The sequence below is a fragment of the Amaranthus tricolor genome, chromosome 17, assembly GCF_026212465.1.
Source record: "Amaranthus tricolor cultivar Red isolate AtriRed21 chromosome 17, ASM2621246v1, whole genome shotgun sequence".
Classification (NCBI taxonomy): Eukaryota; Viridiplantae; Streptophyta; class Magnoliopsida; order Caryophyllales; family Amaranthaceae; genus Amaranthus; species Amaranthus tricolor.
In genome coordinates, this window is record NC_080063.1 from 14,018,350 (window position 1) to 14,162,528 (window position 144,179).

The following is a 144,179-nucleotide window of genomic DNA, read 5'->3' on the forward strand; positions in this document are numbered from 1 at the left end:
TGGTATAGCTAGTAAGCATGTGAGACTATATTACTTACTTTAAGGTTCAAACTCATTTGAATAACATTCAGCAAAGCGAAAGAAACAACTTTCACATAACGATCACTTTAAGTTCAGTACTATTATAATTTTTTTTTTTTAAAAAAAAAAATTTTTTTTTAAAGTCGCTGTTAGTAACAGCGATTTTGGGCTTTAAAATTTTTTTTTAAGTCGCTGTTACTAACAGCGACTTTGGGCTTTTAATTTTTTTTTCACTTTCGCTGTTAATAACTGCGACTCTTCCCGAGGCTAGACTTGGATGTACGGACGCTTATTTTGGGAAATAAGTTTTCACGGAGCTTATTTTTGGAATTAAGTTGTTAAATAATCTTATTTTTTTCAATAACTCAAAATTTGTAGCATTAGAAATCAGAACAACCATGTAACTGTTGCACCGCATATGGTGGAAGAGCTTTTGGTAAATAACGGTTATATGTAAGGTTAATAAATCACCCTTATATGGTAAGATATGATAGGGTGAGTGTTTTGTTATTTTAGTTTATCTTTTTAAATTTTGTTTATTTTAATATTATTTTTTTTTGTGGTGATCTACAAATCATGGTTATTAATTATGAATTTTTGCATATGGTGAGAGTTGCATCACCTAAACTGAATTAATTTCACTTATTGGGTACACAACTATTCGGGATATAAATAGAGGTGTACAAACAGGTGTTCAAATCGATTTTGGAGTAGGTGAAAATCAAATCGAGTGAAATTCGATTCAGTTTCAAATCAGTTAATATTCTTAGTATTCAGTTCACTTTTAGTCATTCGAGTCGGTTTAGATAATATTAAGTTATATAAATCAAGTCTAGTTGATATCGATCTTCGGTCATAAACGAGAACGTTGAAGATTTGGGCGGGTCGTTGATGTTGGGTTCAATCAGATGTATGACGGGTTAGGTGTGGTTCGCGTCAGTTGATATTTGACAACAAATGAATTTAAATTCAACAAAATTCAATTACAGGTTAACTTCGATTTAATAAATTATCTGAATTTAAATTACATGTTAACTTCGATTTGATAATTTTATTTTAAATTTATCAAATAATTTTAAATTATTTTGGCACATATAGATCAAATGTAATATTTAGTAAAATTTAAACATTTAAACATCTAATCACTTTAAGAAACAACCGTAAAAATAGTGAATGTAAATTAAAAAACTACCCTAAAAATAAAAAGGTTAATAAAAAATTTTAAAAAGTAAAAATAAGACTCAACTAACTTAATCTAAACGTTTTGCATTATGTAACATCTATCATGTGTTAACAAACCAAGTCAACTAAAAGTTCAAGCTAATGGTTGAGGGCTTATAATATGTTATGTACCCTAACACGCCCTATTACATGAAAGTCTTTTGGACTAGAATTATGGATGTGACGCAAGTCTTAATTTTATACTAAGTGTCAATGAACCAACTCACATAATATGTTATATACTCTAACATGCCCTTCACTTGAAAGCCTTTTTATTTGGTGCTAGAAGTGTGGATGCGACATATGCCTTAATTTTACTAAGTGTCAATAATTCAACTCAACCAAAAGTTTAAGCTAATTGTTGAGGCTCTAAAATATTTTATACTCCCTTCGTTCCCTACTGAAGTTCTCATGGAAATTAAGAAAAATACAATTTTTTTAGATAGTGGATACATTATTTTATTGAATAATAAATTTGATGGACAAAAAGTGGGGACCATAAATAAAAAAATATTGAAATAAAATTAATGAAAAAAATATAGAGACCACAACTAATAAAAAAATATTTTTATAAAGTTAGTGGAAAATATGAGGAACAACAAGAAATATAAAAACACAAATTCATTATGAAACGGTCTCACCATGAGCCATATCTCATATTTGGATTAAATATCCCATTAACAGAAACTTTTAGCTTATAGGCTTCTTGTTTTGAGGTCGTATCACCGTGAGACGGTATAATAAAAAACGAGCTGATATAAAAATGTTAAAATGAATTAAGTGGAAGATGTTGGGGACCATAAAAATTATTAAAATATTTAAATGAGTAATGACAAGGTTATTTTTGTCCAAAATTTGTGATATAAATAAAAAATTTAACAACAAATAAAAAAGTCCATAATTGACTTTTGGTTTTTGGCTTATTGATTCTTTGTCTTACCAGATTACTTACTTTCGGAATAAAATCGATTACATTTATTCCCAAATTGTAATTCTTTTCCTCATAATATTCATGCACAATCTGTGCCGCCGCCCTTATTTTGTAAGAATTATTTTTGTCAATACTAATTGTATAAAATATTGGTTTATCAATCTTGAGTTTGGTTTTGACTACTATCGGTCGACAAATAACTGATATGTCAACACATTTTGACCTAGTTTTGTTTGCATTTTGTTGATTTTTTATTTTTCAGAATATAAATAGCTTATACTCCCTAATTTCCTTAAATGAAATTTTCATAAAGAATTGTAAGGAGAGTCAACAAAAATTAAATCTTTTAGATAGTTGAGAAATTATTTTACACACATTATTGTGATAGACGGTCTTTTCAAGAGACGCATTAGATATATCGGATATATAGCCCAATTAAAATAAATTAATGAGAAAATAAGAGTATGAGCTTTTTGTTTTGAGGTCATTTTTTTGAGAGACGATCTCTCACAAGAATAGCTGATTATTTTATTGAATATTAAATTTCATGAAGAAGAAGTAAAGACCAATATTAAAAAAAAATATTAAAAGAAAGTTAGTGGAAAAATATAGGGACTAACTAATAAAAAAATATTTTTATAAAGTTAGTGGGAAACATGCGGGGACCATAAGAAATATAAAAATATTAAAAATATAGTTAGTGGAAGATATGTAGGGACCATAAGCATTATTAAAATATTAAAATAAAGATGAGTAAGGTTATTTTCGTCCAAAATTTGTAATCTAAATAGAAAAATTTCTTATGGTAACAACAAATAAAACATCCCAAAATAAAAAGTGAGAATTTCTTTAAACAACGGAGAAAGTATATTTATAATGTCATCATCAAGTATTAAGATATTGGCTTTACACGTAAAACAATGCAACTATAAATTTCACTTACATACGCTATGCCAGGGTAAGTAGATGTATCATGCATGTATATATAAACAATATATAATACTCATGGTCATGGTGAAGGTCATTAACTCAGCGTCCCGCAAAAAATTAAAATTAGGGAGAAGAAGGACATATTGTAGTTGTACCCTCTCGAGGGAGAGGATAGGAGAAATGCACACAATCAGGTTGAACGTTTGGATAGCTAGTGAGAGTCTTGCAACATGACATAAATATTGCCAATAACGTAAGAGAAGTTGCCTACTAAACATGTAACAAACTGAACTAGAAGAGGATCGTTAGGAGAAATGAAAAAAACTAAAATAAGCAAAACTATATAGGTAAAATTGACCTTAAAAGCTAATTTTCATAATAAAAGTCAAAATCATGCAAAGTTGAAACATTTAAAATTAAAGCAAAAGCAGAACCATAAAAAGCAGTAGAGAGAATGTCGTACATGTATTAGAATTAAGAAAATGACCTGATTTCTTTCATCATCTGTCGTTATTATATGTTCATCATTTTCTTCATATTCTTTGCCAACTTATGGAATACTTCCTTTATTATAATAGATTTGAAATAAAGAGAAATTGTAGAATTTTTAAGAAATTCTTAATAAATAAATATAATGTAAAAGGGTAAAAAAGAATAACAAAAATAGAAATGAGACATTTTCAGTGAATTGGCTCAATAAGAAAATGTCCCATTCTCTATGAATAGGAAGGAATATTTGATTAGTATCGTTAGTTCGTTACATAGGGAATAGTATTTATTACTAGATAGATTCCCGTGTAAAATACGGATGTAATAATTATTTACTCATATATATGAACGTATTAATATTAATTTATAAAATTAATTCGATTACAACATAAACTTAATCATTAAATCTTTGAATTTGTTAAAATAATATAATTGACAAAGCAAAGAAATAATATATTATACAATTATATTAAAACATATATGTGAAAAATAGACAAAAAATACCATCAATCAATAAAATTTTATCAAATTGATTATCGTTAAGCTATATTATATTGATGAAATCACCCTACTAAGTCAAGAAATGTTCGTCAATAATTTTTATTAAATTTTAATTATTATAATTTTAACATGGAATAGAATACTTTATTTATTACAAAAAAACTGTTCTTTTTTATATGATCCATCATTGAAAGTTAAGTATTTTTTAATGAGTTAAGTATTTCCTTAAATATGAAGTCAATTGTCAAAAGTTCCCATATCAATAATAGAAAAAAGGCGGGAAAAATTTCACCATTGTTTTTAAAATAGTTAAAGTAGAGAATTTGAGAAAGACTACCCAAACCTTGTCATTCTCACAATTTTCATTTATGATATCATAATTGAAATCCATTATTTGAAATGAATTTTTTTTTCAAAACAATGCGTAAGGGAACAAATATAATTTGTTCATATCTTTCAGAAAATAAATCCCACTCGAAACCTGCCTAGTACAAGATACTGAGAGGCTCCTCAAATTTGTTTTTTCTACTTCTAATTCCGACTTTATATTATCATATGAATTCCCCCACAATATATAATAAGTATTCATAATTCCCGTTCATCATCTTGATCTTGATCATCTTCTTTAATACCCCAACAATGGCTAATAATAATTTCTACCAGCAAGAACAAAATAGGCCGGCTTGCGCCGCATGTGAATACCGACGACGGAAATGTAATCCCGATTGCTTATTAGCCCCTTACTTCCCACAACACAATCTCCAACAATTCATTAATGCTCATAGATTGTTTAAAGTTTCATACATGATCAAGACTCTTAAATCATTGTCTCCTGATGATCATCATAAGGCCATGCATGACATTATCTTCATTGCTAACGCACGTGCCAATGATCCTGTCGGTGGTTGTAAGCGTATTATTGATTCTTTGTCTTACCAAATTGCTTACTTTCGGAATGAATTCCATCATATTAATGCCCAAATTCATGCTATTCGTAATTCTTTTCCTCGTAATATTCATCTACAATATGTGCCGCCGCCCTCCTTCATCGAGCACCCTGGGAGTTTTAATCACTATTACAGGTTTTTCTTTAATTTAATTCCTCTGTATATGTTTTATTTTTGGTTCTTTACATAAAAAAGATTCATAATAATATACAAAAATTAATTATTTGGGTACGTTGCAGCGACCAAATTTCTTCAAACAAAGACGTTTAATAACTGATTCAAATCAAGACGTTTAACTTTGATGGATAGACAATAAATCATCGAATCGGTCTAAATAAAGTACATACATATGTATTACCCTATGGATTTAGTTACCTTGTACTTTTTTTAAAAATTTTTGTTGAGAGTTAATTGACGTGTCAACACATTTCTAACAAGTTAGTTTAATTTACATTTAATAATTTTTTATTAATCAAAATATAAATAGCTTATATTTTCATAATGTCATAATAAATACTTAAGATATTGAGGGCGTTTGACAAATAGCTGATAGCTATTAGTAAATAGATAATTACGGTGTCTGATTTGACCAGCAAATAGTTAAAATATTGAGGTGTTTGACAAATAGGTCTAATGCGAAAATTCAACTTACCCATCTACTAAAACAGAAAAATAAAAATACCCATAAACTAAAAATTACATATAAAAATACCCATCAGCCAAAATTTGCAAACAAACATACCCATCATCTAATAGATTAAATTAAAAAAAAACTGTTTACCTAAGAATTCCTGCAAAAACGCCACGAACATTTCCAATTTGACCTCTGAAACTAAGCAACACAAGATGCATATCTATGTTTGAAGGATACAGTTGGGACCATGAGTTTATTCAGGAGAAATGGGAAAAAGGAAGCAAGGGAAATATGGGAAGTGCGAAATAGGAAGTGAGAAAAGACAGAACCCTCAATTGTTCATTAAGGAGGGAGTATTTTGTATTGCGTGACATTTAGAATAAAATGAATAATATTAGTCTAAGTTTCCTCAAAGAGTTGTTGTCTAGTTGATTAATCAATATAACTCGTCTTGTATGAGATCGTTTTACCATAAAAGGGACCCACATAATTAATCCAATTTTATAATTAATACGAATCTAACAACATCACACATAAATATATTTTGTCTTCAATAGATACTTCAAAAATTAAATTTAAATTTCTCTCTCCTAACGTGGAAAAAACTTAAAATGGACAAATAAAAAGAAACAGAGAATACATACTATTACTAATACTAATTCTAATACTGTCGTCTGTTTGTATATTAAATATGAGCCCACATTATATATGGGCAATATAATTAATAACAATACGAATTCTAATACTCATCCTAATATTCAGCTCTAATAAATAACAATTATAATAACAGTACTATTACACGATTTTACTTTAATGAAATCTTATAGACCACATTTTAATTAAATATTGATGTAAGAACTTTAACTAATTTATATATATATTTATAACTAGTGTACGTACGTCCCCTTTGGTAGATGATAATAAACGGTATTAATGAGAATGAAAAACTAGTATAATTTTGAATGAAAAATATCTTAGCTACCTTGATGGTCATACTTGTCCAACTTCAATCATCTCATTTTCTTCATAAAATTCATTCCAATGCATTACTATTGGGAGAGATGGTATTAAGTAGTAATGAATTTTGTAAACAAAAAAAACTTTTTTGTGATCAAAGGTTCATTATCATGGGAATGATATAGAACTTTTGGTGAAATTTTACATTATTAATCATTTTCATTACCGCTATTTAATACCACTAACCACAAGTGTGTGCGTTCGCTTCAAATCTTTACACAAGTGTTGAATATCAAAACCTTACTTCTAGATCGCCAATATCATACCCTAATGGCCTAATATTAACCTATACCCGAGTCAGATGAGCAATAACTATCATTTTAGAAACACAAATTCAAAAAAAGAATTGCAGTTTCATTGTTACACGAAGACGGATTAATTGCTGGAAGCCTGGAAAGCTAACAATTCAGCAGCTATGATATGAAAATCGCTAACGATATCAAACTCACACAACACTGACCTGCAGTTCTCGGGCATTAAACAGCATGTTGCTCGAACATTTGTTGAAAGGCGATCCATTAAGCTCTCCTTAGTTACACGGTACTGAAATTTCCCTGCAAGAAGACACCACTGAGTTGAATACTGAATTACCAATAAAAGACCAACAACTACAATTTACAATGAACTCCAAAAAGAGCAAACAAACAATTCTATGAACATCGTGGTGTTTAGCAGCATACAGCAGCACTACATTCCCTCCTGCACGAACCTTTTCAATACCCGAGTTATTTCGCTAGTAAGCTGCCAAATGCAGTTAAACAAAAAGGCATAACATTGGCCACTCGAAAACTAAAGTAAAACGCACAAAGCTTGTCAGAAGCAGATTCTTAGGTTGCCAATGCTATTTTTATTATGGAGTGGTTAATTCCTAGAGTTTTTTGAACTCGAGTATGTATGAATTATTCTTTCCATGATTTAATTCAATAGGATTTAATCAATTCAGAATTATTCTATTAAAAAAATATTTAAATTCATAACTTCTATAGTCGCCACTGGGAAGACAAGACTGTTGATTTGTTATTGGGCTGCCAAATGAAAGTCGAGACTCAGTAAAAACAGTTTTGATAAAAGTCGCTAAATACAAAATTATATAAGGAAAAGTTCCTGCCGGTTTTTACTCAATTGTTATGATTTCAATATTGACTACTACGTACTAATATTACTCCTAATCACTTTTAGATTAAAAGTTAAATACAAAATAAGAGTAAAATGTAAATAGTATCCAAAAAGCAAATGGTATGTACACTAATTCTGAATTAGAGGGAGAAAAAACATACTTCATATTAATGAATATTAGCGTATGGTAGTGATTAGTTTTTACGATATGTAACAACTAAATAAAATAGGAGTAGAAAATATTAAAATACACAAAGATTAAAGAAAAATAAATAAATTTTAAACAATTAAAAAATTAAACAAATTAATTAGGTAAAAATAAAAGTAGAATTTTATTGATAGCTACTACAATTGCATAACCTTTTGATACATCTAATCTACAAAAAATTGAGAAAATATCCTAAACTAGAGGTAAAATCATGCATCAAACAAACCCAAAAATGAAACCATCATAGATTGATTACATTCAACGACCTCATAAACCCTAAATTAATCATATTTAATTTTAAAACCCTAAATTAATCATATCACCGGCCATTAAGCGGCGTCTTTGAAGGAGGAGCTATGGGGCCCGCAGTGGTTCGAAAATCCCGAACAACGACATCGTTTGTACAGAAATGAAACGTCATCGTTTGTACAGAAATGAAACGTCATCGTTTCTGCTCCATTGATAGCATTGTTGAAGCAAATATCACATCGCCGTCTTCCATTATTATTGCCCGAAGCAGAAGAAAAAGCATGAATATTATCATGACTAAGCTTTAAACCTTTAATTCAATTTTATATATAATTGACTAAATCTTTAATTTTTTCAACAAAACAAACTATAAATGTAGACTTGAGTAAGTAGTACTTAATAACTTTGATAATATATAAATATCAAAGTTTCTAAAAAGACATGGTTACATATATTAAAAATTCATTTTGGATTATTTATTTAATTTTGAGTTTAATACTTATAATGTATCTTCGAGATATATTAATGTTATTTTTTTGACTATATATGCTTGATAGCGCTTCATCTAATTAGGTAAATATTAAGTATAGGGTCTTCATTATCATCATCCTACCTAGTGTATCTCTCTCGTAGAAAAACTATAGACAGGGTTTGGGGAAGGTTGGATGACGGCAATTCTTATTGGTTGATTGATTATAGATGGTGTATATACTTTAAAAGTCATTAAAACCCTTACTCCCATAACAATATAATTTTGAGATGATATCCCATTGAATGATGAAATATATGCACCTCGTATTTCATTAAAATTACAAAAGAAATACATTCATATAAGCACTCACTAACTTTAAGAGATCATTTTATTATAGTTTTTCATGGCCTAACAATTTTAGATAGCATTATTGCATATGCAAATATTGGAAAAAGTAGTGTGCGAACATAATTTCATTTTTATATGGATAAATTTGTGTTTAATATTATATTAATATTAATAAAGTTTTTTTTTATTGTTGTTACTTTGACTTAGCTAATAGTATGAAATAATGTATGTGTTTATAAAAGTTACTTTTAAAAACATATTTATTGAAATTGGTAAATGATATATCGGCATCTAGCTGTTTATAATGTGTTGAAATTAAGACGTTGCCAGTATAAAATATATTTAAAGGAACAATTAACTGCCACTTGACATTCTTTAGTTCTTTTGTTCTTTTGATCAAAATAAACTTTTCAAATTCACTTTACTTTTTTTAAATTTGAAACTTCAACGACTATAATTTATCAGAATTTTGATTAGCATACGAACAACTACAACATTAATAGCCTAAAAACATTGGGTTTAATAAATTAAAATTATAATTTTTAACCTAAAGATTTTAAACTTTATTAAAATTTATTTGAGATCTTTTTTTCCTAATTATATCTGAGATTCAAACTCTCACTATATGTATAAGAATTCAAAATAAATTTGACTAGTTCAAAATTTACAAATTCAAATATAATTTTAAAAATAAAATTCGAACTATAAATTTTTAGCTAAATTTATGTGATATACACTATAATTAAGGATGATCAGGTTATAAACCAGTGTATGTAAAACTTGAACAAATTAATTTGAACTTATTCATAAGAATTTTGACTTTGATAATCCAACAACTAAAACTTGAGTAGTACGCAAACAAAGAGGATTAGAGAAAAACGAGGACAACTAACAGTATACCAATTCACTTCCATAATATTATTTAGAATTTTAAATAAAATTCGTACTATAAGAAAAAGGAAAACAAATGAAAAAGGACAATAACAGCTAACTTAATTAAATAAAATCTCAGAAGCGAAGCTAATAATTAACGAAAGAAAGTAAGAGAAAAGAAAAACCTTAATTATTGAGTATTCCCAAGTTGAGGTTGGGGAAACGATGAGGGCATTGATTTTTGATTTTGAAATTCTTGATCAATGCGTCCAAATAAATCAGTTTTAGTGACGTAATTGTAAGAAGGAAGAGGGTCATTATCAATGGCACTACAACAACAAAAAAAAAACCCTAAGTAATTCAATAAAATCTCAAAAGCTAAGCTAAGCTAATAACTAAGGAAATAAAAAGAAAGAAAAAACCAGTATTGGTTATTCCCATGATGGGGTTGGTGGAATGATGGCATATATTGTTGATTCTCAAAGTGTAGATTTTGAAATTGTTGGTCAGGGCATTCAATGAAAACAGCTTCATCAACAACGTAATCATCGACAGAAAGTGGGACAACGTCGTTACTGGCTCTGCAACAAAAATGACCCGCATTAATTAAATAAAATCACAAAAGCTAAGCTAAGCCAATAATTATTAAGGAACAAATAGAAAGAAAAACCTGTGATGAGTATTCCCATGTAGAAGTTGGGGAAACGATGAGGGTATAGATTGTATATTTTGAAATTCTTGATTAGTGCATCTATATAAATCAGTTTCAGAGACGTAATCATAAGAGGAATAGGGTCATTGTCAATGACACTGCAGCAACAGAAAAACCCTAAGTAATTTAATAAAATCTCAAAAGCTAAGCTAAGCCAATAACTAAGGAAACAAAAAGAAAGAAAAACCTGTATTGGTTTTTCCCATGATGTAGTTGGTGGAATGATGGCATATATTGTTGATTCTCAGAGTGTTGGCTTTGAAATTATTGGTCAGGGCATTCAACGAAAACAGCTTCATCAACAACGTAATCATCGACAGAAAGTGGAACATCTTCGTTACTAGCTCTGCAACAAAAATGACCCGCATTAATTAAATAAAATTACAAAAGCTAAGCTAAGCCAATAATTATTAAGGAACACATAGAGAGAAAAACATGTATTGAGTATTCACTGGTTGTAGTTGGAGGTATGAGGGAATAGATTGTGGATGCTCAAAGTATTGATTATCAAAGCGTTGATTTTGATCGTTTTGATTAGCAAATTGTTGAATCAGAGAACGTAAACAGTGTAGCTCTGTCCAAGCGAGCGTAGTTTTCGAATACATAGTTGAATTTCACCTAAACACCCACGGACTGGATCTATGAAGCGAGCATTAGCGCTATAGATAATGGATGTCATAAGATCATCACGCAAATCAGGAGGCGTTGATCTAAGAGCGTTAATCATATATGTAACGCCAAAAAATTTATTTACATTTTTGAACAATTGGGGATTGTCTATTGGGAAGTAAGGGGCTAATGGACAGTCCTTGTTACGTTTCGTCCTTCGATGTTTACATACGACACAACTCTTTACTTTCTTTTGTGAATTATCCTTTCCGTATTCTTCCATTTTATTCTTCTTCGATCTCGTACTCCTTGAAAGTAAGTCAGGAGAGATTTTCGAAAATTTTTAACCTAGTATAATATAGTGAAACACTTCAAATGTACGTTCAAATTAAGGAATTAAACATTCAACATCACGTATTATATAGTCATATAATTTGATTGGATAATATAAACCTTAATTCGGGGGGATTTGACGATTGTTGTCTTGCACAATTTGAACGTTCTCGTTTGAAAAAATTTGGGCACTACAACACAAACAATTTGTGTGCATAAACAAGATAGATTTGGTAAGACAAAGAATGAATAATAAGCTGAGATCAATTAGACTTCTTTAATCATTATTACAGGTTTTTCATTAATTAGAAGTCTAATCCCTTCGAATTAAGGTATATATTATCCTATCAAATTATGTGACTATATAATACATGATGTTGAATGTCTAGTTCCTTAATTTGAACGTACATTTGATGTGTTTCACTATATTATACTAGGTTAAAAATTTCCGAAAATCTCTCCTGACTTACTTTCAAGGAGTACGAGATCAAAGAAGAATAAAATGGAAGAATACGGAAAGGATAATTCACAAAAGAAAGTAAAGAGTTGTGCCGTATGCAAACATCGAAGGACGAAATGTAACAAGGACTGTCCATTAGCCCCTTACTTCCCAGCAGACAATCCCTAATTGTTCAAAAACCTAAATAAATATTTTGGTGTTACATATATGATTAACGATCTTAGATCAACGCCTCCTAATTTGCGTGATGATCTTATGACATCCATTATCTATAGCGCTAATGCTCGCGTCATGGATTCCGTCCGTGGGTGTTTAGGTGAAATTCAAACATTGTATTCGAAAATTGCGCTCGCTTGGACAGAGCTACATTGTTTGCGTTCTCTGATTCAACAATTTGCTAATCAAAAAGATCAAAATCAACGCTTTGATAATCAACACTTTGAGCATCCACAATCTATTCCCTCGTACCACCAACCACAACCAGTGAATACTCAACACAGGTTTTTCTTTCTATTTGTTTCTTAATAATTATTTGCTTAGCTTAGCTTTTGTGATTTTATTTAATTAATGCGGGTCATTTTTGTTGCAGAGCCAGTAACGACGATATTCCACTTTCTGTCGATGATTACGTTGTTTATGAAGCTGTTTTCGTTGAATGCCCTGACCAACAATTTCAAAATAAACACTTTGAGAATCAACAATATATGCCATTATTCCACCAACCATATCATGGGAATAACCAATACAGGTTTTTCTTTCTTTTTGTTTCCTTAGTTATTGGATAAGCTTAGCTTTTGAGATTTTATTAAATTACTTAGGGTTTTTTTGTTGCTGCAGTGCCATTGACAATGACACTCTTCCTTCTTATGATTACGTCAGTGAAACTGATTTATTTGGACGCACTAATCAAGAATTTAAAAATATACAATCTATGCCTTTATCGTTTCCCCAACTTAACCATGGGAATACTCAACACAGGTTTTTCTTTCTATTTGTTCCTTAATAATTATTGGCGTAGCTTAGCTTTTGTGATTTTATTTAATTAATGCGGGTCATTTTTGTTGCAGAGCCAGTAATGACGATGTTCCACTTTCTGTCGATGATTACGTTGTTGATGAAGCAGTTTTCGTTGAATGCCCTGACCAACAATTTCAAAATCTACACTTTGAGAATCAACAATATATGCCATCATTCCACCAATCCCATCAAGGGAATAACCAATACAGGGTTATTTTTATTGCAGTGGTGGCGCGATGACCAACTTTCTTCTTAATTACGATTACGTTGTCGAGTATCAAAGTTATTAATATAATAATTTAATTTTATTGTTGATTGATTGTATTACAAATTAATTAAATAAAGTTAGCTGTTATTGTCCTTTTTCATTTGTTTTCCTTGTTCTTATAGTACGAATTTCTTTCAAAATTCTAAATAATATTATGGAAGTGAATTGAATAAAATGTTAACTTATGATTAAGTTCAAATTAATTTGTTCAAGTTTTACATACACTGGTTTATAACCTGATCATCCTTAATTATAGTGTATATCACATAAATTTAGCTAAAAATTTGTAGTTCAAATTTTAGTTTTAAAATTATATTTCAATTTGTAAATTTTGAACAAGTCAAATTTATTTTGAATTCTTATACTTAAGGTGAGAGTTTGAATCTTAGATATAATTAGGAAGAAAAAAATCTCAAATAAGTTTTAATAAAGTTTAAAATCTTTAGGTTAAAAATTATATTTTTAATTTATTAAACCCAATCTTTTTAGGCTATTAATGTTGTAGTTGTTCGTATGCTAATCAAAAGTCTGATAAATTATAGTCGTTGAAGTTTTAAATTTAAAAAAGCCAAGTGAATTGGAAAAGTTTATTTTGATCAAAAGAACAAAAGAACCAAAGAATGTCATGTGACAGTTGATTGTTCCTTTAAATATATTTTATGCTGGCAACGTCTTAGTCTCAACACATTACGAACAACTAGATGCCAATGTATTATTTACCAATTTCAATAAATATGTTTTTATAAGTAACTTTTATAAACACATACATTATTTCATACTATTAGCTAAAGTCAAAGTAACAACAATAAAAAAATTAAACTTTATTAATATTAATATAATATTAAACACAATCTTATCCATATAAAAATGAAATTATGTTCGCACACTAGTTTTTACAACATTTGCATATGCAATAATGCTATCTTAAATTGTTAGGCCATGAAAAACTATAACAAAGTGATCTCTTAAAATTAGTGAGTCCTTATATGAATGTATTTCTTTTGTAATTTTAATGAAATACGAGGTGCATATACTTCATCATTCAACGAGATATCATTCCAAAATTATATTGTTATGGGAGTAAGGATTTTAATGACGTTTAAAGTGTATATATTATCTATAATCGATCAACCAATAAGATTGCAGATTAACACAAAAAATCTTGCTCTCTTTTCTCTCCATTTTTTTGTCTCAAAAAACTCAAGCCTCCATTGTTAATTTGGGGCTACTATCAACCTTATAGTTATGTTTCTTTTTATTTCCCTTTTAGTATTGGCAAATCCTCACGTTATAATTCTCATACATACGACCTTCTCTAAAACAACTTGTAGAAATGACAATCAGTCAATCACACGTAAAACACATTTATGTTATAACAATGATCTCTCTTATCGTAAAACCTAAACTGAATTAATTTCACTTATTGGGTACACAACGATTAGGGATATAAATAGAGGTGTCCAAACACGTGTTCATATCGATTTTGGAGTAGGTGAAAATCAGTTCGAGTGAAATTTGATTCAGTTTCAAATCAGTTAATATTCTTAGTATTCAGTTCACTTTCAGTCATTGGAGTCGATTTAGATAATATTAAGTTATATAAATCAAGTCTGGTTGATATCGATCTTCGGTCATAAACGAGAACGTTGAAGATTTGGGCGGGTCGTTGATGTTGGGTTCAATCAGATGTATGACGGGTTAGGTGTGGTTCGCGTCAGTTGATATTTGACTACAAATGAATTTAAATTCAACAAAATTCAATTACAGGTTAACTTCGATTTAATAAATTATCTGAATTTAAATTACATGTTAACTTCGATTTGATAATTTTATTTTAAATTTATCAAATAATTTTAAATTATTTTGGCACATATAGATCAAATGTAATATTTAGTAAAATTTAAACATTTAAACATCTAATCACTTTCAGAAACAACCCTAAAAATAGTGAATGTATATTAAAAAAACTACCCTAAAAGTAAAAAGGTTAATAAAAAATTTTAAAAAGTAAAAATAAGACTCAACTAACTTAATCTAAACGTTTTGCATTATATAACATCTATTATGTGTTAACGAACCAAGTCAACTAAAAGTTCAAGCTAATGGTTGAGGCCTCATAATATGTCATATACCCTAACAAGCCCTATTACATGAAAGTCTTTTGGGGTAGAAATGTGGATGTGAGGAGAGTCTTAATTTTATACTAAGTGTCAATGAACCAACTCACATAATATGTTATATATTCTAACATGCCCTTCACCTAAAAGCCTTTTTATTTGGTGCTAGAAGTGAGGATGCGACACATGCCTTAATTTTACTAAGTGTCAATAATTCAACTCAACCAAAAGTTTAAGCTAATTGTTGAGGCTCTAGAATATTTTATACTCCCTTCGTTTCCTACTGAAGTTCTCATAAGAAATGTTCACGGAAATTAAGAAAAATACAATTTTTTTAGATAGTGGATGCATTATTTTAGTGAATAATAAATTTGATGGACAAAAAGTGGGGGACCATAAACATTAAAAAATATTGAAATAAAATTAATGAAAAAAATATAGAGACTACAACTAATCAAAAATATTCATGCATAATCTGTGCTTCCCAAATACAGGTAGTGTAACAAAAGGAGCATGCTCATCGATCATTGTATAATAATAACGGCGGTATAAATGGTTTTAATTTCCTTAAATGAAATTTTCATAAAGAATTTTAAGGAGAGTTAAGAAAAATTGAATCTTTTATATAGTGGAGAAATTATTTTACACAAATTGTTGTGAGAGACGGTCTTTTTAAGAGACGCATTAGATATATCGGATATATAGCCCAATTAAAATAAATTAAAGAGAAAATAAGAATATGACCCTTTTTTTTTGAGGTCGTCTTTTTGAGAGACGATTTCTCACAAGAGTAGCCGATTATTTTATTGAATAATAAATTTCATGAAGGAGAAGCAAAGACCATAATTATTAAAAAAATATTAAAAGAAATTTAGTGGAAAAATAAAGAGACCATAACTAATAAAAAAATATTTTTATAAAGTTAGTGGGCCAAAAATATAAAAATATATAATAAATGGAACATAATAATCTTAACAATTATCAGTGGTGAATTCATAAAAGAAATCAAGTGATTATGTGATGTCAAATATTTTAAATTAATACATCCACAAAAATTCAAACACCTAGAAAATTACCAAATACATTATCAAGCTAATTAAACAAATGATAATAAATCCACCTTTTACTAAGACTCAATTCAAAAAAATTTCAAAAAAATCAATTGTTCTAATTGCTATATTCATCACAATTTTTAGGCATTACTAAAGTTCGTCACCCTTTTCATTTTATTACCACCCCTCCTAATGAAATTACAAATTTGCCTTTGGACTTTAAAATATTACGAATTTGCCATTGGACTTTAAAACATTTTTTTTATTGATTTTATTTATATTATTATTGCTATTATTATTATTATTATTATTATTATTATTATTATTATTATTGTTATTATTATTATTATTAATAATGTAGTATGTATTACTTTGATGCAGTGATGGCGACGTAGTACTAATACAAAAGTAGCATGCTGTTTTTGGTGACTTCATCGTCATACGGCGAGTATATAAGATAATTAACTTGTTAATTAGGATGAGAATTTTAGTCACCTTGTACTTTTTTTTAAAATTTCTGTTGAGAATTAATTGACGTGTCAACACATTTTTAGTTTAATTTTCATTCTAATGATTTTTTATTAATCAAAATATAAATAGCTTATATTTTCATAATGTTATAATAAATAGTTAAGATATTGAGGTTGTTTGACAAATAGCTGATAGCTATTAGCAAAGAGATAATTACGGTGTCTGATTTGACCAACAAATAGTTAAAATATTGAGGGTATTTGACAAATAGCTCTAATGCGAAAATTCAACTTACCCATCTACTAAAAAAGATAAATAAAAATACCCATAAACTAAAAATTACATATAAAAATACCCATCCACCAAAATTTGCAAACAAACATACCCATCAACTAATAGATTAAATTAAAGAAAAACTGTTTACCTAAGAATTCCTGCAAAAACGCCACGAACATTTCCAATTTGACCTCTGAAACTAAGCAACACAAGATGCATATCTATGTTTGAAGGATACAGTTGGGACCATGAGTTTATTCAGGAGAAATGGGAAAAAGGAAGCAAGGGAAATATGGGAAGTGCGAAATAGGAAGTGAGAAAAGACAGAACCCTCAATTGTTCATTAAGGAGGGAGTATTTTGTATTGCGTGACATTTAGAATAAAATGAATCATATTAGTCTAAGTTTCCTCAAAGAGTTGTTGTCTAGTTGATTAATCAATATAACTCGTCTTGTATGACATCGTTTTATTATAAAATGGGCCCACATAATTAATACAATTTTATAATTAATGACTTTAAATTATAAGTGATCACTTTAACAAAATAAATTTTTATAGACCAACCCAATTAAAAATGTATTACCATGAAACAGTTTCATTTAAGAATATGTGAAATAAGTAAATTTTAAACTAACGGCATCCTTTATAAATAAACACAAAAAAATTTTTCAATAGTCCTAAAAACAATTTTCAATAGTCCTAAAAACAATTTTCAATAAGTTCATGCAATAATGAATATATTCTAAAAAAACATCAAATTATTAAAATAAATTTCCTACGATCCATGTATTTATTTGATGGGAAACCTCGTACCTTTTAAAAAGTGATTGCGTAAATAATTTATCGCACAGTTGTAAATTTATTGTGGTACAAATATATTATTTGATGGTGAAAACATCAAATGTAATATGTTTAATAAAATTTGAACATTTATACATATAATGATTCTTGTATTTTTGAAAAATACCCTAAAAATAGAAAGGTTAATAATAAATTAAATAAAAATAAAAGTGAGACTCGACTAACTTAATCTAACCGTTTCACATTTATAAAAGAAAAAGTCCTAAATTCTTCTGACTAATTAAATTAAATCTTCGCATATGACATATAAATAAATTTCTAAAAAAATAATGTTAGAAGAGAGAAATAATTGGATCGTAAAACTCAAACTAATTAACGGACTCCTATTACATAGGCTAGAAAAGAGAAATCATTGGATAGTAAAACTAAACAAATTAACGGCAAAGTGTTATTAAAAGTGACTAACTACAATTGTTAACTTACACTCCAATTGGATAATAATAAATAAATTTAATTTAAATTTAGCTAATTGAACTTAAACTTACTTTTATACTATTTAAACTTTTTATATTTCAAAAACAACAACCTAAAAATAGGAAGGATAATAATAAATAAAAAAAATTAAACTAAGACTCAACTAATTAACGACTAGTTTTTTAAATTGAAAATTACATCTAAACTATATCACATTGTTATATAACAAAAAGTAAGACTCAATTCATTGACGTTATGCATCTAGCTTAGCTTAACTTATTTGTATTTAACTTACCTTGTATTTGTTTTTATTGTTGTCATTGTTCAGTTTAATTATAAGACAACAAAAATTAGATAATGAAAACTAAGAATATTAAACCGTTAGTGATTAAAAATAATAGTTGAAAAATCATTCACACTAATTGCCGTTAAAATAATAGTATAAAACATGAAGTATTAATTTTTATAATTAATTTAAGATAAATTTGTTCAAGTTTTAGACTAGTTTAAAATTACCTTATCGTTCCTATAGTGTATTACCCATAAATTTTACCCAAAAAATAATAGGATTTTCAATTATTTATTTTTTAAAATTTAAAGTTCAAATTTAATTTACCAAATTAGAATTGTCAAATGCACGCATACAAATTATAGACGTTGTATGCTACTCCTAATTAATTAGAAGTCTAATTAATCTATGCTTATTATTCATTCTTTGTCTTACCAAATCTATCTTGTTTATGCACACAAATTGTTTGTGTTGTAGTGCCCAGGATTTTTCAAACGACAACGTTCAAATTGTGCAAGACAACAATCGTCCATTAGCCCGTTACTTTCAAGGAGTACGAGATCGAAGAAGAATAAAATGAAAGAATACGGAAAGGATAATTCACAAAAGAAAGTAAAGGGTTGTGCAGTATGCAAACATCGAAGGACGAAATGTAACAAGGACTGTCCATTAGTCCCTTACTTCCCAGCAGACAATCCCCAATTGTTCAAAAACGTAAATAAATATTTTGGTGTTACATATATGATTAACGCTCTTAGATCAACGCCTCCTAATTTGCGTGATGATCTTATGACATCCATTATCTATAGCGCTAATGCTCGCGTCATGGATCCCGTACGTGGGTGTTTAGGTGAAATTCAAACATTGTATTCGAAAATTGCGCTCGCTTGGACAGAGCTACATTGTTTGCGTTCTCTGATTCAACAATTTGCTAATCAAAAAGATCAAAATCAACGCTTTGATAATCAACACTTTGAGCATCCACAATCTCTTCCCTCGTACCACCAACCACAACCAGTGAATACTCAGCACAGGTTTTTCTTTCTATTTATTCCTTAATAATTATTTGCTTAGCTTAGCTTTTGTGATTTTATTTAATTAATGCGGGTCATTTTTGTTGCAGAGCCAGTAATGACGATGTTCCACTTTCTGTCGATGATTACGTTGTTGATGAAGCTGTTTTCGTTGAATGCCCTGACCAACAATTTCAAAATCAACACTTTGAGAATCAACAATATATGCCATCATTCCACCAACCATATCATGGGAATAACCAATACAGGTTTTTCTTTCTTTTTGTTTTCTTAGTTATTGGCTAAGCTTAGCTTTTGAGATTTTATTAAATTACTTAGATGTTTTTTGTTGCTGCAGTGCCATTGACAATGACCCTCCTCCTTCTTATGATTACGTCAGTGAAACTGATTTATTTGGACGCACTAATCAAGAATTTCAAAATATACAATCTATGCCCTCATCGTTTCCCCAACTTCAACATGGGAATACTCAACACAGGTTTTTCTTTCTATTTGTTCCTTAATAATTATTGGCTTAGTTTAGCTTTTGTGATTTTATTTAATTAATGCGGGTCATTTTTGTTGCAGAGCCAGTAACGATGATGTTCCACTTTCTGTCGATGATTACGTTGTTGATGAAGTTGTTTTCGTTGATTGCCCTGACCAACAATTTCAAAATCTAAACTTTGAGAATCAACAATATATGCCATCATTCCACCAACCCCATCATGGGAATAACCAATACAGGTTTTTATTTCTTTTTGTTTCCTTAGTTATTAGCTTAGCTTAGCTTTTTATATTTTATTTAATTACTTAAGGTTTTTTTGTGTTGTTGTAGTGCCATTGACAATGACCCTCTTTCTTCTTACCATTACGTCACTGAAACTGATTTATTTGAACGCATTGATCAAGAATTTCAAAAATCAATGCCCTCATCGTTTCCCCAACCTCAACCTGGGAATACTCAATAATTAAGGTTCTTCTTTTCTCTTAGTTTCTTTCCTCAATTATTAGCTTCGCTTCTGAGACTTTATATTTAATTAAATAGGGTTATTTTTGTTGCAGTGCTGGCGCGATGATCAACTTTCTTCTTAATTACGATTACGTTGTCGAGTATCAAAGTTATTAATGTAATAATTTAATTTTATTATTGATTGATTATATTACAAATTAATAAAATTAAGTTAGCTTTATTTTCCTTTTTCATTTGAATTCCTTTTTCTTATAGTACGAATTTCTTTTAAAATTCTAAATAATATTATGGAAGTGAATAGGTATATATACTATTAATTGTCCTCGTTTTTCTCTAATCCTCTTTGTTTGCTTACTACTCAAATTATGATTAAGTAACTTATGATTAAGTTCAAATTAATTTGTTTAAGTTTTACATACACTGGTTTATAACCTGATAATCCTTAATTATAGTGTATATCACATAAATTTAGCTAAAAATTTATAGTTGAAATTTGAATTTTAAAATTATATTTCAATAAGTAAATTTTGAACAAGTCAAATTTATTTTGAATTCTTATACTTAAGGTGAGAGTTTGAATCTCAGATATAATTAGGAAGAAAAAAATCTTAAATAAGTTTTAATAAAGTTTAAAATCTTTAGGTTAAAAATTATATTTTTAATTTATTAAACCCAATGTTTTTAGGCTATTAATATTGTAGTTGTTCGTATGCTAATCAAAAGCCTGATAAATTATAGTTGTTGAAGTTTTAAATTTTAAAAAAAACCAAAGTGAATTGGAAAAGTTTATTTTGATCAAAAGAACAAAAGAACTAAGGAATGTCAAGTGGCAGTTGATTGTTCCTTTAAATATATTTTATACTGGCAGCGTCTTAATTTCAACACATTATGAACAGCTAGATGCGGATGTATCATTTACCAATTTCAATAAATATGTTTTTAAAAGTAACTTTTATAAACACATACATTATTTCATACTATTAGCTAAGTCAAAGTAACAACAATAAAAAAAACTTTATTAATATTAATATAATATTAAACACAAACTTATCCATATAAAAATGAAATTATGTTCGCACACTACTTTTTCTAATATTTGCATATGCAATAATGCTATCTAAAATTGTTAGGCCATGAAAAACTTTAATAAAATGATCTCTTAAAGTTAGTGAGTGCTTATATGAATGTATTTCTTTTGTAATTTTAATGAAATACGAGGTGCATATACTTCATCATTCAATGGGATATCATCCCAAAATTATATTGTTATGAGAGTAAGGGTTTTAATGACTTTTAAAGTGTATACACCATCTATAATCAATCAGCCAATAAGAGTTGCGGCCATCCTTCCTTCCCCAAATCCCGTCTATAGTTTTTCTACGAGAGAGATACACTAGGTAGGATGATGATAATGAAGACCCTATACTTAATATTTACCTAATTAGATGAAGCGCTATAGTCAAAAAATAACATTAATATATCTCGAAGATACATTATAAGTATTAAACTCAAAATTAAATAAATAATCCAAAATGAATTTTTAATATATGTAACCATGTCTTTTTGGAAACTTTGATATTTATATATTATCAAAGTTATTAAGTACTACTTACTCAAGTCTACATTTATAGTTTGTTTTGTTGAAAAAATTAAAGATTTAGTCAATTATATATAAAATTGAATTAAAGTTTTAAGGCTTAGTCATGATAATATTCATGCTTCGTCTTCTGCTTCGGGCAATAATAAAGGAAGACGGCGATGTGATATTTGCTTTAACAATGCTATCAATGGAGCAGAAACGATGTCGTTTCATTTCTGTACAAACGATGTCGTTTCATTTCTGTACAAACGATGTCGCTGTTCGGGATTTTCGAACCACTGCGGCCCCATTGCTCCTCCTTCAAAGACGCCGCTTAATGGCCGGTGATATGATTAATTTAGGGTTTTAAAATTAAATATGATTAATTTAGGGTTTATGAGGTCGTTGAATGTAATCAATCTATGATGGTTTCATTTTTGGGTTTGTTTGATGGATGATTTTATCTCTAGTTTAGGATATTTTCTCAATTTTTTGTAGATTAGATATATCAAAAGGTTATGCAATTGTACTAGCTATCAATAAAATTCTACTTTTATTTTTACCTAATTAATTTGTTTAATTTTTTAATTGTTTAATTTTTATTTGTGTCTCTTTAATCTTTGTGTTTTTTAATATTTTCTACTCCTATTTTATTTAGTTGTTACATATCGTAAAAACTATTATTCACTACCATACACTAATATTCATTAATATGAAGTATGTTTTTTCTCCCTCTAATTCAGAATTAATGTACGTACCATTCGCTTTTTGGATACTATTTACATTTTACTCTTATTTTGTATTTAACTTTTAATCTAAAAGTGATTAGGAGTAATATTAGTACGTAGTAGTCAATATTGAAATCATAACAATTGAGTAAAAACCGGCAGGAACTTTTCCTTATATAATTTTGTATTTAGCGACTTTTATCAAAACTGTTTTTACTGAGTCTCGACTTTCACGTGGCAGCCCAATAACAAATCAAACAGTCTTGTCTTCCCAGTGACGACTATAGAAGTTATGAATTTAAATATTTTTTAATAGAATAATTCTGAATTGATTAAATCCTCTTGAATTAAATCATGGAAAGAAAAAGGAATTAGTTATCCATTCATACATACTCGAGTTCAAAAAACTCTAGGAATTAACCACTCCAAAATAAAAATAGCATTGGCAACCTAAGAATCTGCTTCTGACAAGCTTTGTGCGTTTTACTTCAGTTTTCGGGTGGCCAGTGGTATGCCTTTTTGTTTAACTGCATTAGGCAGCTTACTAGTGAAATAACTCGGATATTGAAAAGGTTCGTGCAGGAGGGAATGTAGTGGTGCTGTATGCTGCTAAACACCACGGTGTTCATAGAATTGTTTATTTGCTCTTTTTGGAATTCATTGTAAATTGTAGAAGTTGGTCTTTTATTGGTAATGCACTTTTTGGAGGGAAATTTCAGTACCGTGTAACTAAGGAGAGCTTAATGGATCGCCTTTCAACAAATGTTCGAGCAACATGCTGTTTAATGCCCGAGAACTGCAGGTCAGTGTTGTGTGAGTTTGATATCGTTAGCGATTTTCATATCATAGCTGCTGAATTGTTAGCTTTCCAGGCTTCCAGCAATTAATCCGTCTTCGTGTAACAATGAAACTGCAATTCTTTTTTTGAATTTGTGTTTCTAAAATGATAGTTATTGCTCATCTGACTCGGGTATAGGTTAATATTAGGCAATTAGGGTATGATATTTTCGGTTTGGAAGTAAGGTTTTGATATTCAACACTTGTGTAAAGATTTGAAAGCGAACACACCCCCTTGTGGGTTAGTGGTATTAAATAGTGGTAATGGAAATGATTTATAGTGTAAAATTTAATCAAAAGTTCTATATCATTCCCATGGTAATGAACCTTTGATCAAAAAAAAATTTTTTTGTTTACAAATTTCATTACCACCTAATACCACTCTCCCAATAGTAATGCATTGGAATGAATTTTATGAAGAAAATGAGATGATTGAAGTTGGACAAGTATGACCATCAAGATAGCTAAGATATTTTTCATTCAAAATTATACTAGCTTTCATTTCCATTAATACCGTTTATTATCACCTATCAAAAGGGCCGTACATACACTAGTTATAAATATATATATAAATTAGTTAAAGTTCTTACATCAATATTTAATTAAAAATGTGGTCTACAAGATTTCATTAAAGTAAAATCAAGTAATAGTAATGTTATTATAATTGTTATTTGTTGGAGCTGAATATTAGGATGAGTATTAGAAATTGTATTGTTATTATATTGCCCGTATATAATGTGGGCTCATATTTTATATACAAACAGACAACAGTATTAGTATTAGTATTAGTATTGGGAATAGTATGTACTTCCTCTGTTTCTTTTTATTTGTCCATTTTAAGTTTTTTTCATGTTAGTAAAGAGAAATTTAAATTTAATTTTTGAAGTATCTATTGAAGACAAAATATATTCGTGTGTGATGTTGTTAGATTCGTATTGATAGAAAGAATTTTAGTATATATAATGTTTACTATTTTTTATGATACGTACTTAGGGACAATGAGGCTCAAAATTTACTTTCAAAAGTGTGCAAAAAGTAAAGTAGACAAACAAAAAGAAATTAAGGGAGTATCAATAGTGCTAACATTAGTATTAGTATATTAATAATATTAGTAGTATTAGTATTTTTTTAACTGTAATTATAAGCTAGTAGTTAGTATAGTATTATCATGAAATCATTCTAATTAGTAATAGTATTAGTATTATTGTATTCATGTTGGTAATACTATTAGTATATATAGTCCCTCCTATTCATAGAAAATGAGACATTTGGTTTTTACACTAAAACCAAGGAGGGGTGGGGGACCACTTAAAAGTGGGTGGAAAACACTCTTTTTCCATAAAGGGTATTGATATTTATGTGTTATTGTGTTGTTGTAATAAGGGTAATAGGGTAAAAAAGAATGACAAAAATAGAAATGAGACATTTTCAGCGAATTGGCTCAATAAGGAAATGTCTCATTCTCTATGAATAGGAAAGAATATTTGATTAGTATCGTTAGTTCGTTACATAGGAAATAGTATTTATTACTAGATAGATTCCCGTGTAAAATACGGATGTAATAATTATTTACTCATATATATGAATGTATTAATATTAATTTATAAAATTAATTCGTTTACAACATAAACTTAATCATTAAATCTTAGAATTTGTGAAAATAATATAATTGACAAAGCAAAGAAATAATATATTATACCATCAATCAATAAAATTTTATCAAATTGATTATCGTTAAGCTATATTATATTGATGAAATCAACCTACTAAGTCAAGAAATGTTCGTCAATAATTTTTATTAAATGTTAGTTATATAATTTTAACATGAAATACAATACTTTATTTATTACACAAAAACTATTCTTTTGTATATGATCCATCATTGAAATATTTTAGATTTTCCATAAATATCTCATATTTTAATCTAATATTTAGATTTTTATCATGTATGATCATAAAATATTTTTAAGAGAATAATAAAATATATAAACTGAATATAAATTATATAAAATTTGAGCTTAAAACTTAAGATTGTTTATATGAAAATAGAAAATTAATTTTTTTTTTGTCTGTTTATGGTTTGATCACTTATTAATGAAGCAAACTTTAATTTTATTCAAGATTTGGGATAAAAGAACATATAAGTTTATATAAGGAAATATATTTATAGTCAATTAAAAAATATTATATTTTTTAATGAGTTAAGTATTTGCTTAAATATGAAGTCACTTATCAAAAGTTCCCATGTTAACAATAGAAAAAAGGCAGGAAAAATATCATCATTGTTTTTAAAGTAGTTAAAGTTGAGAATTTAAGATTGACTTCCCAAACCTTATCATTCTCAAATTTTGCATTTATGATTTCATAATTGAAATCCATAAGTTGAAATGAAATTTTTTTTTCCAAACACTACATAAGGGAACAGATTTAATTTTTTTCGTATCTTTCAGAAAAAAAATCCCACCTGCCAAGTACAAGATACTGGGAGGCTCCTCAAATTTGTTTTTTCTACTTCTAATTCCGACTTTATATTATCATATGAATTCCCCCACAATATATAATAAGTATTCATAATTCCCGTTCATCATCTTGATCTTGATCATCTTCTTTAATACCCCAACAATGGCTAATAATAATTTCTACCAGCAAGAACAAAATAGGCCGGCTTGCGCCGCATGTGAATACCGACGACGGAAATGTAATCCCGATTGCTTATTAGCCCCTTACTTCCCACAACACAATCTCCAACAATTCATTAATGCTCATAGATTGTTTAAAGTTTCATACATGATCAAGACTCTTAAATCATTGTCTCCTGATGATCATCATAAGGCCATGCATGACATTATCTTCATTGCTAACGCACGTGCCAATGATCCTGTCGGTGGTTGTAAGCGTATTATTGATTCTTTGTCTTACCAAATTGCTTACTTTCGGAATGAATTCCATCATATTAATGCCCAAATTCATGCTATTCGTAATTCTTTTCCTCGTAATATTCATCTACAATATGTGCCGCCGCCGTCATTCATCGAGCACCCTGAGAATTTTAATCATTATTACAGGTTTTTCTTTAATTTAATTCCTCCGTATATGTTTTATTTTTGGTCCTTTACATAAAAAAGATTCATAATAATATACAAAATTAATTTTTTGGGTATGTGCAGTGACCAAATTTCTTTAAGCGAAGACGTTTAAATAACTGATTCAAATCAGAACGTCTTAAATCATCGGATCGGTCTGAATAAAGGTACATACAGCTATATAATTGGTGATGTTAAATAATGTTATTTTGTAACAAATATTTTTATCAAGTAGTTATTAATGTAGTATGTATTATTTTGATGCAGTGATGGCGAAGTAGTACTAATACAAAAGTAGCATGCTGTTTTTGGTGACTTTATCGTCTTACGGCGAGTATATAAGATAGTTAACTTGTTAATTAGGATGCGAATTTTAGTTACCTTGTACTTTTTTTAAAAATTTCTGTTGAGAATTAATTGACGTGTCAAAACATTTTTAGTTTAATTTTCATTTTAATGATTTTTTATTAATCAAAATATAAAAAGCTTATATTTTCATAATGTCATAATAAATATTTAAGATATTGAGGTTGTTTGACAAATAGCTGATAGCTATTAGCAAATAGATAATTACGGTGTCTGATTTGACCAACAAATAGTTAAAATATTGAGGGTATTTGACAAATAGCTCTAATGCGAAAATTCAACTTACCCATCTACTAAAAAAGATAAATAAAAATACCCATAAACTAAAAATTACATATAAAAATACCCATCCACCAAAATTTGCAAACAAACATACCCATCAACTAATAGATTAAATTAAAGAAAAACTGTTTACCTAAGAATTCCTGCAAAAACGCCACGAACATTTCCAATTTGACCTCTGAAACTAAGCAACACAAGATGCATATCTATGTTTGAAGGATACAGTTGGGACCATGAGTTTATTCAGGAGAAATGGGAAAAAGGAAGCAAGGGAAATATGGGAAGTGCGAAATAGGAAGTGAGAAAAGACAGAACCCTCAATTGTTCATTAAGGAGGGAGTATTTTGTATTGCGTGACATTTAGAATAAAATGAATCATATTAGTCTAAGTTTCCTCAAAGAGTTGTTGTCTAGTTGATTAATCAATATTCAATATAACTCGTCTTGTACGAGATAGTCTTACTATAAAACGGACCCACATAATTAATACAATTTTATAATTAATGACTTTAAATTATAAGTGATCACTTTAACAAAATAAATGTTTATAGACCAACCCAATTAAAATTGTATTACCATAAAACAGTCTCATTTAAGAATATGTGAAATATGTAAATTTTAAACTAACGGCATCCTTTATAAATAAACTTAAAAAAAATTTTCAATAGTCCTAAAAACAATTTTCAATAAGTTCATGCAATAATGAATATATTTAAAAAAAAACATCAAATTATTAAAATAAATTTCCTACGATCTATGTATTTATTTGATGGGAAACCTCGTACCTTTTAAAAAGTGATTGCGTAAATAATTTATCGCACAGTTGTAAATTTATTGTGGTACAAATATATTATTTGATGGTGAAAACATCAAATGTAATATGTTTAATAAAATTTGAATATTTATACATATAATGATTCTTGTATTTTTGAAAAATACCCTAAAAATAAAAAGGTTAATAATAAATTAAATAAAAATAAAAGTGAGACTCAACTAACTTAATCTAAACGTTTCACATTTATAAAAGAAAAAGTCCTAAATTCTGCTGACTAATTAAATTAAATCTTCGCATATGACATATAAATAAATTTCTAAAAAAATAATGTTAGAAGAGAGAAATAATTGGATCGTAAAACTCAAACTAATTAACGGACTCCTATTACATAGGCTAGAAGAGAGAAATCATTGGATAGTAAAACTAAACAAATTAACGGCAAAGTGTTATTAAAAGTGACTAACTACAATTGTTAACTTACACTCCAATTGGATAATAATAAATAAATTTAATTTAAATTTAGCTAATTGAACTTAAACTTACTTTTATACTATTTAAACTTTTTATATTTCAAAAACAACAACCTAAAAATAGGAAGGATAATAATAAATAAAGAAAATTAAAGTAAGACTCAACTAATTAACGACTAGTTTTTTAAATTTAAAATTACATTTAAACTATATCACATTGTTATATAACAAAAAGTAAGACTCAATTCATTGACGTTATGCATCTAGCTTAGCTTAACTTACATTTAAAGTGTATGCCTAATTTGTTGCTATTCGTAATTCTTTTCCTCAGATTGATCAATAATTTGTGCCGCCTCATTCCAACAGCTTGGGAATTATAATCTTCACAGGTTTTTCTTTAATTTCCTTTTTTTGGTTTGCTTCTTGCTTGATTTAATTAGGTCAAGTTGTATTAATGTGTGAGATCATTTTAAGCATTTGGATCTATATTAATCTATTATGATATTGTTGATCACTTTATCCAAAGTAAACAAACAAATCATAATCCGCATTCATCATCATGATCTTGATTTTCTTCCCCGCGATGGAAGATAACTCAAAAAAACATAAGCCTTGTGCCGCACGTAAATAGAAAACGTTAAAATGGTGCTTTAATATATTTGTATTTAACATTTTGATTATTTATTGAAGTGTAATACTGACCTTGTATTTGTTCAGGTTAATTATAAGACAACAAAAGTTATTACATATAAAATCCTTAAAAAATTAGATAATGAAAACTAACAATATTAAACCGTTAGTGATTAAAAATAATAGTTGAAAAATCATTCACACTAATATTAATGATCAATACAATGCACCAGATCTATATTCAGTTTAACGACCAAGTTTTAATTGTTGGAAGATCAAAGTCTAATTGCCGTTAGATGAGATAAAATAATAGTATAAAACATTAAGTATTAATTTTTAAAATTAATTTAAGATAAATTTGTTCAAGTTTTAGACTAGTTTAAAATTACCCATAAATTTTACCCAAAAAATAATAGGATTATCAATTATTTATTTTTTAAAATTTAAAGTTCAAATTTAATTTACCAAATTAGAATTGTCAAATGCACGCATACAAATTATAGACGTTGTATGCTACTCCTAATTAATTAGAAGTCTAATTAATCTATGCTTATTATTCATTCTTTGTCTTACCAAATCTATCTTGTTTATGCACACAAATTGTTTGTGTTGTAGTGCCCAGGATTTTTCAAACGACAACGTTCAAATTGTGCAAGACAACAATCGTCCATTAGCCCCTTACTTTCAAGGAGTACGAGATCGAAGAAGAATAAAATGGAAGAATACGGAAAGGATAATTCACAAAAGAAAGTAAAGAGTTGTGCCGTATGCAAACATCGAAGGACGAAATGTAACAAGGACTGTCCATTAGCCCCTTACTTCCCAGCAGACAATCCCCAATTGTTCAAAAACGTAAATAAATATTTTGGTGTTACATATATGATTAACGCTCTTAGATCAACGCCTCCTAACTTGCGTGATGATCTTATGACATCCATTATCTATAGCGCTAATGCTCGCGTCATGGATCCCGTACGTGGGTGTTTAGGTGAAACTCAAACATTGTATTCGAAAATTGCGCTCGCTTGGACAGAGCTACATTGTTTGCGTTCTCTGATTCAACAATTTGCTAATCAAAAAGATCAAAATCAACGCTTTGATAATCAACACTTTGAGCATCCACAATCTATTCCCTCGTACCACCAACCACAACCAGTGAATACTCAACACAGGTTTTTCTTTCTATTTGATCCTTAATAATTATTTGCTTAGCTTAGCTTTTGTGATTTTATTTAATTAATGCGGGTCATTTTTGTGGCAGAGCCAGTAATGAAGATGTTCCACTTTCTGTCGATGATTACGTTGTTGATGAAGCTGTTTTCGTTGAATGCCCTGACCAACAATTTCAAAATCAACACTTTGAGAATCAACAATATATGCCATCATTCCACCAACCATATCATGGGAATAACCAATACAGGTTTTTCTTTCTTTTTGTTTCCTTAGTTATTGGCTAAGCTTAGCTTTTGAGATTTTATTAAATTACTTAGGGTTTTTTTGTTGCTGCAGTGCCATTGACAATGACCCTCTTCCTTCCTATGATTACGTCAGTGAAACTGATTTATTTGGATGCACTAATCAAGAATTTCAAAATATACAATCTATGCCCTCATCGTTTCCCCAACTTCAACATGGGAATACTCAACAGAGGTTTTTCTTTCTATTTGTTCCTTAATAATTATTGGCGTAGCTTAGTTTTTGTGATTTTATTTAATTAATGCGGGTCATTTTTATTGCAGAGCCAGTAACGACGATGTTCCACTTTCTGTCGATGATTACGTTGTTGATGAAGCAGTTTTCGTTGAATGCCCTGACCAACAATTTCAAAACCTACACTTTGAGAATCAACAATATATGCCATCATTCCACCAACCCCATCAAGGGAATAACCAATACAGGTTTTTCTTTCTTTTTGTTTCCTTAGTTATTAGCTTAGTTTAGCTTTTGAGATTTTATTGAATTACTTAGGGTTTTTTTTTGTTGTTGCAGTGACATTGACAATGACCCTCTTCCTTCTTACGATTACGTCACTGAAACTGATTTATTTGGACGCATTGATCAAGAATTTCAAACATCAATGCCCTCATCGTTTCCCCAACCTCAACCTGGGAATACTCAATAATTAAGGTTTTTCTTTTCTCTTAATTTCTTTCCTTAATTATTAGCTTCGCTTCTGAGATTTTATTTAATTAAATAGGGTTATTTTTATTGCAGTGCTGGCGTGATGACCAACTTTCTTCTTAATTACGATTACGTTGTCGAGTATCAAAGTTATTAATATAATAATTTAATTTTATTATTGATTGATTGTATTACAAATTAATTAAATAAAGTTAGCTGTTATTGTCCTTTTTCATTTGTTTTCCTTGTTCTTATAGTACGAATTTCTTTCAAAATTCTAAATAATATTATGGAAGTGAATTGAATAAAATGTTAACTTATGATTAAGTTCAAATTAATTTGTTCATGTTTTACATACACTGGTTTATAACCTGATCATCCTTAATTATAGTGTATATCACATAAATTTAGCTAAAAATTTGTAGTTCAAATTTTAGTTTTAAAATTATATTTCAATTTGTAAATTTTGAACAAGTCAAATTTATTTTGAATTCTTATACTTAAGGTGAGAGTTTGAATCTTAGATATAATTAGGAAGAAAAAAATCTCAAATAAGTTTTAATAAAGTTTAAAATCTTTAGGTTAAAAATTATATTTTTAATTTATTAAACCCAATGTTTTTAGGCTATTAATGTTTTATTTGTTCGTATACTAATCAAAAGTCTGATAAATTATAGTCGTTGAAGTTTTAAATTTAAAAAAGCAAAGGGAATTGAAAAAGTTTATTTTGATCAAAAGAACAAAAGAACTAAAGAATGTCATGTGGCAGTTGATTGTTCCTTTAAATATATTTTATACTGGCAACGTCTTAGTCTCAACACATTACGAACAGCTAGATGCCAATGTATTATTTACCAATTTCAATAAATATGTTTTTATAAGTAACTTTTATAAACACATACATTATTTCATACTATTAGCTAAAGTCAAAGTAACAACAATAAAAAAATTAAACTTTATTAATATTAATATAATATTAAACACAATCTTATCCATATAAAAATGAAATTATGTTCGCACACTAGTTTTTCCAATATTTGCATATGCAATAATGCTATCTTAAATTGTTAGGCCATGAAAAATAACTATAACAAAATGATCTCTTAAAATTAGTGAGTCCTTATATGAATGTATTTCTTTTGTAATTTTAATGAAATACGAGGTCCATATACTTCATCATTCAACGAGATATCATTCCAAAATTATATTGTTATGGGAGTAAGAATTTTAATGACGTTTAAAGTGTATACATTATCTATAATCGATCAACCAATAAGATTGCAGATTAACACAAAAAATCTTGCTCTCTTTTCTCTCCATTTTTTTGCCTCAAAAAACCTCTAGCCTCCATTGTTAATTTGGGGCTACTATCAACCTTATGGTTGATAATAAGCTTCTAATCTCTTTATTTTTGCTTTGTTTTTTTTCTTTTTTAGTTACATATAAAATTTATTTTCTTTATATTATAGCGTTATTCTATTCATTTATTGAATTCGATCTACCCATATATATTGGATTTTAAAGTCTACAATATAGTTCTGTTTCTTTTTATTTCCCTTTTAGTATTGGCAAATCCTCACGTTATAATTCTCATACATACGACCTTCTCTAAAACAACTTGTAGAAATGACAATCAGTCAATCACACGTAAAACACATTTATGTTATAACAATGATCTCTCTTATCGTAAAACCTAAACTGAATTAATTTCACTTATTGGGCACACAACGATTAGGGATATAAATAGAGGTGTCCAAACACGTGTTCATATCGATTTTGGAGTAGGTGAAAATCAGTTAGAGTTAAATTCGATTCAGTTTCAAATCAGTTAATATTCTTAGTATTCAGTTCACTTTCAGTCATTGGAGTCGATTTAGATAATATTAAGTTATATAAATCAAGTCTAGTTGATATCGATCTTCGGTCATAAACGAGAACGTTGAAGATTTGGGCGGGTCGTTGATGTTGGGTTCAATCAGATGTATGACGGGTTAGGTGTGGTTCGCGTCAGTTGATATATGACTACAAATGAATTTAAATTCAACAAAATTCAATTACAGGTTAACTTCGATTTAATAAATTATCTGAATTTAAATTACAAGTTAACTTAGATTTGATAATTTTATTTTAAATTTATCAAATAATTTTAAATTATTTTGGCACATATAGATCAGATGTAATATTTAGTAAAATTTAAACATTTAAATATCTAATCACTTTAAGAAACAACCCTAAAAATAGTGAATGTATATTAAAAAACTACCCTAAAAATAAAAAAGTTAATAACAAATTTTAAAAAGTAAAAATAAGACTCAACTAACTGAATCTAAACGTTTTGCATTATATAACATCTATTATGTGTTAACGAACCAAGTCAACTAAAAGTTCAAGCTAATGGTTGAGGCCTCATAATATGTCATATACCCTAACAAGCCCTATTACATGAAAGTCTTTTGGGCTAGAAATGTGAATGTGACGCAAGTCTTAATTTTATACTAAGTGTCAATGAACCAACTCACATAATATGTTATATACTCTAACATGCCCTTCACCTGAAAGCCTTTTTATTTGGTGCTAGAAGTGTGGATGCGACACATGCCTTAATTTTACTAAGTGTCAATAATTCAACTCAACTAAAAGTTTAAGCTAATTGTTGAGGCTCTAGAATATTTTATACTCCCTTCGTTCTCTACTAAAGTTCTCATAAGAAATGTTCACGGAAATTAAGAAAAATACAATTTTTTTAGATAGTGGATACATTATTTTATTGAATAATAAATTTGATGGACAAAAAGTAGGGGACCATAAACATTAAAAAATATTGAAATAAAATTAATGAAAAAAATATAGAGACCACAACTAATAAAAAAATATTCTTATAAAGTTAGTGGGAAATATGGGGAACAACAAGGAATATAAAAATACAAATTCTTTATGAGACGATCTCACCGTGAGCCATACCTCATATTTGGATTAAATATCCCATTAACAGAAACTTTTAGCTTATAGAATTCTTGCTTTAGGGAACGGAGGGAGTATACTCTAACGCTAAGGGGGTGTTTGGCAGTTGGCTTTTACATTAGTTTTTTAGTTGGCTTTTGGTTTTTGGCTTATTGATTCTTTGTCTTACCAGATTACTTACTTTCGAAATAAAGTCGATTACATTTTTTCCCAAATTGTAATTCTTTTCCTCATAATATTCATGCACAATCTGTGCTTCCGCCCTTATTTTGTAAGAATTATTTTTGTCAATACTAATTTTAAGTATGTTTTATTTGGATATAGTGATTTATGACGACGTCGTAAATACAGGTAGTGTAACAAAAGGAGCATGCTCATCGATCATTGTATAATAATAACGGCGGTATAAATGGTTTTAATTTCCTTAAATGAAATTTTCATAAAGAATTTTAAGGAGAGTTAAGAAAAATTGAATCTTTTATATAGTGGAGAAATTATTTTACACAAATTGTTGTGAGAGACGGTCTTTTCAAGAGACGCATTAAATATATCGGATATATAGCCCAATTAAAATAAATTAAAGAGAAAATAAGAATATGACCCTTTTTTTTTGAGGTCGTCTTTTTGAGAGACGATCTCTCACAAGAGTAGCCGATTATTTTATTGAATAATAAATTTCATGAAGGAGAAGCAAAGACCATAATTATCTAAAATATATTAAAAGAAATTTAGTGGAAAAATAAAGAGACCATAACTAATAAAAAAATATTTTTATAAAGTTAGTGGGCCAAAAATATAAAAATATATAATAAATGGAACATAATAATCTTAACAACTATCAGTGGTGAATTAATAAAAGAAATCAAGTGATTATGTGATGTCAAATATTTTAAATTAATACATCCACAAAAATTCAAACAGCTAGAAAATTACCAAATACATTATCAAGCTAATTAAACAAATGATAATAAATCCACCTTTTACTAAGACTCAATTTAAAAAAATTTCAAAAAATCAATTATTCGAATTGCTATATTCATCAAAATTTTTAGGCATTACTAAAGTTCGCCACCCTTTTTATTTTATCACCACCCCTCCTAATGAAATTACAAATTTGCCTTTGGACTTTAAAAAATTACGAATTTGTCATTGGACTTTAAAATATTTTTTTATTAATTTTATTTATATTATTATTGCTATTATTATTGCTATTATTATTATTATTATTATTATTATTATTATTATTATTATTATTATTAATGTAGTATGTATTATTTTGATGCAGTGATGGCGAAGTAGTACTAATACAAAAGTAGCATGCTGTTTTTGGTGACTTTATCGTCATACGGCGAGTATATAAGATAGTTAACTTGTTAATTAGGATGAGAATTTTAGTTACCTTGTACTTTTTTTAAAATTTCTGTTGAGAATTAATTGACGTGTCAACACATTTCTAGTTTAATTTTCATTTTAATGATTTTTTATTAATCAAAATATAAATAGCTTATATTTTCATAATGTCATTATAAATAGTTAAGATATTGAGGGTGTTTGACAAATAGCTGATAGCTATTAGCAAATAGATAATTACGGTGTCTGATTCGACCAACAAATAGTTAAAATATTGAGGGTGTTTGACAAATAGCTCTAATGCGAAAATTCAACTTACCCATCTACTAAAACAGAAAAATAAAAATACCCATAAACTAAAAATTACATATAAAAATACCCATCAGCCAAAATTTGCAAACAAACATACCCATCATCTAATAGATTAAATTAAAAAAAAATGTTTATCTAAGAATTCCTGCAAAAACGCCACGAACATTTGCAATTTGACCTCTGAAACTAAGCAACACAAGATGCATATCTATGTTTGAAGGATACAGTTGGGACCATGAGTTTATTCAGGAGAAATGGGAAAAAGGAAGCAAGGGAAATATGGGAAGTGCGAAATAGGAAGTGAGAAAAGACAGAACCCTCAATTGTTCATTAAGGAGGGAGTATTTTGTATTGCGTGACATTTAGAATAAAATGAATCATATTAGTCTAAGTTTCCTCAAAGAGTTGTTGTCTAGTTGATTAATCAATATAACTCGTCTTGTATGACATCGTTTTATTATAAAATGGGCCCACATAATTAATACAATTTTATAATTAATGACTTTAAATTATAAGTGATCACTTTAACAAAATAAATTTTTATAGACCAACCCAATTAAAAATGTATTACCATGAAACAGTTTCATTTAAGAATATGTGAAATAAGTAAATTTTAAACTAACGGCATCCTTTATAAATAAACACAAAAAAATTTTTCAATAGTCCTAAAAACAATTTTCAATAGTCCTAAAAACAATTTTCAATAAGTTCATGCAATAATGAATATATTCTAAAAAAACATCAAATTATTAAAATAAATTTCCTACGATCCATGTATTTATTTGATGGGAAACCTCGTACCTTTTAAAAAGTGATTGCGTAAATAATTTATCGCACAGTTGTAAATTTATTGTGGTACAAATATATTATTTGATGGTGAAAACATCAAATGTAATATGTTTAATAAAATTTGAACATTTATACATATAATGATTCTTGTATTTTTGAAAAATACCCTAAAAATAGAAAGGTTAATAATAAATTAAATAAAAATAAAAGTGAGACTCGACTAACTTAATCTAACCGTTTCACATTTATAAAAGAAAAAGTCCTAAATTCTTCTGACTAATTAAATTAAATCTTCGCATATGACATATAAATAAATTTCTAAAAAAATAATGTTAGAAGAGAGAAATAATTGGATCGTAAAACTCAAACTAATTAACGGACTCCTATTACATAGGCTAGAAAAGAGAAATCATTGGATAGTAAAACTAAACAAATTAACGGCAAAGTGTTATTAAAAGTGACTAACTACAATTGTTAACTTACACTCCAATTGGATAATAATAAATAAATTTAATTTAAATTTAGCTAATTGAACTTAAACTTACTTTTATACTATTTAAACTTTTTATATTTCAAAAACAACAACCTAAAAATAGGAAGGATAATAATAAATAAAAAAAATTAAACTAAGACTCAACTAATTAACGACTAGTTTTTTAAATTGAAAATTACATCTAAACTATATCACATTGTTATATAACAAAAAGTAAGACTCAATTCATTGACGTTATGCATCTAGCTTAGCTTAACTTATTTGTATTTAACTTACCTTGTATTTGTTTTTATTGTTGTCATTGTTCAGTTTAATTATAAGACAACAAAAATTAGATAATGAAAACTAAGAATATTAAACCGTTAGTGATTAAAAATAATAGTTGAAAAATCATTCACACTAATTGCCGTTAAAATAATAGTATAAAACATGAAGTATTAATTTTTATAATTAATTTAAGATAAATTTGTTCAAGTTTTAGACTAGTTTAAAATTACCTTATCGTTCCTATAGTGTATTACCCATAAATTTTACCCAAAAAATAATAGGATTTTCAATTATTTATTTTTTAAAATTTAAAGTTCAAATTTAATTTACCAAATTAGAATTGTCAAATGCACGCATACAAATTATAGACGTTGTATGCTACTCCTAATTAATTAGAAGTCTAATTAATCTATGCTTATTATTCATTCTTTGTCTTACCAAATCTATCTTGTTTATGCACACAAATTGTTTGTGTTGTAGTGCCCAGGATTTTTCAAACGACAACGTTCAAATTGTGCAAGACAACAATCGTCCATTAGCCCGTTACTTTCAAGGAGTACGAGATCGAAGAAGAATAAAATGAAAGAATACGGAAAGGATAATTCACAAAAGAAAGTAAAGGGTTGTGCAGTATGCAAACATCGAAGGACGAAATGTAACAAGGACTGTCCATTAGTCCCTTACTTCCCAGCAGACAATCCCCAATTGTTCAAAAACGTAAATAAATATTTTGGTGTTACATATATGATTAACGCTCTTAGATCAACGCCTCCTAATTTGCGTGATGATCTTATGACATCCATTATCTATAGCGCTAATGCTCGCGTCATGGATCCCGTACGTGGGTGTTTAGGTGAAATTCAAACATTGTATTCGAAAATTGCGCTCGCTTGGACAGAGCTACATTGTTTGCGTTCTCTGATTCAACAATTTGCTAATCAAAAAGATCAAAATCAACGCTTTGATAATCAACACTTTGAGCATCCACAATCTCTTCCCTCGTACCACCAACCACAACCAGTGAATACTCAGCACAGGTTTTTCTTTCTATTTATTCCTTAATAATTATTTGCTTAGCTTAGCTTTTGTGATTTTATTTAATTAATGCGGGTCATTTTTGTTGCAGAGCCAGTAATGACGATGTTCCACTTTCTGTCGATGATTACGTTGTTGATGAAGCTGTTTTCGTTGAATGCCCTGACCAACAATTTCAAAATCAACACTTTGAGAATCAACAATATATGCCATCATTCCACCAACCATATCATGGGAATAACCAATACAGGTTTTTCTTTCTTTTTGTTTTCTTAGTTATTGGCTAAGCTTAGCTTTTGAGATTTTATTAAATTACTTAGATGTTTTTTGTTGTTGCAGTGCCATTGACAATGACCCTCCTCCTTCTTATGATTACGTCAGTGAAACTGATTTATTTGGACGCACTAATCAAGAATTTCAAAATATACAATCTATGCCCTCATCGTTTCCCCAACTTCAACATGGGAATACTCAACACAGGTTTTTCTTTCTATTTGTTCCTTAATAATTATTGGCTTAGTTTAGCTTTTGTGATTTTATTTAATTAATGCGGGTCATTTTTGTTGCAGAGCCAGTAACGATGATGTTCCACTTTCTGTCGATGATTACGTTGTTGATGAAGTTGTTTTCGTTGATTGCCCTGACCAACAATTTCAAAATCTAAACTTTGAGAATCAACAATATATGCCATCATTCCACCAACCCCATCATGGGAATAACCAATACAGGTTTTTATTTCTTTTTGTTTCCTTAGTTATTAGCTTAGCTTAGCTTTTTATATTTTATTTAATTACTTAAGGTTTTTTTGTGTTGTTGTAGTGCCATTGACAATGACCCTCTTTCTTCTTACCATTACGTCACTGAAACTGATTTATTTGAACGCATTGATCAAGAATTTCAAAAATCAATGCCCTCATCGTTTCCCCAACCTCAACCTGGGAATACTCAATAATTAAGGTTCTTCTTTTCTCTTAGTTTCTTTCCTCAATTATTAGCTTCGCTTCTGAGACTTTATATTTAATTAAATAGGGTTATTTTTGTTGCAGTGCTGGCGCGATGATCAACTTTCTTCTTAATTACGATTACGTTGTCGAGTATCAAAGTTATTAATGTAATAATTTAATTTTATTATTGATTGATTATATTACAAATTAATAAAATTAAGTTAGCTTTATTTTCCTTTTTCATTTGAATTCCTTTTTCTTATAGTACGAATTTCTTTTAAAATTCTAAATAATATTATGGAAGTGAATAGGTATATATACTATTAATTGTCCTCGTTTTTCTCTAATCCTCTTTGTTTGCTTACTACTCAAATTATGATTAAGTAACTTATGATTAAGTTCAAATTAATTTGTTTAAGTTTTACATACACTGGTTTATAACCTGATAATCCTTAATTATAGTGTATATCACATAAATTTAGCTAAAAATTTATAGTTGAAATTTGAATTTTAAAATTATATTTCAATAAGTAAATTTTGAACAAGTCAAATTTATTTTGAATTCTTATACTTAAGGTGAGAGTTTGAATCTCAGATATAATTAGGAAGAAAAAAATCTTAAATAAGTTTTAATAAAGTTTAAAATCTTTAGGTTAAAAATTATATTTTTAATTTATTAAACCCAATGTTTTTAGGCTATTAATATTGTAGTTGTTCGTATGCTAATCAAAAGCCTGATAAATTATAGTTGTTGAAGTTTTAAATTTTAAAAAAAACCAAAGTGAATTGGAAAAGTTTATTTTGATCAAAAGAACAAAAGAACTAAGGAATGTCAAGTGGCAGTTGATTGTTCCTTTAAATATATTTTATACTGGCAGCGTCTTAATTTCAACACATTATGAACAGCTAGATGCGGATGTATCATTTACCAATTTCAATAAATATGTTTTTAAAAGTAACTTTTATAAACACATACATTATTTCATACTATTAGCTAAGTCAAAGTAACAACAATAAAAAAAACTTTATTAATATTAATATAATATTAAACACAAACTTATCCATATAAAAATGAAATTATGTTCGCACACTACTTTTTCTAATATTTGCATATGCAATAATGCTATCTAAAATTGTTAGGCCATGAAAAACTTTAATAAAATGATCTCTTAAAGTTAGTGAGTGCTTATATGAATGTATTTCTTTTGTAATTTTAATGAAATACGAGGTGCATATACTTCATCATTCAATGGGATATCATCCCAAAATTATATTGTTATGAGAGTAAGGGTTTTAATGACTTTTAAAGTGTATACACCATCTATAATCAATCAGCCAATAAGAGTTGCGGCCATCCTTCCTTCCCCAAATCCCGTCTATAGTTTTTCTACGAGAGAGATACACTAGGTAGGATGATGATAATGAAGACCCTATACTTAATATTTACCTAATTAGATGAAGCGCTATAGTCAAAAAATAACATTAATATATCTCGAAGATACATTATAAGTATTAAACTCAAAATTAAATAAATAATCCAAAATGAATTTTTAATATATGTAACCATGTCTTTTTGGAAACTTTGATATTTATATATTATCAAAGTTATTAAGTACTACTTACTCAAGTCTACATTTATAGTTTGTTTTGTTGAAAAAATTAAAGATTTAGTCAATTATATATAAAATTGAATTAAAGTTTTAAGGCTTAGTCATGATAATATTCATGCTTCGTCTTCTGCTTCGGGCAATAATAAAGGAAGACGGCGATGTGATATTTGCTTTAACAATGCTATCAATGGAGCAGAAACGATGTCGTTTCATTTCTGTACAAACGATGTCGTTTCATTTCTGTACAAACGATGTCGCTGTTCGGGATTTTCGAACCACTGCGGCCCCATTGCTCCTCCTTCAAAGACGCCGCTTAATGGCCGGTGATATGATTAATTTAGGGTTTTAAAATTAAATATGATTAATTTAGGGTTTATGAGGTCGTTGAATGTAATCAATCTATGATGGTTTCATTTTTGGGTTTGTTTGATGGATGATTTTATCTCTAGTTTAGGATATTTTCTCAATTTTTTGTAGATTAGATATATCAAAAGGTTATGCAATTGTACTAGCTATCAATAAAATTCTACTTTTATTTTTACCTAATTAATTTGTTTAATTTTTTAATTGTTTAATTTTTATTTGTGTCTCTTTAATCTTTGTGTTTTTTAATATTTTCTACTCCTATTTTATTTAGTTGTTACATATCGTAAAAACTATTATTCACTACCATACACTAATATTCATTAATATGAAGTATGTTTTTTCTCCCTCTAATTCAGAATTAATGTACGTACCATTCGCTTTTTGGATACTATTTACATTTTACTCTTATTTTGTATTTAACTTTTAATCTAAAAGTGATTAGGAGTAATATTAGTACGTAGTAGTCAATATTGAAATCATAACAATTGAGTAAAAACCGGCAGGAACTTTTCCTTATATAATTTTGTATTTAGCGACTTTTATCAAAACTGTTTTTACTGAGTCTCGACTTTCACGTGGCAGCCCAATAACAAATCAAACAGTCTTGTCTTCCCAGTGACGACTATAGAAGTTATGAATTTAAATATTTTTTAATAGAATAATTCTGAATTGATTAAATCCTCTTGAATTAAATCATGGAAAGAAAAAGGAATTAGTTATCCATTCATACATACTCGAGTTCAAAAAACTCTAGGAATTAACCACTCCAAAATAAAAATAGCATTGGCAACCTAAGAATCTGCTTCTGACAAGCTTTGTGCGTGTTACTTCAGTTTTCGGGTGGCCAGTGGTATGCCTTTTTGTTTAACTGCATTAGGCAGCTTACTAGTGAAATAACTCGGATATTGAAAAGGTTCGTGCAGGAGGGAATGTAGTGGTGCTGTATGCTGCTAAACACCACGGTGTTCATAGAATTGTTTATTTGCTCTTTTTGGAATTCATTGTAAATTGTAGAAGTTGGTCTTTTATTGGTAATGCACTTTTTGGAGGGAAATTTCAGTACCGTGTAACTAAGGAGAGCTTAATGGATCGCCTTTCAACAAATGTTCGAGCAACATGCTGTTTAATGCCCGAGAACTGCAGGTCAGTGTTGTGTGAGTTTGATATCGTTAGCGATTTTCATATCATAGCTGCTGAATTGTTAGCTTTCCAGGCTTCCAGCAATTAATCCGTCTTCGTGTAACAATGAAACTGCAATTCTTTTTTTGAATTTGTGTTTCTAAAATGATAGTTATTGCTCATCTGACTCGGGTATAGGTTAATATTAGGCAATTAGGGTATGATATTTTCGGTTTGGAAGTAAGGTTTTGATATTCAACACTTGTGTAAAGATTTGAAAGCGAACACACCCCCTTGTGGGTTAGTGGTATTAAATAGTGGTAATGGAAATGATTTATAGTGTAAAATTTAATCAAAAGTTCTATATCATTCCCATGGTAATGAACCTTTGATCAAAAAAAAATTTTTTTGTTTACAAATTTCATTACCACCTAATACCACTCTCCCAATAGTAATGCATTGGAATGAATTTTATGAAGAAAATGAGATGATTGAAGTTGGACAAGTATGACCATCAAGATAGCTAAGATATTTTTCATTCAAAATTATACTAGCTTTCATTTCCATTAATACCGTTTATTATCACCTATCAAAAGGGCCGTACATACACTAGTTATAAATATATATATAAATTAGTTAAAGTTCTTACATCAATATTTAATTAAAAATGTGGTCTACAAGATTTCATTAAAGTAAAATCAAGTAATAGTAATGTTATTATAATTGTTATTTGTTGGAGCTGAATATTAGGATGAGTATTAGAAATTGTATTGTTATTATATTGCCCGTATATAATGTGGGCTCATATTTTATATACAAACAGACAACAGTATTAGTATTAGTATTAGTATTGGGAATAGTATGTACTTCCTCTGTTTCTTTTTATTTGTCCATTTTAAGTTTTTTTCATGTTAGTAAAGAGAAATTTAAATTTAATTTTTGAAGTATCTATTGAAGACAAAATATATTCGTGTGTGATGTTGTTAGATTCGTATTGATAGAAAGAATTTTAGTATATATAATGTTTACTATTTTTTATGATACGTACTTAGGGACAATGAGGCTCAAAATTTACTTTCAAAAGTGTGCAAAAAGTAAAGTAGACAAACAAAAAGAAATTAAGGGAGTATCAATAGTGCTAACATTAGTATTAGTATATTAATAATATTAGTAGTATTAGTATTTTTTTAACTGTAATTATAAGCTAGTAGTTAGTATAGTATTATCATGAAATCATTCTAATTAGTAATAGTATTAGTATTATTGTATTCATGTTGGTAATACTATTAGTATATATAGTCCCTCCTATTCATAGAAAATGAGACATTTGGTTTTTACACTAAAACCAAGGAGGGGTGGGGGACCACTTAAAAGTGGGTGGAAAACACTCTTTTTCCATAAAGGGTATTGATATTTATGTGTTATTGTGTTGTTGTAATAAGGGTAATAGGGTAAAAAAGAATGACAAAAATAGAAATGAGACATTTTCAGCGAATTGGCTCAATAAGGAAATGTCTCATTCTCTATGAATAGGAAAGAATATTTGATTAGTATCGTTAGTTCGTTACATAGGAAATAGTATTTATTACTAGATAGATTCCCGTGTAAAATACGGATGTAATAATTATTTACTCATATATATGAATGTATTAATATTAATTTATAAAATTAATTCGTTTACAACATAAACTTAATCATTAAATCTTAGAATTTGTGAAAATAATATAATTGACAAAGCAAAGAAATAATATATTATACCATCAATCAATAAAATTTTATCAAATTGATTATCGTTAAGCTATATTATATTGATGAAATCAACCTACTAAGTCAAGAAATGTTCGTCAATAATTTTTATTAAATGTTAGTTATATAATTTTAACATGAAATACAATACTTTATTTATTACACAAAAACTATTCTTTTGTATATGATCCATCATTGAAATATTTTAGATTTTCCATAAATATCTCATATTTTAATCTAATATTTAGATTTTTATCATGTATGATCATAAAATATTTTTAAGAGAATAATAAAATATATAAACTGAATATAAATTATATAAAATTTGAGCTTAAAACTTAAGATTGTTTATATGAAAATAGAAAATTAATTTTTTTTTTGTCTGTTTATGGTTTGATCACTTATTAATGAAGCAAACTTTAATTTTATTCAAGATTTGGGATAAAAGAACATATAAGTTTATATAAGGAAATATATTTATAGTCAATTAAAAAATATTATATTTTTTAATGAGTTAAGTATTTGCTTAAATATGAAGTCACTTATCAAAAGTTCCCATGTTAACAATAGAAAAAAGGCAGGAAAAATATCATCATTGTTTTTAAAGTAGTTAAAGTTGAGAATTTAAGATTGACTTCCCAAACCTTATCATTCTCAAATTTTGCATTTATGATTTCATAATTGAAATCCATAAGTTGAAATGAAATTTTTTTTTCCAAACACTACATAAGGGAACAGATTTAATTTTTTTCGTATCTTTCAGAAAAAAAATCCCACCTGCCAAGTACAAGATACTGGGAGGCTCCTCAAATTTGTTTTTTCTACTTCTAATTCCGACTTTATATTATCATATGAATTCCCCCACAATATATAATAAGTATTCATAATTCCCGTTCATCATCTTGATCTTGATCATCTTCTTTAATACCCCAACAATGGCTAATAATAATTTCTACCAGCAAGAACAAAATAGGCCGGCTTGCGCCGCATGTGAATACCGACGACGGAAATGTAATCCCGATTGCTTATTAGCCCCTTACTTCCCACAACACAATCTCCAACAATTCATTAATGCTCATAGATTGTTTAAAGTTTCATACATGATCAAGACTCTTAAATCATTGTCTCCTGATGATCATCATAAGGCCATGCATGACATTATCTTCATTGCTAACGCACGTGCCAATGATCCTGTCGGTGGTTGTAAGCGTATTATTGATTCTTTGTCTTACCAAATTGCTTACTTTCGGAATGAATTCCATCATATTAATGCCCAAATTCATGCTATTCGTAATTCTTTTCCTCGTAATATTCATCTACAATATGTGCCGCCGCCGTCATTCATCGAGCACCCTGAGAATTTTAATCATTATTACAGGTTTTTCTTTAATTTAATTCCTCCGTATATGTTTTATTTTTGGTCCTTTACATAAAAAAGATTCATAATAATATACAAAATTAATTTTTTGGGTATGTGCAGTGACCAAATTTCTTTAAGCGAAGACGTTTAAATAACTGATTCAAATCAGAACGTCTTAAATCATCGGATCGGTCTGAATAAAGGTACATACAGCTATATAATTGGTGATGTTAAATAATGTTATTTTGTAACAAATATTTTTATCAAGTAGTTATTAATGTAGTATGTATTATTTTGATGCAGTGATGGCGAAGTAGTACTAATACAAAAGTAGCATGCTGTTTTTGGTGACTTTATCGTCTTACGGCGAGTATATAAGATAGTTAACTTGTTAATTAGGATGCGAATTTTAGTTACCTTGTACTTTTTTTAAAAATTTCTGTTGAGAATTAATTGACGTGTCAAAACATTTTTAGTTTAATTTTCATTTTAATGATTTTTTATTAATCAAAATATAAAAAGCTTATATTTTCATAATGTCATAATAAATATTTAAGATATTGAGGTTGTTTGACAAATAGCTGATAGCTATTAGCAAATAGATAATTACGGTGTCTGATTTGACCAACAAATAGTTAAAATATTGAGGGTATTTGACAAATAGCTCTAATGCGAAAATTCAACTTACCCATCTACTAAAAAAGATAAATAAAAATACCCATAAACTAAAAATTACATATAAAAATACCCATCCACCAAAATTTGCAAACAAACATACCCATCAACTAATAGATTAAATTAAAGAAAAACTGTTTACCTAAGAATTCCTGCAAAAACGCCACGAACATTTCCAATTTGACCTCTGAAACTAAGCAACACAAGATGCATATCTATGTTTGAAGGATACAGTTGGGACCATGAGTTTATTCAGGAGAAATGGGAAAAAGGAAGCAAGGGAAATATGGGAAGTGCGAAATAGGAAGTGAGAAAAGACAGAACCCTCAATTGTTCATTAAGGAGGGAGTATTTTGTATTGCGTGACATTTAGAATAAAATGAATCATATTAGTCTAAGTTTCCTCAAAGAGTTGTTGTCTAGTTGATTAATCAATATTCAATATAACTCGTCTTGTACGAGATAGTCTTACTATAAAACGGACCCACATAATTAATACAATTTTATAATTAATGACTTTAAATTATAAGTGATCACTTTAACAAAATAAATGTTTATAGACCAACCCAATTAAAATTGTATTACCATAAAACAGTCTCATTTAAGAATATGTGAAATATGTAAATTTTAAACTAACGGCATCCTTTATAAATAAACTTAAAAAAAATTTTCAATAGTCCTAAAAACAATTTTCAATAAGTTCATGCAATAATGAATATATTTAAAAAAAAACATCAAATTATTAAAATAAATTTCCTACGATCTATGTATTTATTTGATGGGAAACCTCGTACCTTTTAAAAAGTGATTGCGTAAATAATTTATCGCACAGTTGTAAATTTATTGTGGTACAAATATATTATTTGATGGTGAAAACATCAAATGTAATATGTTTAATAAAATTTGAATATTTATACATATAATGATTCTTGTATTTTTGAAAAATACCCTAAAAATAAAAAGGTTAATAATAAATTAAATAAAAATAAAAGTGAGACTCAACTAACTTAATCTAAACGTTTCACATTTATAAAAGAAAAAGTCCTAAATTCTGCTGACTAATTAAATTAAATCTTCGCATATGACATATAAATAAATTTCTAAAAAAATAATGTTAGAAGAGAGAAATAATTGGATCGTAAAACTCAAACTAATTAACGGACTCCTATTACATAGGCTAGAAGAGAGAAATCATTGGATAGTAAAACTAAACAAATTAACGGCAAAGTGTTATTAAAAGTGACTAACTACAATTGTTAACTTACACTCCAATTGGATAATAATAAATAAATTTAATTTAAATTTAGCTAATTGAACTTAAACTTACTTTTATACTATTTAAACTTTTTATATTTCAAAAACAACAACCTAAAAATAGGAAGGATAATAATAAATAAAGAAAATTAAAGTAAGACTCAACTAATTAACGACTAGTTTTTTAAATTTAAAATTACATTTAAACTATATCACATTGTTATATAACAAAAAGTAAGACTCAATTCATTGACGTTATGCATCTAGCTTAGCTTAACTTACATTTAAAGTGTATGCCTAATTTGTTGCTATTCGTAATTCTTTTCCTCAGATTGATCAATAATTTGTGCCGCCTCATTCCAACAGCTTGGGAATTATAATCTTCACAGGTTTTTCTTTAATTTCCTTTTTTTGGTTTGCTTCTTGCTTGATTTAATTAGGTCAAGTTGTATTAATGTGTGAGATCATTTTAAGCATTTGGATCTATATTAATCTATTATGATATTGTTGATCACTTTATCCAAAGTAAACAAACAAATCATAATCCGCATTCATCATCATGATCTTGATTTTCTTCCCCGCGATGGAAGATAACTCAAAAAAACATAAGCCTTGTGCCGCACGTAAATAGAAAACGTTAAAATGGTGCTTTAATATATTTGTATTTAACATTTTGATTATTTATTGAAGTGTAATACTGACCTTGTATTTGTTCAGGTTAATTATAAGACAACAAAAGTTATTACATATAAAATCCTTAAAAAATTAGATAATGAAAACTAACAATATTAAACCGTTAGTGATTAAAAATAATAGTTGAAAAATCATTCACACTAATATTAATGATCAATACAATGCACCAGATCTATATTCAGTTTAACGACCAAGTTTTAATTGTTGGAAGATCAAAGTCTAATTGCCGTTAGATGAGATAAAATAATAGTATAAAACATTAAGTATTAATTTTTAAAATTAATTTAAGATAAATTTGTTCAAGTTTTAGACTAGTTTAAAATTACCCATAAATTTTACCCAAAAAATAATAGGATTATCAATTATTTATTTTTTAAAATTTAAAGTTCAAATTTAATTTACCAAATTAGAATTGTCAAATGCACGCATACAAATTATAGACGTTGTATGCTACTCCTAATTAATTAGAAGTCTAATTAATCTATGCTTATTATTCATTCTTTGTCTTACCAAATCTATCTTGTTTATGCACACAAATTGTTTGTGTTGTAGTGCCCAGGATTTTTCAAACGACAACGTTCAAATTGTGCAAGACAACAATCGTCCATTAGCCCCTTACTTTCAAGGAGTACGAGATCGAAGAAGAATAAAATGGAAGAATACGGAAAGGATAATTCACAAAAGAAAGTAAAGAGTTGTGCCGTATGCAAACATCGAAGGACGAAATGTAACAAGGACTGTCCATTAGCCCCTTACTTCCCAGCAGACAATCCCCAATTGTTCAAAAACGTAAATAAATATTTTGGTGTTACATATATGATTAACGCTCTTAGATCAACGCCTCCTAACTTGCGTGATGATCTTATGACATCCATTATCTATAGCGCTAATGCTCGCGTCATGGATCCCGTACGTGGGTGTTTAGGTGAAACTCAAACATTGTATTCGAAAATTGCGCTCGCTTGGACAGAGCTACATTGTTTGCGTTCTCTGATTCAACAATTTGCTAATCAAAAAGATCAAAATCAACGCTTTGATAATCAACACTTTGAGCATCCACAATCTATTCCCTCGTACCACCAACCACAACCAGTGAATACTCAACACAGGTTTTTCTTTCTATTTGATCCTTAATAATTATTTGCTTAGCTTAGCTTTTGTGATTTTATTTAATTAATGCGGGTCATTTTTGTGGCAGAGCCAGTAATGAAGATGTTCCACTTTCTGTCGATGATTACGTTGTTGATGAAGCTGTTTTCGTTGAATGCCCTGACCAACAATTTCAAAATCAACACTTTGAGAATCAACAATATATGCCATCATTCCACCAACCATATCATGGGAATAACCAATACAGGTTTTTCTTTCTTTTTGTTTCCTTAGTTATTGGCTAAGCTTAGCTTTTGAGATTTTATTAAATTACTTAGGGTTTTTTTGTTGCTGCAGTGCCATTGACAATGACCCTCTTCCTTCCTATGATTACGTCAGTGAAACTGATTTATTTGGATGCACTAATCAAGAATTTCAAAATATACAATCTATGCCCTCATCGTTTCCCCAACTTCAACATGGGAATACTCAACAGAGGTTTTTCTTTCTATTTGTTCCTTAATAATTATTGGCGTAGCTTAGTTTTTGTGATTTTATTTAATTAATGCGGGTCATTTTTATTGCAGAGCCAGTAACGACGATGTTCCACTTTCTGTCGATGATTACGTTGTTGATGAAGCAGTTTTCGTTGAATGCCCTGACCAACAATTTCAAAACCTACACTTTGAGAATCAACAATATATGCCATCATTCCACCAACCCCATCAAGGGAATAACCAATACAGGTTTTTCTTTCTTTTTGTTTCCTTAGTTATTAGCTTAGTTTAGCTTTTGAGATTTTATTGAATTACTTAGGGTTTTTTTTTGTTGTTGCAGTGACATTGACAATGACCCTCTTCCTTCTTACGATTACGTCACTGAAACTGATTTATTTGGACGCATTGATCAAGAATTTCAAACATCAATGCCCTCATCGTTTCCCCAACCTCAACCTGGGAATACTCAATAATTAAGGTTTTTCTTTTCTCTTAATTTCTTTCCTTAATTATTAGCTTCGCTTCTGAGATTTTATTTAATTAAATAGGGTTATTTTTATTGCAGTGCTGGCGTGATGACCAACTTTCTTCTTAATTACGATTACGTTGTCGAGTATCAAAGTTATTAATATAATAATTTAATTTTATTATTGATTGATTGTATTACAAATTAATTAAATAAAGTTAGCTGTTATTGTCCTTTTTCATTTGTTTTCCTTGTTCTTATAGTACGAATTTCTTTCAAAATTCTAAATAATATTATGGAAGTGAATTGAATAAAATGTTAACTTATGATTAAGTTCAAATTAATTTGTTCATGTTTTACATACACTGGTTTATAACCTGATCATCCTTAATTATAGTGTATATCACATAAATTTAGCTAAAAATTTGTAGTTCAAATTTTAGTTTTAAAATTATATTTCAATTTGCAAATTTTGAACAAGTCAAATTTATTTTGAATTCTTATACTTAAGGTGAGAGTTTGAATCTTAGATATAATTAGGAAGAAAAAAATCTCAAATAAGTTTTAATAAAGTTTAAAATCTTTAGGTTAAAAATTATATTTTTAATTTATTAAACCCAATGTTTTTAGGCTATTAATGTTTTATTTGTTCGTATACTAATCAAAAGTCTGATAAATTATAGTCGTTGAAGTTTTAAATTTAAAAAAGCAAAGGGAATTGAAAAAGTTTATTTTGATCAAAAGAACAAAAGAACTAAAGAATGTCATGTGGCAGTTGATTGTTCCTTTAAATATATTTTATACTGGCAACGTCTTAGTCTCAACACATTACGAACAGCTAGATGCCAATGTATTATTTACCAATTTCAATAAATATGTTTTTATAAGTAACTTTTATAAACACATACATTATTTCATACTATTAGCTAAAGTCAAAGTAACAACAATAAAAAAATTAAACTTTATTAATATTAATATAATATTAAACACAATCTTATCCATATAAAAATGAAATTATGTTCGCACACTAGTTTTTCCAATATTTGCATATGCAATAATGCTATCTTAAATTGTTAGGCCATGAAAAATAACTATAACAAAATGATCTCTTAAAATTAGTGAGTCCTTATATGAATGTATTTCTTTTGTAATTTTAATGAAATACGAGGTCCATATACTTCATCATTCAACGAGATATCATTCCAAAATTATATTGTTATGGGAGTAAGAATTTTAATGACGTTTAAAGTGTATACATTATCTATAATCGATCAACCAATAAGATTGCAGATTAACACAAAAAATCTTGCTCTCTTTTCTCTCCATTTTTTTGCCTCAAAAAACCTCTAGCCTCCATTGTTAATTTGGGGCTACTATCAACCTTATGGTTGATAATAAGCTTCTAATCTCTTTATTTTTGCTTTGTTTTTTTTCTTTTTTAGTTACATATAAAATTTATTTTCTTTATATTATAGCGTTATTCTATTCATTTATTGAATTCGATCTACCCATATATATTGGATTTTAAAGTCTACAATATAGTTCTGTTTCTTTTTATTTCCCTTTTAGTATTGGCAAATCCTCACGTTATAATTCTCATACATACGACCTTCTCTAAAACAACTTGTAGAAATGACAATCAGTCAATCACACGTAAAACACATTTATGTTATAACAATGATCTCTCTTATCGTAAAACCTAAACTGAATTAATTTCACTTATTGGGCACACAACGATTAGGGATATAAATAGAGGTGTCCAAACACGTGTTCATATCGATTTTGGAGTAGGTGAAAATCAGTTAGAGTTAAATTCGATTCAGTTTCAAATCAGTTAATATTCTTAGTATTCAGTTCACTTTCAGTCATTGGAGTCGATTTAGATAATATTAAGTTATATAAATCAAGTCTAGTTGATATCGATCTTCGGTCATAAACGAGAACGTTGAAGATTTGGGCGGGTCGTTGATGTTGGGTTCAATCAGATGTATGACGGGTTAGGTGTGGTTCGCGTCAGTTGATATATGACTACAAATGAATTTAAATTCAACAAAATTCAATTACAGGTTAACTTCGATTTAATAAATTATCTGAATTTAAATTACAAGTTAACTTAGATTTGATAATTTTATTTTAAATTTATCAAATAATTTTAAATTATTTTGGCACATATAGATCAGATGTAATATTTAGTAAAATTTAAACATTTAAATATCTAATCACTTTAAGAAACAACCCTAAAAATAGTGAATGTATATTAAAAAACTACCCTAAAAATAAAAAAGTTAATAACAAATTTTAAAAAGTAAAAATAAGACTCAACTAACTGAATCTAAACGTTTTGCATTATATAACATCTATTATGTGTTAACGAACCAAGTCAACTAAAAGTTCAAGCTAATGGTTGAGGCCTCATAATATGTCATATACCCTAACAAGCCCTATTACATGAAAGTCTTTTGGGCTAGAAATGTGAATGTGACGCAAGTCTTAATTTTATACTAAGTGTCAATGAACCAACTCACATAATATGTTATATACTCTAACATGCCCTTCACCTGAAAGCCTTTTTATTTGGTGCTAGAAGTGTGGATGCGACACATGCCTTAATTTTACTAAGTGTCAATAATTCAACTCAACTAAAAGTTTAAGCTAATTGTTGAGGCTCTAGAATATTTTATACTCCCTTCGTTCTCTACTAAAGTTCTCATAAGAAATGTTCACGGAAATTAAGAAAAATACAATTTTTTTAGATAGTGGATACATTATTTTATTGAATAATAAATTTGATGGACAAAAAGTAGGGGACCATAAACATTAAAAAATATTGAAATAAAATTAATGAAAAAAATATAGAGACCACAACTAATAAAAAAATATTCTTATAAAGTTAGTGGGAAATATGGGGAACAACAAGGAATATAAAAATACAAATTCTTTATGAGACGATCTCACCGTGAGCCATACCTCATATTTGGATTAAATATCCCATTAACAGAAACTTTTAGCTTATAGAATTCTTGCTTTAGGGAACGGAGGGAGTATACTCTAACGCTAAGGGGGTGTTTGGCAGTTGGCTTTTACATTAGTTTTTTAGTTGGCTTTTGGTTTTTGGCTTATTGATTCTTTGTCTTACCAGATTACTTACTTTCGAAATAAAGTCGATTACATTTTTTCCCAAATTGTAATTCTTTTCCTCATAATATTCATGCACAATCTGTGCTTCCGCCCTTATTTTGTAAGAATTATTTTTGTCAATACTAATTTTAAGTATGTTTTATTTGGATATAGTGATTTATGACGACGTCGTAAATACAGGTAGTGTAACAAAAGGAGCATGCTCATCGATCATTGTATAATAATAACGGCGGTATAAATGGTTTTAATTTCCTTAAATGAAATTTTCATAAAGAATTTTAAGGAGAGTTAAGAAAAATTGAATCTTTTATATAGTGGAGAAATTATTTTACACAAATTGTTGTGAGAGACGGTCTTTTCAAGAGACGCATTAAATATATCGGATATATAGCCCAATTAAAATAAATTAAAGAGAAAATAAGAATATGACCCTTTTTTTTTGAGGTCGTCTTTTTGAGAGACGATCTCTCACAAGAGTAGCCGATTATTTTATTGAATAATAAATTTCATGAAGGAGAAGCAAAGACCATAATCATCTAAAATATATTAAAAGAAATTTAGTGGAAAAATAAAGAGACCATAACTAATAAAAAAATATTTTTATAAAGTTAGTGGGCCAAAAATATAAAAATATATAATAAATGGAACATAATAATCTTAACAACTATCAGTGGTGAATTAATAAAAGAAATCAAGTGATTATGTGATGTCAAATATTTTAAATTAATACATCCACAAAAATTCAAACACCTAGAAAATTACCAAATACATTATCAAGCTAATTAAACAAATGATAATAAATCCACCTTTTACTAAGACTCAATTTAAAAAAATTTCAAAAAATCAATTATTCGAATTGCTATATTCATCAAAATTTTTAGGCATTACTAAAGTTCGCCACCCTTTTTATTTTATCACCACCCCTCCTAATGAAATTACAAATTTGCCTTTGGACTTTAAAAAATTACGAATTTGTCATTGGACTTTAAAATATTTTTTTATTAATTTTATTTATATTATTATTGCTATTATTATTGCTATTATTATTATTATTATTATTATTATTATTATTATTATTATTATTATTATTAATGTAGTATGTATTATTTTGATGCAGTGATGGCGAAGTAGTACTAATACAAAAGTAGCATGCTGTTTTTGGTGACTTTATCGTCATACGGCGAGTATATAAGATAGTTAACTTGTTAATTAGGATGAGAATTTTAGTTACCTTGTACTTTTTTTAAAATTTCTGTTGAGAATTAATTGACGTGTCAACACATTTCTAGTTTAATTTTCATTTTAATGATTTTTTATTAATCAAAATATAAATAGCTTATATTTTCATAATGTCATTATAAATAGTTAAGATATTGAGGGTGTTTGACAAATAGCTGATAGCTATTAGCAAATAGATAATTACGGTGTCTGATTCGACCAACAAATAGTTAAAATATTGAGGGTGTTTGACAAATAGCTCTAATGCGAAAATTCAACTTACCCATCTACTAAAACAGAAAAATAAAAATACCCATAAACTAAAAATTACATATAAAAATACCCATCAGCCAAAATTTGCAAACAAACATACCCATCATCTAATAGATTAAATTAAAAAAAAATGTTTATCTAAGAATTCCTGCAAAAACGCCACGAACATTTGCAATTTGACCTCTGAAACTAAGCAACACAAGATGCATATCTATGTTTGAAGGATACAGTTGGGACCATGAGTTTATTCAGGAGAAATGGGAAAAAGGAAGCAAGGGAAATATGGGAAGTGCGAAATAGGAAGTGAGAAAAGACAGAACCCTCAATTGTTCATTAAGGAGGGAGTATTTTGTATTGCGTGACATTTAGAATAGAATGAATCATATTAGTCTAAGTTTCCTCAAAGAGTTGTTGTCTAGTTGATTAATCAATATTCAATATAACTCGTCTTGTACGAGATCGTCTTACTATAAAACGGACCCACATAATTAATACAATTTTATAATTAATGACTTTAAATTATAAGCGATCACTTTAACAAAATAAATGTTTATAGACCAACCCAATTAAAATTGTATTACCATAAAACAGTCTCATTTAAGAATATGTGAAATATGTAAATTTTAAACTAACGGCATCCTTTATAAATAAACTTAAAAAAAATTTTCAATAGTCCTAAAAACAATTTTCAATAAGTTCATGCAATAATGAATATATTTAAAAAAAACATCAAATTATTAAAATAAATTTCCTACGATCTATGTATTTATTTGATGGGAAACCTCGTACCTTTTAAAAAGTGATTGCGTAAATAATTTATCGCACAGTTGTAAATTTATTGTGGTACAAATATATTATTTGATGGTGAAAACATCAAATGTAATATGTTTAATAAAATTTGAACATTTATACATATAATGATTCTTGTATTTTTGAAAAATACCCTAAAAATAGAAAGGTTAATAATAAATTAAATAAAAATAAAAGTGAGACTCAACTAACTTAATCTAAACGTTTCACATTTATAAAAGAAAAAGTCCTAAATTCTGCTGACTAATTAAATTAAATCTTCGCATATGACATATAAATAAATTTCTAAAAAAATAATGTTAGAAGAGAGAAATAATTGGATCGTAAAACTCAAACTAATTAACGGACTCCTATTACATAGGCTAGAAGAGAGAAATCATTGGATAGTAAAACTAAACAAATTAACGGCAAAGTGTTATTAAAAGTGACTAACTACAATTGTTAACTTACACTCCAATTGGATAATAATAAATAAATTTAATTTAAATTTAGCTAATTGAACTTAAACTTACTTTTATACTATTTAAACTTTTTATATTTCAAAAACAACAACCTAAAAATAGGAAGGATAATAATAAATAAAGAAAATTAAAGTAAGACTCAACTAATTAACGACTAGTTTTTTAAATTTAAAATTACATTTAAACTATATCACATTGTTATATAACAAAAAGTAAGACTCAATTCATTGACGTTATGCATCTAGCTTAGCTTAACTTACATTTAAAGTGTATGCCTAATTTGTTGCTATTCGTAATTCTTTTCCTCAGATTGATCAATAATTTGTGCCGCCTCATTCCAACAGCTTGGGAATTATAATCTTCACAGGTTTTTCTTTAATTTTCTTTTTTTGGTTTGCTTCTTGCTTGATTTAATTAGGTCAAGTTGTATTAATGTGTGAGATCATTTTAAGCGTTTGGATCTATATTAATCTATTATGATATTGTTGATCACTTTATCCAAAGTAAACAAACAAATCATAATCCGCATTCATCATCATGATCTTGATTTTCTTCCCCGCGATGGAAGATAACTCAAAAAAACATAAGCCTTGTGCCGCACGTAAATAGAAAACGTTAAAATGGTGCTTTAATATATTTGTATTTAACATTTTGATTATTTATTGAAGTGTAATACTGACCTTGTATTTGTTCAGGTTAATTATAAGACAACAAAAGTTATTACATATAAAATCCTTAAAAAATTAGATAATGAAAACTAACAATATTAAACCGTTAGTGATTAAAAATAATAGTTGAAAAATCATTCACACTAATATTAATGATCAATACAATGCACCAGATCTATATTCAGTTTAACGACCAAGTTTTAATTGTTGGAAGATCAAAGTCTAATTGCCGTTAGATGAGATAAAATAATAGTATAAAACATTAAGTATTAATTTTTATAATTAATTTAAGATAAATTTGTTCAAGTTTTAGACTAGTTTAAAATTACCCATAAATTTTACCCAAAAAATAATAGGATTTTCAATTATTTATTTTTTAAAATTTAAAGTTCAAATTTAATTTACCAAATTAGAATTGTCAAATGCACGCATACAAATTATAGACGTTGTATGCTACTCCTAATTAATTAGAAGTCTAATTAATCTCAGCTTATTATTCATTCTTTGTCTTACCAAATCTATCTTGTTTATGCACACAAATTGTTTGTGTTGTAGTGCCCAGGATTTTTCAAACGACAACGTTCAAATTGTGCAAGACAACAATCGTCCATTAGCCCCTTACTTTCAAGGAGTACGAAATCGAAGAAGAATAAAATGGAAGAATACGGAAAGGATAATTCACAAAAGAAAGTAAAGAGTTGTGCCGTATGCAAACATCGAAGGACGAAATGTAACAAGGACTGTCCATTAGCCCCTTACTTCCCAGCAGACAATCCCCAATTGCTCAAAAACATAAATAAATATTTTGGTGTTACATATATGATTAACGCTCTTAGATCAACGCCTCCTAACTTGCGTGATGATCTTATGACATCCATTATCTATAGCGCTAATGCTCGCGTCATGGATCCCGTACGTGGGTGTTTATGTGAAACTCAAACATTGTATTCGAAAATTGCGCTCGCTTGGACAGAGCTACATTGTTTGCGTTCTCTGATTCAACAATTTGCTAATCAAAAAGATCAAAATCAACGCTTTGATAATCAACACTTTGAGCATCCACAATCTATTCCCTCGTACCACCAACCACAACCAGTGAATACTCAACACAGGTTTTTCTTTCTATTTGTTCCTTAATAATTATTTGCTTAGCTTAGCTTTTGTGATTTTATTTAATTAATGCGGGTCATTTTTGTCGCAGAGCCAGTAACGACGATGTTCCACTTTCTGTCGATGATTATGTTGTTGATGAAGCTGTTTTCGTTGAATGCCCTGACCAACAATTTCAAAACCTACACTTTGAGAATCAACAATATATGCCATCATTCCACCAACCATATCATGGGAATAACCAATACAGGTTTTTCTTTCTTTTTGTTTCCTTAGTTATTGGCTAAGCTTAGCTTTTGAGATTTTATTAAATTACTTAGGGTTTTCTTGTTGCTGCAGTGCCATTGACAATGACCCTCTTCCTTCCTATGATTACGTCAGTGAAACTGATTTATTTGGACGCACTAATCAAGAATTTCAAAATATACAATCAATGCCCTCATCGTTTCCCCAACTTCAACATGGGAATACTCAACACAGGTTTTTCTTTCTATTTGTTCCTTTATAATTATTGGCTTAGTTTAGCTTTTGTGATTTTATTTAGATAATGCGGGTCATTTTTGTTGCAGAGCCAGTAACGATGATGTTCCACTTTCTGTCGATGATTACGTTGTTGATGAAGCAGTTTTCGTTGAATGCCCTGACCAACAATTTCAAAACCTACACTTTGAGAATCAACAATATATGCCATCATTCCGCCAACCCCATCAAGGGAATAATCAATACAGGTTTTTCTTTCTTTTTGTTTCCTTAGTTATTAGCTTAGTTTAGCTTTTGAGATTTTATTGAATTACTTAGGGGTTTTTCTTTGTTGTTGCAGTGACATTGACAATGACCCTCTTCCTTCTTACGATTACGTCACTGAAACTGATTTATTTGGACGCATTGATCAAGAATTTCTAACATCAATGCCCTCATCGTTTTCCCAACCTCAACCTGGGAATACTCAATAATTAAGGTTTTTCTTTTCTCTTAATTTCTTTCCTTAATTATTAGCTTCGCTTCTGAGATTTTATTTAATTAAATAGGGCTATTTTTATTGCAGTGCTGGCGCGATGACCAACTTTCTTCTTAATTACGATTACGTTGTCGAGTATCAAAGTTATTAATATAATAATTTAATTTTATTATTGATTGATTGTATTACAAATTAATTAAATAAAGTTAGCTGTTATTGTCCTTTTTCATTTGTTTTCCTTGTTCTTATAGTACGAATTTCTTTTAAAATTCTAAATAATATTATGGAAGTGAATTGGTATTCTGTTAATTGTCCTCGTTTTTCTCTAATCCTCTTTGTTTGCTTACTACTCAAGTTTTAGTTGTTGGATTATCAAAGTCAAAATTCTTTACATGAGATAAAATAATTGAATAAAATGTTAAGTAACTTATGATTAAGTTCAAATTAATTTGTTCAAGTTTTACATACACTGGTTTATAACCTGATCATCCTTAATTATAGTGTATATAGGGCTGAACACAGTTTGGTCTAAACCGTAAACCAAACCGGACCAAACCGTAATTTAACTAATTTGGTCTGGTTTACGGTCCGGTCCTGGTTTTTTATTTTGTAGACCAAACCGGACCAATAAACCGTAATAAACTCTAATGGTCTAGGGAATACTGAATAGGGATTAGATTTAGGGCCGGCTTATATTCCTAAATCCTTATTTCCTTCTGCTTGACTGCTTCGGTGCTTCCTTCTCCCATTCTTCTCTCTTCCTCGCCTCGCCTCGCCTGAGTCGACAGACACAGTCGCCTCGCCTCGCTTCCTAGTTCCTTCAACTCTTCAAGCATCGACAGTCGACACTCGACAGTCGACAAACGCCTCTGCTTCAGTGGTTCTTCGAGGCTTCTGTGGTTCTTCATTCTCCAATCTCACCATTCACCACGGAATCAAGTGTAGAATCTCGTAATGTAAGTATATTGGTTGATTTTTTTGATTTTTAGGGTTTTTTTTATCAATTTTTGATTTTTAGGGTTTTTGATTTTTTTGGTTAGAAATTTACAGGTTTTGTGATTGTGAGTATGGGCTATTCTATATAATAATTTTTGTTTTCATATTTATTAATGTTGCTGGAGAATTTAAACTTTGAAATTTGCATTTATGTCTTTGACTGTGAGATATTGAGATGTATATGAAATTACTGGAGATGTATATGAAATTACTGGAGTATGAGCTATTGTTGATGTATTTTGATGATGTATTTGATGGAGGATATTGCTGATGTATTTGATGATGATGTATTTTGTTTACAGATTATCGTTTATCTTAGATTCTCACTCAATTAAAAAAATTTCAAAAAAAAAAAAAAAAAACCGTAGACCAGACCAGACCAGACCGTTCTAGAACGGTCTGGTCTGGTCCGGTCTGGTCTTTTGACTGGTCTGGTCTGGTCTGAAAAATTTCCAGACCGGAATTTCTGGTCTGGTCTGATTTTTCTGTCAAACCAGACCAGACCGGACCGTGTGCAGCCCTAAGTGTATATCACATAAATTTAGCTAAAAATTTGTAGTTCAAATTTTAGTTTTAAAATTATATTTCAATTTGTAAATTTTGAACAAGTCAAAAGGTGAGAGTTTGAATCTTAGATATAATTAGGAAGAAAAGAATCTCAAATAAGTTTTAATAAAGTTTAAAATCTTTAGGTTAAAAATTATATTTTTAATTTATTAAACCCAATGTTTTGAGGCTATTAATGTTGTATTTGTTCGTATGCTAATCAAAAGTCTGATAAATTATAGTCGTTGAAGTTTTAAATTTAAAAAAGCAAAGTGAATTGGAAAAGCTTATTTTGATCAAAAGAACAAAAGAACTAAAGAATGTCATGTGGCAGTTGATTGTTCCTTTAAATATATTTTATACTGGCAACGTCTTAGTCTCAACACATTACGAACAGCTAGATGCCAATGTATTATTTACCAATTTCAAGAAATATGTTTTTATAAGTAACTTTTATAAACACATACATTATTTCATACTATTAGCTAAAGTCAAAGTAACAACAATAAAAAAATTAAACTTTATTAATATTAATATAGTATTAAACACAATCTTATCCATATAAAAATGAAATTATGTTCGCACACTAGTTTTTCCAATATTTGCATATGCAATAATGCTATCTTAAATTGTTAGGCCATGAAAAATAACTATAACAAAATGATCTCTTAAAATTAGTGAGTCCTTATATGAATGTATTTCTTTTGTAATTTTAATGAAATACGAGGTCCATATACTTCATCATTCAACGAGATATCATTCCAAAATTATATTGTTATGGGAGTAAGAATTTTAATGACGTTTAAAGTGTATACATTATCTATAATCGATCAACCAATAAGATTGCAGATTAACACAAAAAATCTTGCTCTCTTTTCTCTCCATTTTTTTGCCTCAAAAAAACTCTAGCCTCCATTGTTAATTTGGGGCTACTATCAACCTTATGGTTGATAATAAGCTCCTAATCTCTTTATTTTTGCTTTGTTTTTTTTCTTTTTTAGTTACATATAAAATTTATTTTCTTTATATTATAGCGTTATTCTATTCATTTATTGAATTCGATCTACCCATATATATTGGATTTTAAAGTCTACAATATAGTTCTGTTTCTTTTTATTTCCCTTTTAGTATTGGCAAATCCTCACGTTATAATTCTCATACATACGACCTTCTCTAAAACAACTTGTAGAAATGACAATCAGTCAATCACACGTAAAACACATTTATGTTATAACAATGATCTCTCTTATCGTAAAACCTAAACTGAATTAATTTCACTTATTGGGCACACAACGATTAGGGATATAAATAGAGGTGTCCAAACACGTGTTCATATCGGTTTTGGAGTAGGTGAAAATCAGTTCGAGTGAAATTCGATTAAGTTTCAAATCAGTTAATATTCTTAGTATTCAGTTCACTTTCAGTCATTGGAGTCGATTTAGATAATATTAAGTTATATAAATCAAGTCTAGTTGATATCGATCTTCGGTCATAAACGAGAACGTTGAAGATTTGGGCGGGTCGTTGATGTTGGGTTCAATCAGATGTATGATGGGTTAGGTGTGGTTCGCGTCAGTTGATATATGACTCAACAAAATTCAATTACAGGTTAACTTCGATTTAATAAATTATCTGAATTTAAATTACATGTTAACTTAGATTTGATAATTTTATTTTAAATTTATCAAATAATTTTAAATTATTTTGGCACATATAGATCAGATGTAATATTTAGTAAAATTTAAACATTTAAACATCTAATCACTTTAAGAAACAACCCTAAAAATAGTGAATGTATATTAAAAAACTACCCTAAAAATAAAAAAGTTAATAACAAATTTTAAAAAGTAAAAATAAGACTCAACTAACTTAATCTAAACGTTTTGCATTATATAACATCTATTATGTGTTAACGAACCAAGTCAACTAAAAGTTCAAGCTAATGGTTGAGGCCTCATAATATGTCATATACCCTAACAAGCCCTATTACATGAAAGTCTTTTGGGCTAGAAATGTGAATGTAACGCAAGTCTTAATTTTATACTAAGTGTCAATGAACCAACTCACATAATATGTTATATACTCTAACATGCCCTTCACCTGAAAGCCTTTTTATTTGGTGCTAGAAGTGTGGATGCGACACATGCCTTAATTTTACTAAGTGTCAATAATTCAACTCAACTAAAAGTTTAAGCTAATTGTTGAGGCTCTAGAATATTTTATACTCCCTTCGTTCTCTACTGAAGTTCTCATAAGAAATGTTCACGGAAATTAAGAAAAATACAATTTTTTTAGATAGTGGATACATTATTTTATTGAATAATAAATTTGATGGACAAAAAGTAGGGGACCATAAACATTAAAAAATATTGAAATAAAATTAATGAAAAAAATATAGAGACCACAACTAATAAAAAAATATTTTTATAAAGTTAGTGGGAAATATGGGGAACAACAAGGAATATAAAAATACAAATTCTTTATGAGACGATCTCACCGTGAGCCATACCTCATATTTGGATTAAATATCCCATTAACAGAAACTTTTAGCTTATAGGATTCTTGCTTTAGGGAACGGAGGGAGTATACTCTAACGCTAAGGGGTGTTTGGCAGTTGGCTTTTACGTTAGTTTTTTAGTTGGCTTTTGGTTTTTGGCTTATTGATTCTTTGTCTTACCAGATTACTTGCTCTCGGAATAAAATCGATTACATTTATTCCCAAATTGTAATTCTTTTCCTCATAATATTCATGCACAATCTGTGCTTCCGCCCTTATTTTGTAAGAATTATTTTTGTCAATACTAATTTTAAGTATGTTTTATTTGGATATAGTGATTTATGACGACGTCGTAAATACAGGTAGTGTAACAAAAGGAGCATGCTCATCGATCATTGTATAATAATAACGGCGGTATAAATGGTTTTAATTTCCTTAAATGAAATTTTGATAAAGAATTTTAAGGAGAGTTAAGAAAAATTGAATCTTTTATATAGTGGAGAAATTATTTTACACAAATTGTTGTGAGAGACGGTCTTTTCAAGAGACGCATTAAATATATCGGATATATAGCCCAATTAAAATAAATTAAAGAGAAAATAAGAATATGACCCTTTTTTTTTGAGGTCGTCTTTTTGAGAGACGATCTCTCACAAGAGTAGCCGATTATTTTATTGAATAATAAATTTCATGAAGGAGAAGCAAAGACCATAATTATCTAAAATATATTAAAAGAAATTTAGTGGAAAAATAAAGAGACCATAACTAATAAAAAAATATTTTTATAAAGTTAGTGGGCCAAAAATATAAAAACATATAATAAATGGTACATAATAATCTTAACAACTATCAGTGGTGAATTAATAAAAGAAATCAAGTGATTATGTGATGTCAAATATTTTAAATTAATACATCCACAAAAATTCAAACACCTAGAAAATTACCAAATACATTATCAAGCTAATTAAACAAATGATAATAAATCCACCTTTTACTAAGACTCAATTTAAAAAAATTTCAAAAAATCAATTATTCTAATTGCTATATTCATCAAAATTTTTAGGCATTACTAAAGTTCGCCACCCTTTTTATTTTATCACCACCCCCTCCTAATGAAATTACAAATTTGCCTTTGGACTTTAAAAAATTACAAATTTGCCTTTGGACTTTAAAAAATTACAAATTTGCCATTGGATTTTAAAACATTTTTTTTATTAATTTTATTTATATTATTATTGGTATTATTATTATTATTATTATTATTATTATTATTATTAATATTAATATTAATGTAGTATGTATCATTTTGATGCAGTGATGGCGACGTAGTACTAATACAAAAGTAGCTTGCTGTTTTTGGTGACTTCATCGTCATACGGCGAGTATATAAGATAATTGACTTGTTAATTAGGATGAGAATTTTAGTCACCTTGTACTTTTTTTTAAAACTTCTGTTGAGAATTAATTGACATGTCAACACATTTTTAGTTTAATTTTCATTTTAATGATTTTTTATTAATCAAAATATAAATAGCTTATATTTTCATAATGTCATAATAAATAGTTAAGATATTGAGGGTGTTTGACAAATAGCTGATAGCTATTAGCAAACAGATAATTACGGTGTCTGATTCGACCAGCAAATAGTTAAAATATTGAGGGTGTTTGACAAATAGCTCTAATGCGAAAATTCAACTTACCCATCTGCTAAAACAGAAAAATAAAAATACCTATAAACTAAAAATTACATATAAAAATACCCATCCACCAAAATTTGCAAACAAACATACCCATCAACTAATAGATTAAATTAAAGAAAAACTGTTTACCTAAGAATTCCTGCAAAAACGCCACGAACATTTGCAATTTGACCTCTGAAACTAAGCAACACAAGATGCATATCTATGTTTGAAGGATACAGTTGGGACCATGAGTTTATTCAGGAGAAATGGGAAAAAGGAAGCAAGGGAAATATGGGAAGTGCGAAATAGGAAGTGAGAAAAGACAGAACCCTCAATTGTTCATTAAGGAGGGAGTAATTTGTATTGCGTGACATTTAGAATAAAATGAATCATATTAGTCTAAGTTTCCTCAAAGAGTTGTTGTCTAGTTGATTAATCAATATTCAATATAACTCGTCTTGTACGAGATCGTCTTACTATAAAACGGACCCACATAATTAATACAATTTTATAATTAATGACTTTAAATTATAAGCGATCACTTTAACAAAATAAATGTTTATAGACCAACCCAATTAAAATTGTATTACCATAAAACAGTCTCATTTAAGAATATGTGAAATATGTAAATTTTAAACTAACGGCATCCTTTATAAATAAACTTAAAAAAATTTTTCAATAGTCCTAAAAACAATTTCCAATAAGTTCATGCAATAATGAATAAATTTTAAAAAAACATCATATTATTAAAATAATTTTCCTACGATCTATGTATTTATTTGATGGGAAACCTCGTACCTTTTAAAAAGTGATTGCGTAAATAATTTATCGCACAGTTGTAAATTTATTGTGGTACAAATATATTATTTGATGGTGAAAACATCAAATGTAATATGTTTAATAAAATTTGAATATTTATACATATAATGATTCTTGTATTTTTGAAAAATACCCTAAAAATAAAAAGGTTAATAATAAATTAAATAAAAATAAAAGTGAGACTCAACTAACTTAATCTAAACGTTTCACATTTATAAAAGAAAAAGTCCTAAATTCTGCTGACTAATTAAATTAAATCTTCGCATATGACATATAAATAAATTTCTAAAAAAATAATGTTAGAAGAGAGAAATAATTGGATCGTAAAACTCAAACTAATTAACGGACTCCTATTACATAGGCTTGAAGAAAGAAATCATTGGATAGTAAAACTAAACAAATTAACGGCAAAGTGTTATTAAAAGTGACTAACTACAATTGTTAACTTACACTCCAATTGGATAATAATAAATAATTTTAATTTAAATTTAGCTAATTGAACTTAAACTTACTTTTATACTATTATAAAATTTTTATATTTCAAAAGCAACAACCTAAAAATAGGAAGGATAATAATAAATAAAAAAAAAATTAAAGTAAGACTCAACTAATTAACGACTAGTTTTTTAAATTTAAAATTACATTTAAACTATATCACATTGTTATATAACAAAAAGTAAGACTCAATTCATTGACGTTATGCATCTAGCTTAGCTTAACTTACATTTAAAGTGTATGCCTAATTTGTTGCTATTCGTAATTCTTTTCCTCAGATTGATCAATAATTTGTGCCGCCTCATTCCAACAGCTTGGGAATTATAATCTTCACAGGTTTTTCTTTAATTTCCTTTTTTTGGTTTGCTTCTTGCTTGATTTAATTAGGTCAAGTTGTATTAATGTGTGAGATCATTTTAAGCGTTTGGATCTATATTAATCTATTATGATATTGTTGATCACTTTATCCAAAGTAAACAAACAAATCATAATTCGCATTCATCATCTTGATCTTGATTTTCTTCCCCGCAATGGAAGATAACTCAAAAAAACATAAGCCTTGCGCCGCATGTAAATAGAAAACGTTAAAAATGGTGCTTTAATATATTTGTATTTAACATTTTGATTATTTATTGAAGTGTAATTATAAGACAACAAAAGTTATTACATATAAAATCCTTAAAAAATTAGATAATGAAAACTAACAATATTAAACCGTTAGTGATTAAAAATAATAGTTGAAAAATCATTCACACTAATATTAATGATCAATACAATGCACCAGATCTATATTCAGTTTAACGACCAAGTTTTAATTGTTGGAAGATCAAAGTCTAATTGCCGTTAGATGAGATAAAATAATAGTATAAAACATTAAGTATTAATTTTTATAATTAATTTAAGATAAATTTGTTCAAGTTTTAGACTAGTTTAAAATTACCCATAAATTTTACCCAAAAAATAATAGGATTTTCAATTATTTATTTTTTAAAATTTAAAGTTCAAATTTAATTTACCAAATTAGAATTGTCAAATGCACGCATACAAATTATAGACGTTGTATGCTACTCCTAATTAATTAGAAGTCTAATTAATCTCAGCTTATTATTCATTCTTTGTCTTACCAAATCTATCTTGTTTATGCACACAAATTGTTTGTGTTGTAGTGCCCAGGATTTTTCAAACGACAACGTTCAAATTGTGCAAGACAACAATCGTCCATTAGCCCCTTACTTTCAAGGAGTACGAGATCGAAGAAGAATAAAATGGAAGAATACGGAAAGGATAATTCACAAAAGAAAGTAAAGAGTTGTGCTGTATGCAAACATCGAAGGACGAAATGTAATAAGGACTGTCCATTAGCCCCTTACTTCCCAGCAGACAATCCCCAATTGTTCAAAAACGTAAATAAATATTTTGGTGTTACATATATGATTAACGCTCTTAGATCAACGCCTCCTAATTTGCGTGATGATCTTATGACATCCATTATCTATAGCGCTAATGCTCGCGTCATGGATCCCGTCCGTGGGTGTTTAGGTGAAACTCAAACATTATATTCGAAAATTGCGCTCGCTTGGACAGAGCTACATTGTTTGCGTTCTCTGATTCAACAATTTGCTAATCAAAAAGATAAAAATCAACGCTTTGATAATCAACACTTTGAGCATCCACAATCTATTCCCTCGTACCACCAACCACAACCAGTGAATACTCAACACAGGTTTTTCTTTCTATTTGATCCTTAATAATTATTTGCTTAGCTTAGCTTTTGTGATTTTATTTAATTAATGCGGGTCATTTTTGTTGCAGAGCCAGTAACGACGATGTTCCACTTTCTGTCGATGATTACGTTGTTGATGAAGCTGTTTTCGTTGAATGCCCTGACCAACAATTTCAAAATCAACACTTTGAGAATCAACAATATATGCCATCATTCCACCAACCATATCATGGGAATAACCAATACAGGTTTTTCTTTCTTTTTGTTTCCTTAGTTATTGGCTAAGCTTAGCTTTTGAGATTTTATTAAATTACTTAGGGTTTTTTTGTTGCTGTAGTGCTATTGACAATGACCCTCTTCCTTCTTATAATTACGTCAGTGAAATTGATTTATTTGGACGCACTAATCAAGAATTTCAAAATATACAATCTATGCCCTCATCGTTTCCCCAACTTCAACATGGGAATACTCAACACAGGTTTTTCTTTCTATTTGTTCCTTAATAATTATTGGCTTAGTTTAGCTTTTGTGATTTTATTTAGATAATGCGGGTCATTTTTGTTGCAGAGCCAGTAACGATGATGTTCCACTTTCTGTCGATGATTACGTTGTTGATGAAGCAGTTTTCGTTGAATGCCCTGACCAACAATTTCAAAACCTACACTTTGAGAATCAACAATATATCCCATCATTCGGCCAACCCCATCAAGGGAATAATCAATACAGGTTTTTTCTTTCTTTTTGTTTCCTTAGTTATTAGCTTAGTTTAGCTTTTGAGATTTTATTGAATTACTTAGGGGTTTTTTTTTGTTGTTGCAGTGACATTGACAATGACCCTCTTCCTTCTTACGATTACGTCACTGAAACTGATTTATTTGGACGCATTGATCAAGAATTTCAAACATCAATGCCCTCATCGTTTCCCCAACCTCAACCTGGGAATACTCAATAATTAAGGTTTTTCTTTTCTCTTAATTTCTTTCCATAATTATTAGCTTCACTTCTGAGATTTTATTTAATTAAATAAGGTTATTTTTATTGCAGTGCTGGCGCGATGACCAACTTTCTTCTTAATTACGATTACGTTGTCGAGTATCAAAGTTATTAATATAATAATTTAATTTTCTTATTGATTGATTGTATTACAAATTAATTAAATAAAGTTAGCTGTTATTGTCCTTTTTCATTTGTTTTCCTTGTTCTTATAGTACGAATTTCTTTTAAAATTCTAAATAATATTATGGAAGTGAATTGGTATACTGTTAATTGTCCTCGTTTTTCTCTAATCCTCTTTGTTTGCTTACTACCCAAGTTTTAGTTGTTGGATTATCAAAGTCAAAATTCTTTACATGAGATAATAAAATAATTGAATAAAATGTTAAGTAACTTATGATTAAGTTCAAATTAATTTGTTCAAGTTTTACATACACTGGTTTATAACCTGATCATCCTTAATTATAGTGTATATAGGGCTGAACACAGTTTGGTCTAAACCGTAAACCAAACCGGACCAAACCGTAATTTAACTAATTTGGTCTGGTTTACGGTCCGGTCCTGGTTTTTTATTTTGTAGACCAAACCGGACCAATAAACCGTAATAAACTCTAATGGTCTAGGGAATACTGAATAGGGATTAGATTTAGGGCCGGCTTATATTCCTAAATCCTTATTTCCTTCTGCTTGACTGCTTCGGTGCTTCCTTCTCCCATTCTTCTCTCTTCCTCGCCTCGCCTCGCCTGAGTCGACAGACACAGTCGCCTCGCCTCGCTTCCTAGTTCCTTCAACTCTTCAAGCATCGACAGTCGACACTCGACAGTCGACAAACGCCTCTGCTTCAGTGGTTCTTCGAGGCTTCTGTGGTTCTTCATTCTCCAATCTCACCATTCACCACGGAATCAAGTGTAGAATCTCGTAATGTAAGTATATTGGTTGATTTTTTTGATTTTTAGGGTTTTTTTTATCAATTTTTGATTTTTAGGGTTTTTGATTTTTTTGGTTAGAAATTTACAGGTTTTGTGATTGTGAGTATGGGCTATTCTATATAATAATTTTTGTTTTCATATTTATTAATGTTGCTGGAGAATTTAAACTTTGAAATTTGCATTTATGTCTTTGACTGTGAGATATTGAGATGTATATGAAATTACTGGAGATGTATATGAAATTACTGGAGTATGAGCTATTGTTGATGTATTTTGATGATGTATTTGATGGAGGATATTGCTGATGTATTTGATGATGATGTATTTTGTTTACAGATTATCGTTTATCTTAGATTCTCACTCAATTAAAAAAATTTCAAAAAAAAAAAAAAAAAACCGTAGACCAGACCAGACCAGACCGTTCTAGAACGGTCTGGTCTGGTCCGGTCTGGTCTTTTGACTGGTCTGGTCTGGTCTGAAAAATTTCCAGACCGGAATTTCTGGTCTGGTCTGATTTTTCTGTCAAACCAGACCAGACCGGACCGTGTGCAGCCCTAAGTGTATATCACATAAATTTAGCTAAAAATTTGTAGTTCAAATTTTAGTTTTAAAATTATATTTCAATTTGTAAATTTTGAACAAGTCAAAAGGTGAGAGTTTGAATCTTAGATATAATTAGGAAGAAAAGAATCTCAAATAAGTTTTAATAAAGTTTAAAATCTTTAGGTTAAAAATTATATTTTTAATTTATTAAACCCAATGTTTTGAGGCTATTAATGTTGTATTTGTTCGTATGCTAATCAAAAGTCTGATAAATTATAGTCGTTGAAGTTTTAAATTTAAAAAAGCAAAGTGAATTGGAAAAGCTTATTTTGATCAAAAGAACAAAAGAACTAAAGAATGTCATGTGGCAGTTGATTGTTCCTTTAAATATATTTTATACTGGCAACGTCTTAGTCTCAACACATTACGAACAGCTAGATGCCAATGTATTATTTACCAATTTCAAGAAATATGTTTTTATAAGTAACTTTTATAAACACATACATTATTTCATACTATTAGCTAAAGTCAAAGTAACAACAATAAAAAAATTAAACTTTATTAATATTAATATAATATTAAACACAATCTTATCCATATAAAAATGAAATTATGTTCGCACACTAGTTTTTCCAATATTTGCATATGCAATAATGCTATCTTAAATTGTTAGGCCATGAAAAATAACTATAACAAAATGATCTCTTAAAATTAGTGAGTCCTTATATGAATGTATTTCTTTTGTAATTTTAATGAAATACGAGGTCCATATACTTCATCATTCAACGAGATATCATTCCAAAATTATATTGTTATGGGAGTAAGAATTTTAATGACGTTTAAAGTGTATACATTATCTATAATCGATCAACCAATAAGATTGCAGATTAACACAAAAAATCTTGCTCTCTTTTCTCTCCATTTTTTTGCCTCAAAAAAACTCTAGCCTCCATTGTTAATTTGGGGCTACTATCAACCTTATGGTTGATAATAAGCTCCTAATCTCTTTATTTTTGCTTTGTTTTTTTTCTTTTTTAGTTACATATAAAATTTATTTTCTTTATATTATAGCGTTATTCTATTCATTTATTGAATTCGATCTACCCATATATATTGGATTTTAAAGTCTACAATATAGTTCTGTTTCTTTTTATTTCCCTTTTAGTATTGGCAAATCCTCACGTTATAATTCTCATACATACGACCTTCTCTAAAACAACTTGTAGAAATGACAATCAGTCAATCACACGTAAAACACATTTATGTTATAACAATGATCTCTCTTATCGTAAAACCTAAACTGAATTACTTTCACTTATTGGGCACACAACGATTAGGGATATAAATAGAGGTGTCCAAACACGTGTTCATATCGGTTTTGGAGTAGGTGAAAATCAGTTCGAGTGAAATTCGATTAAGTTTCAAATCAGTTAATATTCTTAGTATTCAGTTCACTTTCAGTCATTGGAGTCGATTTAGATAATATTAAGTTATATAAATCAAGTCTAGTTGATATCGATCTTCGGTCATAAACGAGAACGTTGAAGATTTGGGCGGGTCGTTGATGTTGGGTTCAATCAGATGTATGATGGGTTAGGTGTGGTTCGCGTCAGTTGATATATGACTCAACAAAATTCAATTACAGGTTAACTTCGATTTAATAAATTATCTGAATTTAAATTACATGTTAACTTAGATTTGATAATTTTATTTTAAATTTATCAAATAATTTTAAATTATTTTGGCACATATAGATCAGATGTAATATTTAGTAAAATTTAAACATTTAAACATCTAATCACTTTAAGAAACAACCCTAAAAATAGTGAATGTATATTAAAAAACTACCCTAAAAATAAAAAAGTTAATAACAAATTTTAAAAAGTAAAAATAAGACTCAACTAACTTAATCTAAACGTTTTGCATTATATAACATCTATTATGTGTTAACGAACCAAGTCAACTAAAAGTTCAAGCTAATGGTTGAGGCCTCATAATATGTCATATACCCTAACAAGCCCTATTACATGAAAGTCTTTTGGGCTAGAAATGTGAATGTAACGCAAGTCTTAATTTTATACTAAGTGTCAATGAACCAACTCACATAATATGTTATATACTCTAACATGCCCTTCACCTGAAAGCCTTTTTATTTGGTGCTAGAAGTGTGGATGCGACACATGCCTTAATTTTACTAAGTGTCAATAATTCAACTCAACTAAAAGTTTAAGCTAATTGTTGAGGCTCTAGAATATTTTATACTCCCTTCGTTCTCTACTGAAGTTCTCATAAGAAATGTTCACGGAAATTAAGAAAAATACAATTTTTTTAGATAGTGGATACATTATTTTATTGAATAATAAATTTGATGGACAAAAAGTAGGGGACCATAAACATTAAAAAATATTGAAATAAAATTAATGAAAAAAATATAGAGACCACAACTAATAAAAAAATATTTTTATAAAGTTAGTGGGAAATATGGGGAACAACAAGGAATATAAAAATACAAATTCTTTATGAGACGATCTCACCGTGAGCCATACCTCATATTTGGATTAAATATCCCATTAACAGAAACTTTTAGCTTATAGGATTCTTGCTTTAGGGAACGGAGGGAGTATACTCTAACGCTAAGGGGTGTTTGGCAGTTGGCTTTTACGTTAGTTTTTTAGTTGGCTTTTGGTTTTTGGCTTATTGATTCTTTGTCTTACCAGATTACTTGCTCTCGGAATAAAATCGATTACATTTATTCCCAAATTGTAATTCTTTTCCTCATAATATTCATGCACAATCTGTGCTTCCGCCCTTATTTTGTAAGAATTATTTTTGTCAAAACTAATTTTAAGTATGTTTTATTTGGATATAGTGATTTATGACGACGTCGTAAATACAGGTAGTGTAACAAAAGGAGCATGCTCATCGATCATTGTATAATAATAACGGCGGTATAAATGGTTTTAATTTCCTTAAATGAAATTTTGATAAAGAATTTTAAGGAGAGTTAAGAAAAATTGAATCTTTTATATAGTGGAGAAATTATTTTACACAAATTGTTGTGAGAGACGGTCTTTTCAAGAGACGCATTAAATATATCGGATATATAGCCCAATTAAAATAAATTAAAGAGAAAATAAGAATATGACCCTTTTTTTTTGAGGTCGTCTTTTTGAGAGACGATCTCTCACAAGAGTAGCCGATTATTTTATTGAATAATAAATTTCATGAAGGAGAAGCAAAGACCATAATTATCTAAAATATATTAAAAGAAATTTAGTGGAAAAATAAAGAGACCATAACTAATAAAAAAATATTTTTATAAAGTTAGTGGGCCAAAAATATAAAAACATATAATAAATGGTACATAATAATCTTAACAACTATCAGTGGTGAATTAATAAAAGAAATCAAGTGATTATGTGATGTCAAATATTTTAAATTAATACATCCACAAAAATTCAAACACCTAGAAAATTACCAAATACATTATCAAGCTAATTAAACAAATGATAATAAATCCACCTTTTACTAAGACTCAATTTAAAAAAATTTCAAAAAATCAATTATTCTAATTGCTATATTCATCAAAATTTTTAGGCATTACTAAAGTTCGCCACCCTTTTTATTTTATCACCACCCCCTCCTAATGAAATTACAAATTTGCCTTTGGACTTTAAAAAATTACAAATTTGCCTTTGGACTTTAAAAAATTACAAATTTGCCATTGGATTTTAAAACATTTTTTTTATTAATTTTATTTATATTATTATTGGTATTATTATTATTATTATTATTATTATTATTATTATTAATATTAATATTAATGTAGTATGTATCATTTTGATGCAGTGATGGCGACGTAGTACTAATACAAAAGTAGCTTGCTGTTTTTGGTGACTTCATCGTCATACGGCGAGTATATAAGATAATTGACTTGTTAATTAGGATGAGAATTTTAGTCACCTTGTACTTTTTTTTAAAACTTCTGTTGAGAATTAATTGACATGTCAACACATTTTTAGTTTAATTTTCATTTTAATGATTTTTTATTAATCAAAATATAAATAGCTTATATTTTCATAATGTCATAATAAATAGTTAAGATATTGAGGGTGTTTGACAAATAGCTGATAGCTATTAGCAAACAGATAATTACGGTGTCTGATTCGACCAGCAAATAGTTAAAATATTGAGGGTGTTTGACAAATAGCTCTAATGCGAAAATTCAACTTACCCATCTGCTAAAACAGAAAAATAAAAATACCTATAAACTAAAAATTACATATAAAAATACCCATCCACCAAAATTTGCAAACAAACATACCCATCAACTAATAGATTAAATTAAAGAAAAACTGTTTACCTAAGAATTCCTGCAAAAACGCCACGAACATTTGCAATTTGACCTCTGAAACTAAGCAACACAAGATGCATATCTATGTTTGAAGGATACAGTTGGGACCATGAGTTTATTCAGGAGAAATGGGAAAAAGGAAGCAAGGGAAATATGGGAAGTGCGAAATAGGAAGTGAGAAAAGACAGAACCCTCAATTGTTCATTAAGGAGGGAGTAATTTGTATTGCGTGACATTTAGAATAAAATGAATCATATTAGTCTAAGTTTCCTCAAAGAGTTGTTGTCTAGTTGATTAATCAATATTCAATATAACTCGTCTTGTACGAGATCGTCTTACTATAAAACGGACCCACATAATTAATACAATTTTATAATTAATGACTTTAAATTATAAGCGATCACTTTAACAAAATAAATGTTTATAGACCAACCCAATTAAAATTGTATTACCATAAAACAGTCTCATTTAAGAATATGTGAAATATGTAAATTTTAAACTAACGGCATCCTTTATAAATAAACTTAAAAAAATTTTTCAATAGTCCTAAAAACAATTTCCAATAAGTTCATGCAATAATGAATAAATTTTAAAAAAACATCATATTATTAAAATAATTTTCCTACGATCTATGTATTTATTTGATGGGAAACCTCGTACCTTTTAAAAAGTGATTGCGTAAATAATTTATCGCACAGTTGTAAATTTATTGTGGTACAAATATATTATTTGATGGTGAAAACATCAAATGTAATATGTTTAATAAAATTTGAATATTTATACATATAATGATTCTTGTATTTTTGAAAAATACCCTAAAAATAAAAAGGTTAATAATAAATTAAATAAAAATAAAAGTGAGACTCAACTAACTTAATCTAAACGTTTCACATTTATAAAAGAAAAAGTCCTAAATTCTGCTGACTAATTAAATTAAATCTTCGCATATGACATATAAATAAATTTCTAAAAAAATAATGTTAGAAGAGAGAAATAATTGGATCGTAAAACTCAAACTAATTAACGGACTCCTATTACATAGGCTTGAAGAAAGAAATCATTGGATAGTAAAACTAAACAAATTAACGGCAAAGTGTTATTAAAAGTGACTAACTACAATTGTTAACTTACACTCCAATTGGATAATAATAAATAATTTTAATTTAAATTTAGCTAATTGAACTTAAACTTACTTTTATACTATTATAAAATTTTTATATTTCAAAAGCAACAACCTAAAAATAGGAAGGATAATAATAAATAAAAAAAAAATTAAAGTAAGACTCAACTAATTAACGACTAGTTTTTTAAATTTAAAATTACATTTAAACTATATCACATTGTTATATAACAAAAAGTAAGACTCAATTCATTGACGTTATGCATCTAGCTTAGCTTAACTTACATTTAAAGTGTATGCCTAATTTGTTGCTATTCGTAATTCTTTTCCTCAGATTGATCAATAATTTGTGCCGCCTCATTCCAACAGCTTGGGAATTATAATCTTCACAGGTTTTTCTTTAATTTCCTTTTTTTGGTTTGCTTCTTGCTTGATTTAATTAGGTCAAGTTGTATTAATGTGTGAGATCATTTTAAGCGTTTGGATCTATATTAATCTATTATGATATTGTTGATCACTTTATCCAAAGTAAACAAACAAATCATAATTCGCATTCATCATCTTGATCTTGATTTTCTTCCCCGCAATGGAAGATAACTCAAAAAAACATAAGCCTTGCGCCGCATGTAAATAGAAAACGTTAAAAATGGTGCTTTAATATATTTGTATTTAACATTTTGATTATTTATTGAAGTGTAATTATAAGACAACAAAAGTTATTACATATAAAATCCTTAAAAAATTAGATAATGAAAACTAACAATATTAAACCGTTAGTGATTAAAAATAATAGTTGAAAAATCATTCACACTAATATTAATGATCAATACAATGCACCAGATCTATATTCAGTTTAACGACCAAGTTTTAATTGTTGGAAGATCAAAGTCTAATTGCCGTTAGATGAGATAAAATAATAGTATAAAACATTAAGTATTAATTTTTATAATTAATTTAAGATAAATTTGTTCAAGTTTTAGACTAGTTTAAAATTACCCATAAATTTTACCCAAAAAATAATAGGATTTTCAATTATTTATTTTTTAAAATTTAAAGTTCAAATTTAATTTACCAAATTAGAATTGTCAAATGCACGCATACAAATTATAGACGTTGTATGCTACTCCTAATTAATTAGAAGTCTAATTAATCTCAGCTTATTATTCATTCTTTGTCTTACCAAATCTATCTTGTTTATGCACACAAATTGTTTGTGTTGTAGTGCCCAGGATTTTTCAAACGACAACGTTCAAATTGTGCAAGACAACAATCGTCCATTAGCCCCTTACTTTCAAGGAGTACGAGATCGAAGAAGAATAAAATGGAAGAATACGGAAAGGATAATTCACAAAAGAAAGTAAAGAGTTGTGCTGTATGCAAACATCGAAGGACGAAATGTAATAAGGACTGTCCATTAGCCCCTTACTTCCCAGCAGACAATCCCCAATTGTTCAAAAACGTAAATAAATATTTTGGTGTTACATATATGATTAACGCTCTTAGATCAACGCCTCCTAATTTGCGTGATGATCTTATGACATCCATTATCTATAGCGCTAATGCTCGCGTCATGGATCCCGTCCGTGGGTGTTTAGGTGAAACTCAAACATTATATTCGAAAATTGCGCTCGCTTGGACAGAGCTACATTGTTTGCGTTCTCTGATTCAACAATTTGCTAATCAAAAAGATAAAAATCAACGCTTTGATAATCAACACTTTGAGCATCCACAATCTATTCCCTCGTACCACCAACCACAACCAGTGAATACTCAACACAGGTTTTTCTTTCTATTTGATCCTTAATAATTATTTGCTTAGCTTAGCTTTTGTGATTTTATTTAATTAATGCGGGTCATTTTTGTTGCAGAGCCAGTAACGACGATGTTCCACTTTCTGTCGATGATTACGTTGTTGATGAAGCTGTTTTCGTTGAATGCCCTGACCAACAATTTCAAAATCAACACTTTGAGAATCAACAATATATGCCATCATTCCACCAACCATATCATGGGAATAACCAATACAGGTTTTTCTTTCTTTTTGTTTCCTTAGTTATTGGCTAAGCTTAGCTTTTGAGATTTTATTAAATTACTTAGGGTTTTTTTGTTGCTGTAGTGCTATTGACAATGACCCTCTTCCTTCTTATAATTACGTCAGTGAAATTGATTTATTTGGACGCACTAATCAAGAATTTCAAAATATACAATCTATGCCCTCATCGTTTCCCCAACTTCAACATGGGAATACTCAACACAGGTTTTTCTTTCTATTTGTTCCTTAATAATTATTGGCTTAGTTTAGCTTTTGTGATTTTATTTAGATAATGCGGGTCATTTTTGTTGCAGAGCCAGTAACGATGATGTTCCACTTTCTGTCGATGATTACGTTGTTGATGAAGCAGTTTTCGTTGAATGCCCTGACCAACAATTTCAAAACCTACACTTTGAGAATCAACAATATATCCCATCATTCGGCCAACCCCATCAAGGGAATAATCAATACAGGTTTTTTCTTTCTTTTTGTTTCCTTAGTTATTAGCTTAGTTTAGCTTTTGAGATTTTATTGAATTACTTAGGGGTTTTTTTTTGTTGTTGCAGTGACATTGACAATGACCCTCTTCCTTCTTACGATTACGTCACTGAAACTGATTTATTTGGACGCATTGATCAAGAATTTCAAACATCAATGCCCTCATCGTTTCCCCAACCTCAACCTGGGAATACTCAATAATTAAGGTTTTTCTTTTCTCTTAATTTCTTTCCATAATTATTAGCTTCACTTCTGAGATTTTATTTAATTAAATAAGGTTATTTTTATTGCAGTGCTGGCGCGATGACCAACTTTCTTCTTAATTACGATTACGTTGTCGAGTATCAAAGTTATTAATATAATAATTTAATTTTCTTATTGATTGATTGTATTACAAATTAATTAAATAAAGTTAGCTGTTATTGTCCTTTTTCATTTGTTTTCCTTGTTCTTATAGTACGAATTTCTTTTAAAATTCTAAATAATATTATGGAAGTGAATTGGTATACTGTTAATTGTCCTCGTTTTTCTCTAATCCTCTTTGTTTGCTTACTACCCAAGTTTTAGTTGTTGGATTATCAAAGTCAAAATTCTTTACATGAGATAATAAAATAATTGAATAAAATGTTAAGTAACTTATGATTAAGTTCAAATTAATTTGTTCAAGTTTTACATACACTGGTTTATAACCTGATCATCCTTAATTATAGTGTATATAGGGCTGAACACAGTTTGGTCTAAACCGTAAACCAAACCGGACCAAACCGTAATTTAACTAATTTGGTCTGGTTTACGGTCCGGTCCTGGTTTTTTATTTTGTAGACCAAACCGGACCAATAAACCGTAATAAACTCTAATGGTCTAGGGAATACTGAATAGGGATTAGATTTAGGGCCGGCTTATATTCCTAAATCCTTATTTCCTTCTGCTTGACTGCTTCGGTGCTTCCTTCTCCCATTCTTCTCTCTTCCTCGCCTCGCCTCGCCTGAGTCGACAGACACAGTCGCCTCGCCTCGCTTCCTAGTTCCTTCAACTCTTCAAGCATCGACAGTCGACACTCGACAGTCGACAAACGCCTCTGCTTCAGTGGTTCTTCGAGGCTTCTGTGGTTCTTCATTCTCCAATCTCACCATTCACCACGGAATCAAGTGTAGAATCTCGTAATGTAAGTATATTGGTTGATTTTTTTGATTTTTAGGGTTTTTTTTATCAATTTTTGATTTTTAGGGTTTTTGATTTTTTTGGTTAGAAATTTACAGGTTTTGTGATTGTGAGTATGGGCTATTCTATATAATAATTTTTGTTTTCATATTTATTAATGTTGCTGGAGAATTTAAACTTTGAAATTTGCATTTATGTCTTTGACTGTGAGATATTGAGATGTATATGAAATTACTGGAGATGTATATGAAATTACTGGAGTATGAGCTATTGTTGATGTATTTTGATGATGTATTTGATGGAGGATATTGCTGATGTATTTGATGATGATGTATTTTGTTTACAGATTATCGTTTATCTTAGATTCTCACTCAATTAAAAAAATTTCAAAAAAAAAAAAAAAAAACCGTAGACCAGACCAGACCAGACCGTTCTAGAACGGTCTGGTCTGGTCCGGTCTGGTCTTTTGACTGGTCTGGTCTGGTCTGAAAAATTTCCAGACCGGAATTTCTGGTCTGGTCTGATTTTTCTGTCAAACCAGACCAGACCGGACCGTGTGCAGCCCTAAGTGTATATCACATAAATTTAGCTAAAAATTTGTAGTTCAAATTTTAGTTTTAAAATTATATTTCAATTTGTAAATTTTGAACAAGTCAAAAGGTGAGAGTTTGAATCTTAGATATAATTAGGAAGAAAAGAATCTCAAATAAGTTTTAATAAAGTTTAAAATCTTTAGGTTAAAAATTATATTTTTAATTTATTAAACCCAATGTTTTGAGGCTATTAATGTTGTATTTGTTCGTATGCTAATCAAAAGTCTGATAAATTATAGTCGTTGAAGTTTTAAATTTAAAAAAGCAAAGTGAATTGGAAAAGCTTATTTTGATCAAAAGAACAAAAGAACTAAAGAATGTCATGTGGCAGTTGATTGTTCCTTTAAATATATTTTATACTGGCAACGTCTTAGTCTCAACACATTACGAACAGCTAGATGCCAATGTATTATTTACCAATTTCAAGAAATATGTTTTTATAAGTAACTTTTATAAACACATACATTATTTCATACTATTAGCTAAAGTCAAAGTAACAACAATAAAAAAATTAAACTTTATTAATATTAATATAATATTAAACACAATCTTATCCATATAAAAATGAAATTATGTTCGCACACTAGTTTTTCCAATATTTGCATATGCAATAATGCTATCTTAAATTGTTAGGCCATGAAAAATAACTATAACAAAATGATCTCTTAAAATTAGTGAGTCCTTATATGAATGTATTTCTTTTGTAATTTTAATGAAATACGAGGTCCATATACTTCATCATTCAACGAGATATCATTCCAAAATTATATTGTTATGGGAGTAAGAATTTTAATGACGTTTAAAGTGTATACATTATCTATAATCGATCAACCAATAAGATTGCAGATTAACACAAAAAATCTTGCTCTCTTTTCTCTCCATTTTTTTGCCTCAAAAAAACTCTAGCCTCCATTGTTAATTTGGGGCTACTATCAACCTTATGGTTGATAATAAGCTCCTAATCTCTTTATTTTTGCTTTGTTTTTTTTCTTTTTTAGTTACATATAAAATTTATTTTCTTTATATTATAGCGTTATTCTATTCATTTATTGAATTCGATCTACCCATATATATTGGATTTTAAAGTCTACAATATAGTTCTGTTTCTTTTTATTTCCCTTTTAGTATTGGCAAATCCTCACGTTATAATTCTCATACATACGACCTTCTCTAAAACAACTTGTAGAAATGACAATCAGTCAATCACACGTAAAACACATTTATGTTATAACAATGATCTCTCTTATCGTAAAACCTAAACTGAATTACTTTCACTTATTGGGCACACAACGATTAGGGATATAAATAGAGGTGTCCAAACACGTGTTCATATCGGTTTTGGAGTAGGTGAAAATCAGTTCGAGTGAAATTCGATTAAGTTTCAAATCAGTTAATATTCTTAGTATTCAGTTCACTTTCAGTCATTGGAGTCGATTTAGATAATATTAAGTTATATAAATCAAGTCTAGTTGATATCGATCTTCGGTCATAAACGAGAACGTTGAAGATTTGGGCGGGTCGTTGATGTTGGGTTCAATCAGATGTATGATGGGTTAGGTGTGGTTCGCGTCAGTTGATATATGACTCAACAAAATTCAATTACAGGTTAACTTCGATTTAATAAATTATCTGAATTTAAATTACATGTTAACTTAGATTTGATAATTTTATTTTAAATTTATCAAATAATTTTAAATTATTTTGGCACATATAGATCAGATGTAATATTTAGTAAAATTTAAACATTTAAACATCTAATCACTTTAAGAAACAACCCTAAAAATAGTGAATGTATATTAAAAAACTACCCTAAAAATAAAAAAGTTAATAACAAATTTTAAAAAGTAAAAATAAGACTCAACTAACTTAATCTAAACGTTTTGCATTATATAACATCTATTATGTGTTAACGAACCAAGTCAACTAAAAGTTCAAGCTAATGGTTGAGGCCTCATAATATGTCATATACCCTAACAAGCCCTATTACATGAAAGTCTTTTGGGCTAGAAATGTGAATGTAACGCAAGTCTTAATTTTATACTAAGTGTCAATGAACCAACTCACATAATATGTTATATACTCTAACATGCCCTTCACCTGAAAGCCTTTTTATTTGGTGCTAGAAGTGTGGATGCGACACATGCCTTAATTTTACTAAGTGTCAATAATTCAACTCAACTAAAAGTTTAAGCTAATTGTTGAGGCTCTAGAATATTTTATACTCCCTTCGTTCTCTACTGAAGTTCTCATAAGAAATGTTCACGGAAATTAAGAAAAATACAATTTTTTTAGATAGTGGATACATTATTTTATTGAATAATAAATTTGATGGACAAAAAGTAGGGGACCATAAACATTAAAAAATATTGAAATAAAATTAATGAAAAAAATATAGAGACCACAACTAATAAAAAAATATTTTTATAAAGTTAGTGGGAAATATGGGGAACAACAAGGAATATAAAAATACAAATTCTTTATGAGACGATCTCACCGTGAGCCATACCTCATATTTGGATTAAATATCCCATTAACAGAAACTTTTAGCTTATAGGATTCTTGCTTTAGGGAACGGAGGGAGTATACTCTAACGCTAAGGGGTGTTTGGCAGTTGGCTTTTACGTTAGTTTTTTAGTTGGCTTTTGGTTTTTGGCTTATTGATTCTTTGTCTTACCAGATTACTTGCTCTCGGAATAAAATCGATTACATTTATTCCCAAATTGTAATTCTTTTCCTCATAATATTCATGCACAATCTGTGCTTCCGCCCTTATTTTGTAAGAATTATTTTTGTCAAAACTAATTTTAAGTATGTTTTATTTGGATATAGTGATTTATGACGACGTCGTAAATACAGGTAGTGTAACAAAAGGAGCATGCTCATCGATCATTGTATAATAATAACGGCGGTATAAATGGTTTTAATTTCCTTAAATGAAATTTTGATAAAGAATTTTAAGGAGAGTTAAGAAAAATTGAATCTTTTATATAGTGGAGAAATTATTTTACACAAATTGTTGTGAGAGACGGTCTTTTCAAGAGACGCATTAAATATATCGGATATATAGCCCAATTAAAATAAATTAAAGAGAAAATAAGAATATGACCCTTTTTTTTTGAGGTCGTCTTTTTGAGAGACGATCTCTCACAAGAGTAGCCGATTATTTTATTGAATAATAAATTTCATGAAGGAGAAGCAAAGACCATAATTATCTAAAATATATTAAAAGAAATTTAGTGGAAAAATAAAGAGACCATAACTAATAAAAAAATATTTTTATAAAGTTAGTGGGCCAAAAATATAAAAACATATAATAAATGGTACATAATAATCTTAACAACTATCAGTGGTGAATTAATAAAAGAAATCAAGTGATTATGTGATGTCAAATATTTTAAATTAATACATCCACAAAAATTCAAACACCTAGAAAATTACCAAATACATTATCAAGCTAATTAAACAAATGATAATAAATCCACCTTTTACTAAGACTCAATTTAAAAAAATTTCAAAAAATCAATTATTCTAATTGCTATATTCATCAAAATTTTTAGGCATTACTAAAGTTCGCCACCCTTTTTATTTTATCACCACCCCCTCCTAATGAAATTACAAATTTGCCTTTGGACTTTAAAAAATTACAAATTTGCCTTTGGACTTTAAAAAATTACAAATTTGCCATTGGATTTTAAAACATTTTTTTTATTAATTTTATTTATATTATTATTGGTATTATTATTATTATTATTATTATTATTATTATTATTAATATTAATATTAATGTAGTATGTATCATTTTGATGCAGTGATGGCGACGTAGTACTAATACAAAAGTAGCTTGCTGTTTTTGGTGACTTCATCGTCATACGGCGAGTATATAAGATAATTGACTTGTTAATTAGGATGAGAATTTTAGTCACCTTGTACTTTTTTTTAAAACTTCTGTTGAGAATTAATTGACATGTCAACACATTTTTAGTTTAATTTTCATTTTAATGATTTTTTATTAATCAAAATATAAATAGCTTATATTTTCATAATGTCATAATAAATAGTTAAGATATTGAGGGTGTTTGACAAATAGCTGATAGCTATTAGCAAACAGATAATTACGGTGTCTGATTCGACCAGCAAATAGTTAAAATATTGAGGGTGTTTGACAAATAGCTCTAATGCGAAAATTCAACTTACCCATCTGCTAAAACAGAAAAATAAAAATACCTATAAACTAAAAATTACATATAAAAATACCCATCCACCAAAATTTGCAAACAAACATACCCATCAACTAATAGATTAAATTAAAGAAAAACTGTTTACCTAAGAATTCCTGCAAAAACGCCACGAACATTTGCAATTTGACCTCTGAAACTAAGCAACACAAGATGCATATCTATGTTTGAAGGATACAGTTGGGACCATGAGTTTATTCAGGAGAAATGGGAAAAAGGAAGCAAGGGAAATATGGGAAGTGCGAAATAGGAAGTGAGAAAAGACAGAACCCTCAATTGTTCATTAAGGAGGGAGTAATTTGTATTGCGTGACATTTAGAATAAAATGAATCATATTAGTCTAAGTTTCCTCAAAGAGTTGTTGTCTAGTTGATTAATCAATATTCAATATAACTCGTCTTGTACGAGATCGTCTTACTATAAAACGGACCCACATAATTAATACAATTTTATAATTAATGACTTTAAATTATAAGCGATCACTTTAACAAAATAAATGTTTATAGACCAACCCAATTAAAATTGTATTACCATAAAACAGTCTCATTTAAGAATATGTGAAATATGTAAATTTTAAACTAACGGCATCCTTTATAAATAAACTTAAAAAAATTTTTCAATAGTCCTAAAAACAATTTCCAATAAGTTCATGCAATAATGAATAAATTTTAAAAAAACATCATATTATTAAAATAATTTTCCTACGATCTATGTATTTATTTGATGGGAAACCTCGTACCTTTTAAAAAGTGATTGCGTAAATAATTTATCGCACAGTTGTAAATTTATTGTGGTACAAATATATTATTTGATGGTGAAAACATCAAATGTAATATGTTTAATAAAATTTGAATATTTATACATATAATGATTCTTGTATTTTTGAAAAATACCCTAAAAATAAAAAGGTTAATAATAAATTAAATAAAAATAAAAGTGAGACTCAACTAACTTAATCTAAACGTTTCACATTTATAAAAGAAAAAGTCCTAAATTCTGCTGACTAATTAAATTAAATCTTCGCATATGACATATAAATAAATTTCTAAAAAAATAATGTTAGAAGAGAGAAATAATTGGATCGTAAAACTCAAACTAATTAACGGACTCCTATTACATAGGCTTGAAGAAAGAAATCATTGGATAGTAAAACTAAACAAATTAACGGCAAAGTGTTATTAAAAGTGACTAACTACAATTGTTAACTTACACTCCAATTGGATAATAATAAATAATTTTAATTTAAATTTAGCTAATTGAACTTAAACTTACTTTTATACTATTATAAAATTTTTATATTTCAAAAGCAACAACCTAAAAATAGGAAGGATAATAATAAATAAAAAAAAAATTAAAGTAAGACTCAACTAATTAACGACTAGTTTTTTAAATTTAAAATTACATTTAAACTATATCACATTGTTATATAACAAAAAGTAAGACTCAATTCATTGACGTTATGCATCTAGCTTAGCTTAACTTACATTTAAAGTGTATGCCTAATTTGTTGCTATTCGTAATTCTTTTCCTCAGATTGATCAATAATTTGTGCCGCCTCATTCCAACAGCTTGGGAATTATAATCTTCACAGGTTTTTCTTTAATTTCCTTTTTTTGGTTTGCTTCTTGCTTGATTTAATTAGGTCAAGTTGTATTAATGTGTGAGATCATTTTAAGCGTTTGGATCTATATTAATCTATTATGATATTGTTGATCACTTTATCCAAAGTAAACAAACAAATCATAATTCGCATTCATCATCTTGATCTTGATTTTCTTCCCCGCAATGGAAGATAACTCAAAAAAACATAAGCCTTGCGCCGCATGTAAATAGAAAACGTTAAAAATGGTGCTTTAATATATTTGTATTTAACATTTTGATTATTTATTGAAGTGTAATTATAAGACAACAAAAGTTATTACATATAAAATCCTTAAAAAATTAGATAATGAAAACTAACAATATTAAACCGTTAGTGATTAAAAATAATAGTTGAAAAATCATTCACACTAATATTAATGATCAATACAATGCACCAGATCTATATTCAGTTTAACGACCAAGTTTTAATTGTTGGAAGATCAAAGTCTAATTGCCGTTAGATGAGATAAAATAATAGTATAAAACATTAAGTATTAATTTTTATAATTAATTTAAGATAAATTTGTTCAAGTTTTAGACTAGTTTAAAATTACCCATAAATTTTACCCAAAAAATAATAGGATTTTCAATTATTTATTTTTTAAAATTTAAAGTTCAAATTTAATTTACCAAATTAGAATTGTCAAATGCACGCATACAAATTATAGACGTTGTATGCTACTCCTAATTAATTAGAAGTCTAATTAATCTCAGCTTATTATTCATTCTTTGTCTTACCAAATCTATCTTGTTTATGCACACAAATTGTTTGTGTTGTAGTGCCCAGGATTTTTCAAACGACAACGTTCAAATTGTGCAAGACAACAATCGTCCATTAGCCCCTTACTTTCAAGGAGTACGAGATCGAAGAAGAATAAAATGGAAGAATACGGAAAGGATAATTCACAAAAGAAAGTAAAGAGTTGTGCTGTATGCAAACATCGAAGGACGAAATGTAATAAGGACTGTCCATTAGCCCCTTACTTCCCAGCAGACAATCCCCAATTGTTCAAAAACGTAAATAAATATTTTGGTGTTACATATATGATTAACGCTCTTAGATCAACGCCTCCTAATTTGCGTGATGATCTTATGACATCCATTATCTATAGCGCTAATGCTCGCGTCATGGATCCCGTCCGTGGGTGTTTAGGTGAAACTCAAACATTATATTCGAAAATTGCGCTCGCTTGGACAGAGCTACATTGTTTGCGTTCTCTGATTCAACAATTTGCTAATCAAAAAGATAAAAATCAACGCTTTGATAATCAACACTTTGAGCATCCACAATCTATTCCCTCGTACCACCAACCACAACCAGTGAATACTCAACACAGGTTTTTCTTTCTATTTGATCCTTAATAATTATTTGCTTAGCTTAGCTTTTGTGATTTTATTTAATTAATGCGGGTCATTTTTGTTGCAGAGCCAGTAACGACGATGTTCCACTTTCTGTCGATGATTACGTTGTTGATGAAGCTGTTTTCGTTGAATGCCCTGACCAACAATTTCAAAATCAACACTTTGAGAATCAACAATATATGCCATCATTCCACCAACCATATCATGGGAATAACCAATACAGGTTTTTCTTTCTTTTTGTTTCCTTAGTTATTGGCTAAGCTTAGCTTTTGAGATTTTATTAAATTACTTAGGGTTTTTTTGTTGCTGTAGTGCTATTGACAATGACCCTCTTCCTTCTTATAATTACGTCAGTGAAATTGATTTATTTGGACGCACTAATCAAGAATTTCAAAATATACAATCTATGCCCTCATCGTTTCCCCAACTTCAACATGGGAATACTCAACACAGGTTTTTCTTTCTATTTGTTCCTTAATAATTATTGGCTTAGTTTAGCTTTTGTGATTTTATTTAGATAATGCGGGTCATTTTTGTTGCAGAGCCAGTAACGATGATGTTCCACTTTCTGTCGATGATTACGTTGTTGATGAAGCAGTTTTCGTTGAATGCCCTGACCAACAATTTCAAAACCTACACTTTGAGAATCAACAATATATCCCATCATTCGGCCAACCCCATCAAGGGAATAATCAATACAGGTTTTTCTTTCTTTTTGTTTCCTTAGTTATTAGCTTAGTTTAGCTTTTGAGATTTTATTGAATTACTTAGGGGTTTTTTTTTGTTGTTGCAGTGACATTGACAATGACCCTCTTCCTTCTTACGATTACGTCACTGAAACTGATTTATTTGGACGCATTGATCAAGAATTTCAAACATCAATGCCCTCATCGTTTCCCCAACCTCAACCTGGGAATACTCAATAATTAAGGTTTTTCTTTTCTCTTAATTTCTTTCCATAATTATTAGCTTCACTTCTGAGATTTTATTTAATTAAATAGGGTTATTTTTATTGCAGTGCTGGCGCGATGACCAACTTTCTTCTTAATTACGATTACGTTGTCGAGTATCAAAGTTATTAATATAATAATTTAATTTTCTTATTGATTGATTGTATTACAAATTAATTAAATAAAGTTAGCTGTTATTGTCCTTTTTCATTTGTTTTCCTTGTTCTTATAGTACGAATTTCTTTTAAAATTCTAAATAATATTATGGAAGTGAATTGGTATACTGTTAATTGTCCTCGTTTTTCTCTAATCCTCTTTGTTTGCTTACTACCCAAGTTTTAGTTGTTGGATTATCAAAGTCAAAATTCTTTACATGAGATAATAAAATAATTGAATAAAATGTTAAGTAACTTATGATTAAGTTCAAATTAATTTGTTCAAGTTTTACATACACTGGTTTATAACCTGATCATCCTTAATTATAGTGTATATCACATAAATTTAGCTAAAAATTTGTGGTTCAAATTTTAGTTTTAAAATTATATTTCAATTTGTAAGTTTTGAACAAGTCAAATTTATTTTGAATTCTTATACTTAAGGTGAGAGTTTGAATCTTAGATATAATTAGGAAGAAAAAAATCTCAAATAAGTTTTAATAAAGTTTAAAATCTTTAGGTTAAAAATTATATTTTTAATTTATTAAACCCAATGTTTTTAGACTATTAATGTTGTAGTTGTTCGTATGCTAATCAAAAGTCTGATAAATTATAGTCGTTGAAGTTCTAAATTTAAAAAAGCAAAGTGAATTGGAAAAGTTTATTTTGATCAAATGAACAAATGAACTAAAGAATGTCATGTGGCAGTTGATTGTTCCTTTAAATATATTTTATACTGGCAACGTCTTAGTCTCAACACATCACGAAGTGCTACATCCCAATGTATTATTTACCAATTTCAATAAATATGTTTTTATAAGTAACTTTTATAAACACATACATTATTTCATACTATTAGCTAAAGTCAAAGTAACGACAATAAAAAAATTAAACTTTATTAATATTAATGTAATATTAAACACAATCTTATCCATATAAAAATGAAATTATGTTTGTACACTAGTTTTTCCAATATTTGCATATGCAATAATGCTATCTTAAATTGTTAGGCCATGAAAAACTATAACAAAATGATCTCTTAAAATTAGTGAGTCCTTATATGAATGTATTTCTTTTGTAATTTTAATGAAATACGAGGTGCATATACTTTATCATTCAACGAGATATCATTCCAAAATTATATTGTTATGGGAGTAAGGATTTTAATGACGTTTAAAGTGTATACATTATCTATAATCGATCAACCAATAAGATTGCAGATTAACACAAAAAATCTTGCTCTCTTTTCTCTCCATTTTTTTGCCTCAAAAAAACTCTAGCCTCCATTGTTAATTTGGGGCTACTATCAACCTTATTGTTGATAATAAGCTCCTAATCTCTTTATTTTTTTTCTTTGTTTTTTTTCTTTTTTAGTTACATATAAAATTTATTTTCTTTATATTATAGTGTTATTCTATTCATTTATTGGATTCGATCTACCCATATATATTGGATTTTAAAGTCTACAATATAGTTCTGTTTCTTTTTATTTCCCTTTTAGTATTGGCAAATCCTCACGTTATAATTCTCATACATACGACCTTCTCTAAAACAACTTGTAGAAATGACAATCAGTCAATCACACGTAAAACACATTTATGTTATAACAATGATCTCTCTTATCGTAAAACCTAAACTGAATTAATTTCACTTATTGGGTACACAAAGATTAGGGATATAAATAGAGGTGTCCAAACACGTGTTCATATCGATTTTGGAGTAGGTGAAAATCAGTTCGAGTGAAATTCGATTCAGTTTCAAATCGGTTAATATTCTTAGTATTCAGTTCACTTTCGGTCATTGGAGTCGATTTAGATAATATTAAGTTATATAAATCAAGTCTAGTTGATATCGATCTTCGGTCATAAACGAGAACGTTGAAGATTTGGGCGGGTCGTTGATGTTGGGTTCAATCAGATGTATGACGGGTTAGGTGTGGTTCGCGTCAGTTGATATATGACTACAAATGAATTTAAATTCAACAAAATTCAATTACAGGTTAACTTCGATTTAATAAATTATCTGAATTTAAATTACATGTTAACTTAGATTTGATAATTTTATTTTAAATTTATCAAATAATTTTAAATTATTTTGGCACATATAGATCAGATGTAATATTTAGTAAAATTTAAACATTTAAACATCTAATCACTTTAAGAAACAACCCTAAAAATAGTGAATGTATATTAAAAAACTACCCTAAAAATAAAAAAGTTAATAACAAATTTTAAAAAGTAAAAATAAGACTCAACTAACTTAATCTAAACGTTTTGCATTATATAACATCTATTATGTGTTAACGAACCAAGTCAACTAAAAGTTCAAGCTAATGGTTGAGGCCTCATAATATGTCATATACCCTAACAAGCCCTATTACATGAAAGTCTTTTGGGCTAGAAATGTGAATGTGACGCAAGTCTTAATTTTATACTAAGTGTCAATGAACCAACTCACATAATATGTTATATACTCTAACGTGCCCTTCACCTGAAAGCCTTTTTATTTGGTGCTAGAAGTGTGGATGCGACACATGCCTTAATTTTACTAAGTGTCAATAATTCAACTCAACTAAAAGTTTAAGCTAATTGTTGAGGCTCTAGAATATTTTATACTCCCTTCGTTCTCTACTGAAGTTCTCATAAGAAATGTTCACGGAAATTAAGAAAAATACAATTTTTTTAGATAGTGGATACATTATTTTATTGAATAATAAATTTGATGGACAAAAAGTAGGGGACCATAAACATTAAAAAATATTGAAATAAAATTAATGAAAAAAATATAGAGACCACAACTAATAAAAAAATATTTTTATAAAGTTAGTGGGAAATATGGGGAACAACAAGGAATATAAAAATACAAATTCTTTATGAGACGATCTCACCGTGAGCCATACCTCATATTTGGATTAAATATCCCATTAACAGAAACTTTTAGCTTATAGGATTCTTGCTTTAGGGAACGGAGGGAGTATACTCTAACGCTAAGGGGTGTTTGGCAGTTGGCTTTTACGTTAGTTTTTTAGTTGGCTTTTGGTTTTTGGCTTATTGATTCTTTGTCTTACCAGATTACTTGCTCTCGGAATAAAATCGATTACATTTATTCCCAAATTGTAATTCTTTTCCTCATAATATTCATGCACAATCTGTGCTTCCGCCCTTATTTTGTAAGAATTATTTTTGTCAAAACTAATTTTAAGTATGTTTTATTTGGATATAGTGATTTATGACGACGTCGTAAATACAGGTAGTGTAACAAAAGGAGCATGCTCATCGATCATTGTATAATAATAACGGCGGTATAAATGGTTTTAATTTCCTTAAATGAAATTTTGATAAAGAATTTTAAGGAGAGTTAAGAAAAATTGAATCTTTTATATAGTGGAGAAATTATTTTACACAAATTGTTGTGAGAGACGGTCTTTTCAAGAGACGCATTAAATATATCGGATATATAGCCCAATTAAAATAAATTAAAGAGAAAATAAGAATATGACCCTTTTTTTTTGAGGTCGTCTTTTTGAGAGACGATCTCTCACAAGAGTAGCCGATTATTTTATTGAATAATAAATTTCATGAAGGAGAAGCAAAGACCATAATTATCTAAAATATATTAAAAGAAATTTAGTGGAAAAATAAAGAGACCATAACTAATAAAAAAATATTTTTATAAAGTTAGTGGGCCAAAAATATAAAAACATATAATAAATGGTACATAATAATCTTAACAACTATCAGTGGTGAATTAATAAAAGAAATCAAGTGATTATGTGATGTCAAATATTTTAAATTAATACATCCACAAAAATTCAAACACCTAGAAAATTACCAAATACATTATCAAGCTAATTAAACAAATGATAATAAATCCACCTTTTACTAAGACTCAATTTAAAAAAATTTCAAAAAATCAATTATTCTAATTGCTATATTCATCAAAATTTTTAGGCATTACTAAAGTTCGCCACCCTTTTTATTTTATCACCACCCCCTCCTAATGAAATTACAAATTTGCCTTTGGACTTTAAAAAATTACAAATTTGCCTTTGGACTTTAAAAAATTACAAATTTGCCATTGGATTTTAAAACATTTTTTTTATTAATTTTATTTATATTATTATTGGTATTATTATTATTATTATTATTATTATTATTATTATTATTATTATTATTAATATTAATATTAATGTAGTATGTATCATTTTGATGCAATGATGGCGACGTAGTACTAATACAAAAGTAGCTTGCTGTTTTTGGTGACTTCATCGTCATACGGCGAGTATATAAGATAATTAACTTGTTAATTAGGATGAGAATTTTAGTCACCTTGTACTTTTTTTAAAACTTCTGTTGAGAATTAATTGACGTGTCAACACATTTTTAGTTTAATTTTCATTTTAATGATTTTTTATTAATCAAAATATGAATAGCTTATATTTTCATAATGTCATAATAAATAGTTAAGATATTGAGGGTGTTTGACAAATAGCTGATAGCTATTAGCAAACAGATAATTACGGTGTCTGATTCGACCAGCAAATAGTTAAAATATTGAGGGTGTTTGACAAATAGCTCTAATGCGAAAATTCAACTTACCCATCTGCTAAAACAGAAAAATAAAAATACCCATAAACTAAAAATTACATATAAAAATACCCATCCACCAAAATTTGCAAACAAACATACCCATCAACTAATAGATTAAATTAAAGAAAAACTGTTTACCTAAGAATTCCTGCAAAAACGCCACGAACATTTGCAATTTGACCTCTGAAACTAAGCAACACAAGATGCATATCTATGTTTGAAGGATACAGTTGGGACCATGAGTTTATTCAGGAGAAATGGGAAAAAGGAAGCAAGGGAAATATGGGAAGTGCGAAATAGGAAGTGAGAAAAGACAGAACCCTCAATTGTTCATTAAGGAGGGAGTAATTTGTATTGCGTGACATTTAGAATAAAATGAATCATATTAGTCTAAGTTTCCTCAAAGAGTTGTTGTCTAGTTGATTAATCAATATTCAATATAACTCGTCTTGTACGAGATCGTCTTACTATAAAACGGACCCACATAATTAATACAATTTTATAATTAATGACTTTAAATTATAAGCGATCACTTTAACAAAATAAATGTTTATAGACCAACCCAATTAAAATTGTATTACCATAAAACAGTCTCATTTAAGAATATGTGAAATATGTAAATTTTAAACTAACGGCATCCTTTATAAATAAACTTAAAAAAAATTTTCAATAGTCCTAAAAACAATTTTCAATAAGTTCATGCAATAATGAATAAATTTTAAAAAAACATCATATTATTAAAATAATTTTCCTACGATCTATGTATTTATTTGATGGGAAACCTCGTACCTTTTAAAAAGTGATTGCGTAAATAATTTATCGCACAGTTGTAAATTTATTGTGGTACAAATATATTATTTGATGGTGAAAACATCAAATGTAATATGTTTAATAAAATTTGAACATTTATACATATAATGATTCTTGTATTTTTGAAAAATACCCTAAAAATAAAAAGGTTAATAATAAATTAAATAAAAATAAAAGTGAGACTCAACTAACTTAATCTAAACGTTTCACATTTATAAAAGAAAAAGTCCTAAATTCTGCTGACTAATTAAATTAAATCTTCGCATATGACGTATAAATAAATTTCTAAAAAAATAATGTTAGAAGAGAGAAATAATTGGATCGTAAAACTCAAACTAATTAACGGACTCCTATTTCATACGCTTGAAGAAAGAAATCATTGGATCATAGTAAAACTTAACAAATTAACGGCAAAGTGTTATTAAAAGTGACTAACTACAATTGTTAACTTACACTCCAATTGGATAGTAATAAATAATTTTAATTTTAATTTAGCTAATTGAACTTAAACTTACTTTTATACTATTATAAAATTTTTATATTTCAAAAGCAACAACCTAAAAATAGGAAGGATAATAATAAATAAAAAAAAAATTAAAGTAAGACTCAACTAATTAACGACTAGTTTTTTAAATTTAAAATTACATTTAAACTATATCACATTGTTATATAACAAAAAGTAAGACTCAATTCATTGACGTTATGCATCTAGCTTAGCTTAACTTACATTTAAAGTGTATGCCTAATTTGTTGCTATTCGTAATTCTTTTCCTCAGATTGATCAATAATTTGTGCCGCCTCATTCCAACAACTTGGGAATTATAATCTTCACAGGTTTTTCTTTAATTTCCTTTTTTTGGTTTGCTTCTTGCTTGATTTAATTAGGTCAAGTTGTATTAATGTGTGAGATCATTTTAAGCGTTTGGATCTATATTAATCTATTATGATATTGTTGATCACTTTATCCAAAGTAAACAAACAAATCATAATTCGCATTCATCATCTTGATCTTGATTTTCTTCCCCGCAATGGAAGATAACTCAAAAAAACATAAGCCTTGCGCCGCATGTAAATAGAAAACGTTAAAAATGGTGCTTTAATATATTTGTATTTAACATTTTGATTATTTATTGAAGTGTAATTATAAGACAACAAAAGTTATTACATATAAAATCCTTAAAAAATTAGATAATGAAAACTAACAATATTAAACCGTTAGTGATTAAAAATAATAGTTGAAAAATCATTCACACTAATATTAATGATCAATACAATGCACCAGATCTATATTCAGTTTAACGACCAAGTTTTAATTGTTGGAAGATCAAAGTCTAATTGCCGTTAGATGAGATAAAATAATAGTATAAAACATTAAGTATTAATTTTTATAATTAATTTAAGATAAATTTGTTCAAGTTTTAGAGTAGTTTAAAATTACCCATAAATTTTACCCAAAAAATAATAGGATTTTCAATTATTTATTTTTTAAAATTTAAAGTTCAAATTTAATTTACCAAATTAGAATTGTCAAATGCACGCATACAAATTATAGACGTTGTATGCTACTCCTAATTAATTAGAAGTCTAATTAATCTCAGCTTATTATTCATTCTTTGTCTTACCAAATCTATCTTGTTTATGCACACAAATTGTTTGTGTTGTAGTGCCCAGGATTTTTCAAACGATAACGTTCAAATTGTGCAAGACAACAATCGTCCATTAGCCCCTTACTTTCAAGGAGTACGAGATCGAAGAAGAATAAAATGGAAGAATACGGAAAGGATAATTCACAAAAGAAAGTAAAGAGTTGTGCTGTATGCAAACATCGAAGGACGAAATGTAATAAGGACTGTCCATTAGCCCCTTACTTCCCAGCAGACAATCCCCAATTGTTCAAAAACGTAAATAAATATTTTGGTGTTACATATATGATTAACGCTCTTAGATCAACGCCTCCTAATTTGCGTGATGATCTTATGACATCCATTATCTATAGCGCTAATGCTCGCGTCATGGATCCCGTCCGTGGGTGTTTAGGTGAAACTCAAACATTATATTCGAAAATTGCGCTCGCTTGGACAGAGCTACATTGTTTGCGTTCTCTGATTCAACAATTTGCTAATCAAAAAGATAAAAATCAACGCTTTGATAATCAACACTTTGAGCATCCACAATCTATTCCCTCGTACCACCAACCACAACCAGTGAATACTCAACACAGGTTTTTCTTTCTATTTGATCCTTAATAATTATTTGCTTAGCTTAGCTTTTGTGATTTTATTTAATTAATGCGGGTCATTTTTGTTGCAGAGCCAGTAACGACGATGTTCCACTTTCTGTCGATGATTACGTTGTTGATGAAGCTGTTTTCGTTGAATGCCCTGACCAACAATTTCAAAATCAACACTTTGAGAATCAACAATATATGCCATCATTCCACCAACCATATCATGGGAATAACCAATACAGGTTTTTCTTTCTTTTTGTTTCCTTAGTTATTGGCTAAGCTTAGCTTTTGAGATTTTATTAAATTACTTAGGGTTTTTTTGTTGCTGTAGTGCTATTGACAATGACCCTCTTCCTTCTTATAATTACGTCAGTGAAATTGATTTATTTGGACGCACTAATCAAGAATTTCAAAATATACAATCTATGCCCTCATCGTTTCCCCAACTTCAACATGGGAATACTCAACACAGGTTTTTCTTTCTATTTGTTCCTTAATAATTATTGGCTTAGTTTAGCTTTTGTGATTTTATTTAGATAATGCGGGTCATTTTTGTTGCAGAGCCAGTAACGATGATGTTCCACTTTCTGTCGATGATTACGTTGTTGATGAAGCAGTTTTCGTTGAATGCCCTGACCAACAATTTCAAAACCTACACTTTGAGAATCAACAATATATCCCATCATTCGGCCAACCCCATCAAGGGAATAATCAATACAGGTTTTTCTTTCTTTTTGTTTCCTTAGTTATTAGCTTAGTTTAGCTTTTGAGATTTTATTGAATTACTTAGGGGTTTTTTTTTGTTGTTGCAGTGACATTGACAATGACCCTCTTCCTTCTTACGATTACGTCACTGAAACTGATTTATTTGGACGCATTGATCAAGAATTTCAAACATCAATGCCCTCATCGTTTCCCCAACCTCAACCTGGGAATACTCAATAATTAAGGTTTTTCTTTTCTCTTAATTTCTTTCCATAATTATTAGCTTCACTTCTGAGATTTTATTTAATTAAATAGGGTTATTTTTATTGCAGTGCTGGCGCGATGACCAACTTTCTTCTTAATTACGATTACGTTGTCGAGTATCAAAGTTATTAATATAATAATTTAATTTTCTTATTGATTGATTGTATTACAAATTAATTAAATAAAGTTAGCTGTTATTGTCCTTTTTCATTTGTTTTCCTTGTTCTTATAGTACGAATTTCTTTTAAAATTCTAAATAATATTATGGAAGTGAATTGGTATACTGTTAATTGTCCTCGTTTTTCTCTAATCCTCTTTGTTTGCTTACTACCCAAGTTTTAGTTGTTGGATTATCAAAGTCAAAATTCTTTACATGAGATAATAAAATAATTGAATAAAATGTTAAGTAACTTATGATTAAGTTCAAATTAATTTGTTCAAGTTTTACATACACTGGTTTATAACCTGATCATCCTTAATTATAGTGTATATCACATAAATTTAGCTAAAAATTTGTAGTTCAAATTTTAGTTTTAAAATTATATTTCAATTTGTAAGTTTTGAACAAGTCAAATTTATTTTGAATTCTTATACTTAAGGTGAGAGTTTGAATCTTAGATATAATTAGGAAGAAAAAAATCTCAAATAAGTTTTAATAAAGTTTAAAATCTTTAGGTTAAAAATTATATTTTTAATTTATTAAACCCAATGTTTTTAGACTATTAATGTTGTAGTTGTTCGTATGCTAATCAAAAGTCTGATAAATTATAGTCGTTGAAGTTCTAAATTTAAAAAAGCAAAGTGAATTGGAAAAGTTTATTTTGATCAAATGAACAAATGAACTAAAGAATGTCATGTGGCAGTTGATTGTTCCTTTAAATATATTTTATACTGGCAACGTCTTAGTCTCAACACATCACGAAGTGCTACATCCCAATGTATTATTTACCAATTTCAATAAATATGTTTTTATAAGTAACTTTTATAAACACATACATTATTTCATACTATTAGCTAAAGTCAAAGTAACGACAATAAAAAAATTAAACTTTATTAATATTAATGTAATATTAAACACAATCTTATCCATATAAAAATGAAATTATGTTTGTACACTAGTCTTTCCAATATTTGCATATGCAATAATGCTATCTTAAATTGTTAGGCCATGAAAAACTATAACAAAATGATCTCTTAAAATTAGTGAGTCCTTATATGAATGTATTTCTTTTGTAATTTTAATGAAATACGAGGTGCATATACTTTATCATTCAACGAGATATCATTCCAAAATTATATTGTTATGGGAGTAAGGATTTTAATGACGTTTAAAGTGTATACATTATCTATAATCGATCAACCAATAAGATTGCAGATTAACACAAAAAATCTTGCTCTCTTTTCTCTCCATTTTTTTGCCTCAAAAAAACTCTAGCCTCCATTGTTAATTTGGGGCTACTATCAACCTTATTGTTGATAATAAGCTCCTAATCTCTTTATTTTTTTTCTTTGTTTTTTTTCTTTTTTAGTTACATATAAAATTTATTTTCTTTATATTATAGTGTTATTCTATTCATTTATTGGATTCGATCTACCCATATATATTGGATTTTAAAGTCTACAATATAGTTCTGTTTCTTTTTATTTCCCTTTTAGTATTGGCAAATCCTCACGTTATAATTCTCATACATACGACCTTCTCTAAAACAACTTGTAGAAATGACAATCAGTCAATCACACGTAAAACACATTTATGTTATAACAATGATCTCTCTTATCGTAAAACCTAAACTGAATTAATTTCACTTATTGGGTACACAAAGATTAGGGATATAAATAGAGGTGTCCAAACACGTGTTCATATCGATTTTGGAGTAGGTGAAAATCAGTTCGAGTGAAATTCGATTCAGTTTCAAATCAGTTAATATTCTTAGTATTCAGTTCACTTTCAGTCATTGGAGTCGATTTAGATAATATTAAGTTATATAAATCAAGTCTAGTTGATATCGATCTTCGGTCATAAACGAGAACGTTGAAGATTTGGGCGGGTCGTTGATGTTGGGTTCAATCAGATGTATGACGGGTTAGGTGTGGTTCGCGTCAGTTGATATATGACTACAAATGAATTTAAATTCAACAAAATTCAATTACAGGTTAACTTCGATTTAATAAATTATCTGAATTTAAATTACATGTTAACTTAGATTTGATAATTTTATTTTAAATTTATCAAATAATTTTAAATTATTTTGGCACATATAGATCAGATGTAATATTTAGTAAAATTTAAACATTTAAACATCTAATCACTTTAAGAAACAACCCTAAAAATAGTGAATGTATATTAAAAAACTACCCTAAAAATAAAAAAGTTAATAACAAATTTTAAAAAGTAAAAATAAGACTCAACTAACTTAATCTAAACGTTTTGCATTATATAACATCTATTATGTGTTAACGAACCAAGTCAACTAAAAGTTCAAGCTAATGGTTGAGGCCTCATAATATGTCATATACCCTAACAAGCCCTATTACATGAAAGTCTTTTGGGCTAGAAATGTGAATGTGACGCAAGTCTTAATTTTATACTAAGTGTCAATGAACCAACTCACATAATATGTTATATACTCTAACGTGCCCTTCACCTGAAAGCCTTTTTATTTGGTGCTAGAAGTGTGGATGCGACACATGCCTTAATTTTACTAAGTGTCAATAATTCAACTCAACTAAAAGTTTAAGCTAATTGTTGAGGCTCTAGAATATTTTATACTCCCTTCGTTCTCTACTGAAGTTCTCATAAGAAATGTTCACGGAAATTAAGAAAAATACAATTTTTTTAGATAGTGGATACATTATTTTATTGAATAATAAATTTGATGGACAAAAAGTAGGGGACCATAAACATTAAAAAATATTGAAATAAAATTAATGAAAAAAATATAGAGACCACAACTAATAAAAAAATATTTTTATAAAGTTAGTGGGAAATATGGGGAACAACAAGGAATATAAAAATACAAATTCTTTATGAGACGATCTCACCGTGAGCCATACCTCATATTTGGATTAAATATCCCATTAACAGAAACTTTTAGCTTATAGGATTCTTGCTTTAGGGAACGGAGGGAGTATACTCTAACGCTAAGGGGTGTTTGGCAGTTGGCTTTTACGTTAGTTTTTTAGTTGGCTTTTGGTTTTTGGCTTATTGATTCTTTGTCTTACCAGATTACTTGCTCTCGGAATAAAATCGATTACATTTATTCCCAAATTGTAATTCTTTTCCTCATAATATTCATGCACAATCTGTGCTTCCGCCCTTATTTTGTAAGAATTATTTTTGTCAATACTAATTTTAAGTATGTTTTATTTGGATATAGTGATTTATGACGACGTCGTAAATACAGGTAGTGTAACAAAAGGAGCATGCTCATCGATCATTGTATAATAATAACGGCGGTATAAATGGTTTTAATTTCCTTAAATGAAATTTTGATAAAGAATTTTAAGGAGAGTTAAGAAAAATTGAATCTTTTATATAGTGGAGAAATTATTTTACACAAATTGTTGTGAGAGACGGTCTTTTCAAGAGACGCATTAAATATATCGGATATATAGCCCAATTAAAATAAATTAAAGAGAAAATAAGAATATGACCCTTTTTTTTTGAGGTCGTCTTTTTGAGAGACGATCTCTCACAAGAGTAGCCGATTATTTTATTGAATAATAAATTTCATGAAGGAGAAGCAAAGACCATAATTATCTAAAATATATTAAAAGAAATTTAGTGGAAAAATAAAGAGACCATAACTAATAAAAAAATATTTTTATAAAGTTAGTGGGCCAAAAATATAAAAACATATAATAAATGGTACATAATAATCTTAACAACTATCAGTGGTGAATTAATAAAAGAAATCAAGTGATTATGTGATGTCAAATATTTTAAATTAATACATCCACAAAAATTCAAACACCTAGAAAATTACCAAATACATTATCAAGCTAATTAAACAAATGATAATAAATCCACCTTTTACTAAGACTCAATTTAAAAAAATTTCAAAAAATCAATTATTCTAATTGCTATATTCATCAAAATTTTTAGGCATTACTAAAGTTCGCCACCCTTTTTATTTTATCACCACCCCCTCCTAATGAAATTACAAATTTGCCTTTGGACTTTAAAAAATTACAAATTTGCCTTTGGACTTTAAAAAATTACAAATTTGCCATTGGATTTTAAAACATTTTTTTTATTAATTTTATTTATATTATTATTGCTATTATTATTATTATTATTATTATTATTATTATTATTATTATTATTATTATTATTATTATTAATATTAATATTAATGTAGTATGTATCATTTTGATGCAGTGATGGCGAAGTAGTACTAATACAAAAGTAGCATGCTGTTTTTGGTGACTTTATCGTCTTACGGCGAGTATATAAGATAGTTAACTTGTTAATTAGGATGCGAATTTTAGTTACCTTGTACTTTTTTTAAAAATTTCTGTTGAGAATTAATTGACGTGTCAACACATTTTTAGTTTAATTTTCATTTTAATGATTTTTTATTAATCAAAATACAAAAATAGCTTATATTTTCATAATGTCATAATAAATAGTTAAGATATTGAGGTTGTTTGACAAATAGCTGATAGCTATTAGCAAATAGATAATTACGGTGTCTGATTTGACCAACAAATAGTTAAAATATTGAGGGTATTTGACAAATAGCTCTAATGCGAAAATTCAACTTACCCATCTACTAAAAAAGATAAATAAAAATACCCATAAACTAAAAATTACATATAAAAATACCCATCCACCAAAATTTGCAAACAAACATACCCATCAACTAATAGATTAAATTAAAGAAAAACTGTTTACCTAAGAATTCCTGCAAAAACGCCACGAACATTTCCAATTTGACCTCTGAAACTAAGCAACACAAGATGCATATCTATGTTTGAAGGATACAGTTGGGACCATGAGTTTATTCAGGAGAAATGGGAAAAAGGAAGCAAGGGAAATATGGGAAGTGCGAAATAGGAAGTGAGAAAAGACAGAACCCTCAATTGTTCATTAAGGAGGGAGTATTTTGTATTGCGTGACATTTAGAATAAAATGAATCATATTAGTCTAAGTTTCCTCAAAGAGTTGTTGTCTAGTTGATTAATCAATATTCAATATAACTCGTCTTGTACGAGATCGTCTTACTATAAAACGGACCCACATAATTAATACAATTTTATAATTAATGACTTTAAATTATAAGTGATCACTTTAACAAAATAAATGTTTATAGACCAACCCAATTAAAATTGTATTACCATAAAACAGTCTCATTTAAGAATATGTGAAATATGTAAATTTTAAACTAACGGCATCCTTTATTAAATAAACACAAAAAAAATTTTCAATAGTCCTAAAAACAATTTTCAATAAGTTCATGCAATAATGAATAAATTTTAAAAAAACATCATATTATTAAAATAATTTTCCTACGATCTATGTATTTATTTGATGGGAAACCTCATACCTTTTAAAAAGTGATTGCGTAAATAATTTATCGCACAGTTGTAAATTTATTGTGGTACAAATATATTATTTGATGGTGAAAACATCAAATGTAATATGTTTAATAAAATTTGAACATTTATACATATAATGATTCTTGTATTTTTGAAAAATACCCTAAAAATAAAAAGGTTAATAATAAATTAAATAAAAATAAAAGTGAAACTCAAGTAACTTGATCTAAACGTTTCACATTTATAAAAGAAAAAGTCCTAAATTCTGCTGACTAATTAAATTAAATCTTCGCATATGACGTATAAATAAATTTCTAAAAAAATAATGTTAGAAGAGAGAAATAATTGGATCGTAAAACTCAAACTAATTAACGGACTCCTATTTCATAGGCTTGAAGAGAGAAATCATTGGATCATAGTAAAACTAAACAAATTAACGGCAAAGTGTTATTAAAAGTGACTAACTACAATTGTTAACTTACACTCCAATTGGATAATAATAAATAATTTTAATTTAAATTTAGCTAATTGAACTTAAACTTACTTTTATACTATTATAAAATTTTTATATTTCAAAAGCAACAACCTAAAAATAGGAAGGATAATAATAAATAAAAAAAAATTAAAGTAAGACTCAACTAATTAACGACTAGTTTTTTAAATTTAAAATTACATTTAAACTATATCACATTGTTATATAACAAAAAGTAAGACTCAATTCATTGACGTTATGCATCTAGCTTAGCTTAACTTACATTTAAAGTGTATGCCTAATTTGTTGCTATTCGTAATTCTTTTCCTCAGATTGATCAATAATTTGTGTCGCCTCATTCCAACAGCTTGGGAATTATAATCTTCACAGGTTTTTCTTTAATTTCCTTTTTTTGGTTTGCTTCTTGCTTGATTTAATTAGGTCAAGTTGTATTAATGTGTGAGATCATTTTAAGCGTTTGGATCTATATTAATCTATTATGATATTGTTGATCACTTTATCCAAAGTAAACAAACAAATCATAATCCGCATTCATCATCTTGATCTTGATTTTCTTCCCCGCGATGGAAGATAACTCAAAAAAACATAAGCCTTGCGCCGCATGTAAATAGAAAACGTTAAAAATGGTGCTTTAATATATTTGTATTTAACATTTTGATTATTTATTGAAGTGTAATTATAAGACAACAAAAGTTATTACATATAAAATCCTACAAAAATTAGATAATGAAAACTAAGAATATTAAACCGTTAGTGATTAAAAATAATAGTTGAAAAATCATTCACACTAATATTAATGATCAATACAATGCACCTGATCTATATTCAGTTTAACGACCAAGTTTTAATTGTTGGAAGATCAAAGTCTAATTGCCGTTAGATGAAATAAAATAATAGTATAAAACATGAAGTATTAATTTTTATAATTAATTTAAGATAAATTTGTTCAAGTTTTAGACTAGTTTAAAATTACCTTATCATTTCTATATTGTATTACCCATAAATTTTACCCAAAAAATAATAGGATTTTCAATTATTTATTTTTTAAAATTTAAAGTTCAAATTTAATTTACCAAGTTAGAATTGTCAAATTCACGCATACAAATTATAGACGTTGTATGCTACTCCTAATTAATTAGAAGTCTAATTAATCTATGCTTATTATTCATTCTTTGTCTTACCAAATCTATCTTGTTTATGCACACAAATTGTTTGTGTTGTAGTGCCCAGGATTTTTCAAACGACAACGTTCAAATTGTGCAAGACAACAATCGTCCATTAGCCCCTTACTTTCAAGGAGTACGAGATCGAAGAAGAATAAAATGAAAGAATATGGAAAGGATAATTCACAAAAGAAAGTAAAGGGTTGTGCAGTATGCAAACATCGAAGGACGAAATGTAACAAGGACTGTCCATTAGCCCCTTACTTCCCAGCAGACAATCCCCAATTGTTCAAAAACGTAAATAAATATTTTGGTGTTACATATATGATTAACGCTCTTAGATCAACGCCTCCTAATTTGCGTGATGATCTTATGACATCCATTATCTATAGCGCTAATGCTCGCGTCATGGATCCCGTACGTGGGTGTTTAGGTGAAATTCAAACATTGTATTCGAAAATTACGCTCGCTTGGACAGAGCTACATTGTTTGCGTTCTCTGATTCAACAATTTGCTAATCAAAAAGATCAAAATCAACGCTTTGATAATCAACACTTTGAGCATCCACAATCTCTTCCCTCGTACCACCAACCACAACCAGTGAATACTCAGCACAGGTTTTTCTTTCTATTTATTCCTTAATAATTATTTGCTTAGCTTAGCTTTTGTGATTTTATTTAATTAATGCGGGTCATTTTTGTTGCAGAGCCAGTAATGACGATGTTCCACTTTCTGTCGATGATTACGTTGTTGATGAAGCTGTTTTCGTTGAATGCCCTGACCAACAATTTCAAAATCAACACTTTGAGAATCAACAATATATGCCATCATTCCACCAACCATATCATGGGAATAACCAATACAGGTTTTTCTTTCTTTTTGTTTTCTTAGTTATTGGCTAAGCTTAGCTTTTGAGATTTTATTAAATTACTTAGATTTTTTTTGTTGCTGCAGTGCCATTGACAATGACCCTCCTCCTTCTTATGATTACGTCAGTGAAACTGATTTATTTGGACGCACTAATCAAGAATTTCAAAATATACAATCTATGCCCTCATCGCTTCCCCAACTTCAACATGGGAATACTCAACACAGGTTTTTCTTTCTATTTGTTCCTTAATAATTATTGGCTTAGTTTAGCTTTTGTGATTTTATTTAATTAATGCGGGTCATTTTTGTTGCAGAGCCAGTAACGATGATGTTCCACTTTCTGTCGATGATTACGTTGTTGATGAAGTTGTTTTCGTTGATTGCCCTGACCAACAATTTCAAAATCTAAACTTTGAGAATCAACAATATATGCCATCATTCCACCAACCCCATCATGGGAATAACCAATACAGGTTTTTATTTCTTTTTGTTTCCTTAGTTATTAGCTTAGCTTAGCTTTTTATATTTTATTTAATTACTTAAGGTTTTTTTGTGTTGTTGTAGTGCCATTGACAATGACCCTCTTTCTTCTTACCATTACGTCACTGAAACTGATTTATTTGAACGCATTGATCAAGAATTTCAAAAATCAATGCCCTCATCGTTTCCCCAACCTCAACCTGGGAATACTCAATAATTAAGGTTCTTCTTTTCTCTTAGTTTCTTTCCTCAATTATTAACTTCGCTTCTGAGACTTTATATTTAATTAAATAGGGTTATTTTTGTTGCAGTGCTGGCGCGATGATCAACTTTCTTCTTAATTACGATTACGTTGTCGAGTATCAAAGTTATTAATGTAATAATTTAATTTTATTGTTGATTGATTATATTACAAATTAATAAAATTAAGTTAGCTTTATTTTCCTTTTTCATTTGAATTCCTTTTTCTTATAGTACGAATTTCTTTTAAAATTCTAAATAATATTATGGAAGTGAATAGGTATACATAGTATTAATTGTCCTCGTTTTTCTCTAATCCTCTTTGTTTGCTTACTACTCAAATTATGATTAAGTAACTTATGATTAAGTTCAAATTAATTTGTTTAAGTTTTACATACACTGGTTTATAACCTGATAATCCTTAATTATAGTGTATATCACATAAATTTAGCTAAAAATTTATAGTTGAAATTTGAATTTTAAAATTATATTTCAATAAGTAAATTTTGAACAAGTCAAATTTATTTTGAATTCTTATACTTAAGGTGAGAGTTTGAATCTCAGATATAATTAGGAAGAAAAAAATCTCAAATAAGTTTTAATAAAGTTTAAAATCTTTAGGTTAAAAATTATATTTTTAATTTATTAATCCCAATGTTTTTAGGCTATTAATATTGTAGTTGTTCGTATGCTAATCAAAAGCCTGATAAATTATAGTTGTTGAAGTTTTAAATTTAAAAAAAAACCAAAGTGAATTGGAAAAGTTTATTTTGATCAAAAGAACAAAAGAACTAAAGAATGTCAAGTGGCAGTTGATTGTTCCTTTAAATATATTTTATACTGGCAGCGTCTTAATTTCAACACATTATGAACAGCTAGATGCCGATGTATCATTTACCAATTTCAATAAATATGTTTTTAAAAGTAACTTTTATAAACACATACATTATTTCATACTATTAGCTAAGTCAAAGTAACAACAATAAAAAAAAACTTTATTAATATTAATATAATATTAAACACAAACTTATCCATATAAAAATGAAATTATGTTCGCACACTACTTTTTCTAATATTTGCATATGCAATAATGCTATCTAAAATTGTTAGGCCATGAAAAACTTTAATAAAATGATCTCTTAAAGTTAGTGAGTGCTTATATGAATGTATTTCTTTTGTAATTTTAATGAAATACGAGGTGCATATACTTCATCATTCAATGGGATATCATCCCAAAATTATATTGTTATGAGAGTAAGGGTTTTAATGACTTTTAAAGTGTATACACCATCTATAATCAATCAGCCAATAAGAGTTGCGGCCATCCTTCCTTCCCCAAATCCCGTCTATAGTTTTTCTACGAGAGAGATACACTAGGTAGGATGATGATAATGAAGACCCTATACTTAATATTTACCTAATTAGATGAAGCGCTATAGTCAAAAAATAACATTAATATATCTCGAAGATACATTATAAGTATTAAACTCAAAATTAAATAAATAATCCAAAATGAATTTTTAATATATGTAACCATGTCTTTTTGGAAACTTTGATATTTATATATTATCAAAGTTATTAAGTACTACTTACTCAAGTCTACATTTATAGTTTGTTTTGTTGAAAAAATTAAAGATTTAGTCAATTATATATAAAATTGAATTAAAGTTTTAAGGCTTAGTCATGATAATATTCATGCTTCGTCTTCTGCTTCGGGCAATAATAAAGGAAGACGGCGATGTGATATTTGCTTTAACAATGCTATCAATGGAGCAGAAACGATGTCGTTTCATTTCTGTACAAACGATGTCGTTTCATTTCTGTACAAACGATGTCGCTGTTCGGGATTTTCGAACCACTGCGGCCCCATTGCTCCTCCTTCAAAGACGCCGCTTAATGGCCGGTGATATGATTAATTTAGGGTTTTAAAATTAAATATGATTAATTTAGGGTTTATGAGGTCGTTGAATGTAATCAATCTATGATGGTTTCATTTTTGGGTTTGTTTGATGGATGATTTTATCTCTAGTTTAGGATATTTTCTCAATTTTTTGTAGATTAGATATATCAAAAGGTTATGCAATTGTACTAGCTATCAATAAAATTCTACTTTTATTTTTACCTAATTAATTTGTTTAATTTTTTAATTGTTTAATTTTTATTTGTGTCTCTTTAATCTTTGTGTTTTTTAATATTTTCTACTCCTATTTTATTTAGTTGTTACATATCGTAAAAACTATTATTCACTACCATACACTAATATTCATTAATATGAAGTATGTTTTTTCTCCCTCTAATTCAGAATTAATGTACGTACCATTCGCTTTTTGGATACTATTTACATTTTACTCTTATTTTGTATTTAACTTTTAATCTAAAAGTGATTAGGAGTAATATTAGTACGTAGTAGTCAATATTGAAATCATAACAATTGAGTAAAAACCGGCAGGAACTTTTCCTTATATAATTTTGTATTTAGCGACTTTTATCAAAACTGTTTTTACTGAGTCTCGACTTTCACGTGGCAGCCCAATAACAAATCAAACAGTCTTGTCTTCCCAGTGACGACTATAGAAGTTATGAATTTAAATATTTTTTAATAGAATAATTCTGAATTGATTAAATCCTCTTGAATTAAATCATGGAAAGAAAAAGGAATTAGTTATCCATTCATACATACTCGAGTTCAAAAAACTCTAGGAATTAACCACTCCAAAATAAAAATAGCATTGGCAACCTAAGAATCTGCTTCTGACAAGCTTTGTGCGTTTTACTTCAGTTTTCGGGTGGCCAGTGGTATGCCTTTTTGTTTAACTGCATTAGGCAGCTTACTAGTGAAATAACTCGGATATTGAAAAGGTTCGTGCAGGAGGGAATGTAGTGGTGCTGTATGCTGCTAAACACCACGGTGTTCATAGAATTGTTTATTTGCTCTTTTTGGAATTCATTGTAAATTGTAGAAGTTGGTCTTTTATTGGTAATGCACTTTTTGGAGGGAAATTTCAGTACCGTGTAACTAAGGAGAGCTTAATGGATCGCCTTTCAACAAATGTTCGAGCAACATGCTGTTTAATGCCCGAGAACTGCAGGTCAGTGTTGTGTGAGTTTGATATCGTTAGCGATTTTCATATCATAGCTGCTGAATTGTTAGCTTTCCAGGCTTCCAGCAATTAATCCGTCTTCGTGTAACAATGAAACTGCAATTCTTTTTTTGAATTTGTGTTTCTAAAATGATAGTTATTGCTCATCTGACTCGGGTATAGGTTAATATTAGGCAATTAGGGTATGATATTTTCGGTTTGGAAGTAAGGTTTTGATATTCAACACTTGTGTAAAGATTTGAAAGCGAACACACCCCCTTGTGGGTTAGTGGTATTAAATAGTGGTAATGGAAATGATTTATAGTGTAAAATTTAATCAAAAGTTCTATATCATTCCCATGGTAATGAACCTTTGATCAAAAAAAAATTTTTTTGTTTACAAATTTCATTACCACCTAATACCACTCTCCCAATAGTAATGCATTGGAATGAATTTTATGAAGAAAATGAGATGATTGAAGTTGGACAAGTATGACCATCAAGATAGCTAAGATATTTTTCATTCAAAATTATACTAGCTTTCATTTCCATTAATACCGTTTATTATCACCTATCAAAAGGGCCGTACATACACTAGTTATAAATATATATATAAATTAGTTAAAGTTCTTACATCAATATTTAATTAAAAATGTGGTCTACAAGATTTCATTAAAGTAAAATCAAGTAATAGTAATGTTATTATAATTGTTATTTGTTGGAGCTGAATATTAGGATGAGTATTAGAAATTGTATTGTTATTATATTGCCCGTATATAATGTGGGCTCATATTTTATATACAAACAGACAACAGTATTAGTATTAGTATTAGTATTGGGAATAGTATGTACTTCCTCTGTTTCTTTTTATTTGTCCATTTTAAGTTTTTTTCATGTTAGTAAAGAGAAATTTAAATTTAATTTTTGAAGTATCTATTGAAGACAAAATATATTCGTGTGTGATGTTGTTAGATTCGTATTGATAGAAAGAATTTTAGTATATATAATGTTTACTATTTTTTATGATACGTACTTAGGGACAATGAGGCTCAAAATTTACTTTCAAAAGTGTGCAAAAAGTAAAGTAGACAAACAAAAAGAAATTAAGGGAGTATCAATAGTGCTAACATTAGTATTAGTATATTAATAATATTAGTAGTATTAGTATTTTTTTAACTGTAATTATAAGCTAGTAGTTAGTATAGTATTATCATGAAATCATTCTAATTAGTAATAGTATTAGTATTATTGTATTCATGTTGGTAATACTATTAGTATATATAGTCCCTCCTATTCATAGAAAATGAGACATTTGGTTTTTACACTAAAACCAAGGAGGGGTGGGGGACCACTTAAAAGTGGGTGGAAAACACTCTTTTTCCATAAAGGGTATTGATATTTATGTGTTATTGTGTTGTTGTAATAAGGGTAATAGGGTAAAAAAGAATGACAAAAATAGAAATGAGACACTTTCAGCGAATTGGCTCAATAAGGAAATGTCTCATTCTCTATGAATAGGAAAGAATATTTGATTAGTATCGTTAGTTCGTTACATAGGAAATAGTATTTATTACTAGATAGATTCCCGTGTAAAATACGGATGTAATAATTATTTACTCATATATATGAATGTATTAATATTAATTTATAAAATTAATTCGTTTACAACATAAACTTAATCATTAAATCTTAGAATTTGTGAAAATAATATAATTGACAAAGCAAAGAAATAATATATTATACCATCAATCAATAAAATTTTATCAAATTGATTATCGTTAAGCTATATTATATTGATGAAATCAACCTACTAAGTCAAGAAATGTTCGTCAATAATTTTTATTAAATGTTAGTTATATAATTTTAACATGAAATACAATACTTTATTTATTACACAAAAACTATTCTTTTGTATATGATCCATCATTGAAATATTTTAGATTTTCCATAAATATCTCATATTTTAATCTAATATTTAGATTTTTATCATGTATGATCATAAAATATTTTTAAGAGAATAATAAAATATATAAACTGAATATAAATTATATAAAATTTGAGCTTAAAACTTAAGATTGTTTATATGAAAATAGAAAATTAATTTTTTTTTTGTCTGTTTATGGTTTGATCACTTATTAATGAAGCAAACTTTAATTTTATTCAAGATTTGGGATAAAAGAATATATAAGTTTATATAAGGAAATATATTTATAGTCAATTAAAAAATATTATATTTTTTAATGAGTTAAGTATTTGCTTAAATATGAAGTCACTTATCAAAAGTTCCCATGTTAACAATAGAAAAAAGGCAGGAAAAATATCATCATTGTTTTTAAAGTAGTTAAAGTTGAGAATTTAAGATTGACTTCCCAAACCTTATCATTCTCAAATTTTGCATTTATGATTTCATAATTGAAATCCATAAGTTGAAATGAAATTTTTTTTTCCAAACACTACATAAGGGAACAGATTTAATTTTTTTCGTATCTTTCAGAAAAAAAATCCCACCTGCCAAGTACAAGATACTGGGAGGCTCCTCAAATTTGTTTTTTCTAATGCTCATAGATTGTTTAAAGTTTCATACATGATCAAGACTCTTAAATCATTGTCTCCTGATGATCATCATAAGGCCATGCATGACATTATCTTCATTGCTAACGCACGTGCCAATGATCCTGTCGGTGGTTGTAAGCGTATTATTGATTCTTTGTCTTACCAAATTGCTTACTTTCGGAATGAATTCCATCATATTAATGCCCAAATTCATGCTATTCGTAATTCTTTTCCTCGTAATATTCATCTACAATATGTGCCGCCGCCGTCATTCATCGAGCACCCTGAGAATTTTAATCATTATTACAGGTTTTTCTTTAATTTAATTCCTCCGTATATGTTTTATTTTTGGTCCTTTACATAAAAAAGATTCATAATAATATACAAAATTAATTTTTTGGGTATGTGCAGTGACCAAATTTCTTTAAGCGAAGACGTTTAAATAACTGATTCAAATCAGAACGTCTTAAATCATCGAATCGGTCTGAATAAAGGTACATACAGCTATATAATTGGTGATGTTAAATAATGTTATTTTGTAACAAATATTTTTATCAAGTAGTTATTAATGTAGTATGTATTATTTTGATGCAGTGATGGCGAAGTAGTACTAATACAAAAGTAGCATGCTGTTTTTGGTGACTTTATCGTCTTACGGCGAGTATATAAGATAGTTAACTTGTTAATTAGGATGCGAATTTTAGTTACCTTGTACTTTTTTTAAAAATTTCTGTTGAGAATTAATTGACGTGTCAACACATTTTTAGTTTAATTTTCATTTTAATGATTTTTTATTAATCAAAATACAAAAATAGCTTATATTTTTATAATGTCATAATAAATAGTTAAGATATTGAGGTTGTTTGACAAATAGCTGATAGCTATTAGCAAATAGATAATTACGGTGTCTGATTTGACCAACAAATAGTTAAAATATTGAGGGTATTTGACAAATAGCTCTAATGCGAAAATTCAACTTACCCATCTACTAAAAAAGATAAATAAAAATACCCATAAACTAAAAATTACATATAAAAATACCCATCCACCAAAATTTGCAAACAAACATACCCATCAACTAATAGATTAAATTAAAGAAAAACTGTTTACCTAAGAATTCCTGCAAAAACGCCACGAACATTTCCAATTTGACCTCTGAAACTAAGCAACACAAGATGCATATCTATGTTTGAAGGATACAGTTGGGACCATGAGTTTATTCAGGAGAAATGGGAAAAAGGAAGCAAGGGAAATATGGGAAGTGCGAAATAGGAAGTGAGAAAAGACAGAACCCTCAATTGTTCATTAAGGAGGGAGTATTTTGTATTGCGTGACATTTAGAATAAAATGAATCATATTAGTCTAAGTTTCCTCAAAGAGTTGTTGTCTAGTTGATTAATCAATATTCAATATAACTCGTCTTGTACGAGATCGTCTTACTATAAAACGGACCCACATAATTAATACAATTTTATAATTAATGACTTTAAATTATAAGTGATCACTTTAACAAAATAAATGTTTATAGACCAACCCAATTAAAATTGTATTACCATAAAACAGTCTCATTTAAGAATATGTGAAATATGTAAATTTTAAACTAACGGCATCCTTTATAAATAAACACAAAAAAAATTTTCAATAGTCCTAAAAACAATTTTCAATAAGTTCATGCAATAATGAATAAATCTTAAAAAAACATCATATTATTAAAATAATTTTCCTACGATCTATGTATTTATTTGATGGGAAACCTCATACCTTTTAAAAAGTGATTGCGTAAATAATTTATCGCACAGTTGTAAATTTATTGTGGTACAAATATATTATTTGATGGTGAAAACATCAAATGTAATATGTTTAATAAAATTTGAACATTTATACATATAATGATTCTTGTATTTTTGAAAAATACCCTAAAAATAAAAAGGTTAATAATAAATTAAATAAAAATAAAAGTGAAACTCAAGTAACTTGATCTAAACGTTTCACATTTATAAAAGAAAAAGTCCTAAATTCTGCTGACTAATTAAATTAAATCTTCGCATATGACGTATAAATGAATTTCTAAAAAAATAATGTTAGAAGAGAGAAATAATTGGATCGTAAAACTCAAACTAATTAACGGACTCCTATTTCATAGGCTTGAAGAGAGAAATCATTGGATTATAGTAAAACTAAACAAATTAACGGCAAAGTGTTATTAAAAGTGACTAACTACAATTGTTAACTTACACTCCAATTGGATAATAATAAATAATTTTAATTTAAATTTAGCTAATTGAACTTAAACTTACTTTTATACTATTATAAAATTTTTATATTTCAAAAGCAACAACCTAAAAATAGGAAGGATAATAATAAATAAAAAAAAATTAAAGTAAGACTCAACTAATTAACGACTAGTTTTTTAAATTTAAAATTACATTTAAACTATATCACATTGTTATATAACAAAAAGTAAGACTCAATTCATTGACGTTATGCATCTAGCTTAGCTTAACTTACATTTAAAGTGAATGCCTAATTTGTTGCTATTCGTAATTCTTTTCCTCAGATTGATCAATAATTTGTGCCGCCTCATTCCAACAGCTTGGGAATTATAATCTTCACAGGTTTTTCTTTAATTTCCTTTTTTTGGTTTGCTTCTTGCTTGATTTAATTAGGTCAAGTTGTATTAATGTGTGAGATCATTTTAAGCGTTTGGATCTATATTAATCTATTATGATATTGTTGATCACTTTATCCAAAGTAAACAAACAAATCATAATCCGCATTCATCATCATGATCTTGATTTTCTTCCCCGCGATGGAAGATAACTCAAAAAAACATAAGCCTTGCGCCGCACGTAAATAGAAAACGTTAAAATGGTGCTTTAATATATTTGTATTTAACATTTTGATTATTTATTGAAGTGTAATACTGACCTTGTATTTGTTCAGGTTAATTATAAGACAACAAAAGTTATTACATATAAAATCCTTAAAAAATTAGATAATGAAAACTAACAATATTAAACCGTTAGTGATTAAAAATAATAGTTGAAAAATCATTCACACTAATATTAATGATCAATACAATGCACCAGATCTACATTCAGTTTAACGACCAAGTTTTAATTGTTGGAAGATCAAAGTCTAATTGCCGTTAGATGAGATAAAATAATAGTATAAAACATTAAGTATTAATTTTTAAAATTAATTTAAGATAAATTTGTTCAAGTTTTAGACTAGTTTAAAATTATCCAAAAAATAATAGGATTATCAATTATTTATTTTTTAAAATTTAAAGTTCAAATTTAATTTACCAAATTAGAATTGTCAAATGCACGCATACAAATTATAGACGTTGTATGCTACTCCTAATTAATTAGAAGTCTAATTAATCTATGCTTATTATTCATTCTTTGTCTTACCAAATCTATCTTGTTTATGCACACAAATTGTTTGTGTTGTAGTGCCCAGGATTTTTCAAACGACAACGTTCAAATTGTGCAAGACAACAATCGTACATTAGCCCCTTACTTTCAAGGAGTACGAGATCGAAGAAGAATAAAATGGAAGAATACGGAAAGGATAATTCACAAAAGAAAGTAAAGAGTTGTGCCGTATGCAAACATCGAAGGACGAAATGTAACAAGGATTGTCCATTAGCCCCTTACTTCCCAGCAGACAATCCCCAATTGTTCAAAAACGTAAATAAATATTTTGGTGTTACATATATGATTAACGCTCTTAGATCAACGCCTCCTAACTTGCGTGATGATCTTATGACATCCATTATCTATAGCGCTAATGCTCGCGTCATGGATCCCGTACGTGGGTGTTTAGGTGAAACTCAAACATTGTATTCGAAAATTGCGCTCGCTTGGACAGAGCTACATTGTTTGCGTTCTCTGATTCAACAATTTGCTAATCAAAAAGATCAAAATCAACGCTTTGATAATCAACACTTTGAGTATCCACAATCTATTCCCTCGTACCACCAACCACAACCAGTGAATACTCAACACAGGTTTTTCTTTCTATTTGATCCTTAATAATTATTTGCTTAGCTTAGCTTTTGTGATTTTATTTAATTAATGCGGGTCATTTTTGTTGCAGAGCCAGTAATGACGATGTTCCACTTTCTGTCGATGATTACGTTGTTGATGAAGCTGTTTTCGTTGAATGCCCTGACCAACAATTTCAAAATCAACACTTTGAGAATCAACAATATATGCCATCATTCCACCAACCATATCATGGGAATAACCAATACAGGTTTTTCTTTCTTTTTGTTTCCTTAGTTATTGGCTAAGCTTAGCTTTTGAGATTTTATTAAATTACTTAGGGTTTTTTTGTTGCTGCAGTGCCATTGACAATGACCCTCTTCCTTCCTATGATTACGTCAGTGAAACTGATTTATTTGGACGCACTAATCAAGAATTTCAAAATATACAATCTATGCCCTCATCATTTCCCCAACTTCAACATGGGAATACTCAACACAGGTTTTTCTTTCTATTTGTTCCTTAATAATTATTGGCGTAGCTTAGTTTTTGTGATTTTATTTAATTAATGCGGGTCATTTTTATTGCAGAGCCAGTAACGACGATGTTCCACTTTCTGTCGATGATTACGTTGTTGATGAAGCAGTTTTCGTTGAATGCCCTGACCAACAATTTCAAAACCTACACTTTGAGAATCAACAATATATGCCATCATTCCACCAACCCCATCAAGGGAATAACCAATACAGGTTTTTCTTTCTTTTTGTTTCCTTAGTTATTAGCTTAGTTTAGCTTTTGAGATTTTATTGAATTACTTAGGGTTTTTTTTTTTGTTGTTGCAGTGACATTGACAATGACCCTCTTCCTTCTTACGATTACGTCACTGAAACTGATTTATTTGGACGCATTGATCAAGAATTTCAAACATCAATGCCCTCATCGTTTCCCCAACCTCAACCTGGGAATACTCAATAATTAAGGTTTTTCTTTTCTCTTAATTTCTTTCCTTAATTATTAGCTTCGCTTCTGAGATTTTATTTAATTAAATAGGGTTATTTTTATTGCAGTGCTGGCGCGATGACCAACTTTCTTCTTAATTACGATTACGTTGTCGAGTATCAAAGTTATTAATATAATAATTTAATTTTATTATTGATTGATTGTATTACAAATTAATTAAATAAAGTTAGCTGTTATTGTCCTTTTTCATTTGTTTTCCTTGTTCTTATAGTACGAATTTCTTTCAAAATTCTAAATAATATTATGGAAGTGAATTGAATAAAATGTTAACTTATGATTAAGTTCAAATTAATTTGTTCAAGTTTTACATACACTGGTTTATAACCTGATCATCCTTAATTATAGTGTATATCACATAAATTTAGCTAAAAATTTGTAGTTCAAATTTTAGTTTTAAAATTATATTTCAATTTGTAAATTTTGAACAAGTCAAATTTATTTTGAATTCTTATACTTAAGGTGAGAGTTTGAATCTTAGATATAATTAGGAAGAAAAAAATCTCAAATAAGTTTTAATAAAGTTTAAAATCTTTAGGTTAAAAATTATATTTTTAATTTATTAAACCCAATGTTCTTAGGCTATTAATATTTTATTTGTTCGTATACTAATCAAAAGTCTGATAAATTATAGTCGTTGAAGTTTTAAATTTAAAAAAGCAAAGGGAATTGAAAAAGTTTATTTTGATCAAAAGAACAAAAGAACTAAAGAATGTCATGTGGCAGTTGATTGTTCCTTTAAATATATTTTATACTGGCAACGTCAAAGTCTCAACACATTACGAACAGCTAGATGCCAATGTATTATTTACCAATTTCAATAAATATGTTTTTATAAGTAACTTTTATAAACACATACATTATTTCATACTATTAGCTAAAGTCAAAGTAACAACAATAAAAAAATTAAACTTTATTAATATTAATATAATATTAAACACAATCTTATCCATATAAAAATGAAATTATGTTCGCACACTAGTTTTTCCAATATTTGCATATGCAATAATGCTATCTTAAATTGTTAGGCCATGAAAAATAACTATAACAAAATGATCTCTTAAAATTAGTGAGTCCTTATATGAATGTATTTCTTTTGTAATTTTAATGAAATACGAGGTCCATATACTTCATCATTCAACGAGATATCATTCCAAAATTATATTGTTATGGGAGTAAGAATTTTAATGACGTTTAAAGTGTATACATTATCTATAATCGATCAACCAATAAGATTGCAGATTAACACAAAAAATCTTGCTCTCTTTTCTCTCCATTTTTTTGCCTCAAAAAAACTCTAGCGTCCATTGTTAATTTGGGGCTACTATCAACCTTATGGTTGATAATAAGCTCCTAATCTCTTTATTTTTGCTTTGTTTTTTTTCTTTTTTAGTTACATATAAAATTTATTTTCTTTATATTATAGCGTTATTCTATTCATTTATTGAATTCGATCTACCCATATATATTGGATTTTAAAGTCTACAATATAGTTCTGTTTCTTTTTATTTCCCTTTTAGTATTGGCAAATCCTCACGTTATAATTCTCATACATACGACCTTCTCTAAAACAACTTGTAGAAATGACAATCAGTCAATCACACGTAAAACACATTTATGTTATAACAATGATCTCTCTTATCGTAAAACCTAAACTGAATTAATTTCACTTATTGGGCACACAACGATTAGGGATATAAATAGAGGTGTCCAAACACGTGTTCATATCGATTTTGGAGTAGGTGAAAATCAGTTCGAGAGAAATTCGATTCAGTTTCAAATCAGTTAATATTCTTAGTATTCAGTTCACTTTCAGTCATTGGAGTCGATTTAGATAATATTAAGTTATATAAATCAAGTCTAGTTGATATCGATCTTCGGTCATAAACGAGAACGTTGAAGATTTGGGCGGGTCGTTGATGTTGGGTTCAATCAGATGTATGACGGGTTAGGTGTGGTTCGCGTCAGTTGATATATGACTACAAATGAATTTAAATTCAACAAAATTCAATTACAGGTTAACTTCGATTTAATGAATTATCTGAATTTAAATTACATGTTAACTTAGATTTGATAATTTTATTTTAAATTTATCAAATAATTTTAAATTATTTTGGCACATATAGATCAGATGTAATATTTAGTAAAATTTAAACATTTAAACATCTAATCACTTTAAGAAACAACCCTAAAAATAGTGAATGTATATTAAAAAACTACCCTAAAAATAAAAAAGTTAATAACAAATTTTAAAAAGTAAATATAAGACTCAACTAACTTAATCTAAACGTTTTGCATTATATAACATCTATTATGTGTTAACGAACCAAGTCAACTAAAAGTTCAAGCTAATGGTTGAGGCCTCATAATATGTCATATACCCTAACAAGCCCTATTACATGAAAGTGTTTTGGGCTAGAAATGTGGATGTGACGCAAGTCTTAATTTTATACTAAGTGTCAATGAACCAACTCACATAATATGTTATATACTCTAACATGCCCTTCACCTGAAAGCCTTTTTATTTGGTGCTAGAAGTGTGGATGCGACACATGCCTTAATTTTACTAAGTGTCAATAATTCAACTCAACTAAAAGTTTAAGCTTATTGTTGAGGCTCTAGAATATTTTATACTCCCTTCGTTCTCTACTGAAGTTCTCATAAGAAATGTTCACGGAAATTAAGAAAAATACAATTTTTTTAGATAGTGGATACATTATTTTATTGAATAATAAATTTGATGGACAAAAAGTAGGGGACCATAAACATTAAAAAATATTGAAATAAAATTAATGAAAAAAATATAGAGACCACAACTAATAAAAAAATATTTTTATAAAGTTAGTGGGAAATATGGGGAACAACAAGGAATATAAAAATACAAATTCTTTATGAGACGATCTCACCGTGAGCCATACCTCATATTTGGATTAAATATCCCATTAACAGAAACTTTTAGCTTATAGGATTCTTGCTTTAGGGAACGGAGGGAGTATACTCTAACGCTAAGGGGTGTTTGGCAGTTGGCTTTTACGTTAGTTTTTTAGTTGGCTTTTGGTTTTTGGCTTATTGATTCTTTGTCTTACCAGATTACTTGCTCTCGGAATAAAATCGATTACATTTATTCCCAAATTGTAATTCTTTTCCTCATAATATTCATGCACAATCTGTGCTTCCGCCCTTATTTTGTAAGAATTATTTTTGTCAATACTAATTTTAAGTATGTTTTATTTGGATATAGTGATTTATGACGACGTCGTAAATACAGGTAGTGTAACAAAAGGAGCATGCTCATCGATCATTGTATAATAATAACGGCGGTATAAATGGTTTTAATTTCCTTAAATGAAATTTTGATAAAGAATTTTAAGGAGAGTTAAGAAAAATTGAATCTTTTATATAGTGGAGAAATTATTTTACACAAATTGTTGTGAGAGACGGTCTTTTCAAGAGACGCATTAAATATATCGGATATATAGCCCAATTAAAATAAATTAAAGAGAAAATAAGAATATGACCCCTTTTTTTTGAGGTCGTCTTTTTGAGAGACGATCTCTCACAAGAGTAGCCGATTATTTTATTGAATAATAAATTTCATGAAGGAGAAGCAAAGACCATAATTATTAAAAAAAAATATTAAAAGAAATTTAGTGAAAAAATAAAGAGACCATAACTAATAAAAAAATATTTTTATAAAGTTAGTGGGCCAAAAATATATAAATATATAATAAATGGAACATAATAATCTTAACAACTATCAGTGGTGAATTCATAAAAGAAGTCAAGTGATTATGTGATGTCAAATATTTTAAATTAATACATCCACAAAAATTCAAACACCTAGAAAATTACCAAATACATTATCAAGCTAATCAAACAAATGATAATAAATCCACCTTTTACTAAGACTCAATTCAAAAAATTTTCAAAAAATCAATTTTTCTAATTGTTATAATCATCAAAATTTTCAGGGCATTATTAAAGTTCGCCACCCTTTTCATTTTATCATCACTCCCTCCTGATGAAATTACGAATTTGTCTTTGAACTTTAAAAAATTATAAATTTGCCATTGGACTTTAAAACATTTTTTTTATTAATTTTATTTATATTATTATTGCTATTATTATTATTGTTGTTGTTGTTGTTGTTGTTATTGTTGTTGTTGTTGTTGTTATTATTATTATGATTATTATTTAAATAACAATACTTAAAAAATAAATTAATTAAACAAAAGAAAATTTATAATTCGAAATTTAAAAAAAAAATTAATAAAAGTGCGACTGTACCTAGGTCGAGTCGCAGAAAAAGTGCGACGGCGACTGGTATTAATTTTTTTTAATTATTATTAATTTTATTTATATTATTATTGTTATTATTATTATTATTTTTGTTGTTGTTATTATTATTATTATTATTATTATTATTATTATTATTATTATTATTATTATTATTATTATTATTATTATTGTTATTTTTATTTAATAAATTAATAAAAAAAATTTAATAATTTTATTTGTATTATTATTGTTATTATTATTATTATTATTATTATTATTATTATTGTTATTTTTATTTAATAAATTATTTTTGAATTTAAATAATTTATTTGAACGTTTAATTATTTTTTAATATAATAATAATTACCTCATTAGTGAAAGTAAAGGAACATTGACAGATACAGTTGGCTTCAATAAATTATTTTTGTTTAGGTTTGGTTGAAAATAATCGGTGCTGAGAGTCTCGATGCTATATGGAATAAGAAATCCAACAGCCAATTTACTAATTGAGCTTTTTTGAGAATTGTAAATGTAAATTAATTAATTGTAATCAATTCACCATATGGGAAAACTAAAAGTCTGAATTTGAATTTACAGGGATTTTTTAAGCATTATTATTATTATTATTATTATTATTATTACTATTATTTAAAAGAATATAAAAATAATAATAATAATAATAATAATAATAATAATAATAATAATAATAATAATAATAACAACAACAACAACAATAATAATGATAACAATAATAATATAAATTAAATTAATACTCCCTCTGTTCTTTTTTGATCTTTCACTTTGGATTTTTCACACATATTAAGGAAGATAGAATCTTTGGGTTGTAGTGGTTATTATTTTAATTAAATAGTAGTGTGAAGTAATGATTGTATTGGAAGTATGAGGTTGTAGTGGGTATTATTTTAATTAAATAGTAGTGTGAAGTAACGATTGTATTGAAAGTATGAGAGAGAAAATAATTATAAATAAAAAAAGGGGGTACATTAAAAGAAAAGGGGGGGTTTTAAGTGGCAAAAGTAGGATAAAAACTTTCTAAAAATAGAAAGTATTCTAAAGTGGAAGAACTTTTGAAACTACCCGTTATAGTAATGTGGAAGATCAAAAAAGAACGGAGGGAGTAATAATTTAAAAAAAATTAATTAATTAATACCAATCGCACAAAAAGTGCGACTTGACCTAGGTACAGTCGCACTTTTTGTGCGACTGGTATTAATTTTTTTTTTATTATTAATTTTATTTATATGATTATTATTATTATTATTATTATTATTGTTGTTGTTGTTGTTGTTGTTGTTGTTGTTGTTATCATTCTTATTATTAGTATTATTATTATTATTATTATTGTTGTTGTTGTTGTTGTTGTTGTTGTTGTTGTTATTATTATTATTATTATTATTAAATTTTTTTTTGTTTTAATTATTATATTTAATTTCTTTTTTAAAATATTTTTATTAATTATTATTATTATTATTATAAATAAGAAAATTTAAATCCAGTGGCAAAGTTGTAATTTTTTAAATTTCAGAGGAAAATTCGTAATTTCATTAAGAGAGAGGTGACAAAAGGGTGGCGAATTCGGAATTTTTAAACCTAATTAAAATAACACAGTAAATTCAACATGGTACCAATCATGAAAGTTAGGAATTTGAGACAAATTGAAAAATCGATAAATAAATTAAAATTGAAAAAACCTTGAGAAACGCAATACTTTGAAAGTAGAAATTAACAATGGATAGCGCCACGACGACAGACGATGCAGTGATTCGGTGATGGACTGGATATGATCGTGTGGAGGAAGTGGAGGCTGGAGTAAGAACTGAGAAACGGAGATATTTCCCAAATCAAAAATTTCGGTTTAAAAATTTTCCACACCAAACCACATCGGACTAGATCATTTTACAACTGCCTAGTACGATCTAGGATTTTTTACTTTCAAATTTTTTTCCTAAGTTAATAGAAATATATTTATTTATGTAAATATTTTTCACTTATAATTATCAATTATAACAGTTCGTAGTTAGTTTATGTCAATAATATAATTCAAGTATATATTACCATAAAAAATTACTTCTTAAAATATCTATATAGAGATGTATTTTAAAAAATAAAAAAAAAATTACAATTCTTGATAATAACACTTTTTGGTAATACTATGGTTTTGGTCTGACCTTGTCTAACAAATAAAACAATCATGACCACATTAGACACCATAAGGTTTCTAAAATAAATTGGACCAGATCGTTTTGACCATAGACCAAATCAAATATTAAAACTACTATTTAATCCGATTTAGTTTTCGGTTTAGACCAAACTTTATTTGCATTAGCCCTTCGTTTGTGGAATTATTACCAATATACCAATTTATCAAACATTATACCAATTGCCAATTTATCATTTATATATAATAAGTTACACAAAATTAAAAATTATAAATAATTAATATTATGAAAAATCTTATAGTAAGTATAATAAAATGGAAAAGGAAAAAAAAAGTGTAGAGTATGCCATAAGGCCATAATCATAATTTGAATGCGTCATTGCACCAAAAACAAGTAGGATATGAGCTCAAAACGCGCACCGACACTCTCCAGTAATGTCAAACCCAGCCGACAAAGAGTTCAAGTGAGGAACAACCAAGTACTCCTCTTTCATCATTCATTTTTTGTACTTGTCCATTTTTAAATGATATAAAAATAAATTCATGAATGAATTACATAGATAAGATTATAATTAATACTATTTTTTTTGCCCTTTTGATTTTTTCTCGTTTAAATTATTTTAGTTTATTCAATTTAATTTACACTTTACTATTTTCGAATTTGACCCACCAATAATTAATATCCTTAAAACTTAAAATTGCAGTTTTTTTATTTTTCTACATTCATACTTATAATTGTACTATTATAAAATATGAGTATATGAAATTATCAATAATATTGCACTAAAATATTCACTTATTAACTTTTTATCCCTTTTATCATCCAATCTCAACGGAGTGGATAAGTATAAGATTTAAAAAAATATAAAATCACTACTATCTAATAAAATGTACTGTTATAATTATTAAAAAGCAATCCAAATTTTCTTAATTAGTAATATAGCAAAATTTGAATGTGAGATTAGCCAGTCACTTACGAGTTCGTGTTTTGCGAGACCGTCTTTTTTAGAGACATATCTCAAGTCCAGCTCATTAAAAGATTAATGTCTACTTATTATATTTTTAATGTCTATCTATATTATTTTTAATGCTTATTTACCGTATCCTTAATGCCTACTTTCATATCTTAAATGTCTACTTACATCATTCTTAATGCTTACTTATAATATTTTAAAAAATATATAATAGGCCGGCCCAATTAAAAATGGTCTCTTAAAGAGACCGTTTCTCACAAGAATTTGTATTGACCATTGTAGGAAAACCATTTTTTTACTTTCATCATCTTTTTAGACCCAAAAAAACTTGCAATCTTTTTGTTTACTAGTATTTCTATGTATTTTTACACCCTTTGGATTTGCCATTTGTTTTTTATGGTTTTCAAAGCATTACTGCATGTGAAGTTTAATAACTATAAATATACATGTAAAGAATAAAAAAATATATAAAAAAATTCTATATATTGAAACGTATCTAATAAGATTGTATATTTTATATTTTTAACTTATAAATATAAATAAAAAATTATGTACAAAATTATTTCTCCTTAAGTAAAATATTTTTTTTAAAAACATTATAGTAGGAAACAAAATAGCAATCTAAATATTATTAACTTCTCTCCATTCCAAGGAAATAGCCCTTGATATAAATATGGTGAAATAAAAAAATTAAAGAGTGATAAAAAAGATATTTTACGAGAAAATAGAAAAATACATAAATAAAATAAAAAAAAGTGTGATACACATTCGAATAAGAACTAAGTAAAAATTAATAAAATTAAAAATTGAGCAAATTTGACTTGAGAGACTACATCTTCAATCCAATCATTGACACGTCATTATATGATCACTAACTTGTATAATGCCGCTTTGATTTCAGAACCAATGCTACCTGCTCTACTGCTTAGCCTTTAGTATTATTTTATCTACTTTAATCATCTTGCCTCTTGGGTTTTACTTGTGGTACTAAATTTGCTTTGTAATTAATTTAATTAGTTGAAAATATTGACTGATTTTAATTATTATGAGATATTTGATAAAAATAATTATTTTATATCGCTTATTTTAGAAAAAAATGAGCTAAGAAGTTAAAAATCAAGAAATATAAAAGTAATAACCTTTAGAGTTTTTTTTAAAAGTTAATAACCAAACACTTTTTTAGTTGTTTACCGGTCAAAAAGTCTAAACGTAACAAAAAAAATAATTGATAAACAAATTAAACAAGTTACCACCAAAAATAATAAAGATTATAAATTTATTATGAATTACATGTAAACAAATATTGTTGAACTTTAAAAGATGTGTATACCAATTCTTAAAATTTGATATTAACATTTGACAAGTTTCACAATTTATTGGTTATGTCTCCACAGATCACAACAGTCATTTTCAATAGGCAGAATTAATTCTCATCCATTAGTTCTTTTCTACTCTACGCGTACTTTTCTTAAATTTCCCCACATTTTTGTTTTTCAATTATCATCAATTTCCAATACAACATACTATTTCTCATAAGGGGTGTTTAAGAGAATAATAGTTCTAAAATTTTAATATAAGACTTTTAAGATGAGATTTAAAGTTAAAAAATTTTATTATTTATTTGTCGTGCTAAAGATTTAAAAGAAAGGGATAAAAATTACCACCTCAAGATTTTTATCGTAGGGACTTTTTTATATATTTTTGTCTTATTTTCATTCCCTTTAAATAAACAAAGACTTAAATTTGTTTAGGACAAAGTTTTATTTCCTTCTTAAAATCCATGTGCCAAACAATCCATAAATTTTCTTATTTCAAAATTTAGGATGACATAAGGTGTACTTTTTTTTCTTTGATTTGCATCAAAAGAAAAATTGAGTTACTTCTAAGAAAGTAGTAAAAAATAAAGAGAAAGAATAAGTTGTGTAGATGAAATTAAAAAAGACTTAAAATATATGGATGGACTAAAAGTAAGCGGTAAGTCATTATTCAAAAATAAAAATAATACAAATTAAGTGCAACGGACCTATATGAAAAATACTGTAAATTCAATGTAACAGAAAAAATATTTATTTTCTATAAGTATGATGCACTTTGCATGATGATGATAAACTCTATTTCTCTCAAATTTGCTATTTTAATATTTTTAATTAAAAAAGTTTATATGTTTTTTTTAATATTTTCATCCTTATATATAATTTATTTTTTCTTCATCGTACAATTAAAAAAATTATTACATAGCAAATTCACCAAGCAAAGGACTAATTTAATTTTAACATTTGATTAAAGTAAAATAATGCGTTACTTATAACGCCACCAATGAAGACCAAAACTTTGCCATAAGCAATCCATTCTAACTACAAACTCCTATATATAATTATTGATAACATCAAAATAAAAATTTATCACTAAAAATTGTTAAATAATACTCCATTTATTTTTTGTTTAAAATATTTGAATAAATATTATATAGTGAAACGGTCCTGAAATATTATCTTATTCTGAAATATTTGCCACTTTTTATTTAAATTAAATTTGTGGTATTAATTTTGCACTTTTTTCGCAATAGTCACACTAATTGTGAGTATTAATTGCAAATGTAATAAGACTGCTCATTCTCTCACTCACCAATGCATCAATCAAATAATCGCGTTGACCGGCAGTCTAAAATAAATTCATAAAACAACTAATTATTATTCAACATCTCATCACCACAAATTTAAAAGCAAATTGATAGTCATGTGGACTTATGGAGTTATGGTCTAGACTAATACTACCTCCTTCAATCATTTATTAATTTAAATAGTCTCATCTATTTCCAACATTTTTATTTTTCAAATAATAGATTATCAATTTCTATTAATTTTTTATTTATAGATTTTATGATTAAAACTTAGGAATAGTACTCATAATAATATAATTACTAATAATAAAATTACTTTCGTGACGGTGCATTATCATAGCCAACCAGCAATTTCACAATAAAAAATAGCAATAAAAATAAAATATAATTATAATATTCCTTCTACATTATTCAACAATCAACACTAAAAGAAAAGGTAAATAAAATTTTCACTACTGGTATTCATTATCAATCTAAAATTTTTGCTAGTCACAAATTTCAAATTTCCTCAGCCCATTTTAGGGAGAAAGAATTCAGAAAAATCAAACAAAAAACTAAATTAAAAAAAAAGGTTTACAAGCCCAGATTTATATAGATCGAAACTTTTATATATATTTAAAATCAAAAAAATTGTAATAATACTGTAATTAAACAGACAACAAAAGTAATCAAACCCAAAAAAAAAAAATAAAAACATTTAAAAAGTAAATTTCCAGATCTTAATCCTAAGATCAACCTTACACTTAGCATCCGACGTCGTTCCAGGAGTAGGAATCTTGGAGGTAGCATTTTTGGGCTGAAATCCTTTGATTCCATCACAAGTTACTCTGATTCCAATCTTCTTTGATTTGATCTTTCCCATCTGCACTTCCACCATAGTATTCAACTCCGCCGACACAGGGAATCCGCTCTTTTTTGTTAGATCTGATCTGAGTTGACTCACTGTATCCGAGTCAAAATCCCGAGTCGGGTCACTCAACACAGTAGCTTTTAGAATGGTTGTATTTCCAGCAACATGGGTGAAACCAGGAAGAGTTGCGTTACCGGCGTCGACACCCGCACCGGAAAACTCGACTGAGATGGGGTAATAAACGAATGTGATCTTCTTTTTGTTTGGGTTTTTGGCAGTGAGTGTGAAGTCGAGTTTTGAGTTGAGGTGAGTGAACCCGGACGAGTCGGAAGATGTTAGATTAAATTTTGAGATCCGGATTGAAGAGACCGAGAAAGTTGGGTGTTTAGGGTGGTAAAGAACGTAGAAGATGCAGGCGGCAATGGCGGCGAGTAAGAGGAGAGAGAGGATTGCGATTAATGTATAGATGAATGTAAGACAGCAACATTTTCTACAAGAACATGACCGGTTTGAGTGCCGGTTTTGTTGAGGACGGTAAACCGGACGAGGCCGGTTTGGGCTGTAGAGTTGACCGGTTTTAGCTGGACCGTTGTTGGTTCCATTTGGAACTGTTGAACCGCCGTTTAATGCTGCTGGTGGTGGGTTTGGTTTGGCGGTTGGGTAAACTCTATCCGCCATTTTTGGGTTTTGAGGAAGGAGAAAATGGAAATAATGAAAATGAATGAAGTGGAAGAAGAATTGAGGAAAAGAATGGTTGAGAAAGAGAGAAAGAGAGAAAGAGAGAAAGAGAGAATCTCTTTGAAAGATGGTTTCCTAGCACTTGCTTGGTTTCTCTTTCTAAATGGGAAGTAATTATTGTTCCATTCACTTTGGTGAAGTTTAATATGAAAAGAATAAATAATAATAATAATAATAATAATAATAATAATAACAATAATAATAGGTATGAATTAAATAGTCATAATAAAAAGTTTGTGTTTGAGACGATTTTATCAAAAGACAGGTCTCATACGTATTATGAGAATATAGATTCTTTGTTTAAGATCATTTCACCAAGAAACGGTTTTTGACAAGAGTAACTCTAAAACGGCTGGGAATTAAAATTTACTTCCATTGACATAAATATTGCATTTTTCAGACAAAGTCCTGCAATCGAATTTCACTTTATCTTCTCATTCTCTCGGTCTAAAATCCAAAAAATAATAAGAGAATAATAAGGTGCCATTACATATTATTCAGTAACTTCTTTAAAGCAACTAGGTAGTCAATAGTCAATAACTTCCATTTGCATACTTTTTTTCTCTCTTTTCTATTCGGAAAAACTTTAATCTCTATAGTTGATTTGAGGTTATTATCAACCTTTTTATTGATGGTAACTGGTAAGCTTTTAATTTCTCTAATTTAAGCTTTTTTTAATATGATTAGAATAAATTTTTATCTTCTTTCTACATGAGAGTTGTTCTATCTCTATTTATTGGGTTGATGCTACCCATATATTGGGTTTTAATCTCTCTCCTCGTGAGAGTTTGGGGTTATGAAGTTAATTTGTTGGTAAAGATTAATGCGAGAATACAAAAGATACCAAATTGCAATTACTATCAACTACATCAAACACAATTCTAACTCAAGACTACAAAGGATCGAAAGACCCCTTGTAGAAGGTTGTATTAAACAGCGATGTGGAAGAGAATATTCAAAATTGTCTGATCTCATACACAACGATCGTAGTTTTGTTAATTTTAAATTATTTTTGGTTAAAATTGTTATGTATTTGCTAATTTTTATCTCTGATGTAAATGTGGTATGACTCTTTATTAATGAATTAGATATTATTAAAAAAACAAGAGAAATGAAATGAGTATATTCATTTATAATCTTGAGCTTGCTACCAAAAATTTTGCATAAAACTAAAGAAAAGTCATTTGCACTAATTCTTTCATTTGGTTTTTAAACCTTATGTAATGCAATAATTTAATCCTAAATATTTTTTATTATGTATAATTAAATTTATACAAAAATGAAATAAAATTTACATTGAGACGAATCAAACAAAATTCCGCTTGACCATATTTTGACATTTAAAATAAGAATAAAATACAAATTAAAAGTAATCGATAAATAGTGTCAAAAAATTAAATATGATAATTGCTTTGGATTGGAGAGAGTACTTTAGTAGGGTATTATACGTGGTTATGTTCTTTAATGAAATAAGTATAGATTTTAATTTAGAAAAAGAGAAATAAATTGTGAATTTTAATAAGAAATTATATAAATGAGGTAATATTAAAAAGATTTAATATAGCAAAACCATGCAAGAGGGACTTGATTAAAGAGTAATTGACCTTGTGAAAACCAGAGAAAGTTGAGTATGACTTATAAAACACTCATGATTATAAGTGGGATAATTAATGAGAATTTAGGAAGTAAAATAAGGTATGATTAGTTGGTGGGTGGGCTTTCAAGTATGGCTGGATTGCAACTTGATGGAAGTTAGTAGTAACTTGGTAATATGATTGTGTTTGGAAGTGATGGATGCATTTCATTTGTTGACAACAATTTGTCACTCTTAAATATAAAAAGTGCTTTGAATATTTGATTTTGTCACTTTTAAACTACTCAACTAAGTTATCAATTGTTCATTGGCCATTATCATTGCCACCTCTGTTTATTTTATCGCCCTTTATATCTTATTCTTAATGAAATGATGAAAATGCACTTGAATTTAATATAACAATAATCATAATAATAATAATAAAAAACAATATTTTAAAAAAATATTATTATTATTTTTAAATATTATTTTTATTTTTATTATGGTTATTATAATAATAATAATAATAATTATTATTATTATTATAGTTTAGGGGTAATATCGTCAATTCATTAAAATTGGGTGGCGATAAAATAAAAAGGAGTGCGTTGTTTAACGATTGTGTTGTTCATTTGTTTGTTTAGACTTGTCATTTTAGCTACTTAGACTTCCACCCTTTATTCTAAAAATTTTCCTTAAGTAGTTTTTTTTTTATTATTAAGAATTGTAAATTTCTCTTAGTAATTTAATTGGTTTATTTTTCTAATTAGATGGATAGCCATAATAATAATAATTATTATTATAAGATTGTGTTCCTCTCAAATAGGAGGCGTTATCAAAATTTGTATATTCTTAAGGTCATTTTTAGATAGATAGTGAATTAGTGACCAAAAGTTATTTTGTTTCTTAGACAATTTCCACTTAATATTTCTAATAGAGCCTCTATTTAACTCTAATGTAAATGGGGTCAAGCCTAAAATACAACTGCATTTTTCATTTTTGATTGTCAATTTGATTGTTACATAATTACTTGTGGTAATGTTCATATATTGTTCCTCTTATACTCACAATGACAACGAAATACAAATTAATAAAGTAATTTGTCTCATAAAGAATATAAAAGAGTAGATTGGTCAAACGGGTTTTGGGTCTTCTAGCCGGGTTATTTTGAAACCAAGTCATGTTAATTCAGTTTGATTAAGATTTGGGTAAACAGATAAAGGGTTTTTTTTTATTCTTCTCATATCATTAAATTTCAAAACAAAAAAACACAATAATAGTTTTGAATTTTTATAAAAACTTTCTTATAAAAAAAGACTAATATATCAATTTTAAGATTTTAATAAATATTTTTTGACTTTGAATAAAAAATTGACTAGAAACGTGGTGAGTCTTGACTAAAAAAATAATGATGCAAAACCAAAAATAGCTTACAATATTATGAAAAATTGTCAAAATGACGAAGTTTGAATTTTGGCATGGTTTAATCCGATTTTGTCTAATATATTTGGATCAGGTCATTTTTGAATTACATATTATAATTTTCAAAGTCATAACCCATTAATTTTCTATCGAATTTCATATCAATTTTAGGTTAGATTAAAATTTGACATATCTAAAAGAGACTATTACCCCTTGGGCCTCGAATTGCAATTTCCAACCAACTGAAGAGTTATAATTTGTAAGGGTCTAAATTGCATTATTTTGTACGAATGTCGAGACTCGATAGTATTCACACCGTATATTCTTCCGTTTCTTTGATTTTGCATCACATGATTAATATATAAGTGAAAATTTTTGAATCATATGATGCAAATTTAAAGGGACAAAAAATTAATAGTTCAGAAGCTCAGACTCAAACATATACTACTAATAATTTATGTTTTTATTTTCTTTTTACACATTAAATTATGTATTCAGAGCATTTAGTAAAACCTTATACAAGTTTCTATATCTTTAAATTGAATATTCTTTATTTCTAACTTCAAATGAATTCGGAGAAATTATTATTTTTGTTTTATTTTGGGCTACTTTCATTAATTTTCTTAAACTTAACAGTTACTCTGCTTCCTTCTTAATTATTCGTACCCAGCCATCTACCTTGAAATGTTATAATTTTGGACATATTACTGATATCTGTCCTAAAGGTAATTGAATTCTTTCTTTTCTTTTTAGACATAAGAATGTGAAGTGGGACTTTTTAATTCTGATACAAGTATTAAATAAGTTAATTTTATTTTTTTAACTTATCAATATTAATGTTGTCGGAATACTTGTACTCAACAAATACATTTGCTTTTTAAATGATAGAATTTTTTTAAAATTTTTTTAGTCATTTATGTCATAACTGTCAAGTTGTTGATTTAGTGTTTATTTAATAATAATAATATAACTGTACTTATGCATTTGTTACTTCTTTCGTTTGGAAATACTCGTTACATTTCGGTTATGGACATTAATAATCGTTTAAGCTTTTTTATATATTGCCGCTAATGTGTAAGCTAAAATATAGTTACGTTGGCTTTTGTTTGAATCGTCTAATCACATATTTTCATAATTATTAACTTTTTATAATTTTTAAATGTGTATAATTCAATATATAAATGTACAATTAGTACATTGAATTTGCGTAAAAAGTCAAATATAGCAACTATAATGAAACAAAGGAAATACAACTTAAAATTCAATCTTAGAATATTATGAAAATTTTATGGCGAATTCAAAGTGACATAAAAATTAATTAACATGTACTGTTAAAGTATATAACATATCATGGGATCTCAACCATCGGCTTAAGGTTTTGGTTAAGTTGGTTTCTTGACATGGTATCAGAGCTAACGTGATAAGAGGATACGGGTTCGAATTTCAATCACCTCTCATTGAAAGTGGAATATTCAGCGTATATGCGCATCCACACTTCTAGCCTAATGGACTCTCATGTGAGGAGGCATATTATAATATATAATATATCTTGGGGCTTCAACCATCAGCTTAAGTTTTTGGTAAAGATGGTTCCTTAATATGTAATATTTTTTATATTAAATAATTTTGCTACACTTATGAAAATGGTTTTCCGCCCATATAAGAGTAAACAAAAAGTCCCTCAGTTATAAGGTGGGATGAATATGAAATTGTTGAGTCTATTTTAAACACTTTTACTCTCATTTTTAATGAATTAAACAAAATTAAAATAAATCTTAATTAACCATAGAAATGTATTGGTTTACTTACCCCTAAAAAAATGCTATTTATTGTGTCTCGTTTAATTCGCTATATTTTTCATTTTAAATCTTAAAAAAAATTTATTTCATATTAATTTCTAGATATAATCTCACAAATTTATTACATATTAATTTCATATTAAAAGTATGTACGATAAAAAAATGTCCTTTGCCACGCTGGTTGTTTACCAGGTTTTAATATAGAGACCCACATGATGATTTATATTGAAAATTAAGCCACCGACGGGTGTAAGGTACTCCTATTGGCTATTGCAGCTACAAAATCAGCGACATAATACTTTATAAATGACATAAGAAAAATAAACATGCTCGTGTAAATACCATTAAAAAATTCTAAAATACTAATGCTAATGAAAATTTAAAAAAAATAATAAAGTTGAAGTACTTAATAAGCAAAAATGTACTTCCTTCGTTCCATAATACCCGCTATATTTTCTATTTTTGGCAATTTCATATTACTTGCTACATTTCCGTTTTTAGTAATAAAACAATCATTTAAAGTTCTACCTACCCCTATTTTTATCATACTCTATACTCTATACTCTATAATAAAATACTATATTATACTCTATAAAGTAACCTAACAACCTATTTTTCCTTTTTCTTTTTCAATCAACAATAATAAAATACTATACTCTATAAAGTAAACAATCAGCTACAGTGTAGGTTAATCACTTTTTTTAATTTCAGTATCTATGCAAATGTAACAACAATATCAGAATGAAGGAAGTATGTAGAAGGAATAATAAAGTTGAAGCATATTTTAAAAGCAAACATAAGCTAAAAGGTATGTAGAAGGAATAATTCATTCCCTTCTTCTACCCTATGTTAATCCCTTGCCACCTACTCTGTTGAACACTTCACCTCTCTAAGAGATTTCAATTTTTTTTTTTATTTTTTATTTTTTTTATTTAATTGTCCCTAGCACAAATGTGATGTGCTGCACCTTCCTAGATCCGCTCTTGATTGAATTGTAAGTTTTCATTGTTGTGTTAGCTTTAGCTTTGTTGTTAGTTTGTTTTCATCTTCATTCTCTTTCGTTAAATGTCCAATATAATATTCACAACAAAGACAATTGCTCGTCAATTTTAGGAGTTAGGTAATTGTACTTTATAAATCACTTTCCTTAAATTTTGTGTATTATTTTAGTGTATATTAAATTTATATACCACCTACTCTCAATATATATGAATAAAATTTTTTTCATTACAAATTACAAATGCATATATTAATTGGTATCCTTTGAAAGAGAACGATGTCTATATACATCCTTATTTTATAAAATTGACAAATGCATAATAATAAATTAATTAGTTGTAGTTCCCTACTTGCCGAAATTTTCCAAAAGCAATAAACGCTAATAATGTACTACCTTCGTTCCAATTTAGTTGCAACATTGAAAATATATACACTATTAACTTAGCTCTTTTAATCTGTGATTAATTTTTAATTTATAAGTTAAAACATAATCAAGTGAGATCTTGTTTGATTCGTCTCGGTGTAAAGATTATTAATATCAAATTTTTCTAATTTTTAATTATACATAATTAGAGATATTAAGGATGAAATTAATACATTGAACTTCATGTAAAATTCTTATGTTGCAACTAAAACAAAACGGAGAAAGTATTTTAGTTTGCCATGTAGGGGCTAAAGAATAAGACGGATAAGAATAAGTTTGTTTTGTAGCTCCCTCTCGTTATCATTCACGCTTCCATCATAAGCACAAATTTGTATACGTGTTTTAGCTGGCAAATTTCACACCAAAAAATAAAAATTATTGTAAGCCAAGTATTTAATTTGTCAAATTTTTCTTTTTAGTCTTATATATTCAAAAATTAAAAATTATTGTGAATCACAACATATTATCAAGTAAAACAGAGATATACATATTTCATAAGCCAAGTATATAAATTGTTCGATTTTTTTTTGTCTTTTATATTAAATTTATTTTATTTTTATTTTATTCGTGACTTACATTCTTTCTTTAAATTTCTGATTGTAATTGTGTCAAATTAGTTAGTGGTGACAAAGGAAGTGCGATTACAAATATTAGTGGCAACTAGCATGTGTAAAACCATGTGAATTGAATTCATATAATTAAGACCTTTTAAATTCATGGATGACATGATCAATATTAGTGGTACACTACTTATTATAATATACCAACAATGGCAATACTAGAATGCATCTTTTGGAACTTATCAAAATCCAAGGAAAGAGCCTAATCAAGGATAAATGAGGAACAAAATTATTTCTTGAATGATGCAATTTATTCAAGTTGCTCATTTCATTATAATCAAGCCTTAGGGTCTCCTTCAATATTATTATTTCTTTAATTTAAGAATTATTGTTAAAAATCTCTATTAAAACTAACTTTTTATCAAAAATTACCTAGAATAATTTTTTTGACATATTATAAACTACCTATAAAAAATTTGCGTTTTATAAGAATTTACCTAATACTGCCCAAAAATAATTTTCTTTATCACGCACTACCTTCTTATAATTGAGATATATTCAACTTTCACTTAGAATGGACATGTAAAAGTCACGTGATTCTGATTTGTGTCAGAAAACACAAAAAGAAATTATATCTTTTAACCCACCTAATTCACTCTTCTTTTTCAATTTTAATCAAAAAGGCTCATCAGTAGTTAATATTTGACAAAAAAAAATAAATTTTAGGTAGTTTTTGATAAAACAATTTATACAATTAGCTTTTGACAAAAAATCAGTTTTTATAAGAAGATTTTGACAATTGTTTTTTTTTTAAATTAACTTAAAATAAAAAAGCAGTTTAGTTCTTTTTTTTGAAATTAAATTTTAGTTCTATGTTAAATTAAATTGTTCTCTTTTGATGTGAATTTAATTTTGAAATCAAAAAGAAAATGGAAACAGTTGTTATAGGCTTATAGCTAGCAGCCAAGCACGATTTGTTTGGACCACGCGGGCCCGGAGTAGAAAAGTTGTAACGAAAAGTATGAATTTAATATTATATATATTTAAACTTGGAAACATCAGTATCAATAGCGGGGATAGCTCAGTTGGGAGAGCGTCAGACTGAAGATCTGAAGGTCGCGTGTTCGATCCACGCTCACCGCAATTTTATTTTTCATCCTTTTAAATCTGGTTGCTGGATTCACTATTCCAATGTTTATAATATGACTTTCAATTATTTTTCCTATTTATATTATTATATGAGTATGATTTGAAAAGAATGAAAATAAGGTATGTACTTGTATAAACTGTGAATTATATTTTGCCTAACATAATAATACATTCACACTTTACAAATAATAATATTTTTAATATAGAGAGAAAGTATTATATTCAACTAACTTTTATTTATATTATTTAAAATTTAATCACATTATAATTTATGGATCTTTTGCTTTTGGAAAGATTGATTTCAATAGTATGAACTTTCTCTTTTTTATTTTTAAAGATTTCAATTTTGCTTTATCTTTTGAACAATTCAAATTTACACCATTTTTTGTTTTTAGTAATTTGAAATCATGGATTATCAATTATCATCTTCTCCTCATCCTTTTAAACCCTCTTTATCTTTCATCCTCTCCTATCTTTTTTTTGTCAATTATGATCTCTTTTCCATTTTAATCTTTTTTCAATACTTTGATCCTCATTTTCCTCCTCTTTGATGTAGACTGCTTCTACCTCTTTCCCACAATTGTCAAACTTCCCTAACCATTCAATTAGAAATTTTACCTGTCAATTTGAGTTTTAGGCTAACTTCATTTATTTTTACAATTATCACGGAGCAGATTTTTAAATCTATTTGGGAGACTAGATCATACTGCTATTTGCGGACGATATCCTGTTGGTACTTGGTAGCACAAACTAAGGAGGAGTAGTAAATTAGAAATTGAAAGAGTTGAGGGCACTTTTAGAAGGTAGAGGATTGCGCATAAGTCATTCGAAGACAAAATATTTGCGATACGACTTTAGTGAGACAGAGCCGATAGGTGAGCTAGAAGTGATTATAGGTGAATAAGTTGTGGCATGTACGACTAATTCCAGGTATTTAAGATCGGTGATTCTAAGTAATGGAGAGATTGACGAAGGTGTTACTCATCGGATGCATATTGGCTCAAGTGGCGAGCAACCACTGGGGTGCTATGTGATAGGAAGTTTCCTAGTAAATTAAAAGGTAAATTTTACAGAGTTGCTATTAGGCCAGCTATGTTGTATCGACAAAATATTGGCAAGTAAAGAAGACGTTTGAACTTAAGATAAAAGTTACAGAAGTGTGTATGCTGAGATGGATGTGCGGATACACGATGATGGATAGAATAAGGAACCAGGAGTTTAGAGAGAAGTTAAGGGTTACTCCTCTTTCCTCAAAGATGAATAAAAATAGGTTAAGATGGTTTGGACATGTGAACAAAAAGACATATGATGCCCTGTGAGAAGGAGCGAAAGAATCATAGTGGAGCGTAAGAGAAATCGAGGAAGACGCATGAGAGCATGGGAGGAACAGATAAAAAGGGACTTGCATGAGTTACACCTCTCTCAAGACCTGATCAGAGATAGAGGTAGTTGAAGGTATCTTATTCATGTCTTAGAATACTGATACTTTCCCTTTACATGTTGTTCTTGTTCCTTGTCTTTCATATATCGCTCTTTGACTTGTTTATACTTAGCTTTTACTTTTCTTATTTTTTATATGCTTAGTATTTTTTTATTTATATTCATTTGTTAATTACTATTAAAGGTCAAACTTATGTTGTAAGATGCAGCCTTATGAGTAACTGCAGGAATAACATTTTCAGAGGATTTATCTTGAGTCGGGGACTCTATGGCCGCATTTTCTTTCATGGGCATGGATTACCGTCTTCATTCTCTCTCCAAACCCTGCTCATAGTCCCTATGAGTGGGATACAATAAGTATGATGATAATGATGATATTGTTAATATTTTAGTTAAGTTTGACGGTCAAAGAAATCTTTCAAAGCAAATTATGTTAATCGTTGAAACTTTTAAAAGATAAAGCAAAAGTTTAAAATTTGTATCTTTAAAATTATTTTTTCCTTTAATTAAATACTTCATATTTTCTCTTTTCTAATCTTAAATTAATAATTTAAATTAGCAACAACAGTTTCTTTCATTTTTTTACTAGAGTAATTAAGATCATGTATTAAAATTTAAAAATTTTTTGTGATATCTAGGAACTGTACTGCTAAGTGCTAAATTAGTATTATAAACTATAAACTCCTTGGTTGTTTTCGTTACAATAAATTGAGATGAAATTGGTTATTATATGGTTTTACTAAGAGATCGGCCTCATATATGAGTTAATCCAATTAATACATATTTTCATAATATAAATTTTTTATTTTGAAGTCATTATACTAAGAGACTGTCTGACAGGAGTAGTTGCACAATAATAGGGTAGAGCCAGAACAAGTATATATTTCTCATCTGAGATTGGGTCTTGTCTCAGGTAAGCTCACGTTCTACTCTATAATCCAAAAAAAAAAACAGCCCATCTTGTATGAGGCCATCTCACGGTAAGGTGACCTCAAAACAAGTAGCAGATAAGCTAAAAATTTTGGCCCATCTTCTATGAGACCTTCTCACGGCGAAACGACCTCAAAACAAGAAGCTCATAAGCTAAAAGTTTTTGTTATTGGGCTATTTAAACCAAGTATTACTCTTACAAATTTTTTTATTATTGAGCTACTTTTCACATTGAGTCCGTCCATACATAAATTTGTGAAAAATAGAAAATTTGAAAGAAATAAGATTATTTAACAATTTTATTCCAAAAACAAGCTTCATGAAAACTTTATTCCCAAAATAAGCGTCTGTACATTCAAACCTAGGCTTGGTGTAATGTCGCTGTTACTAACAGCGAAATAAAAAAAAAGAAAAAAAATTATTAAAGTTTCAAGTCGCTGTTACTAACAGCGACTTAATGCGTTTTAAGTTTCTAGTTCTCCTTCTTCTTCGTCATTTCAGTTACTTCCTTATTCCAACCTACGAGATTAAGGAATTGACCAGTCAACTCCTTAAGTCGTTGTTACTAACAGCGACTTGAGGCTTTACTAATTTTTTTTTTGTTTCGCTGTTAGTAACAACGTTTTTACACCAAACCTAAGTTTGAATGTACGGACGCTTATTTTGGAAATAAAGTTTTCACGAAACTTGTTTTTGGAATAAAATTGTTAAATAATTTTATTTTTTTCAATTTTCTGAAAAATAAAGCTACAGGCCCAATCCAACCAACGGGGCAAAGGCCCAAGAGATTAACGAATATTCACTTTCAGAATTCAGACCTAGTTCCATCTGGAACTATCATTTCCAATTTCCAGAAACTTGGCAAAAAATCATCCAGAAGAATCTAGAACCTACTCTCTCTTTATCCCTCTTCACTTATGTTCATTGTTCACCACGCCCTTTCGAGTATCCACAGTCAAGCTCAGCGTTTTTTCTCTCCCCTCTTGAAATCAGAAGAAACCCTAGGTTAGTGTTTTAAATTTTTTAATGTTTACTGTTCTTGCTTTACTATTTAACTGTACTCTTTGGCTGCGTTGTAATTTAAGGGTTTATTGTAGTTTGATTTTGTTTGATGAAAGTTTGGATGAATCCATGTAGTGAGATAGTTTGAATTATTTAAAGTTCATTTTATATAAATTGCAAATTTCGCTTGGTTGATTATAATATGATTGCTTGATGGAAGCTTTGAAATTTCAATCTTTCAGTTAGCTGTTTAGGTACTTTGAATTATATTTTGGGTAAGGTAAGCAGAGAGAGGATTCGACGAGAAATGAATCAAGGTGCCAGGGGAATATGGTGCTTGCCGGTTGCCACCACTGAGGCACTAAGGCACGACCCGTTTCTCTTAATTACTTTGAATCATGTAGTTATTTTATTGAAATAAATTTCATATTGTGGTTGAAAATTTGTGGTGTTAGATTTGATCATGGTTTTAAAGTGAATTATAGAATATAAACCTTGAACTTGAATTTTTCACAATTGCATCTTGAAGTTCTACTTCATTAACCTTGATCCTTATCAAAGATACCCTTCCAGCTATGGTGTATAGCATTTGAATTTATACATAAGTTAGCTATATTTTGATCATGGCGAAGCCACATGAGGGGCCGGGGGAGGCCTAGCTCCCTTTGTTGAAAATACGATCCCATGTAATTTTGGTTGTGGCCCCCCTTACGAAATTGATATATAGTTTAAAGAATGCAAAAATATAATAAAAATTACTATAACTCAATGATTGGAGTAACACATCTGTACTCTAAGGTTAACGGGATCAAACCCTAATTTGAACTATTATTTTTTAATAGACGAATAAATTTATATTGTAATGATTATTCTTTATCTTTTATAATTTCGCATTCATCTTTTTTGGTGTGTTTATATTTTTGCTATCTTAATTTTAATAGTGTTTTTTAGACTTACAATGCAATTATATGGAGTCAAAAAAAACTTATTTTTTTCAAAAGGGAAAATTGTAGGGAAGATTCAACTCTAATTGTTAATTATAGTTTTTGCTACGATTTAAGTTTATTTCAATATATATGATTTTAAAATTTTTATAGTTTAACTAGTTTTTATATAGTAAATAATTTGCTAGTATATCAACAATTTGGCCCTCCAATTCAAAATCTTAGCTTCGCCCCTGGTTTTGATGGGTAATTAATTAATATTCTGGTATTACAAATATTTTAACTAGGAAAATGGAAGTCTTTGGATGATTTGTGTCTTAGGGGTGTTTGGTTTTGGCTTACACATTCCTATTTGTTCCTTGTTTGGTTTGACATGAAATTAAAATTAAAGTATTTTGGGGGTAAAGAGACCTCCATTGTTTTAGTATTTTCCTCCAGAAATGCAGCAGACCAAATTTCCTTGGGTTCACCCATCCGTCCTCAACCTCCACTCTCTTAATACTAACCAAATTGGAGAGAAACGAGATGGAGGGAAAGGAGAGGAAGTGACGTGGAGGAATTTATTATCATTTGTTTGGATAATTTGTAACCGAGATGGAGTTAAACTGCTATTGAAGAAGAGTGCTTCATGTTATACCGACAATTCTGTGGATTTTCTACCATAAAGACATGATTGATTCTAGGAAGAATATTTCAACTTGAAAGTCTTCTCATTCTGATGATAATAAAGCAATTTTTTTAGAAATTAAATTTATTGACAGTGTATACTTAGGTAGCGTGATCTACCGGCCCTCACCAGAACATTATTTTTTTTTATCTTTGTAGATTGATTGATTGTAAAATATACCGACAGAAATTTTAGCTGAATCTTTTGAGTAGTAATGTTGGGTCATGATTACTAAACAGAGTGAGCCACAATCTTTGACGCACACTACAAATTCTGTTCATGTTGGTATCAGTAATCAGATGTTTGAAGTCACTCTTAGGGATTTACTTTTGCCATTTTTTGCTTGCCAACAGATTACTCACTGCATGACAGGTTGAAGGTTGAAACGGAGCAGACTAAACATGTTCGGAGTGGTATTTCCCAACCGAAGTTTCCCAATTGACATTTCTACCTTTTCCCAAATTGATACATTCCATTGGGTTCTTGATATGAACCATTTTGTGGGTAAACATGTCTTTTATTAGCTTGTTGTTTAATAAATTTGTATTATACGATTCCCAGGCTTAGTTAAATGTATGACAATGGCAGGAGAAGCATATGATCAAATCAAAGAAATGTGTATTTTCTTGCTCAACAGCTTCACCCTTCCTGCAGACAAAGCTTTAGCAGTTTATGTTCAATCCCCTGGTTCAGCCTTTGTGTATTGCGGGGCTGTCACTATAGCCCGTCCATCTGCTGTTCTTTCTCTACTTTGGCCTGAGCCTGGAAGCCAAGGCCAGTTCCAGCTTACAGCTAATGCTGTACCACTTTCTGCAAAGATTGGGGTTTCTGTCCAAGATTTGTCGTCCCTTCCATCTCTTGACTTTGCTGCTGACAAGAAGATTGAGCACACAGCACTTAAGGTTGGGGAGAATCTCTTTAATTTTATGCAGTCATTTTGTGGTGTGGATGGTAGCAAATTGATTGTGCCCATGGATATCTTGGATCGATGGTTCAAAAAGTTCCAAGAGCGTGCTAAGCGTGATCCTGATTATTTGAAGGGTTTTACCTTGTAGTCCACTGAGATATTGAGGTATTTCCGTAGATTTGAAGCGAGTTACATAGTTTTATGGCTTTTGATATGGTGTTGTTTGTTTTGAAGTTATAATTCGATTGTAGAAACTTTTTTTAATTATTATTTATATGAAATTTAATTTTATATTTTGGGATGATCTTACTTTTCAGCTGTGTCAAATCTTATTTTCCCTACAAAAATCAAAATAAAAAATAAGTTGTTAAATTGTCGATGTATGATAACGTGTTTGCGTGTTTGCATTGACTAGTTATGTAGATGATGTATCATATATGAGAATACGCCCACAGTTAATGGACTTATGTCCCATAGAACACGGGAATGTGACTGCTTTTTCGTCTTTATTATCTTCATGTGAATGGACGGTGAAGCATTAGTGACAGGGTTAAGCAAAAATACGACAGTAGTGTGTAAAGGATCTAGTAGTTGAAGGAGCATTTACCTTTGTGTCTTTACTGTCTGTGGACCTGTGGTAACATTCGCGAAACCACTTTTATGATTAATGAAGATGATATAGCTTAATTCGATCTATACTTCAGTTGCTGTTACATCAAAACTTGTACAATGCAGTGATGCAGCCGATATTTTACACTGTTGTGGGAATTTGAGCTGAAGGTAATGACTTTGTCTTATATAATCTATACGTTTTCCCTTTACCCAGAAAACTTCTTCTAATTTGCACTTCTTTTGTATTCGAGCTTGACATTTTTTTAAAGGGACCAACCTTTATCTTTTTAGCTAGCATAATGTTCATCTGGTGCTTGAGTATTAGTTGTGCTGTGCGGTTGAGGAAACTGCATAATGCGTGTGTTGATTCAACTGAAAGTTGCTCTATATGTAGAATAGTTGCTCTATATGTAGAATGTTTTGCCCTTTTTGGATGTAGATATGAGGTTAGTGCAGATGAAGACAGAAGGACATGGAAGTGTGAAGTGCCGAGGAAGTTGAAAATAATTCCTATTGGATGAATTGCTGGTATTAAATGGTAAAATTTGCAGTATTGGACTTTCATGGTTTTTACTTGATTGTGTGCTTAGTGTTTTTGTTCTATGTTAAAATCTGATTAATTGTTCAGTTATAGTTGGTTGTGGTTTTCAGGTCATCGTGTCTTGATACTTTCTCCCCACCTCATTTTTAGTTACGTCGCTACACGGACATTCTACACAACTAGTTCAGCAATCTCGGACACTCTTATCGATTCATGCCTTGTTAAGCAATCTCATCTCCCGTGTCTGTCTTCTGTTGATTTTGTTAGCTCTTCCTTGTTCATTGACCATGTAAATTTGTTGTTCTGTGTGCTTTGCTAAATTGTACAATGTGTTTGTTACTTGACAATAGAATCTGTAACAGCTTTGAGTGTAGAGTAGACGTTTAACGTAGAAAGCGAGAGAATATTGTTCAAGTGTGCAGAGAACTTGGGATTTAGACTGGTGTTTCATTATAAACCTCTGGAGGTCACGTCTAGAAGGATGGAAAACGGAAAATATGACAAGGATACAACATACTATTAAATGATGGTTTGGTCAGAAAGCAGCAAATCTGAATGGTGCACTATTGAGTGAAGTACAGTGTCTTCTTCACCTTTCTGGTTTGGGAGATGCATCTGGTGTGGGATGATACATAGGGGAGGACTGAGGAGAATAAGATTTTGTTGGTTTTAAGTCGAAGGGTTGTAATAATTGACCCATCTTGCAAAATCATCGACATCAACCTGCATTTAACTTGTAGGTTGACCTGACTCGTTGATGCCTATAATCGCACCGAACTCAATGATGTTGATCAGAGACCCATTGTAAAATCAATCTTGGCATAATTTGGAATATTCATTTGTCGCTCTGGAAGTGATTTTCTATAC

At 28.4% G+C, this 144,179-nt stretch overlaps 16 protein-coding genes and 1 non-coding gene across 19 annotated transcripts in view; 16 read left to right on the forward strand and 1 right to left on the reverse strand.

Moving 5' to 3' along the window:
• The first annotated feature begins 4,732 nt into the window (after nucleotides 1-4,732).
• On the forward strand, nucleotides 4,733-5,990 carry LOC130803765 (LOB domain-containing protein 22-like). The gene is made up of 2 exons (XM_057667963.1): nucleotides 4,733-5,175; nucleotides 5,936-5,990. The coding sequence occupies exons 1-2, from the start codon at nucleotides 4,733-4,735 to the stop codon at nucleotides 5,988-5,990; spliced, it is 498 nt and encodes a 165-aa protein (XP_057523946.1).
• A 20,599-nt stretch (nucleotides 5,991-26,589) lies between these two features.
• Nucleotides 26,590-27,087, forward strand: LOC130803766 (LOB domain-containing protein 22-like). The gene has a single exon (XM_057667964.1). The coding sequence runs from the start codon at nucleotides 26,590-26,592 to the stop codon at nucleotides 27,085-27,087; it is 498 nt and encodes a 165-aa protein (XP_057523947.1).
• A 3,200-nt stretch (nucleotides 27,088-30,287) lies between these two features.
• LOC130803767 (LOB domain-containing protein 17-like) lies at nucleotides 30,288-31,695 on the forward strand. The gene is made up of 5 exons (XM_057667965.1): nucleotides 30,288-30,745; nucleotides 30,835-30,993; nucleotides 31,083-31,223; nucleotides 31,313-31,471; nucleotides 31,563-31,695. Exons 1-5 carry the CDS (start codon nucleotides 30,288-30,290, stop codon nucleotides 31,693-31,695), a joined length of 1,050 nt encoding a protein of 349 aa, XP_057523948.1.
• A 6,750-nt stretch (nucleotides 31,696-38,445) lies between these two features.
• Nucleotides 38,446-39,853, forward strand: LOC130803768 (LOB domain-containing protein 36-like). The gene is made up of 5 exons (XM_057667967.1): nucleotides 38,446-38,903; nucleotides 38,993-39,151; nucleotides 39,241-39,381; nucleotides 39,471-39,629; nucleotides 39,721-39,853. The coding sequence occupies exons 1-5, from the start codon at nucleotides 38,446-38,448 to the stop codon at nucleotides 39,851-39,853; spliced, it is 1,050 nt and encodes a 349-aa protein (XP_057523950.1).
• Nucleotides 39,854-45,621: 5,768 nt separating this feature from the next.
• LOC130803769 (LOB domain-containing protein 22-like) lies at nucleotides 45,622-46,119 on the forward strand. Its single transcript, XM_057667968.1, has one exon. The coding sequence runs from the start codon at nucleotides 45,622-45,624 to the stop codon at nucleotides 46,117-46,119; it is 498 nt and encodes a 165-aa protein (XP_057523951.1).
• Nucleotides 46,120-49,319: 3,200 nt separating this feature from the next.
• On the forward strand, nucleotides 49,320-50,727 carry LOC130803770 (LOB domain-containing protein 17-like). The gene is made up of 5 exons (XM_057667969.1): nucleotides 49,320-49,777; nucleotides 49,867-50,025; nucleotides 50,115-50,255; nucleotides 50,345-50,503; nucleotides 50,595-50,727. The coding sequence occupies exons 1-5, from the start codon at nucleotides 49,320-49,322 to the stop codon at nucleotides 50,725-50,727; spliced, it is 1,050 nt and encodes a 349-aa protein (XP_057523952.1).
• Nucleotides 50,728-57,942: 7,215 nt separating this feature from the next.
• Nucleotides 57,943-59,351, forward strand: LOC130803771 (LOB domain-containing protein 17-like). Its single transcript, XM_057667970.1, has 5 exons — nucleotides 57,943-58,400; nucleotides 58,490-58,648; nucleotides 58,738-58,878; nucleotides 58,968-59,126; nucleotides 59,219-59,351. The coding sequence occupies exons 1-5, from the start codon at nucleotides 57,943-57,945 to the stop codon at nucleotides 59,349-59,351; spliced, it is 1,050 nt and encodes a 349-aa protein (XP_057523953.1).
• An 8,305-nt stretch (nucleotides 59,352-67,656) lies between these two features.
• On the forward strand, nucleotides 67,657-69,066 carry LOC130803772 (LOB domain-containing protein 36-like). Its single transcript, XM_057667971.1, has 5 exons — nucleotides 67,657-68,114; nucleotides 68,204-68,362; nucleotides 68,452-68,592; nucleotides 68,682-68,840; nucleotides 68,934-69,066. Exons 1-5 carry the CDS (start codon nucleotides 67,657-67,659, stop codon nucleotides 69,064-69,066), a joined length of 1,050 nt encoding a protein of 349 aa, XP_057523954.1.
• An 8,308-nt stretch (nucleotides 69,067-77,374) lies between these two features.
• Nucleotides 77,375-78,784, forward strand: LOC130803773 (LOB domain-containing protein 36-like). Its single transcript, XM_057667972.1, has 5 exons — nucleotides 77,375-77,832; nucleotides 77,922-78,080; nucleotides 78,170-78,310; nucleotides 78,400-78,558; nucleotides 78,652-78,784. The coding sequence occupies exons 1-5, from the start codon at nucleotides 77,375-77,377 to the stop codon at nucleotides 78,782-78,784; spliced, it is 1,050 nt and encodes a 349-aa protein (XP_057523955.1).
• An 8,308-nt stretch (nucleotides 78,785-87,092) lies between these two features.
• LOC130803774 (LOB domain-containing protein 36-like) lies at nucleotides 87,093-88,501 on the forward strand. Its single transcript, XM_057667973.1, has 5 exons — nucleotides 87,093-87,550; nucleotides 87,640-87,798; nucleotides 87,888-88,028; nucleotides 88,118-88,276; nucleotides 88,369-88,501. The coding sequence occupies exons 1-5, from the start codon at nucleotides 87,093-87,095 to the stop codon at nucleotides 88,499-88,501; spliced, it is 1,050 nt and encodes a 349-aa protein (XP_057523956.1).
• Nucleotides 88,502-95,842: 7,341 nt separating this feature from the next.
• LOC130803775 (LOB domain-containing protein 36-like) lies at nucleotides 95,843-97,251 on the forward strand. The gene is made up of 5 exons (XM_057667975.1): nucleotides 95,843-96,300; nucleotides 96,390-96,548; nucleotides 96,638-96,778; nucleotides 96,868-97,026; nucleotides 97,119-97,251. The coding sequence occupies exons 1-5, from the start codon at nucleotides 95,843-95,845 to the stop codon at nucleotides 97,249-97,251; spliced, it is 1,050 nt and encodes a 349-aa protein (XP_057523958.1).
• A 7,380-nt stretch (nucleotides 97,252-104,631) lies between these two features.
• Nucleotides 104,632-106,039, forward strand: LOC130803776 (uncharacterized). The gene is made up of 5 exons (XM_057667976.1): nucleotides 104,632-105,089; nucleotides 105,179-105,337; nucleotides 105,427-105,567; nucleotides 105,657-105,815; nucleotides 105,907-106,039. The coding sequence occupies exons 1-5, from the start codon at nucleotides 104,632-104,634 to the stop codon at nucleotides 106,037-106,039; spliced, it is 1,050 nt and encodes a 349-aa protein (XP_057523959.1).
• A 9,213-nt stretch (nucleotides 106,040-115,252) lies between these two features.
• Nucleotides 115,253-116,662, forward strand: LOC130803777 (LOB domain-containing protein 36-like). The gene is made up of 5 exons (XM_057667977.1): nucleotides 115,253-115,710; nucleotides 115,800-115,958; nucleotides 116,048-116,188; nucleotides 116,278-116,436; nucleotides 116,530-116,662. The coding sequence occupies exons 1-5, from the start codon at nucleotides 115,253-115,255 to the stop codon at nucleotides 116,660-116,662; spliced, it is 1,050 nt and encodes a 349-aa protein (XP_057523960.1).
• Nucleotides 116,663-127,121: 10,459 nt separating this feature from the next.
• LOC130804456 (uncharacterized) lies at nucleotides 127,122-128,468 on the reverse strand. Its single transcript, XM_057668889.1, has one exon. The coding sequence runs from the start codon at nucleotides 128,281-128,283 to the stop codon at nucleotides 127,453-127,455; it is 831 nt and encodes a 276-aa protein (XP_057524872.1). The 5' UTR covers nucleotides 128,284-128,468; the 3' UTR covers nucleotides 127,122-127,452.
• A 7,722-nt stretch (nucleotides 128,469-136,190) lies between these two features.
• TRNAF-GAA (transfer RNA phenylalanine (anticodon GAA)) lies at nucleotides 136,191-136,263 on the forward strand. Its single transcript has one exon. It is a non-coding gene; the product is annotated as a tRNA-Phe (tRNA).
• A 3,073-nt stretch (nucleotides 136,264-139,336) lies between these two features.
• LOC130804211 (protein OPI10 homolog) lies at nucleotides 139,337-142,463 on the forward strand. Of its 3 annotated transcripts, XM_057668576.1 has the most exons (4): nucleotides 139,475-139,644; nucleotides 139,884-140,007; nucleotides 141,606-141,756; nucleotides 141,841-142,463. In XM_057668576.1, exons 3-4 carry the CDS (start codon nucleotides 141,654-141,656, stop codon nucleotides 142,305-142,307), a joined length of 570 nt encoding a protein of 189 aa, XP_057524559.1. In that variant the 5' UTR covers nucleotides 139,475-139,644; nucleotides 139,884-140,007; nucleotides 141,606-141,653; the 3' UTR covers nucleotides 142,308-142,463. The 3 variants fall into 3 exon arrangements, with proteins under 3 accessions (XP_057524558.1, XP_057524560.1, XP_057524559.1); XM_057668575.1 differs by lacking the exon at nucleotides 139,884-140,007 and having other exon boundaries at nucleotides 139,337-139,644; XM_057668577.1 differs by lacking the exon at nucleotides 139,884-140,007 and having other exon boundaries at nucleotides 139,337-139,644; nucleotides 141,625-141,756.
• An 843-nt stretch (nucleotides 142,464-143,306) lies between these two features.
• LOC130803778 (receptor-like protein 53) overlaps nucleotides 143,307-144,179 on the forward strand; it is a 5,390-nt gene continuing 4,517 nt past the window's right edge. Inside the window, exons 1-3 of the mRNA XM_057667978.1 lie at nucleotides 143,307-143,337; nucleotides 143,423-143,574; nucleotides 143,852-143,930. Coding sequence (XP_057523961.1) covers nucleotides 143,307-143,337; nucleotides 143,423-143,574; nucleotides 143,852-143,930 — 262 coding nt within the window. The remainder of the gene's footprint in view (nucleotides 143,338-143,422; nucleotides 143,575-143,851; nucleotides 143,931-144,179) is intronic.

What these genes read in the sequence shown, in the direction of transcription:
- LOC130803770 (XM_057667969.1), top strand. Translation starts at nt 49,320, where the DNA reads ATGGAAGAATACGGAAAGGATAATTCACAAAAGAAAGTAAAGAGTTGT. An exon ending in CCAGTGAATACTCAACACAG is followed by an intron (nt 49,778 to 49,866) that starts GTTTTTCTTTCT and finishes TTTTTGTGGCAG; the next exon opens with AGCCAGTAATGAAGATGTTC. An exon ending in CATGGGAATAACCAATACAG is followed by an intron (nt 50,026 to 50,114) that starts GTTTTTCTTTCT and finishes TTGTTGCTGCAG; the next exon opens with TGCCATTGACAATGACCCTC.
- LOC130803769 (XM_057667968.1), top strand. Translation starts at nt 45,622, where the DNA reads ATGGCTAATAATAATTTCTACCAGCAAGAACAAAATAGGCCGGCTTGC.
- LOC130803767 (XM_057667965.1), top strand. Translation starts at nt 30,288, where the DNA reads ATGGAAGAATACGGAAAGGATAATTCACAAAAGAAAGTAAAGAGTTGT. An exon ending in CCAGTGAATACTCAACACAG is followed by an intron (nt 30,746 to 30,834) that starts GTTTTTCTTTCT and finishes TTTTTGTGGCAG; the next exon opens with AGCCAGTAATGAAGATGTTC. An exon ending in CATGGGAATAACCAATACAG is followed by an intron (nt 30,994 to 31,082) that starts GTTTTTCTTTCT and finishes TTGTTGCTGCAG; the next exon opens with TGCCATTGACAATGACCCTC.
- LOC130803772 (XM_057667971.1), top strand. Translation starts at nt 67,657, where the DNA reads ATGGAAGAATACGGAAAGGATAATTCACAAAAGAAAGTAAAGAGTTGT. An exon ending in CCAGTGAATACTCAACACAG is followed by an intron (nt 68,115 to 68,203) that starts GTTTTTCTTTCT and finishes TTTTTGTTGCAG; the next exon opens with AGCCAGTAACGACGATGTTC. An exon ending in CATGGGAATAACCAATACAG is followed by an intron (nt 68,363 to 68,451) that starts GTTTTTCTTTCT and finishes TTGTTGCTGTAG; the next exon opens with TGCTATTGACAATGACCCTC.
- LOC130803777 (XM_057667977.1), top strand. Translation starts at nt 115,253, where the DNA reads ATGGAAGAATACGGAAAGGATAATTCACAAAAGAAAGTAAAGAGTTGT. An exon ending in CCAGTGAATACTCAACACAG is followed by an intron (nt 115,711 to 115,799) that starts GTTTTTCTTTCT and finishes TTTTTGTTGCAG; the next exon opens with AGCCAGTAATGACGATGTTC. An exon ending in CATGGGAATACTCAACACAG is followed by an intron (nt 116,189 to 116,277) that starts GTTTTTCTTTCT and finishes TTTTTATTGCAG; the next exon opens with AGCCAGTAACGACGATGTTC.
- LOC130803771 (XM_057667970.1), top strand. Translation starts at nt 57,943, where the DNA reads ATGGAAGAATACGGAAAGGATAATTCACAAAAGAAAGTAAAGAGTTGT. An exon ending in CATGGGAATACTCAACACAG is followed by an intron (nt 58,879 to 58,967) that starts GTTTTTCTTTCT and finishes TTTTTGTTGCAG; the next exon opens with AGCCAGTAACGATGATGTTC. An exon ending in CAAGGGAATAATCAATACAG is followed by an intron (nt 59,127 to 59,218) that starts GTTTTTCTTTCT and finishes TTGTTGTTGCAG; the next exon opens with TGACATTGACAATGACCCTC.
- LOC130803773 (XM_057667972.1), top strand. Translation starts at nt 77,375, where the DNA reads ATGGAAGAATACGGAAAGGATAATTCACAAAAGAAAGTAAAGAGTTGT. An exon ending in CCAGTGAATACTCAACACAG is followed by an intron (nt 77,833 to 77,921) that starts GTTTTTCTTTCT and finishes TTTTTGTTGCAG; the next exon opens with AGCCAGTAACGACGATGTTC. An exon ending in CATGGGAATACTCAACACAG is followed by an intron (nt 78,311 to 78,399) that starts GTTTTTCTTTCT and finishes TTTTTGTTGCAG; the next exon opens with AGCCAGTAACGATGATGTTC.
- LOC130803766 (XM_057667964.1), top strand. Translation starts at nt 26,590, where the DNA reads ATGGCTAATAATAATTTCTACCAGCAAGAACAAAATAGGCCGGCTTGC.
- LOC130804211 (XM_057668575.1), top strand. Translation starts at nt 141,654, where the DNA reads ATGTTCGGAGTGGTATTTCCCAACCGAAGTTTCCCAATTGACATTTCT. An exon ending in TGATATGAACCATTTTGTGG is followed by an intron (nt 141,757 to 141,840) that starts GTAAACATGTCT and finishes TGACAATGGCAG; the next exon opens with GAGAAGCATATGATCAAATC.
- LOC130803768 (XM_057667967.1), top strand. Translation starts at nt 38,446, where the DNA reads ATGAAAGAATACGGAAAGGATAATTCACAAAAGAAAGTAAAGGGTTGT. An exon ending in CCAGTGAATACTCAGCACAG is followed by an intron (nt 38,904 to 38,992) that starts GTTTTTCTTTCT and finishes TTTTTGTTGCAG; the next exon opens with AGCCAGTAATGACGATGTTC. An exon ending in CATGGGAATAACCAATACAG is followed by an intron (nt 39,152 to 39,240) that starts GTTTTTCTTTCT and finishes TTGTTGTTGCAG; the next exon opens with TGCCATTGACAATGACCCTC.
- LOC130803775 (XM_057667975.1), top strand. Translation starts at nt 95,843, where the DNA reads ATGGAAGAATACGGAAAGGATAATTCACAAAAGAAAGTAAAGAGTTGT. An exon ending in CCAGTGAATACTCAACACAG is followed by an intron (nt 96,301 to 96,389) that starts GTTTTTCTTTCT and finishes TTTTTGTTGCAG; the next exon opens with AGCCAGTAACGACGATGTTC. An exon ending in CATGGGAATACTCAACACAG is followed by an intron (nt 96,779 to 96,867) that starts GTTTTTCTTTCT and finishes TTTTTGTTGCAG; the next exon opens with AGCCAGTAACGATGATGTTC.
- LOC130803774 (XM_057667973.1), top strand. Translation starts at nt 87,093, where the DNA reads ATGGAAGAATACGGAAAGGATAATTCACAAAAGAAAGTAAAGAGTTGT. An exon ending in CCAGTGAATACTCAACACAG is followed by an intron (nt 87,551 to 87,639) that starts GTTTTTCTTTCT and finishes TTTTTGTTGCAG; the next exon opens with AGCCAGTAACGACGATGTTC. An exon ending in CATGGGAATACTCAACACAG is followed by an intron (nt 88,029 to 88,117) that starts GTTTTTCTTTCT and finishes TTTTTGTTGCAG; the next exon opens with AGCCAGTAACGATGATGTTC.
- LOC130803776 (XM_057667976.1), top strand. Translation starts at nt 104,632, where the DNA reads ATGAAAGAATATGGAAAGGATAATTCACAAAAGAAAGTAAAGGGTTGT. An exon ending in CCAGTGAATACTCAGCACAG is followed by an intron (nt 105,090 to 105,178) that starts GTTTTTCTTTCT and finishes TTTTTGTTGCAG; the next exon opens with AGCCAGTAATGACGATGTTC. An exon ending in CATGGGAATAACCAATACAG is followed by an intron (nt 105,816 to 105,906) that starts GTTTTTATTTCT and finishes GTGTTGTTGTAG; the next exon opens with TGCCATTGACAATGACCCTC.
- LOC130803765 (XM_057667963.1), top strand. Translation starts at nt 4,733, where the DNA reads ATGGCTAATAATAATTTCTACCAGCAAGAACAAAATAGGCCGGCTTGC. An exon ending in AGTTTTAATCACTATTACAG is followed by an intron (nt 5,176 to 5,935) that starts GTTTTTCTTTAA and finishes GAGTTTATTCAG; the next exon opens with GAGAAATGGGAAAAAGGAAG.
- LOC130804456 (XM_057668889.1), bottom strand. Translation starts at nt 128,283, where the DNA reads ATGGCGGATAGAGTTTACCCAACCGCCAAACCAAACCCACCACCAGCA.